The sequence below is a fragment of the Eurypyga helias genome, unplaced genomic scaffold (assembly GCF_000690775.1).
Source record: "Eurypyga helias isolate BGI_N326 unplaced genomic scaffold, ASM69077v1 scaffold5059, whole genome shotgun sequence".
Classification (NCBI taxonomy): domain Eukaryota; kingdom Metazoa; phylum Chordata; class Aves; order Eurypygiformes; family Eurypygidae; genus Eurypyga; species Eurypyga helias.
The window spans coordinates 1,933-135,380 of NW_010272592.1; the positions used below are offsets into that span (position 1 = coordinate 1,933).

Here is a 133,448-nt window from a genome sequence, read left to right on the forward strand (position 1 = left end):
TAGTGGTAGTCAAGGAGTTTCTTTCCATTGTCTTCAGGGGAAGAACCCCCTGGAGCTGGAGTGAGTTTGCTTCCCTTTTGCAAGTTGGACCACAGATTGTTTATGCAGAGGTTGCGAAGAGCTGATAATGGGTGTCTGTACATACTTTTTCACTGTCACATACCTGTGTTTTGGAGGAGGTTTTCTTTGGAGCCTGATTTGATTTTTGGCTCACTTGGGAATTACCAGAGTTTATCCTTGACTGCAAAATTTGTGTAAACAGTTAAGTGCCTGAAACTTGTGTGAGTTTTGCACCACAGCAACTGTATTGCAAATGGCAGCCAACCCTAAAGGGTAGCTCTGGTATGTCTACATAAACTTTCTGTGCTGTCTTTCCTCTGCTGCAGCCTTTGCAGGAGACAGGGCAGAAAGAGGATGGCTGTAGCATAGTCATGCAGTATTACTGCAAGTGCGGCTGCATGGAAAGAGGTGTGGGCAATGTCAGGGGACACTGGACACTTTTTTCTAATCCATAGACTTTAAAATGAAGGACCATTTCGTGTTTTCAAAATGTTGATTGATAAAAAAATTGTTTATTTGTATTATTTCATAGTATCTTGTAATGCTTTAATGTTTATCTTGCCAAAAATGTAACATGAATGCTTCTGATCTGCAAATTCACTTTTCGGAACTGTGATTTTTAAAAGGCATTTGAAAAGTACCTATGTGGAAGTATTCTTGGAAGAATGAGGGAAGTGATATTAAATTGTATGTGTAAAAATTATTATATAAGAGATAGAAACAGAATTATAGCTGGATTACAAGTTTAAGTATTTCCAGAAGTCTTGCATTGGTAGTAATTTAAATGTCTAGGTGTGATTTTCCTTTTTTTTTTTTTTCCCCCCCCAAGCCCAGTCCAAGTGGCAAAGGGAAGCTGGCAAAGAGAACAGTGAACTTAGTACCACAGCTGTCTCAGGTAGTTTTGTTGGCTTTTTTTTTTCCTAAGCTTTCATTTTCAAATCTGTTACAACATAGTTACGTAAAAACCATGGTTGTCATTCAAACATATACCGAAGTGTGTATGCTCTCTCTCTGCACTATGTGTATATGTATGTAAGTATATTATCTATATGTGGAGCATTGTTTATATTTCCATATTTGGAAAACATTGGAAGTGGAGTGTTCGAACAAGTTTGAAAATATTTAAGTAAGGTATAAAACTAAAGAGTTTACAAATAAGTTTAACATGATTATATCTAATGGTCTGGATATTAAAATTTGAAGGTAACACGTAAGTGATAGTTTATTGTATGATTTTTATGCTGCCTTATTCCTGCTCTGTATTAGGCTACAGTTTCTTTGATTTGCAATTTTTAAGAAGTCTTGAAGTGCGTCTTAGTAGCACCTACAAGAAGTGTAAAACTAAAATATAAAATATTTATTCCAGTCAGGGTCTAAACCAGTGTGGCAGAAGACTTATCCTTCATTCCATCTAAGAAAAGAACAGAAAGATGATGAGTCAGATGAGTTTGCTGTAAAAAAAGCGTGTTCACCTGGTAAGGTTAACATTTTTAATACTATTAAAAGAAAACTCTCAAAACACAAACATATGTGTGTTTGCTTTGAATTTGTTTTTAAAATAATTAATTTCAAAATATCTTTTCTGCAAGAATATTTGAAGGTGAGATGCAAGAGACACAAGATGCAGGATTCTGATAAAGAAACAGGTGCTGGGCCATCAACCTCTGCATTGCAGAGCAGCAGTCATCTGAAAAAAAACCATAAACGTTTCAGAAGTGCTCTTGTTGACATTATATTGTGAGTTTCCTTATCTTCAAATGTGTTTTTAATTTTGATAGATGAACCAAAGTTTTAAATGAAATTATTTTAAAATGTTGATGATTGCAAATTGAAAGTATGTAGATGACCAGTTTTAAAAGCTGAGGCTTAGCAGGTAAAACACAAACTTGGTCACGTGCTTCAGTGTCGTTTTTCAATCAGAATGTCTTGTGTTCATTGTAAAGTTTTGCCGGTTCCATTTTTTTGTTTTATTTGTTCATAACTGGTATGTAGGATGGCTGTATGTTACTTATGCCAGTAAAATGTATGTGAAGAATGTGAGGCATAATTTTTTTTTTTTCCCCCCCCCCTTCAGGCAGCAAGACCTTCCTGAAGAACAGCTTCCGTTCCTTGACAGAACCCAACCTCCAAGAGCAGATTCTTGTACACTAATAGAGAAAGATATTTTGGTACCTAAGGACTGTTTTCTAGAGTATGAAATGAAATTCAGTGCCAGTCATTTATTGTAAATACTGACAAGATGTTTGATACAGGGAGAGATGACTGACAGAGACATATTCTTCCGCTATTAGTTGCACGAAATATATTAGTTATACTGTTACTGTTGAGAATGGAGCATTAGAAATGTATGGATGATTCAAAGAACCGCAGAATGGAATAGTAAAAACTAAACAACAAAACCAAAACAAAACTGCAGAAAGCATGCTTTCTGTTTGAATATATGGTCCAGCCCCAGAGCTAATGGATAATAATGGCAGCAATGGAATGATGAGATAGATGAACATATATTGAATATTTCTTCAAGGAAAAGCTTGGTACTGGGACAGTGCAGAGGAGAGTCATCTCACTAGAACTGTAAGAGCAAAATCAAAACAAAAGCCAGATTTCTATGAGTTACATCCATTCTTCAATGAAATTTTTGTTGTTTGGCTCTTACTGTAGAAACAGAATGAGGCTTATGCCACCATATCCTGTTTTTCTGTTTGAACAGCTTTTTATCGTTCTTCTGGTCACTAGTTTGTCATAGGCTGATAAAGGTATTTGCCTCAGATTCAGTGATGTGTATGTAATTCACAAGATAAATCGGTACTTAGTGCTAATTACATTTAATTTTAATAAATGATCCCATATCTCTAGCTAAACCTGTAGTAGCAATGACTGTCTAGTACTGGGCTTAACCAATGCATATTCTTCTTTTATCCTGCAGAAATACTACTATTACATTCAGCATGGAGTTGATACAGCAAATGTGGCCCCAATGGATGCATCGTGGCTAGACCACATCTTAGCCTTAATTCCACAACACCTGAAAGTCCTTGATGAAAGTATACATTCACTGACGGAGGAAATTAAAGAGGACTATCTTCTGAGTGTAAAAAAGGCTTTAGGTAGACTTCTAGGAGTTTACTTGCTTTTTCACCAATGTAGCATATTCTGCTAATATTCAGACGCATTCATTGTTGAGTGGTCTTCACTGCTGACAGCTGCCCCTGTAGAAGAGCTGTGTAAAAGTGCTGTCCTGAATGTTAGAGGCACATTTTAATAAAAAGAATACTCAAGTTTTCTTATCCTTGTAATGACCAAAGATGATAATATTCATTATTTTTGAGCTTTCAGCACCTTTTAAAAATATTTTTTAATTTAAGAAATCCCTATTTGATAGTAGAATTTCTCCTAAACCCCTCTTAATGTGTATCTAGATAAAACTGCTCATCTCAAGGAGTTGTGCATTTGGACATTTTGGTTGAGACATTTGAGGTGCTGGAGCATGTCCAAAGAAGAACAACGAAGCTGGTGAAGGGTCTAGAGAACAAGTTTTATGAGAAGCAGCTGAGGGAACTGGCGTCTCTTTTTCCCAAATAACAAGTGATAGGCCTAGAGGAAATGGCCTCAGGTTGCGCCAACGGAGGTATAGCTTGGATATTAGGAAACCTTTCTTGCCTGAAAGGGTTGTCAGGCAGTGGAACAGGCTGCCCAGGGAAGTGGTTGAGTCACCATCCCTGGAGGGATTTAAAAGATGTGTAGATGTGGTGCTTAGGGACATGGTTTAGTGGTGGACTTGGCAGTATGAGGTTTATGGTTGGACTTTTACAACCTAAATGAGTCCATTCCTTCGCTAAGCTTATTTTGGCTTTTTTTTTTTTTTAAAAAAAAAACTTCTTTTCAGTTGACTTTGTTTTAAGAGACACCAGGGAAAAAGATGAAGACAAGAAGAAAGGTTTTCTTCTACCTCATCGTGCAGAGTAAGAAATATATTTATTCAAAAATGCTGACTAGAGAACAGTGAGGTAGAATAGCATGTACAAGGAACAGTCTTAACAGTGGTAGGCAGTGTCAGGCATAAGTAAGACTTAGTTATTAGTAAATACGGGAGATAGATGTGGGAAAACTTGAAGTTCTTGAAGTTCTAGCTACTTTTTCTGTCTCCTATAGAATACAGATTCATTGAGAAATGGGTTAAGGTTTTATATCAGAGATTATTTTTTTACAGAACTTCATTATGAAAATGAGAACAAAAGTATTAGAAATAAATGACAAATTTGACAGGAGTGTTCTTGTTTTCCCTTGCAACCTAAAGGTTGCAATGTGTACTTCTTAAGTTCCAGTGCATAGTATTAATAGTAAAATCAGACTGCCAGTAAAAAATGACAACAATTTTTAAAGGAAAAAAAGGCTATGCATATATAAAAAATCCCGCTCAAGTGGCTTAATGTTTTTAAAAATATGAAAGCAGAACAACTGAGTGTATGAAAAGCCTCTAAATTTATGAGTTTTACAGATTTGATGGCATGAGCATAAACATAGATACTTCTTATTGTAGAGAATTGCATATTAATTGACTAAACACATATGTATAATGATTTTATAACATGCTAAATTATAATTATGCCATGAACAGGTTACATATCCCTTAGGATTTGGCCAATATTTCTCATAACATTTATTTTAAACAGTAGTAAATACTTGAGAGATTTTCTTCTGATATTTGAATATTGAGCAGAAAGCTAGATTAATTTCATGAATTCTGTACTTTTGGGGATGCAAAACAATTATCTTAAAGCAAAAGTAGAAGTATGTTGGTTCTTAGCACAGCTACATCCATCCAAGCTGCTTCTCCTTGGTTTTGTGATTGGTTGTTTTGTCATTTAGTTTTGGTGGTTGGTTTTTTTTTTTTTTTTAGACTACAAGTAGTGCCAAAACCTTGGAACAAGTCTTTCTTGTCAGCGTGCAGTTACATGAAAGAAAATTTGCATGCAATAAATCCTTTAATGCTTGCCATTTTGAACTTATGGGAGACCTCATTTAAGTAAGTGTTACCTTTATCTCAGGCTTCAGCTACTTGACATTTTCAGAATCTATACAGGGAAATAATGGATGGTGACATCTTAAGATCTCCAAGTTTAGATGGTTATTTATTTATTTTTACTTTTAAAATAGTATTTGTAAAAATCTATCCAGTCCTAGAAAGGAATACTATTTAACACATTCAGAATTTTTAATATTTGATCCTATATATAATGAATAACATATACACAAACTCTGATTCTGAAAATAGTTATTAAAGTGCTTGACTGTAGTGATTACTACTTCAGTTGAAGACCACGCATACAGACAGTACTGCAGTGCTTATATTTTGTTGTTCTGAAACAATAAAAGCCAATTTCTAAAAATAACATTATTTTAAAGTGTTTAAAATAAGTTTTAAAACCCTTTATATTTGAAATGTGAAATATGAAAAAAATTAGAAACAAGATTACAAATCAAGATACAGTGAATATGCTTCTAAAATATTCATGTTATATTTTGTTTCAGAAATTTACGCCTTCTTGATACACAAATATTTCACAGTAAACAAGAAGCTGAGGACCTTGTATTTTTCCAGAATAAAATTATGAAAGAAATTGGAAAATCCAAAGTGATTCTATCTAAGAAGTATGATCCAGTGTATCCATACTTTTTAAGTTACAGGGAGCTCTCTAACTTTTTCTTCAGCTGTTTTTGAAAGTCTCCGTTTTCTGCAGAGTGAAGGGATGATCCATTTTAATAATGTGTGGTAAAGAAAGAGATGCGGAGTGGTGCAATTCTTTGTGGCCTATGAAGAAAAACTGTAAATATTGAGCATGTTATCATGATTTGTGCAGTTCTCTTATTTGAAATTTTGGTGCGATGTGTTTTGGTTACTTCTTAGAGTGACATTAACAATATGTGTTGTGACAAGAACTTTTATTTTGTGGACTCATTTGTACTGGATAAATGAGAAAATGCAATATTGCTACTATCAATAATTTATGACATTTTAGAATGTAAACTGTGATATAACCTATAATAAGAGTTGCCCCATCCCAACTTCACCCAAAGGAAGTGTCACATGGATAGGAAGATTAACATAGTATCACTTGAGTAACAGTACCTCTATAGAACATCTGTTGATGACTTTGGAATTTCAGTTTGTATATTCTCAGTTTTGTAGCTGCTTCCGGAAAGCAGTCATCTAAAAATGTTGCACTAATGAGATCCATTGATTTCAGAGATTATAACTAAGATTTTCAAAAGTAAAGTGCTTGGATATCATCATGTTCGTATATTCAGTCTTAGATACTCTAAAAAAAGAAAGGCAGTTTTCTTGGTAGTGCACCCAGTATGCTGTGGTGAAGTTTTCCACTAAAGCATCAAAATTGTTAGGGTTTTTTTAGGGGCCAAACTGTATTGTATGTATGCATCCAATCTTTCCTTAACTAATAAGGCTTGATTCCTGCAGTTAGGTATTGGTGCATTTTTTACTATTTCAGGTTTTAATTAGATAAGACAGTTTGAGACCACTATAGTCTTCAATACTTGGTTTTTCATGTTATTAACCTTGAAGGTTTTTATTTCTGTACTTGTCTATGATTCTGTTACGTATTGCCTTTACTGTTTTCAGAGATGTTTCTTTCTGACCCTGAAGATACCTTTCTGCTCTTAACTGAAGGCTGCACACATCTGTGCTTTCTTCCTTCCTATTTCCCAGCAAAGCCAGAGGCAATTTCATTTTGATTAAGGGCAACTAGGCAGAATTCTCTTTGGATTGCTTTCACATCTCAACATGTACCGAGGTTACAAGGATTCATAATGAACTGCACAACTCCTGGGGCTTAAGCCTGCTGCCTGTGAAGCCTTTCTGGCCTGAGAAATGGGAGACCAAGATAAGATAGAAAATTGGTCTATCATAATATTTTGTATTTTAAATAAGGTTCCATAATAATAGCATTTTCAGAGACCTGATTCTTTAGAATTTAAAGATACTACCAAATGACCTACTGAAGTTAAACTGTAGTTTCCCAAGTGCACTACAGCATCTTTTGACTGCATATAGTGTAAGCATTTGTAGCAATTAACTGACCATCACAGGTTTATTAATGCTAGTCACTTGAAAAACTTAAAAATACTCTCTTCTTTTAAGGTGGTTACTGGAAGTGCAGAAAATCCTTTACCAAGGTAATAAACGAAAACAAGTGCCTAGCGATACCAGCGTCACTAAATTACAGTCTTTCTTCGGTTGTGCTGCCACTTTAATGACTCATCAATTGCAACATTTACTTTTACATTCAATTCAAGACTTTACAGATTTAATTGATCAACCTGCAGTAAGTAGTCCTTCATGTGCATACTAGCAGCATTGTTTATCCACGTACCTACAATTTGTTTCCTGTTTATCTTTTTTTAAAGGAAGCAAAATAATAGAAAAGAAAGTATGAACTCTGGTGGCAGGTCTTTTCTGGAAAAAAAAGAATAATATTTTAGGAATGCATTATTTATTAAGTAGTGTTAAACTTACTTACTTTTTGGCCATCTAAAAGGGGAATTACCAACATTTTAAATCTGGCATCCTCAAGAACACCCTCCAGTCAGGCATGCATTAGAAGTTAACATAAAGGCTGTTTGCATCTCGCACTAGTGCTTTCTCTCTGTAATACCCATTTGTGAAGAAGTCTTATCTTCTCTCTGCTGTTAGTAGGTGTCTACTACATGCTTTGGACAAAAGGATATACAAATTACTATACTGCAGTACATGGGAATCCATACTGCATATATAGCCCTTGGAATACTCAGTTTAGCTTTTGTGGATCAGATCCTTGTTTATCAAATAATTTATTTTTTTAAGGTTAGTAGTTTCATAGTGACTGCTCCCGATAAAGCATACATCTACTGCTGTGCACATAATAATTTATATTGCTACGTTTGTGAGGGCTACTGCTGTAAAGGTACTCTGCCTCAGACTATGAAAATAACTTAATGAAAGTTGTTTGCTGCTGTATAGAGGGTGCTTCTTGTGCCTGCTAAAAATAATGTATTTCACCTTAATGAACGTCAGTTTATGTGAATTTTATCAGAGATGCTTCCTTCTTGCACAAATGTTTTTGTTAGGATTATGGCATGTCATTTGCCATTGCCAATAGTTGTCAGTTAAAGTCCTGACAATTTAAAATGTGTATGTTGAAGTAATTCTTAATGGTCCTTTGACTTTTCCTGCATGAGTTAATTTTTTTACTTTTTTTTTTTGTGTGTGTGTTAGACATCAGTCCAAGCCTACAAACACCCAGGTTTAATCCTGAGGCTAATCCTGGAGAATGACAGTATTAAATTTGAACCTGACTTTAATGACTACGAGGATATATTACTGAATGTTTATACTGTTATGATTCAAGCTGTCAGTGATATACCAAGAGTTGAGACCAAATTGTTTTCTAAGTGGGTAAGAAATTACAATACTCATGGGGTTTTTTTAATCATTATATTGTTGCTATATTTACTTCCTAGATATTTTAATGAATAGCTTGATTGTCAGAACTCGCATAGTAATATTATAATACTCTTTCAGGATGTTCAGAACATCTTAATTTTATTAATAAAAGGCCCAGTGACTGTTCTCTAAGCAATAAAAAGCCAAGAATCGACTAGTTTCCATTACGAGTTATTTTCTGCAGCTGCCACTACAAACAAAATAGATGCATTTAAATTTTAAACGCATATCTGCAGTATTCTGGAAAATACCTTCTGTTTTGATATTGGAAAGAATACTGTCTTTTTAAATATAGAAACTTATGAGCAGGCTATTCTTCAAAAAAAAAAAAAAATCAAACCATGATTTTAAGCAGTTTATATTTCTGTTGTTTTATGCATTAGACCAGATTAAAATGTTAAGTCAAAGAGGAAACAATCCAGGTTAGTAAAAAGCATTTTGTGACATAATTACAAAAAAAAAAGGTACCTACTTGGTTTAGACTTGTGTGTTACTTTCAGTATAGTAGTCTTAACTCTTTAATAGGGAGAGAGTGAAAGTAACACCCTGTGGTGCCTCTTGATCGTTTCCCAGAGAGCTGCGGAAGATGAACATTTCTTTTTTTCCTGAAGGATGCTAATTTGGACGTTCTGTTGCCCTTTGTGTCTGGCACAAATCTGAATTTTAAGTAAACATACTAAGCCCTAACATTTTTGTTAATATGCTTGAACGCATGACCAAGTAGAAACCTGAGTAGTATGCTGTGCTTTATAAAAGCACTAATGAATAACCTGTGAAAAGAAAAATTTTAAAAACATCTGAAGAATGTCTAAATACACAAAAGCAAGGCTTTAGATCTTCTGTGGGGTAGTAGGAAAGTGTTTTCCGTATTTCTAATGTTAGAGATTCATCAGTTGATGGTAAAATTGTGTGTGTGGTTTGGGAAAAATAAAATCCATGTAGATTAAACTTAAAATTTTTGATAGAATTTTGATAGAATCCTGTAAGCTAGGATTAAAAAAATTTGGGATTGGAATGTAAACAGCTGTGTCTACAAAAATAGGTTTGTAATCAGACCTTAATTAGAAAGATTTTAAAGTAATATTTAGTTGATTTTTCTATCTTGTTTTTCTTCCATGACATAACTGAGCTACAGCCATAACTCTATGTGTGGGTTTTTTTTTGTGTGGGTTTGTTTTTTTTTTCCAAAGCCAAAAGGTGAGTCCTCATCAACTGTCTTGAAGCCTGTTATCCTAGATGAGGTCTTGGCTGAACATAAGAAAAGGATCAGAGAAAAAATTATCAAAGAAAGTGCTGCACCCCTGGAACATCGCAAACTGTATGATAAGTACAGCTTCCTGATAAACAAACAAGCTGAACAAGATATTGATCAGTTCCTGACAGAGGAACATACCTTTGAAGAAATGAAAAGTGAAATTATAAAGTACCAGAAACTTGCTAAGGAAATAAAATATACTTCTAGGAAGGTAAATTTTAATAGTATCCATAAAGAAATATGGGTATCATTTTAATGTTGATTTTGTACTAAGAATGTTGTCAGTCAGAGGTGATGGTAATTAGCTGTCGGATAATTAAAGTGAAATAAAATATTTTTTCCAGAACAAGAGTTCTTCAAAAGCTGGCATTTCTGGGGTGTATTTGCTGTACTTAAGTGAGAGTTATTTTTGCTAGAAATTGTTTTGGGACTTCTGAAGGCATGTAGGGTATGCTCCTCTTTGATCTGAAGGATTAAGAGAAAGTGTGGGTCCAGCCACTTCCAAATTCTTTCCAAACACCTGAGGCAGAGAGAGGATCCTTAACATGAACCACTTTTTTTGTCCCTGTAAGGATATTCTGTGGTAAGAATCCTTGTCTGTCCATTCTGAAAAAGAACTCAGAAGGCTAAAGTGGTGTTCCTTAAGTTGTTTCTCTCCTAACATTCAGTGCCAACCTTATTTCTAGAGAAGTTGAGAAACTAGTACTTATAGGCCTGTCATGTGTTTGTGGAAGTCAAATTCACTTGCCCACTAGTCAAATAAAGCATTGGATTCAGACTCATTGGGAAGTGGAGTCCCTTTTAATCCTAAGGAATGTCACAGTGTCTCTAACAGTAAAGCAAGATTACCAGGTTTTTGGTCTATTTCAAACTCTCTAATTTCACCAGAAAACATTCACTGCTACAGACAGTGGATGCCCTTTTTTTGAGGAAGCAGATTGTCAAGGTAAAAAAGCAAGAGAAGGAAGATTTATATGAAGTGTGATATACACATACAGAAGAACAGTTACTCATAATTATAGCTTTTTCTTTCCCTTCTTCACTTGAAAGTCTTGAAAGCGTTTTGTGGTTTAACTCAAATCCTAGGTGAGACCCCTGACATTCTGCTGAAGACAGTGAGGAAAAAATAGGTAAAAGCTATTCAGTGTTCTAACAACTGTTGTATTTGTATTGCAGTATCTCCGTCTAGGAATGTTTGAACTGCACTGTGATGAATTAATAAGCGCTTTGGTAAAGCGAGCAGATAGTATTTCTGAAAAAGTTATTTCCAAAATGTTCAAAGATCATCAAGACATAAATGCAAGGTAACTCTCAAACGGAAAGTGTGTGTTGAAATGTACTTAATTTTGTTTCCAGTGTTGATTTTTTTTTTTTTTTTAAAAATCCTCAAAGGATATGTGGATCTCATTTTTGCTTTTCTAAATGTATGTGATCTGTGCAAGGGTGATTCAAACAAAACACACATGCCAAGCTCGCTGCTTTATGTATTTTTCAGACTCTGTGATGAGTTTGAGAGAATATCAGAAAAAGCGCTTACTACTCCATTTAATACACAGGAACTAATGGAACTTAAGGTACTCTCTTACTTTTTTATGAGTCCAAACAAGAAGTAGCTACCCATACTATTGCTCTGGCCTTAAGCAGTAGCATATACCCCATTACAGGTACGATTCTGGCCTTGTTAAAGTCACTGGTGCTCTGCCTGTACTGCAGAATAGAGGAGGACAGGTCTTTGGCCATGAAGCTAAATGCCATAGCCTCGCTTTTGCACATACAGCTAGACTCTTCTCCACCAAAGCATCACGGCTGCAACCAGACTGCCTGTTTGGAACACTCCTTTGTCTCTACTGTCACTTGTGCTTTACAGTGGCATTATTGGTGAGAATGCCGCCTGGCATGGACCAAAAACCCCATCCGGCAGCTGTCTTCACACTGGGGGTGTGCAGCCCACGGGGTGCACAAGATGATCCATGGGAGTATATGAATTTTTCTGTATCTTCAGTTGATGGATATCAAGTAATATTTACATATACTGATAAAATGTTGCCCAACATTTTAACTGATACAGCTCTTTTCTTGTTAAGAGGCTTTCAGAGTGCTTCATTATGAATTATTGTTTAAACTGGGCTGTGTTGCTGTTCTGTTAAGAATACCATGCAGAATGCTGCTTCTGTCAATGCAGTTTACTGCCAACTCTTGACATCTGGCAGAACAGCATAATTTTTATTTTAATCATAATGAGCAGTACAGTGGCTGTCTATTCCTTATACTCTTATTGCTAGGAAAGACCTAATCTTACATTGGGCCACCAGTACTTCCTTTTCTGAAGCGTGTTCTCCTTTCTCTTGTGGATATTTCACTAATTTTTCCTTGATAGCACCACTCTTTCTTTCCCAAACCTGCAATACTTCTAACAGGCTGTCTGGATTGGCTTCAGTTAGTCCAAACCTTTGTGCATACAGCTTCACCTATTCTTTGAAATTTTTATTCAATAAAATAGCTAGTAAGGCAGTTGCAGCTGTGTTAAGTAGTTATATGCTGTAAAAAATGGCTAATACCATGCCATTCTTAATTTTCAGATGATGTATTTCTGATTTGATTTAAGTTTATTTCTAAGAAAAAAGAAAAGCCTTTAAAGTTAAGTAACTATTTCAGGTACTATTTTGGCATTAAATTATATAAAAAATGTCTTTTGTTCTGTTCCCAGGCCTATATACAGAAAGTGGAAATACATGACATGCTTGAATTGAAGCAGAAATTAGTTGATGCTATAAATCGTGTTGCCTTCCTGATAGAATGTGTCAAGTTTTCACCAGCAGGCATTCGGCTGAACAGTAGTGTTTTTCAGTGGTATGCGCGAATGCCAGGTATCTTTGAAGAGCACAGAAAGATAATTGACGAAAAAACAGATCAATTGCAAGATGGTCTTAAGGTCTGTAACGACAGTGTTTTAAAAATTCTTGAGCCTGCTGATTTTGAATTGCATATAAGACACCAAATAATTGATGGAATAACCCCTCTTATTTTCCCATATATTTTAAAAATAAGTTTGAAGTAGATGTTTTTATGTTAGTCTTGGTTTTAACTGATTTTTTTTCTGCTTTCCACTCCTTTGTTTTTCACATATCCACGAGTACTGTGAGACAAGCCACACCTTACAATTCGTACTCATGAAAGCTCATTGGTTACAGAAATTCCAGCAATGTTGATGAAAGTTGTCTGTATGTGAAATAGTAATATTCAGATCCTTTAAAGACATGTACATGGCTTGATTTATGGCCATGAGCAGACCCTTTGGAGTCAGTGGCAGTATATGAAATTTCTATGATAGCTCAAAGGAAAAAAATCTGCATTAATTTGTAAGTGTGATTTTGCCACTAGGATAATGTCAAATAAGGTAGTTTTATACGATAAGTGCCTCCATCCAGGTTTGTTCTATTTGGTTTTATTTATTAATCTCTTATTCTTTACTTGTATATTCATAGACTCGTATAAGTAAATGCGCAGCATAGACTCTGTTATCTTGAAACATGGTATTGCTGACGATGTCCATCACAGAAAGCAGGAATTTTTATGTTAAACTCTATTCTGTGACACAGAACCCAGTTGTGTCTTTCAGCCCAATAAGTCACTGCAGGTAACAGCAGTAGGATTCGGGGCAAATTCTGTAATTTGGGTGGAATAGTTACTCGTGTGCAAATATGTTGGACATCTTGGTTTTTCTGCAAGTATGAAGTGTCCTGCTATAGCAAATCAGAATAGTTATGCATTCTTTTTACAGAAATTTGTTGTGAATTTTTTTTTTAATGAGTATATGCTTGCTTAATCTTTAATTAGATACGCTGTGAACAGTTTGTTGTGGAACTGAAAAGCTACTCTAAGCAGGTTGAAGAATTTAGTGCACTTGGAGATATTCAGGAAGTCAACAGGTATTTGAAGAAAGCTCAAGTGTTAAATACAAAATTGGATCTTGCTGCTGCTAAGGTACAGATTATAGTAAAAACTAGTCCAATATTATAAATTGTAATTCTTAATATTTTTATTCTCGGAATCAATAGTTTGCTTAGTAATGCAGTTAGAGAGATGTGGCAAAATAATTCTTAATTCAGCTATGATATTTTTACATGATTTGCAATTTAAACTGCAAATTTACTCAGTACAGTAATTTATTACTACGTAGTCTTGAGTTAATATGGCAGCACTTTGCATAATGAAAGGGTAGATTAAGTTTACATAGTTTTGCATAGAAATTATACCTTTATGTTCTTGTAAGTGCGATTCCTGGTGCTCATTGTTGCCTCCTGTCTGTTAAAGCCTCTGTGGAAAATGCAAGTTATAGAGGAATGCCCATGTACCATTTTAGATCTCTAACTCATGTCGTCTGTTGACTAGCGTGAATGCTGAGCTGTTACTGTTCAAGATTGCTTTAACTGCAGCCACTGACAGCAAGTTACATAACAGACTGGTTTAGTAACTCAGGACAATTTGAAACTTGTTGAAGATACCAGAAAACCTCCCTAATCCCTGTTGTAGGGACCTGGTATCACAGCCAGCTTGGCCTGTGTTTCAACCCTCGCTTATGTCTCAACAGATTGACCAGTTTAATTCAGAAGAAGAGTCCTTTGGATGGCCGGTATCTCAGTACCCTCAGCATAAAAACATCCGGAATACTCTTGCTCCATATCTTCGTCTCTATGATACGACTGTTGAATTCAACAGAAAACACAGGGACTGGACAGAGGGATCATTTACAGAAGTGAATCCAGACACAGTGGAGGCAGATGTAGGAAACTACTGGCATGGACTGTATAAACTAGAAAAAGCCTTCCACAATTCTCCGAATGCATTAGCATTAACAAGACAGATTAAATCAAAAGTAGAGGAATTCAGAGGCCACATTCCTCTAATCCGGGTGATTTGCAATCCTGGTTTGCAAGAAAGGCACTGGGAAGAGATGTCAAAAATTGCTGGTTTACCACTGTTCCCTTCTGAAGACTCAAATGTCTTGTCATATATTAACTTGCATCTTGAACCATTCCTAGAAAAGTTTGAGACCATCAGTGAAACAGCCAGCAAAGAACATTCACTTGAGAAAGCTTTAACGAAAATGATTTCTGAATGGGATCAAATGGAGTTCACCCTTCTTGCCTATAGAGAAACAGGAACCCATATTTTGTCATCTGTAGATGATATTCAGGTGTTATTGGATGACCACATTGTCAAAACTCAGACTATGAGAGGATCTCCATTCATTAAGCATTATGAAAAGAGAATAAGGTAATTTTTTTTTTTCTAAAGTCACAAAGTAATTGTTGCCAAATAGATCTTGTCTGCTTGATCTAAAGCATAGGGGCTTCAAATGCTTTTGTTTATCCTCCTTAATCAGTGAATTAATCTCATTTTAAAGGGCTCAAGCTTTTGTCCCATGTCAGCTACACACTATTTAATCCCATAAAGCTGATGTTTACTTTAATTAACGATTTAGGAAGTGCTAATGCATTAGAGAGGTTGCCTAATGTTTTTAATGCTCTCTCGTAATTAAGGTGCCAGATACATTTTATCTGGTAAAACAAGGTAATATTATGATGTATCTGAGGTATAGGTGAAAAGGTGGTAGACTAAGAAAGTGTAGTTTAAAGTTTCTGTCTAAATTATAAAGCTACTGAATCTTATAGCTCCTTGACAATTGAAAATGTTAGGGCTTATGTAAGGGATATGACAATGAAAACAAGACAAATTTCAAGGAAGCGATGAAAGATTTTTTTTCTCTAATGCACAAAATTAAATTCTAAAAGTTAGGATTGCATGTTAAAAATTCTATACTTCCATTTTAGAGCATAGATTTTAATCTGTTCTTGTCTCTTTCCTCAATAAATACTTTACTTGCTTCTTAAGTCCCCCAAACATAGCCATATTGTGGAAAACCAAAAATCTTTCATCTAAAGTTTGGCTATAATTATCTTTGTAGGTACCTCCAAACTCCCGTTAACCTGCAAAAATGCTATTTCAGATTTCAGTACATATTTGGTAAATATGAATACACATGTACTTACACATATATGTACATTCCAGTAAGTATTAATTCTCTAAGTACTACTGTACTGGAGTATAAGGCTTCCTTCCTTACTAATGTAAAATGGTAGGTTTTGCCTATTTAAGAAAAGTAAGCACACCATGGTAATTTCATCAGTATTTGTAATAATGTAAGGTATTACTGTTATTTAGTCTTTGAGATTTATGTGATTACACAGTGGTTGCTTTCTCAATAATCGACAAAGCATGTAGAATTCTGGATTGCTGCCAGAGATTATTCCAAATTTCTCATCTTCATTTGGGTGTATTTTTGGTGTAATCAAATTAACTGATCTGTCTTACTTTCCTCTTGGAAAGTTGCATTTTTCTCTACCTCTTGGTAGAAGCAAAATCACTAGAGATGAGGTATGAATCCCTAAAAGGTGAACGAGGGACTTAGGGTAGAGGAGAACGTGCATGAAAGCAAACCTGTCTGCTGTTTGGAATCTTTGATAGGTAAATGAATGAAGGAAGAAGGTAAGTATGCTTTCACATGATCATTTTACAGAACTCAGTGTAACCCAAGTACAAGTCTCCTGTTGAGAAAAACATTGCCTTGGTTCGTTTACACAATATGTATTTTAACAGCATGCACTTTTTATAACAGTTCTATCCATAATGTCCAGTGGTATGAGTTTTTAAAAATAATACTCCCTGTTTTTATACATGAAAGAAGAATGTATGTATTTGTTACAGGATTATAAATAGCATTTTAATACGTTTTTTGCAAATTGCTTATGTCAGTGAGTTAGGAATGCCAATGACATTAGAGAACTGATAATCTCACATCTGTGTGATATTGGTGAGATAGAATTATGAAAAGGTGGTGTTAATAATTTTAGAATGATGCAGAACATTCGAGGACATAGAAAAATGGATAGACTAAAAGATCTGGAATTTTTGGCTGTCAAAAGGAAAGGCTGAGTAGCCATTGAGTTGTAATTCTGTGTACCCATAGTGGTGTGCAGTAATATTGAAGCACTCTTTCATCTGTCAAACAAATGTGTTCAACATCTATGTTGGGAATTTGAAGTCGGAAGTAAGATGTGACTTAGTCATTGGACTATTTACTACTTGAAATCTTTTAATTAAGAACACATGTCTTTTTAGGGCAACGTTGTACATATTTTTGGTTTAGTAGCTTAGGTTACTTTCATTTTTTTCTTTTGCTGCCTCAGCCTGTCTGTCCTAGCAGTCAGCAACAGTAGTCTGGGCTTTGGTGTATGCCAGAAGCAGTTGCATACTCAATTGAAGTGAATTTGTCCACAGGTACTAGTACATGCTAAAGTGTGCGCTACATTTATTCACTGATACTGTTAGTCTATTTACTGGGTTATTTTCATTAAACCCTACAATCAACTTTACTGACGATCCAGTTGCAAAATTGCTGTGGACTTTGTTATGCAGGACGTCAGGCTAGGTGGATATGATATTCTGCTGAAACCTTAAAATTTCTACCTCTTCCGCTTGCTGCTGAATATGCCAATTGCCAAAAAGATCTTTCCATTCTGCTGGAAATGTTTTATTGGAAGCATCATTTAATGCATTTGGACTAATGCTGTTTTATAGGGAATGGGAAGGAAAGCTGTTATTGGTGCAGGAGATCCTGGATGAATGGCTGAAGGTTCAGGCTACTTGGCTTTATTTGGAGCCAATTTTCAGTTCTCCTGACATCATGGCTCAGATGCCTGAGGAAGGTCGTCGATTCAATGTTGTGGTTAAGACATGGAAAGACTTAATGAAACTGGTTTTTCAGGTAAGCATTGCTGTCTTAAGAATATAGAGTGGATTTGTAGTATGTACCAAAAAAAATTGCTTCTAATATCACAGTAATCTGTTTTGTGTTTCATCTTGGACCCCTTTCTTAGATTCTTTTAAAAATTGTTTTGCAGAACTGTTTCACAAAGAATTGTAGAAGCATCGATTGAGAGGGGCCACTGGAGTTCAGTTAGTTTAACTTCATTCTAAAAGCAGAACTCTTGCTAATGCTATGTCAGGTCAGCCACAGCTTTGTGTAGCCAATTTTTAGAAGTCTCCAAGGACAGACATTTCTTGCTGATTACCTCCAGAGACTTCAGTGCAGCGCTGTCTTCCTAGTGAATTATTTTTTCCTAATGTCGAAGCTGAACCTCCCAAGCAAACATTTGTAGTTGTTGCCCAACTGTCACTGCTGAGAAGTTGGGTCTGGTTTTTTTCGATTGCCCTTCATGTAGTTGCTGGCTACAGTTAAATTCTACCTTACTTTCCACTTCAGCATGCTGAACAAGTCCAGCTCTCCCAACCTCTTCTCATAGGCCATGTGACATTCTGGTGAGTAAAATTAAGCAGCATACAAAACCAAGTAACCTTTCGATTGGCCTACAGTGCCAGGATCATCATTAATATGAATCAATGAAATTTTACACTGGTTGTTCCTTTTGAAAATGCTGCTTATATTGAATGGTAGTGATAGCTATGTAAATTTTAACTGTTTAGATATTTAATTTGCTTCAAAAGTATTATTCTGATCTACTATAAATCAGTACATAAGACAGTTGTCAGACACCATCGCTGCACACGTCTGGCAGTTCAAACTGTTACTGTCTTGCCAGTCTGCTTCTTTCATGCTTCCTGGAAGTTAGCGCTAGGATCAATTCATGAGACTATATGAGTGCTCTTTGCTTTAGTAGTTAGATGTTCTCAGCCTTGGATCGGGTTAGACTGGCTGTATTTTCCAGCCTGACTGGATGAAGAACACTCCTACAATCTCTTCTGCTGTCTGCTGAGAGGGCAATAGCTTCTAGCGAAGAGGTGGTACTAGTAAGGGAAGAGGTAACGTTTCAAAGTGGCACGGTTGATTCTTCAGTGGTTACATGATCAATGGTCTGAATGCATGCTCTGCAAATCCTGTTCCTCAGGGAATAACCAGTTACCTGTAATTACAGTAATCCTAATGTAGAATTCTAATGTTTCTGATGATGATGAGAGAAAGCTGCGTTCATTCTGAAAAAGTTCCCTAATATCAAAGACATTTATAGTAGTACATCGCTTTTTAAATATTTTTTTAAACTGGTCTTACTAAACTATTCAACAGACTTGAAAAGTTCTATGCATTCCACTAGTTTCCAGGGTAGGGACATAAGGTTGCCATTTTAAGGAAAAAATTAGAAACTTAGTTTTCACCTGTTTCATACCTTTGCAGAACTTTATGCCTTTGCAGATCCATTATGTTACTAGGACAAATGCAAATATCTTCAGTCTAAAAGCTTTTGGTCTGAGCTCTTTTCAGGTTGCAGATATGGTCTTAATGCAGGAATACACAAAATGTGTAATATACAAAAAGAAGCATTTGCTTCATTGCTTGGAAATTCATCTTGATTGCTTAACAATAAAGTTATTTTCTGGTTTTAATTCTCTTTAATTTCTGATCTTTAATTCTCCCCCCTATGCCCTCCCCTTCTTTCTCTGTTTTCTTTCTTCCTTTTTTTTTTTTTTTAATTTTCTTTTCAATCTATTTGATTTAGAAAAAAATTTGGAATTTATCCCATAGATCTGCAAAATCAATAGTATGCATTTGGGGGAAGAATTTGGGGAAAAATAAAAAATTATAAGAATTTAAGAATTTTATTGAGTATTGTATTTCTGAACATTGTGTGCTGAATGATCTCTTTGGATAAAAAACTTCTATTTTGGATACTTTGTATTTGATTAGCACTGAATATTTGTTGAATGTGATACATGTCAGATACTGGCAGAAAAAAAGGAATCATCTTTTATTTGTACAGGAGGGTGTGAACACCAGAATGGAAGTTTAACAATCTCAAGTTGATTTTGGTTAATCAAGTAGGCATTATTTGCCAGAAGATGGCACTCTGTTTCCACAAATGCAGTGTTTGAGTTCCATGGCTTAAAAGAATGCTCTGTACGAGTGGTCTTTCCTAAACCGTAAAGCTAACTTGAGTCTGTTCATGCTTATATGGCATTGTATTGTATAATTCTTTTATTTGCTTAGCTATTCATCAGAAATTTGAATAATCGTATATTATTTCTTCATTTTAAGTATCTAATTTAAGCCATGCACGTTAATGAGGGTTAAATTACTTAGTGATTTAATTTCAATTTCTCATAAATCATAGTAAAAAAAAAAAATCTAGGAAATGGAAGCTTTTCTGTCTTTGAGGGGAAGAAAGAAAAAAAAATAAAATAAAAAAAAAAATCCCATGTTGCAACCTGGATGGGTTAGAAACTAGAGTCAATGATGGTCTTTTGACGGGATACTGAAATTATTTTTATACAATTGTTTTTTTGATACAGTTTTCCCCATAATCGACACTGACAGTGTCACTGACAAAGTAAGTTACGCTGATGTTTTGAATGGCTGAGAATGGTGGCATTCCCTCTTTTGCATCATGCCTTAGCAGAACAGTAAATAGGACATTTCTGTTGAGGCATAAATTATTTTTTTCCTGACTTTTTTCATATGAAAGAAAAAAAACAGGCAGGAAGAATCCCATTTATAAAACTGGCAACACAGCTTTGATTTGCTTTACCAGTGGCACTTGTTCTATTTGCTGAAGATAAACATACCAAGAAGGGGAACAAAACCTGTTTCTGTTGCCAGTGTATATTATATGGTGGTTTGTGCATTAAAAATTATTTTATAAAACCAATTATGAACTGTGTATGCTGACAGCTTAGTTGTCTTATGTATAGATGAAAAGTATATGTAGCTATTGAGTTTGTGCTGGTGTGATAGGATGGAAGAGGCAACGACAGAAGGTAAATGTAATTCATGTACAAAGGAACAATATGAATGTTGTATTAGGAAGGTACCTCCCCATGAAGATCAATTAGATATATAATTCTGGGGTTTTTTTCCATAGATTTGAAGTATATGTGTAACATGAGCAGGGAATTGAATCCACCTGGTAAATTTCAAAACGTTATGAGTTTTTGAACTGGAACTAAACTTGGAATTTATTACTATATTCTCCAAAGTGAAGCTGAACAGCAGTCAGGTTACTGGGTCAAATCCAGATTGTCAGCCAGTGAGGAGCTTGTTTCTTACAGATACCTTTTGCCCCTTCTGGGCTTTGCACAGCGATCTAGTCTGTCTTTCCTCATCTGTCTCTTGCAACGTGAGTCACCCAGGCTTCTGCTCACTGAGTCTGTTGTGCTGCAAACCCTATCGGGGACTTTTCTGAGTGGGATGTTCTGTGTTTGTGATGGGAACTGACAAAACTGTTCCTCGTGGAAATAGCCTGGGTACACCTTGATTTCGGCTGTCTATTCGTGGAGTATTCTTTGTTGTTAATGTCAGCAGTTCTTACATGCCCTCCATAGATTGGTTAGTCTGAAATTCTCCCTCCCTATCTCTTTGGTGTTTGTTATGAATAGATATACCTGTGTCTTTAAATGTTCATCCTGGATATGCTTTCCAAGCTGTGTGTGTACGGGTGCAGACTCACCAGGCAGAACAGAGCAGGGACCGAAGGGTTGACTGACATTTCTAGTTAGCTTTGTTTCCATCTCACCGGTGGTCATCCTGGCCCCATTCAAATGCCAGTGAAATGCAGTCTGATTGAGGTGGTAAAGGAGAAGCTGTGTTCCCAGACTTTGAGAGGTGGAGCAGGGTATTGGGATTAATCACTCTGCATTTTCTTGCCAGGACTTGGTTGTTACAGAATGTTATGTATTGCAACATGAGTGGTTTTGAATCAGTTCACGGTTCACAAGTCAGTTAATGTACTGGCACAGGCTTGAACTAGAACTGAACTAGAATAAATTGTCACAGACTAACCCGAGCCCATACCAGAACCAAGTAGAAGCAGTAGAGGTTTGACTTCCTCAAACATTAATCTGTTTAAGTTCCTGCTTTTCAACATGTGTCTCGTTTTGCTCCCAAAACCCCACGCTTGGTGAGCAAGATTAAAAAATGTATAGGCTATAAATTGGCCATCAGGCATATTAAATGCTAGAACCTGATGGTCATACAAGTGTATTTCCTTAGAGCTTCTTAGCTTGGCAACCTTTAGGTCTTTTGCAAAATTTTTTTTTCGTTTGTGTTAATTGAGATAATTTTCATCTTATGCAGTTGCTTCTCTAACCATTTACATTCATTGAACTTGAGAGGTTAATTTGGAAAACACTGTATATCTTAATGTGTATTTTGACATCTACACAGTGTATAAATATAGGAAACACAGTTTATCCACTAGTGTATCTTAACAGATGTGATTCAGGTGCTATGGTACAAAGAAATAATTTTTTTTTGTTATATTTTCTTAAAAAAAATATAGCTTGTCACATTTTGTTAGCAAAAAATTTTTTAACATGTGTTTAGCCTAGTAAACATTAGGATGTTGCTCCAGCAGAATTAAGGGTGTTGTGCTGTTTGATGAATTGATCCTGTTTTGAAAAATGAATACTAACTGCCTACCTACATTTCCAGTGAACCCTGGCAATAAAGAAGGTAGTAAATTGTAAACCTGACAATGGTTTAAGTAAAGCAGAATTTGAAATAAATTTTCATTTTGTTTAAGACTTCCTGCAGTGCTGTGTGGTGATTTGCTTGAGAAGGCATTAATGTTTTTATCTGGAATAATTTCTTTTCCAGGACAAACATGTGTTGACAGTAGTAATAATAGATAAGATGCTGGAAAAACTGAGGAAGTGCAATGAATTTTTGGAGCTAATTCTCAAGGGACTTAATGAATACCTAGAGAAGAAACGCCTGTTTTTCCCCAGATTCTTTTTTTTATCTAATGATGAACTTCTTGAGATTCTTTCAGAGACTAAAGATCCTACTCGGTATGGTAACATTTAACAAATGTACTTGTGACTTTCAGTGCATGCAGATAGTCTTGTCATATCGTTTCTCTGAGCCCAGAACATTCTTTTTTTCCACTGACAGGGAGGAAAGCATTAAGCATCTACTTGGTAAGATTTTATGATAGGTGAACATAGAGTAATTTTTAATATGGGTAATTTAATTCAGTTCTGTTTTCTAAACTGCTAACCCTTCTATACACTGGTTTTCAGAAGAATCAGAAATCCGTATTCATGGTGAAATTAGCATACCAGATTTTTCCTGGTAGAAAATTGAATATCAGCTGCCACACGTATACTGATGACTTGAGTTTTATCTTTTTAGAGGCAGGCCTAAGTAGAGTATTTCAGAAGTTTTTTGCCATGTTTTAACTCTCTGAGAATTCTATTCCCCAGCTTCATTCAGGAATAAACTGCAAAAAGTATAACTTAATATAGTTAATAAGTGTAAATACTTCTTATCCTGAGTGGAATTAACTCTACAAAATTCCTGCACAAGCAATCTTTTTAAGCACTATAGCCTTCACCATGAGCAGAGGAACTGGAGTTTGATTCCCAATATGCAGTCTTGATAGTGTGCAGTGAATGTAGCACAAGGTCATGCAAAAGCAAGAACAAAAATGAAAAATAAAATGCCAGCTCAGTCACAGAGAAATACTTATGCAGTCCAATGAACAGGGCAAGAGATCTTGTGAGGGAAAAAAATCTTAAAAGCTTATTTATTTATTACAAGCTACTGTGTTAAGATTGGACGTAGTCACTTTACTCAAATTCCTTAATGTATACTATAGTTTGCTGGGAATAAATAATGGAATATAAATAATGGAATTTTATGTACAGATTAGTAGTTAAAGAAATACTTGTTTATCATTTTACTTGCAGTTTAATACTAGTTTTCTTTTCTAGAGTACAACCTCACTTGAAAAAATGTTTTGAAGGAATTGCAGGAGTGTCATTTACCGATGCATTAGATATTACACACATTAAAAGCAGTGAAGGAGAGACTGTGGAACTCATAGAGACAATTTCAACATCAGAAGCTAGAGGTCAAGTTGAAAAATGGCTGGTTGAACTGGAAGCAGCTATGCTGAAGTCTGTCCACAAGGTAATAAGTCCTCACCTCTTATTTTCTAGGCTAATGTCATTCAGCATTGATTTTTTTCAGTAAACATTAACATATACTGGAATCACTTTTCAGAACATTAAAACAATTAATTCAGTCTTTAAAGGTTATATCTATCTCTTTTTTTTTTTTTTTTAATTTTTTTTAGTTTTTTGTCCTGGTGTCAATTTTTGATTGTAAAATTCTCTAAAATTCTTTAAATAGTAGAGTAAAAACCATTTGTGGCAAGAATACTTTTGCAGAGATTTTTCTACACTTGATGTGGTATTGACAAGATTAAACTGGAAAATTGCCTATGGTTTTATTTTAATGTTCCTCTTAATTATGACTACTTTAATCAAGACCCTTAACGCCTTCAGATTGTATCGTTTCATTCTTTACTGTGTCCCATCATGTTGTATATTTAACCACCTCTGTTGTCTTTTGTGCGGTCCTTTTCAATGTCAAGTGAGGTAATTAAATGTGTACACGCTTTCCATGACAATGTTTTCCATGACAATGTACAGCAGTTTAATTATTGTAGTGGTATAGCAGTACAGAAGACAGTGAGTAACCTGATCTATTTGGTGCATCCAGACATGGACAAACTGAGCTGCATGAATAAGAAATGTTTAAGCACCTTTTGTCTGCATTTAGCCTTGACTACAGAACATTTATAATCATCTAAACCAGATAACGTTTACATAGTTTTAATGTCAATACAGACACATTTCACCCTCATAGATGTGGGTTTTTAAATTGATGCTATTGTGTGTATAGGTTGTTAAAAGCAAAAAGGTTTAGAACAGCAAACCAAATGGCAGATTTTCACTCGGGTAGTTAACACTGCTTGTCTGAAGAGCCATCTAAATTTACTGAGGAATTTGTTGATAATAAGACTTTATTCTTCCATGAATTTTGTTAATGGCAGGAAAATAACCTGTTGGTATAGAATGGAAGTTTTCTTCCAGTGCAAGTTTTAATTTTGTTGGGCTTATCCTTGAGTGGCACTAGAACCAGGTTAATCATTCTATTATTAGAAAATACACCTGAAGTTAGGTTTAAGTTTAAATAGTATTATCTGCAAAACTAAAAGCTCTGGGTTTTTACTAGAATGAATAGATGAAAAAAACTTTTAGTTTGGGTTATTACTTGTAACTAAATTGTAGTTCTACTTGTTTCCTAGTTTCATTGTAAATGGACCTAGAAGATGTTAAGTATCTGATAGCAAGAATCATTTACTATGTGTTGTGAAGTCAGTTCTTTCATACCATGACATGTTGGGTTTTTTTGAGCTCTGTTGAGAGATTTACTTGCAAGATGTTAGTATTAGAGTTGAATTTGAGGATGAATCTAGAATCCTGATTTATATTTTATTCTCAGTAATACAGTCTAACTTAAATTAATTCTAAAGCTGAACGTTCCCTGTTTTCAGATGTAGTTAGAGTGTGCTTTTTCTTGTCTAGATCATTGGGGATGCACTCAAAGCTTACCCAGAAACTCCACGTGTTAATTGGGTAAGAGAGTGGCCTGGACAAACAGTTCTTTGTGTATCCCAGACTTTCTGGACAATGCAAGTACAGATGTCTATTAGAAATGGCCAAATGGTAAGGATAGTTTAAGTTTAAATTTATGTAAAATTGATATAATGCAGCAGTAAATCAGACTTTTGGTAATGACTGTTTTGGACGAATTGGTGTTTGATGTAATAGTTAATCCTGTGAATATCTACTTTAAAGATCTACCTCAAATGTGATCCTTGAAGACTTTGAAGTTAGTATTTCCTTTTGGATATAAGCACCACTGCTTCTGCACTTACATCAGAGTGCATTCTCTTTAGCTCAAACACATACATTTCATGTTTCTCTGAAACAGCCCAGCAGTGTATTTGGGTGGTATGGGCTGACATAGCTTGTCTGTGCATCTGTGGTTCAGAAGAACTTACCTTCATCAATGTTTAGTGCATTTCATGAAGATGAGAAGATACATACCATCCTCACCCTTGTCAAATGATGAATATATATGCCCGACTGGTACAGAATTTCTAATCTATTAGCTAATTCTGGTGGGAATAAATGTACTTAAGGCACTGAATTAAGATGCAGGGTATGTATTTTCTTCTGTTAATCACTAAGGTTTAATGCCCTCACCTGTTTTATTTGGAAGTGTTCCAAAACTGCCACCATCACGAGGCAACTAGTTTTTCATACTCTACTGGTGGGATAGAAAGAAACATCATTTTTCACAGTTGTACATAAAGTTATAACTTTCTGATACTTCATTATACTCTCTTCATTCCTATTATTTTGCAATGATATGGTATCAGTTGAAAGAATGTCTACAGTATTTTAATTTTGGATTTTCCTTGTTCATATATAGCTGAGCTGTACCACAAATACAAAGTTAAATCTAATCTTTAATCCATATATGGAGTAGTATTTTAGGGCTGTATAACATTTTCTGCTTATTCACAAGTTGTAGTAATGTCTCTTGGTAATAGTGGCTTTTTTGAGCAGCTGCGTTCTGACATGCAGGGAAAAGAAGCCTCTCGGTGTCTTGGAAGAGGGAATGAAAGGACAAAGAGGACATTATTTGCTAATACAAGGAGTAAATCTTGCAACATATCTGAAGATTTGAAAAATATTTGAAAATACTTCTTTCTCAGTGATAAAGGAGATCCTTAGTTTCCTGGGGAAAGAAATAAGGCTTATATATACTGCACCATTTATCCTCAGTTGGTTGGAGACTTTCAGGAAGGAGAGACAGGAATGCTAATCTTAGAGATTTTAGATTAAAAAAAAAAAAAGACAGCCAGCCTCAACTTAATGAGGCTGTAGTTAATATTGTTAGTGAAAGAAAGACGAAGTTAAGTAAGGGTTAAATTAATTTACTTTTGGGAATGTTTGTTACAGAATTCTGAGCTTAGACAAAAGCTCTTGTGCTGTCTGTTTCAAGCCTCTGTATCAAGCGGCTTCCGTATGTGGGCGTAAGAGGGAAACCTGTCCTTCCTGTAGCTTTCACTCAAATTCTGTTGTAGTAAGAATTGTTCTTATCTGGATTCAGCCCGAGAATCTTTGTTCTGCTCTGGAAAGGGGCTTGTATGTAGTGACGCAGTGGAGGGGACATTTGTGTCTCCTGACAATCTGTCTCAAATCTCTGGCACAGAGAAGAACTCTCAGTCTTACAGCCTTCAATCTTCTGTCTCTTTTCCATTCCTGTGTTGTATTCTACAGCATAAGAAACGTGACAGACAATCAGTGACCACGTGAGAGGCCAGAAGTACTGCATTGTGCCTAAAGCACTTGAGTGTTTTCTGGGACAGGGTGCCAATATCATTTAAGCCACTCATTCATATTAAATACGTGTTCACTTTCACATGCATACGCACGTATGCTCCCTTTGAAACACTTATGAGTTCATTGTTTCCAACAAATTTGAAAACAATTAACAAGGTTGGAAACAACAAACAAAGTGCAATTTTTATTAAAACCAAATATTGAACTAAAATGCTGTATGAAAACATAGGTGTTTCATAAATTTTGGAAGTATTGTTTTGTGGACTGTGTGCATTCTCAGTGATACACAGTCATAATCTGTTGAGGGTTACCAGTGCCAGTGTGTTTGGAGAGGAACAGCAGGATACCAGGGAGAAAAATCTAGAACAAGCCTAGATAAATTTTTCTTCAGAATAGAAGCCATTTTTCTTGGAAGTATGCGTTGGTGTAAATGTATTGCTAAGGTTGATTCCCACTTTTTGATTTCAGTTCAGTAAGTCACTTCATTGCATCTAAGTACCGGTATGTTACAAATGCTTTCCTTAATCGGGCCTTTCCTGTTCACCAGCAACTTCTTAGCATGAAAGAAACTATCAATTACTGTGTAAAAGAAATAACTGAGCTAACTGAACACAGACTATAACCAGAAATCAATAAACCATAGAAAACAGATTGTAGAAAATAAATTGTAAAAAAAAATGCATTTTCTTGTTAACTTTTTTGAATTATAGATGTGTTTCTAACAGTTGTGGAGCAGAAAGGTGTTTTTCTACTGTGACAGTGCCCCTTAACTGCAGAAAGTATATTGTATATATATAAGTAGATCTTTAAAACAGGCATGGCATTTTCCTTTTCTTAATGTGAAATGTATAAAAAGATAAGGACTATTTCCTCTGTTCTAGGAAGAAAATAGTGTATGCTGTTTTGTTTCCAGATATATATCACTGATGTTTTACATAGGGTTCTGTAAAAATAGAAGGGACACCCCCGATCCCCCACCCCCATTCTCCAAACCCTATTGAACTACCAGCAAATGAAGGATATTGTACTATGATTATAGTGAGAAGGAACTTTTTAATATAGAGCAATAAAAGTAATATAAGAACAAAATAGTCATGCCTTAGACTAGGTATGCAACTTCTTAACTTTTAAAAATTTTTGCAGGCACTGGAGGATTTTCTGGAACAGAATAATAGACAGATTGAGGACATTGTCACCTTGGTGCGAGGAAAGCTGTCTAAGCAGAATCGCGTGACTCTGGGAGCACTTGTTGTGCTTGATGTTCATGCTAGGGATGTTCTTGCATCTCTAGTAAGCAAGAAAGTCAAAGATGAGAGTGACTTCGAATGGTTAAGTCAGCTTAGGTATTACTGGGAGGTAAGTGATATCCCTCAATCCTATTAGGAGGTAATTTCTGTTCAGTTTTTCAATTTCTGTTTGCTTGCTGACACAGAGAATGGTTACGCTACTGTGAGAATTTCTGCTGATAAGAGAATACCTATAGCCAGCCATTTTATGGATTGCTAACTAGAATGGCCAGTAGCCAGATGCAAACAGTTTTTAATTAAAATTAGTTTTTTCATCACTGCTGAGTCTCAGTACATTTGCTGAATTTGCAGGGAAGAGGAGAAGAGCGTGAGCTTATAGCCAAAGTTTGTTCGATCAAAGACTGTATTTTGGAATTCTGACTCTGCAGGCTGGAGAATGCTATAGGGCTGACAGTTTTCAGTTAGAGGTTTTAATCTGACTTAATGTCAATATTATTTTATTTGTGCATTACATTTATTGCAAAAATAATGTTTATAATGGATAGTGGTAACATACAATATTTTACATTCATCAGGACAAGATTTCCCATAACACAGAAGACATTAAAAAAAATGCATATGTAGGGATCATACATTGTATGATCAGTCATTGGATTGATCATAACTGTAGCTATTGGTCGTGATTGCTTCTGTTTACCTTTTAAAAAGTCCATTAACTTTCTAAGTAGCTACACGAGACAATATGAGATATGGCTAGTGGGATCTTTGTTTTAGATAACAGTTAATGTATAAAACGATCTTTCTGTTTGATACTTTAATATCTATTAATTGGCAATTTATTTTTTTTATTTTGGTCACACTGAAACTAGTGTCTCAGAGCTGTCGGCGCCTGCCGTGTAGTTGTTTCTAACAGTATCAAGCCTGTTAAGGAACTTGAGAAATAGTGTTGAGCTGTGGCTGTGGGTTTCTTAAACATTTATTCAATCTATGAAATTAATGCCCTGTTTCTTAGGAAGGGCATCTACAAACAAAGATGATCAATGCTGGACTGAGGTATGGATATGAATATCTTGGCAATACCCCTAGGCTGGTTATTACTCCACTTACAGACAGATGCTACAGGTAAAACTGCAAGTTACTGGAAGTACTCTAGTAGCAAGAATTTATTTAGTTGTGATATTTTAATTAGTCCCGATGGCTCCAGAATTGTATTTTTTATGCTCCTAATAGGCATAATTAGAATAGGATACATTTCTTCTGGTGGAATAGAATTGGTCCTGTATGAATATTGTAATTTGAATTTGTGATAAAATTAATCTTTTGTGATACTATAATTAGTGATAAATTATGAGAAGATTTAGATTTACATAGTGGTAAGAAAACTATTGTAAACTTCTAGTAAACTTCATACGTTGTATTTGTAAACTACACCTGGCCAGAAACCAATAAACTATACTATCACAGGAAAATGCTGACATGAAACAAATTTTTAAAAGTTTCTAGTAAAAGTTAGAGGCTCTAGGCAAATAGCATAAAGATTCTTACAATTTTTTTTTTTTTCCTATTGCATTATTTCCAGAACCCTATTTGGGGCCCTACACTTACATCTTGGAGGTGCCCCTGAAGGTCCTGCTGGAACTGGAAAAACAGAAACTACAAAAGATTTAGCAAAGGCTGTAGCTAAACAGTGTGTGGTTTTCAATTGTTCTGATGAATTGGATTACCTTGCATTAGGAAAATTTTTTAAGGTATGGATAAATCTTGAGGATAATATTCTCAATTTATATTAAAGCCCTTCCATTATTTTGACACTTGAAGTGGTTTTAACATGTTGTGAGTGTATCCTACTACACTTCCAGGCTGCTATATAACACTAGTATTGTGCAGGTACCGTAAGGATCCAATCGAGGTAGCAAATTGTTTTTTATGTGATTTGAAAATGAAATGTACCATAATTATTTTATTTGCTTTACATAGGCAGCATAGATGCCATTTGAATGAGTATATTTTTAATAGCTGATTGCAAATTGTAGGGACTTGGGTTTAATCTAAACTCTTAAATAAGCTCATAAATAGTAATTATTTTATACAAATAAAGCATATATTTATTTTTATATTAGTTTGAGTAGACAGCTCTGTATTATGAAAATCTATCCTGAATGGACATCTGTGTCTTATAGCCCAGTATCCTGGTTTGGACTGGAATAATACAAACGTAGAACAAGTATTCTTTCCTCCCTGGTATTATTCTTACCTTCTGACTCAGAGGTGGCATTCGAATTATGTGATTTATCTTCAAAATTCAACAAGATTGAAGCTCACCAAAATAAGCTGAGTTAAGAGTTTTTATTTAGAGTGATGAAAGCCAAATTCTGTGCCTTAACTGAGAATTTTAGAATTACTGTAAAAAAAGGATGAGATGCCATTGAAAGACTACTAGTGCTGCAGAGACAGTATAGTAGCATTTGGGGACCATATCTCAGAAAAGACCTGTGAATTCACCTGAACTGTAGGAAAAGAGAATTGTTCTTTAGTTGCACTTTAGGTATGTGGTAGATAAAATATGCCATAACCAAGTTAATTTTAGCCGTGCAGAAGTCCTTACAATGCTTTTTGTCACTGTGAAAACTGTTAGCTTAGATGCAAAAGAAGAGTAGGGTTTTTGCAGGCTTGTTGAGTGCTGAAATCTTCCCCCTTGTCCAGTTGCAAAACACTGACTATTAAGGTAAAACATGCAAAAAGTGTGTATTTTTATAGGCACTTTGTGTATGACAGACGAATTAGGATTTTGGATTAGTTTGTACAGGTGTTATGTTTTTTCCAAGCAAACTTGGTTATTAACTTTTTATAACTCTTCTTGAAACAAATTCTGTCTGGAGTGATTTTGTTTAAAAGTTAGTGCTCTGGATCATGGATGCAAGTCCTGTCTTTGCACATTAAAAATTTTTCTTATTGCAGAATTGTTTTCATCAGCATGTCAAAAATAAATAGTTACCTGTTACTTAGTGATATGTCTGTCTGTTCTAGGGTTTATTGTCTTGTGGGGCGTGGGCTTGCTTCGATGAATTCAACAGGATTGATTTGGAAGTACTCTCTGTGGTTGCTCAGCAGATTTTTACTATCCAAAGAGGTAACCTGTTGTTTCAATCATCTCTCTCGCTTACATATGAGAAAGAGAATAAAGATGCAACAAAACCTGCCCAGCAATGACATTAATTTTTATTTCTCCATAGGCATTAATTCAGGATCTGACTTAATAGTGTTTGAAGGAACTGAACTGAAACTGAACCCTACATGTGCTGTCTTCATTACCATGAATCCTGGTTATGCTGGACGTTCAGAGCTTCCTGACAATCTTAAGGTATTATGATAATTGTAATCTTATTATTTTTAATAGCTAATACAGTAAGGAAAAAAAGAAATAACTTTTCTCAAATATAGACATTATTAAGGATATTTAATATTGATTACACCAGTGAAAAATCATCTTGTTTAAGAAGAAAAAGAAATGAAAAAGAATAATTAAACTGAAAAATAGGAATAAACTAGATTTTTAAATGTCAGGAAGTGGTTGCTTGTCAGGATGAAAAAAGGAAAGTTAAAAAAAAAAAACAGGGTGTTTCTTGACTAAGAAATAGTTCAGAAATTAAAGGGGACACTTTATACTGTAGAAACAGTGAGTAATATCTTAATATTGAATAAAAATATGGGGTTTTATTAATTTCTATTTTGGTTTGATTTGAAGGGACTTGTGCTGTTTTTAATGTAAGAGGTTTCTATTCTGTTTATTATCGAGTGATTGTTACAAGAGTGCTGCATCCTTTCTTACCCTTTAAATACAGTTCTGTGTCCATAGAAAGAAAAAGAAATCTGAGCAAGTATCTTGATGATAAATTAATAGAAGCATAGAAAAATACAGTCTTCATAAATATTTCTCTTAACTGCCTAGTTTAGTTAGTTTAATCACTAACACATAGTATAAATACAAGATTCAAAAATGCCACTTGTATACACGAAAGAAGCTAATTTTAGAAAACTTTCTGGTAGAATATGAAAACTAGAGCAAGTTTTGTCTGCTTTGAAAGTATTCTGATGCCTGTTTTGTAGAACAGTGGCAAAACTGAAGTATAGGCTGCTGCTAAACAATAAGAGTCTGAGAGCCTCAACTTATTTGTGGTAGTTGTATTTTACCCCCATATTCCTTCTAGAGTTTGTGGTGTTTCTTGTGTTTTTGTTGTTAATTTTGAATGAAGAAGACCTACAACCATAAATTTTCACAATGGAGAATAAATTATTTCTAGGCCTTTATGGAAAGCTATTAAATATGTTGTAGTTGTTCTTATGACAGTTAAATTTAATTGGCTGTCGCTGTATTAATGAAATAATGAAAAAGTATTATATGTAATCGTAGAAAGAAGTTGTATATAATAATGTTTCATTTTTTTCTGATGTGATTTTTCTTGTATGTGCTTAATAGGCTCTCTTTAGAACAGTAGCCATGATGGTTCCTGATTATGCCATGATTGCAGAGATTGTGCTGTATTCTTGTGGTTTCGTTACTGCTCGACCTCTGTCTGTAAAAATTGTAGCTACGTATCGTCTGTGTTCAGAGCAGTTGTCTTCTCAGCACCATTATGATTATGGAATGAGAGCTGTGAAGTCAGTACTCACTGCTGCTGGCAACCTGAAGGTAAATGATTTTGTGAATTTTCGTTGTCATCCAGTAACTTAGAAACGTGTCTCACTATTCTACACAATGGCAAGTAGGTGTTTAAAATTTGACACGTGACTTTGATCGCTCTTTTGTCTTTAAGAAAAATGCTTTAGGATGTAGTATTTTGGTTTGGCTTGTGGTGTGGGTGAATGCATACATTTTACTAAGAAACTGAGCTGTTTTACTAATTCACTTTTTTTTAGTTAGGTCGACTAGTTAATTTATAATTCTCTTCCATTCCAATTTTCTTTGACCTATAATCTTACTGTTATTAGAAAACCACTATGAAACTCAAAATCAGTAACTAAGCTATGTATTGTGGCAAAAGAGGCATGCAGACACACACACATATATATTTATTTTTTTTAATAACCTGGGACGGAGATCTATATGCAAGCTTTTAGAATTTCCAGTTTGCTGAAGGCAGAAGTTTTATGTCAAAGTAGGGAAAATTATCCTTATTGGGAGGCAAAGAAATGCATCTTTCAAGGTTTAAGAAAAAGCATCATGTCAGATTTATAGTAACACCTATCACTGAGCATAAGCTAAAGCGAAGTTGGCCTGACTATAGAAACTTACTGCAAACACCTTGATGTGAATGTATAAACATACATCCAGAACACGTTGTTATCAGTGGACCTGAACCTGCCAAAATAATTGCCTAAGTGGACAACAGAAAATGTTCAGTAAAACAGTTAAGTTTAACATCTGTTTTTTGAAACTATAAATATTAACTAACACTATCTTTTATATGTTTTAGCTGAAATATCCATTGGAAGATGAAGAAATTTTGCTCCTTAGATCCATTACAGATGTCAACCTGCCTAAATTCTTGTCTCATGATTTACCACTTTTTGAGGTAGAAAACATACAGATTTTTAGTAATGTAAAGAACTCACTAAAAATACTAGTTGATAAAAATATTATATAATAGGTTTATCAAAGAGATGGACCAAAGACTTTTTTAAATCTAGCCCGTGAATATTTTAAATCTTAATCTTAGCTGTTCCTTCCTAGCAAAGACAGCAAGCATCTGGGTTTTGATAGTTCAGACCAATGAAAGTTTCTTCCAAGTCTAGTGCTTGAAATGGTAACATACTGTTTTTATAGATCATGTATTCAAGATTTCAGAGTACCTTGTAAGTGTTCTTATGAAATAGGTACTTACTAATAGTCACATTTTTGTAAAAGAATGGCCCACATGCATCCTTATCCTGTGTTGATTTTGCTATGGAACTGAGCTGGAGAAAATGTTCTGTAACTTGCTCCCCTGATTTACAGGATGCACTAACACAGTCAGTCTGTCTCCTAATATGTGCCATTTGGATCAGACTTCTAATCTGTTAGTGCAGGATAGGTGCATTTAATATACCTCTGGTTGAAGCAGACATGCCCAACACAAATGTGAGCTGTGAACTTCGTTAGGAAAAGTTTGCAATCCTCTTTGGTAGCTGTGAGCTTTCTGTGTCCTGTTAGAAAAAGAAGAAAGGATATGGGTTGGTGTATATAGATGTTTGGAAACTGTGAAAACCTTGTGCTTCATGTGAACCTTTTAAACATTAGTGGAAAGATCTTATTTGGAAAAAAAATTGTTTATTCATACACAGCTGTGGGGATTTGTGTGCAATTACACACAACATCCAAACTCTCACAAGTTGTTTTGGATAGCAATAGATATATTTTTAGCAGTCATACTAGTTGCAATTATATTTTCAATGCATAATGCTTATTTTTATGTAATTTTATAATGGAATAAAATTAGGTAATTTCTGTAAGAAAACATTCACGAGGGCATGAAAGTAATTCTTAGCAGATACAGAAAGAATTATAAAAAGTTCAACAGTAGTAATGTAATTTAAAAGGGGGGGGTAGGGGGAGGTGAGTGAGTGAGAGCAGCTGTGGGGGACTTTGATGCTGGCTGGGATTAAGCCATGAAAATTATAAGAATGATTTCCCTCTTTATTATGAGAAATATTAATTTCTTCCCTCAATTTATATATCACAATTGAGAGAATGAGAAACACCCATGTCCTCCCTCATATGTTTAAATTTTGGAGGCTTTGCCCTTGTTGTTCAGGTCTCTGGTGTAATCAGATACATCTCTCTTGATTAGGGATTAGTCTGCCTAGTGTAAACAGAGGGTTGATTGCATGAGTTTCAAAGCAAATTGCTGTGAAAAATAAGTGTACTTTCCAATTTATTGTTTCGATAGGGTATCACTTCTGATTTGTTTCCTGGTGTGAAGCTCCCAAAACCAGACTACAGTGATTTATTGGAAGCCATCAAAACAAACTGTGATGCTATGAATTTGCAAATGACTGACGTATTTACTATGAAGATCCTGCAGATATATGAGATGATGACTGTGCGTCATGGCTTTATGATAGTTGGAGAGCCTTTTGGGGGAAAAACCTGTGCATATCGAGTTCTTGCAGCAGCATTGGGAGACATGTGTGAGAAGGTATGTAAACATTTTTATAAAAATTTCTGGTGATAACTATATTCAAACAAATTTTCTGAACATATTTTAGTATTTATACTGAATACAGAATTTAAGGAGCCTAAAGATGTGAGAAAAAGCTAAAGAATCTGATTGAGAAGCTGTGCTTCCAAGCTTACATAAGATAGGATGACCCCATTTTAAATGTACACATTTCATAAGTTTCCTGTGTTTCTTCACATGGCATTTTCTTTCATTGTAAGAAATTAATTAGCTCCTTGAAATTTTATGATAAACTGTTCCTTCTGAAAGCTTTCCAACTTATTCATGGCAGCTGTTGAACTCTCTTTTAATCAAGATTCTTTGGTTCAGAACTATGGACCTGCTTCATAAACTTACACAAAATTTTGAAGTTTTTCTGATAAGAATATAATAAACCTATGTAAACCCAGAAACCTAAATCATCTCAAATTTTGATTATTTTTGAAACCAGAGTATTTTAATTTTTCAGACAGATTTTGGATCTGAAACAAATCTAAGATCTGTTCTGCTAAATAACTTCTCAGCTGATGTAGGAGAAGTGGGGAATAATTGTTATCAGTGGATCATTTAAGTGGTCCAGTGATATAGTTATACCAAATGTTGCTCCAAGTCAAGCCATCCAACCATTTGTTTTGTATGGGACCTCTGAAATCCTGCCCCTAGTGCTGCCTAGGCTTTTGCAGAATAATCTAGTCATAGTTATTGTCTTTAGTATTCTGTGCTCTAAGGACCTCTAGATTTAGTCTAGTCTGATCTGTTAGGATGGAATGTAAATCCAGTACAAGACATTTTTGTAGCTGTTTCTGAAATGAAGTGTTTAGGTGAGACTTGAGAGGTGGCGCACTTGGTGAACCCCGACACCCGCAGAGAAACTAGTAACTGTGAAGCATAAATGATCTTCAGGATGCCAAATTTCTTCAAGTGGCTGACTGGAAACATGCAACCAGCCACCTTAGCAAAACTGTTTAATTTCCTTCATGGTAATCTTCAGGCAGGCACCTTGTATTTTTGTGCAGGTATTGGCAAGACTAGGCTGGTGAGATTTTCACATTGGTTTTGCTATCAAACAGAACTCTAGCCTTAGAACCATTAATTAAAAGCTGTTACTTAGTTGCTTCCTATATTATAGATTAAATTGTGAAGCTTCTTGCTTTAGGTATGTAGGAGAGATTTTATTCCTTTCTCTCTGATAAAACAATATTTAAATTTCTGTTTTTCCTTTTAATTCAGTGAATCACTGTCCACTCCTTCGCATTTCTGTTTGGAAATCTAAAATTTTTTCATTGCAACAGTATTTTAATTTTTTAGCTGGTCAACTTGTGGCAAACTTGCTGTACTCAGGGTTTGGGTGTGTTTTAATTGTATTTTTATCATCCTTGTCTGTTTGCTGTTCACATAGGTTATAACTCTCAAATAAGATGTTATCTGTTTTTCCCTTTCTTTAAATAGTACATTTCACTCTGAATATTCAGTTTGGTGAAATAAGAAACTATGTTAGAATGAATAATAATTCAATACAGAGTGTCAGAAAAACAAGTTGTACTCATACTTTTTTATAAATATACTTGTTTCACCTTTGAAAAAGTATAATAAAAATTCCTGCATTTCATATTTCATCAAAGGAAACAAAGATTATGTGTATCTGTGGGAGTATAGTATCATTCCTGTAGAACTGTGATTTTTCAGCCACCTGGTCTCTGATGTGTGCAGTATTAAAAGTCATATTTACTCACAGAGAGAAGAAAAGAATTGGTTGATGTTTAATCAAAAAGTAAAATTAAATATCTTTACATGGTTTAAGTAGGAAAAAAACCCAAAACCAACTTTGTAATGTCATTTTGACATCAATCTCAGAAATTTACCAAGGCAGTCACATTTCTTCCTTAAAGATGGAAAAAATGGGATAGGGAAACAAAAGGGCTTGGCCTGTTGTAATCCCTGTAAGTGTGAGAATACAACCTGGGTCTCTTGAATGGCTGCCTAATGTCTAGTTTAGTAACATTAAAAGAGAAAAAAAAGAATTCTGTTTTCAGTTGTTAAGCCACTGTTCACCATTAAAATCAGACTTCCAACTACATATGATAAAGTTGGGATAATTGTCTTTAGACATTTGCAAACCGTCTTTCAAATGTAGTATGTGTCATTTCTTTCCTGATGTAAACTGATGCAATTATTATGAAGATTTAAGAATACGTAACTGTAAAATTCAAAATAGAACAAATGGCATAATGAATTGCATGTTTGGTGTTAACAGATTTTATTAACGTTTGTGTCTTCAGGGGCTGATGGAAGAAAACAAAGTTCAGATCACTGTTTTAAATCCCAAATCCATAACAATGGGTCAGCTATATGGACAGTTTGATCCAGTGTCACATGAATGGTCAGATGGCATCCTTGCAGTGAGCTTCAGAGCATTTGCTTCTTCCCCAGTAAGTGCTTAACAGGCTAGAGTATTTTGTGAAATGACTTCCCAATTCATACATTTCAGATTTTAATTCTATGTTGTTTGCATAACCACTGTAAGATTCATATGCTTAATCATTGGAATACAGACACTGCAGTTTGGCTTGATTTTAGTATGCTCCATGCAAAGTACATGTTGGATGCTGGTGAGTTAAGATTGTGTTTCAGAAGTCCTTATGTGAAGAAGAGTTTTGTTAGTTTGCATATGTTATACATAAACAAATATTTAATCTTTCTACCATATTGTCATTCCTTATTTTGTCTGACTGTGGCCCACATCTGTGATGTTTATGTGTATGGGCATTTTGACATTTATTTTGGAAGAAACTTCTGTAGGAGTGTGGCTTATGGCTGACCTTCCATTAAAGTCCACGGAAATAATGTGACTGAATATAATAAAAAAATATGTCCACCTGACAGATACTTTACTTTTGCTGTTGATTGTGTGTTGGACTCTGTCCCTGTAAACAAAAATAAATAGTATATTGAAGTTGATCAGTGCAAGGTTCACCATCTCTAATAATGTGCAGAACTGCACAACTGCTTTGTATTTTACTGCAAAAAAATATGATGAGTACTTGTGACTATTTGCTTATGGTGCAAAAACCCAAACATATTACATTTAGATATTACCCTACTCCTTAAATTAGTCCTTTAGACTTGCATGGTGTGTGTGCAGTAGGTGTTACTGATGAGTTAACTTGTATTAACAGTCTCACTGTGTCATAAGTCAAAGTATTTAAATATGTTGCAGTTTGACAGAAGCAATGCACTGCCTTACAAGTATAATAGCAAGAAACCAGTCAAAGATATTAACCTTCTATAGTTAACTACAGTATATGCTATAAAGTTATAAAACTAAATTGTGAATGTAGATTGTGATTTCAGAAACTGCTTATGAATACAACTCTGAATTCCTAGCATTTTCACTTTTTTTTTGGTGGCAAATATCTTTAGGTCTGAAACATTTATTTTACAGTAAATGTAATAAAATAAATTGCAAATATTTTATTAAAAATATTTTCTGCAAACCAGACTCCAGATAGAAAATGGCTTGTTTTTGATGGACCAGTGGATGCAATATGGATTGAGAATATGAATACTGTGCTTGATGATAATAAAAAGTTGTGCCTTATGAGTGGAGAGATCATCAAAATGTCAGAGCAAATGAGCCTTATTTTTGAACCAATGGATTTAGAAGTTGCTTCTCCTGCTACTGTAGGTACCTTTCTTTAAAAGACTGTTTAAAAATGTCTTTGATTATTTTGATATAATTAAGAAAATACATTTAACTGAGAATAGTAATTATAAGTTTGTATTTCTTTGATATTTCATATGTTTGTATTTCTTTTTTTTAAAAAAAAAAAAAAGGACATTGTAGCTTGGTTTTCTTGTTCAAATTTTCCTAATCCTGGAGTATGATGTGCAAAATTACATCTTTACATATTTGATGTAAATTGCATATACAGAAGACACTGTAACTGTTCAGAGTCCAGACACTGAAAGTGTCTGACAAGGCAAATAAAATCATTCATGTGGAAGTCTTTAATCTCCCAGACAAATTCTGGTAAAATAACTGCATTTCTGGCACCTGTCTATATCACACTTATTTTTTCTGATGGCAGTTTGTGGAATGCAGTAATTTTCTCTTGAACATGAATAGAGGCTCAGATACCAATATAAACAAAAAAATATCTGCATAGTCATACTGGGAAGGATTTTTTATTTAAAATTATGTAAAAATTAAAAATTGTTAGGCACTCTAATAGTCAGTTTACTATCTTTTGTGACCTTAATGGTGGGAACTAAAGAGGAAAATCTGTCTTTAAGTCAGACATTTAATGACATTAAGTCTCCTGTTGGCTGAAGAAATAAAGCTAGGTTTGAAACTCGTCTGTCTCCAGTCTCACAGGACCCCGCTCTACACTTTATACCGACTTCTAATAATCCCAGAAGCTATATATTATAATACCAAATGTTTTTTTAAGTTCTTGTAGGCAGGAAAAAAACGTTGGAGATGGCTTAACTAACATGCACGCATTTGTTTATTTTTAGGTTTCAAGGTGTGGTATGGTCTATATGGAGCCCCATATGTTAGGCTGGAGACCATTAATGATGTCTTGGCTAAATACAATGCATTCAGGAATCAGCTCTGTGCATAAAGAATTTATAATAGGCCTGTTTGACAGAATGGTTCCACTCTGTCTTGAGTTTATTAGGAAATACACAAAGGTAGGATAAAGAACTTTTCTGAGAAACTAAGAGTGTATGAATTATTTTCACTTCAAAATGCCAAAGGAACAGATAGACAAAACGTTTTATTTGGACCATATTAATTTATAGTTACTAATTTTTAAAAACAGCTGTTAAGATGAAGGCTGTGAACATGGTTTCTGTGTACTGTTTAACTTGCTTCTGAATGTATTTTAGACACCTTTATGCTACAGGGGGTTTTTTATCTTCACAGTAAGGAAACCCCCCCCACCATCTGTCACTCTCTTCAGTGAATAAGACACAACTGCAACTGTTTCTTCTTTCTCTTCAGGAACTGTCTCCTACTTCAGATACAAACTTAGTTCGATCACTAACGAATCTGATGGACTGCATGATGGATGAATTTGCTGATGAAACTAAAGTTAAAGCTATGAATGACCACGACATTTTCTCTTGGCTTGAGGTAGGCAGTTTTTTTAATATACAGAATATGGAATTCCAAACCAGGCTTTTGTGAGATGGACTTGACAGGCACTGAAATCTATATTTCATAATTAGAATACATTATTTTGTGATGTCCATTAAGGAAAATACTATTATCTTCTTTATGACTGATACATAGTAGAGTCTCACATGTTTGATGTCTTGATAAACATTTAATGAATTTTATACTGATCAGCCAAAATTGTATGAGATTCTCTAGTTCCTGGTATCTCAGTTTATTACTGGTTAGATCAATGCTATCTAAGGACTGCAATTCAAGGAAAGCCCTGTTAACAGACTAGCCATCACTATATGAGATGGGTCCTTGTATAACAGACAGATAATGTAAATTGTTCTGAAGTAAAAAGCAGCTTGAACTTTCTCAAAATAATGTCTCTGCTCTGAGCAGGTCAGGAATTCTGCTACACAGGGAAGGTGATTAGATGCTGATAGGTAATATAATGATTCTATGCTATATACATAAAATCAAGTTGGTCCAGTGCAATTCTGCTGTCATTTGTGGCAAAGATTACTTTGATTTCAGTGAATAACTTTGTAATATGCAGGTACCAAAGTTACATTTTGGCGGGTTTTTTTTTCCAACTCTAGGGCATCTTTTTGTTTTCACTGATATGGTCTGTAGGAGCTAGCTGTAAAGATGATGATCGGCTGAAATTTGACCAAGTTGTGCGAGAAATGCTTAATGGACCAGTTAGTGAGGAGGCAAGAGAACGATACAAATTACTGAGCAATATTGATCAACAGCCTTCAAAAGCTTTCACAGTCCCATTTCCAACAGAAGGAACAATTTATGATTATCGGTTTGTCAAAAAGGTAAGGATTGCAAAATAACATGTGGACTTCTGTTTTGAACTTTTATGAATGCTACAAGATGTGTGTTGTTATTGTAAATTTGTGTCTGCTGCTTTTATCACTGAATAGGCCAGACATTCATCCTTGCAGTCTAGTGATGATTTAGTATTTAGTACTTGCAGTACCAAAGCCTGTCTTTTTGGCTACCAGAATAATTGCCTGTTGTGGCAGAACAAGTTTGCAGCAAATCTTAACCAGTTATTTTTTCTGTTATTTTTTTTTATTCTTGATTTCCTGCAAGATTATTTTATGTGGGATTTCAGCCCTTTTCTAAGGCTGAGGAAGCACTTGATATACCGTAGGCCATAACTCTCTCATGACTGCAGTAGGCTACTTGTCTGCCTCTTCTCTGCCCCTTTTTCCTGGGATTAAGATGTGAATCCATGATGCATCTCTCCCAGTGGAGGAGAGAACTTCGCACACTGTATCTGGTGTGCACCAGAGACTCCAAAATAAAATAAACATACCTTTTTTTTTTTTTTAAATTTATCATTCCTGTGAAGTCCTGTTGCAGTACAATGAGAATTACTTTTGTCTAGATTTCAGCTCATGCATGAATTCCTGCATCTTTTGAAGGAAAGCGACTGAGATTTCAGTCATCAAGGCTTTATGCCTTCTGATCCTAATCCATAAAAACATGTTCTTCCAGTAAAGGGTTTTTGGTGTTCAGAGGTGGGAATATGTGCCCTCTAAGCAAGAATTAAGGACAGAGCAGTATCTAGGGATTTCATATGACTTTTATATCAAGATAGATTTTTTTCCTTTGGGATAGAACATAGAGTTGTTTCAGGGCTATTTACAATTTTTTTTACAATATCCTTATATAATTTACAGCTGGAGAGTTTTGACATCTTTTAAGACTCCTGTAGCAGGCTGATTTAACAGAGAAAGCTGTGCTGTGGAGCTTCAGCACTAAAATTAATCTGCCCTCAAATTCCATAGTTGGGAGGTAGTTATTATGGGAGTCTGTGAAAAGGCTGACTGTGCTTTTTTCGTGATTTAAATTTATATGGTAATCTCCTATTTTATTATGTTTATATACTATATATCATGTATATATAAATAGATGGGGGTTTTTTTATATATAGATAATATGTGTACAGATAAAAAAGATAAAGCCCTTGTCTTTCAGTAGTTGCGTGCTTCAGGCACAGGTCTTATGTTTCTTTTTAAGTCCTTTCAAACTGTAAACTGCATTCTGAAACAAACCTATGAAATAATTTTTTAATCCTTAAAAAGTTGGTTTTTAACCCTTAACATCTCTTATGTCATAGAAATTTGTTTTTTGTTTCCATTGGTTCTGTGCTGTTTTTTCCTGTTTATTATAAAAATATGACTTTTGTATAAATTAAAATAGGGAGCAGGAATTTGGGAACCTTGGGTGGAAACACTCAAATCAGCTCCTCCTATACCTCAAGATATGGTGTTTAATGAAATTATTGTACCAACTCTGGATACTGTTCGATACATGGCATTGATGGAATTATTGACAGTGCATCAAAAACCTTCTGTATTTGTGGGACCAACAGGCACTGGGAAAAGTACCTATATTACTGTAAGTACTTTTAGTACTGATATTAGACAGTTAGAATATAGGAATAATTTGCTAACTTTTTTTTTTAAAAGGAAAATGAGACATGAATTTTTAGATATTATGCAATGAAATTATGGGCAACTAAAAATGAAGTTGTGTGGCAAAAGGTCTTGGGTTTGGGTTTGTTTTTTTCTTTGTGCTTCCAGAAGAAATTCTTAAGAAGTACCAAGGTATCTACTGGAATAAGCTGCTAATAGGACCCGAGCAGGACAATTCAGTTTGGTTCCTATATAGATTTACTTTGCATTGTGATTATAGATATAGTTGGGATAGTCCAGGCAGACACTGATGCATGAAAGACTAATTCAGTTTAATAAATGAGCTTGAGCACTGAAAACAAATATTTGACATCTGTTTAAGTTACCAGTGTGCCTTTTATATTGAAAGAGGCAAGATATACTTAGTGTGTGCCTAATTATAATCAAGACATGATAGTAAGTAATGAAAACATTTAATGTAAGTAATGACAGTACAGCCAATTGCAATATATTTCTCAGAGCTTGTGAAATTCTAATCAAAGGGAATAACAATCTTGTAAAAAGCATTGTAACTTCAGGTATTAAAATAAGAAATCAAGATAAATGTGTGGGGTTTTTTTTATTTTTTTCATGTCTACAAATATTACTACTTCTGTCTAAAGGGATAAGTCAGATTGTATAATTGAAAGCAGATTTTATTATCGTTTTGAAATAATTGAGTTATTTTGGGAAAAAACTTCTTTTTCATCTTCAGTAACCGAGTGGTGCTTTGTTAATTTCAATTTTGTCATGTGGTTATTAAAATAACAATATGGGTAATACAAAAATTATTCTAATGGTATAATTAAAAATTTTAATTCCTCAGGCAGATCTGACAGATACTATGTGTTAAATCCTGATACCATCAACTTTTCTGGGAGACTATTAAAGCCTGATAGGCAGTGGAACTGTGCCAATAGAATGTTTGGGCTGTTGAGGTTCTCTTATAGGAATTTCCAAATTCAGCATTTTTCATTGGGTTCCGTATAAATCCATGGGAAAGTATACTTTTGAGGCGAAAAGGGGACATATGAGTGGAGATATGCCAAAGCATATTTTTTTTAGCTAATGAGATTCTCAAGTTAGACATGAGTGCAATCAACATGAAGCCTGTGTACACACAATTGTTTTGCAGAGGGAGCAAAGCTTGAAAGTTATGTGAGCAGGTAAAATAAATTTGGCTTCATTGTCTTGAACCTTTTATCTTTCCTTCCTTTTGTGTGATAAAAATAGTACTGGCTAAGGATTATTTAACTCTATTTTGGTTTTAAGTTACTTTTCTGAAATAATTTTGAAGAAAATAAGTATTAAGACTGGGAGAAGAACTGTTTGTGAAGGACCATTCCTGGAATATTGATGTCAGAAATATAATAAAGCAAAAGTAAAACATATGCTTATATTGAAGAAGATGACTTGTTTTTACTGGCCAGTTCATTTCTGGGGTGATAGTTAAGAATGTGATATTTCTTGGGAATTCAAAACTGATCAAAAGAATAAAAGAAATATGGCCAGTGAATCATGTTACTTTATAGTTTCCATAAGTTGTTATTGCTATGTTTTTTTGTGTAGCAGCTCAGATTTTTTCCTTCAAGGGTAGAGATTAAACATTCTTTCTGCTGGAAAAAATACAGGGTCTGGAAGGTCTCAACAGCTGTTGACAGAGACTAGACTAGTCATTAGAGACATTACTTTATATGCAATAATGCTCTATAGCAACTGCTGGAAGGTATCTGCTCCCTGTGGTTTTCCTTACATGTGGTTAAGAAATGCTTAATCCCTTCCAGTCTTACTTGAAATGCTGGCTTTGATCCAGATTTTCATCAGAGGTTAAATGACTGCTAACATAAAGGACTTCTGAAGGTAGTTAAAATTATAAAATATTACTAATCTTGATGGTAAAACTTATCTTTAGATATTCTTGCTATGCCTGTCACAGGAAATATTCCTGGAAACTCTTCAAAACTAGGAATAAATATTTAGACCTGTGGATACTTCTGCAAATTTGGGCATGGATTAGTACAGGCAATATATATCAACTCCTAATAAGTACTATGAATTATTGTGTGTAAAATATTAACATACTGAATTTATATTAAACACTAGGTGGTTTGTTGGTTGTTTTTTGGGAGAATGTGAAAATGTCTATATTGGAGGTAGAAATTTTTCTCTGATAAATTAGGTTTATTATGTTTTGAATTATTCAAGAATACTAGTTTATCTGATGAAATATGACTCTTAGAGTTCTCCTAAAGATAAAATACTACTTTATCATTTTAAATGAAATAAAAATGGTAAAAAAGTCTAACTACTATTTGCTAAAGTCCTATAAAATATGATTATCTATGTAAATATTTTAACTTCCTCCTCTTCACAATTCTTCCAGAATTTTCTTTTAAATAATTTGGATAAAGAAGTCTACAAGCCACTGCTTATTAACTTTTCAGCACAAACTACAGCAGCTCAGACTCAGAATATTATAATGTCCAAACTGGACAAAAGGAGAAGAGGAATTTTTGGACCTCCTCTTGGGAAGAGAATGGTATATATATTTCTGTATTTTAATAAGTGTTTACATACAAACAAATATGTAAATGCATTATTTTATCAGCTGATCGCAGGTGATATCAGGAAGGGATGCTCAATTTGAAATAAACTGTCAGGGTTCTAATTCTTCTAATTTAGTTCCTCAATTTTCTCCTCTTAATCAATTTTCCCACTTTTTAAATCAACAGAAGAAAATGTGATAGATGATATGATCTGAATAACTGTGAACAGCATTGTCATGTTTACCCTTCCATATGTTGTGATGTTATCTTTGAGATAAAAGTTCTGTATGGGTAAGCTTGTTGCTGGTAAGAAATCGTTGTTGAGAAATCAACACTGAGCATGAGGTTAGACTAGGTGAACTTTAACGCTTCCAAGATCATTGAACTCTCCAGGCTGGAAGGAACCTTAAAGAACATATGAATCTTCTATGTTGTTATCACTGATGCCTGCCAAAACCCTTCAAGATCACTGGAACTCTGAGTACTCAGAGTTGCTGAAGGATATCAGAGTGGACCTCTGCTATATTTATTTATTTATTTTTCTTCAATGAGCAAATCCTTTCTGTTTAGAAGGGTTTCAGTGAGATTGAAAACTGAAATCTGAGGAGTTTCTGTTATCCCTTTTCCCAGATTAAGGAAAAATTTAGCTTTTAAGGAAAACATAAAAATCATTATGTTTAAAATGCAGTGATAGATGTGTCTGATTTAATACTGATACTTTTAGAATGCCTATAGGCTTTTTGTATTTGCAGCCTTGTTTCTTTCTTATTTTCAGGTTTTTGTAGCTATTATTTAATAAATGCTTGTTATCAAGAGAAAAACGTGTTCGTGTTAGAAGTTCCTTAAGGAAGTACCATTTAAAGTTCATATGTTTTAAGGTCTTCCCTTGCCTCACCCTCCAAGCTATTCTTTTAAGATGTATTTTAGCCCTGTCTTAAAAATGTAAAGATATTTCAAAGGGATATTTTTTTCTTGATCTGTATTACTCAAGAACACTTCAAACCACTTCAGTAGTTTGCTCTATTACAGTGCTAAATAAGAGAAGGCTCTTGATTTAACCTGTTTTTCTTTTGACCAAATTTCTACTCTGTATCAGAGAGTGAGAAGAAAGGGGTGGAAAAAAGCATTAATTTTTCTAAAACTTGCATCAGTTGCATTAGGTGAGTTACATGAAGATGTTTCCTGATCAGCAGTGGTGTATGCCTTAGGATCATCAGTACTGAGAAAGATTTAATGTTTAATAGATTTAAAAATAGAACCATAGTCTCACTGAAGTTTGAGATTTTAGTGGGTCTTCATATTTTTTTTTCCCCAAGAAAAGCTATGTAAGTTGCCCACTGAGGTTTAAATAGCAAGTATTAGTTGGCCGTCTTTCATTAACTACACTCAGAAATAAGAAGAGAAGCACAGTTTTTCTGTCCTCTATAGGAATGTTTTATAATGGCTTTAGAGTGAAACAGTTACTTCTTGACTTTGATTTTTTTTTTTAATTTAACTCAGCAGTAACTTCTTGAGGAGTTTCAGGCCACTTTGCAACAACATGTGTTTATGTGTATTACTCCCATTAATTTTAATGGAAGTGAATTAATGTGTAGTGTTTCCAGGTTCAAGTGAAATGGTGGCATATATTCAGTAAAATAAATAAATGTAAAATCCTTTGTTTTTCTTTTCAGGTTGTATTTGTAGATGATGTTAATATGCCAGCACGAGAAGTCTACGGTGCTCAGCCACCTGTTGAATTACTACGGCAGTGGTTAGATCACTGGAATTGGTATGACCTTAAAGACTGCGCAATGATTAAACTTGTAGATATTCAGATTATGTGTGCAATGGGACCACAAGGTAAGAGAGATGTGTCTTACATGCTTCTTCCTGTCTCTTTGGTTTCCAAAGGCTTGAATGCTTATTGATGCATAGTTTTACAATTTGGGTCTTTATATGGCTAGGGATACAGGATTCAAGGAACCCTTTCCTTGCAGGAGACATGAACAGCAGTCATAGTAGAGTGGTCGAGGAACAGTAGAGAGACTACAAAAGCCTGTCAGGAAGAAATATGGCTTTTCAGGAAGACAAGAATATATCTACAAAGTATTTATGAAATCCCTTTAGTCTAATGAGACAGTCCATTGGCCTTCAGTCAATCTTCTCCTTGAAAACTTTTCTAAATAGCACTTAAGGGATGTTCCTAAGCAGATAAACCTTACTTTATTTGGCCAAAAAAACAGAAGTGAAGCATATGATGTAAAGAAGTCGTCATATTTCTGATGGACTGCATACACGTCGACTATATGAGCTATTTAGTTAAAAATCAAGTCTGGCATGTTTTATCAGTTAAGATGAGGAATCAATTTTTCTTTGATGCTGTTGTGTTTGCTTTTAAAAAATCTATACAATCTATTTCCTTCACTACACCAGGAATCATGTAACAACAAAACACACAAATAAAAATAGTGTCAAATCTATCTATTTATATCTTGATGATTTAAAACTGTATTTTACAGATAATTGTTACAGGAGAACAGATTAACACTGAAGTGTATGTTACTATAATTACATTTATGACAAGGTGCATTACTTTTCAATGTGAGCCTTCTGGCTGAATCAAAGATGAATATTAGGGGAAAAAAAAAGCTAGACAGTGTTCTATTTTAAATTTTTGTGCTAGTTACAGTATTAATGCTTTCTAATATTTAGGCGGTGGTCGAAACCCAGTAACACCACGATTCTTGAGGCACTTCAATACAGTTACTATTAATGAGTTTGATGATGAATCAATGTACACAATTTTTTCTAGAATCTTGGATTGGCATCTAACAGTATGGTAAGTGAGCTCTGTGTGTTGATAAAAATCAAAGTCAGTGTTTAAATTATGGTACTAGGAAGTCTCCAAGATATGTTTGTAGGATACTGCTGTTGAAAAGAAATTGTTATCTTTTATATGCTGTGCCTTTTTAGTTATTCATGACACCACAGAAGTAGGGCTCATCCTAAAATACTGCAGTGGTACAGTTCTTGTTCTGAAGTCTCTAACAGAGGTTTAGATTAGCTGAGCCTAATTCAGTTGGTTGTGATATCTGTGTCATACAGTATTCTTTAATGTATAATAAATAAGAATAGAATTTTGTTAGTCATTGTTCAAAGAACAGAACTGGAAACTGCTCTTAAATTTCTTTGGTCTTTCACCACTGCATAATTTTTAAATCCATGATTAGGAATGGGCTTCAACTTTCATTGTGTATCCATGCTGGCAGCTAAGCCCCAAAAGATGCTCGTATCTTGTTTCCAGACCTAGTTTGTGATTTGACAACTTCTGACCCTTTGAGGGAGAGAGGTCTTAGAAGACAGCAAGGGCTATTTGACCTAACTACCCTGTTGCTGCTGTTAGTCATAAAAATGGGGGTGGGGGGTGGGGGGGGAAGGGTATAATTAACTGTCAAGCATAACCAAATTTGCCAGCATGTTCCACAGTTATGACATTTGATTTGCAGAGTTAATGTTAATCCAGTGAGAGAATTAAAGCTGCCTGTGAGAAAGTATAATCCTAGAATTTAAAAATTGGCTCAAATTCATAAGTAAATCAGTGTACACATACACTGTTACTTATTACTTCACATGCTAATGTGATGGAATTAGGAGAATCATTCTGTTCTTACCACCTTTCATAACTTGTCAGTTACAGCTTTCCATCACAATATGTAGAACTGACTCCACAAATTATTAATGGAACCATCCGTATGTATAAAGAAGCTATGAAGAATCTGCGTCCTACACCAGCTAAATCTCACTATTTGTTCAATCTCCGTGACTTTTCACGTGTTATTCAAGGTGTTTGTTTGTCAAGGCCTGAAACAACAGAATCTGCAGGAATGATAAAACGTCTCTGGGTTCATGAGGTAAATCACCTAGTTCTAAAAAATTATATAAATAAGAAAAAGATATGGATTTGTGTATTAATCCTTTTGTAATGCCATCTCCTATTGGCTAATAGCTGTGAATTGGTATCACACTCATGAGAAAGGATTCTGTATGCTGCATGGGCAGAGGAAATCAGACTTTTTCAAAGTATGAGTCATAACTTAGTGGCCAGGTTGATTGTTCCTACTTCATTTTCATTTGATTATGTAGTTTTTGTTTGCTGCTTTGAATGCTGGGACAGTCCATTTCTTCTCTCCTTCCATTAAAAAAAAAAATCAACAGTGAGACATCAGCAAATATTCCTGGGTCACCAGAAATTTTGAGTGATTTAAAGTTTGGTGCCTACTCCTGCCGTCTTTTTTCTTGAAATATAAACCCATAACTTGTCCTGTCTAGCTATAGTGGAAAACCCAACATACTCACTTCCTGTTTGCAGCAGCCTTTTATCCATTTATGAAATAATGTTTATAAATATGTATTTCTGTATGCATGTATATGTATTTCTGTATGAGTTTTCACTTCAGAAGTAATATTACTGGGCTCAACTGTTCAAATTAATTCTAAGTGCCTATTTCCCCCCCCCTCCATGTAGTGAAGTTAGTTTATATTTTTAAGCCTTTCTCAGAATTGTATTTGTTTTATCTAGTTTAAAAGAAGTATAAATTCAAAAGGAGTAGCAACTATTAAAACAATTACATTTTTATTTTACAGGTTCTTAGAGTGTTTTACGATCGTTTGGTGGAAAATCCTGACCGGGCTTGGCTTGTTGGATTTATCCAAGAAGTAGTGAAAAACGACTTACATGAAGACGTTCATGAACTTTTCCAGAATCTGGATTTCAACAATGATGGCAGGGTGGAAGAAGATGACTTGCGTAGCTTAATGTTTTGTGATTTTCATGACCCTAAGAAAGAGGATACTAAATACAGGGAGATTAGTGATGTGGATCAATTGAGATTAGTTGTAGAGAGTCACCTTGAAGAGTTTAATAACATGAGCAAAAAGCCAATGCAGCTTGTCCTGTTCCAATTTGCTATAGAACATATTTGTAGGATTTCCCGTATCCTGAAACAGCCTCGCAGCCATGCCCTCCTTGTTGGTGTTGGAGGTAGCGGTCGACAATCTCTTACTCGATTAGCAGCCTATATGGCTGAATACAACCTTTTTCAGGTTGAAATAACTAAAAGTTACGGTATCAATGAGTGGCATAAAGACTTAAAAGTCATACTAAGAAAATCTACTGAAGGGGAAGTGCAGGGAGTTTTCTTGTTCACAGATACACAGATTAAAAAGGAATCATTCTTAGAAGACATTAACAACTTACTAAATGCAGGTGAAGTGCCAAACCTCTTTGCAGTAGATGAGAAACAAGAAATTTGTGAACAAATGCGTCAAGTGGATCGCCAACGGGACAGGACAAAACAGACAGATGGCAGTCCTATAGCTCTTTTTAATATGTTTGTTGATCGCTGTCGAGATCAGCTTCATATCATCCTGGCAATGAGCCCCATTGGAGATGCTTTCCGTAATCGCCTTCGTAAATTCCCAGCTCTTGTCAACTGCTGCACGCTAGACTGGTTTCAGGTAAAAACAAAACTTATAAATGGTTAACACCATTAGAAACAGTCAGGTTGTATATTAAGTATATGCCGAATAAAAAATCATCAAGAAAATAACTGTCAGATTGTTGTATGAATATAAATGAATTAACATAGCACTGTAGACATTAAAGATTTAAATATGTAGTGTTTTCTTCAATTACCAGGACTAGGTAATACCAGAATCTATGGTGCCCAAAAAGTTTGAAACCGAAATACCTGTCAAAAATACAGACATCTTTTGATGCAGAACACCAGATTTTTCCCTGCTACTCTATATTCTATCTGACTGTTATGTGCAAAAGTCTTCAGAATATTTAAGATGTTGAATTTACTCATACAAAGTCTCAGAGGAACTTAAATTTCATCAAGTTTTAAAATGTAGTACTGTATATTTAAAGGTTATTTTGAGGAGGAAGAACAGAGACAGTTACACTGATGGACATATTAAAAATGCAAAACTTTCATTTTAGTAACAGTATTTCTATTGGATGAAATAAGATAGTGGGCTTAAACTGAATCCCCTAAGTAGTTCAGTTCTTTCCAGTTCTGTTACTGTCTTAATTTCTCTGTGCCTCAGTTTCTTTAACCCATTTCATAGATAAAGTTACTTTTCTGAAAAATGTTTTGAGGCTTATGAGTGTGAAGTACTGAATAAGAGAAAAGTATTTATTCATTTGTCGTAGACATGGCCTGAAGATGCATTAGAAGCTGTTGCCTCTCGCTTCTTGGAAGATGTTGAAATGTCAGAAGCAGCTCGAAGTGGGTGTATTGATATGTGTAAAAGCTTTCATATCTCTACCATTGCTTTATCTGACTTATACCATGCAGAGCTGCAGAGACACAACTACGTTACGCCTACGTCATACTTGGAATTGATCTCCACTTTTAAAAGTCTACTTGAAAAGAAACGCACGTAAGCATTTATAATGTGGCTATTTCTAGAGGAACTCTTGTTCAAAAGAATATTATTTCCTATGACTTTTAGCTAATCTGAACAAAACAAGTGAATTGTTTTTAGTTAATTTAAATTGACAGAATGGTAGATGAATAAAATTTACTCTTAGGTCACATGCTTCCTTATTGGCCGAGAGGTCTTACTGGATGCTCTCACTTGCATTAGACCACTTCTAACATCTCTGGTGATGTTGCTATACATTGATTATGTATATAATGATACCAGAGTAATTAATGCAGGCTGCTTACTCTGTGGTTCTCTGGAGGATGTAAGGAGGATGACGTCTGGGAAACCAGCTTCCAAGTTGCTAGGTGTCACTGGCTTGCTAGCAGGGTGCAGCTGTGCTATGCCTCTGCAGAAAGAACCTCTGCATGTGTGTCCACATCTGTTCTATTCCCATGGCTGGTGATGGAAAGTTCCCTTTTGTTTCCTCTCCTCCTCATTGATAAAATGCTACCTTAGCAATAAAGACAAGTGCTTAATTTGATCAACAGGCTATGTGAAACACTACATGCAGAGAGAAATTCCAGGAATAAAGGAATACAGTTTTAAATGCAGTGCAGCCTTTCGAGTTTCTTAATTCTGACACTGTTGCCTGTCTATTCGCATTCTGCTGCTAAAATTGTTTTCCCAATTACATTAATCCTATTTCAACCTCACCTCAACTAATAATCTTCATGATTGTATCCCCTTCTCTTTCTCCTTTTCTTGCCTGTTACTACTGTGCTGTCTTGATTTTGTAGCTGCTGACAACAAAGAGGCAGGATCTTAACAATCATGTATTTACCCGTAAGTGGTCACCTATTTATCTATATCCCAATCTCCGAGTATACACGATGAAATAGTTCAAGACTATGGCTCAAGTAATCCCTGCTCTGTTTACTATTTGTTGTGCAAATCAAACAAGATTGGCAGAGCATTTGATTATTCAGAGTAGTGAGAAATTTGGGGAATGCATCCCAGTGAATGAACTGGTCATGTACTGCTAAAATCTCTTTATAATAAAGTACTATTTATTTTCAGTAAGGTGATGAAAATGAAAAGAAGATACGAAGTTGGCTTGGAGAAACTGAACTCTGCTGCATCTCAAGTGGCCTTGATGCAGTCTGAGCTGGAGGCTCTGCAACCTCAGTTATGGGAAGCTAGCAAGCAGGTTGATGAGATGATGCTCGTTATCCAGAAAGAATCTTTAGAAGTAGCCAAAACTGAAAAAGTTGTGAAAGCTGATGAAGCCGTGGCAAATGAGCAGGCTATGGCTGCAAAAGCCATCAAAGATGAATGTGATGCTGACTTAGCACAAGCCCTGCCTTGTTTAGAAAGTGCTTTGGCGGCCCTTGACACTCTCACTCCGCAGGTATGGCTAACCGCATATTTACACACTGGAGAGGTATTCGGATATACGAAAGCACAGAATGTCTGCTTTTTCAGATTTTACGTTATACTTACACAGTTTTATAATTTGTTGAAAACTTTGTTGTAAAAATCAAAATGTTACTCTCTCTAGTTTCCAGTGGAACATATAATGGTAAATTTTTATGGACTACAAGATGAAATACTATTCTAGACATTTCAGAGTTCATAGTTATAAATTATTTTGACTCAACAATTGTTAAGTTAGAAAATAAATGCTTTTTACTTTCTTATTCGGAACCTGCTAGCCTGTCAACTAATATTTTTATATTTGGACTTTCAGAGTCTAGAAATTGAGGTTGAAATTCTGTGTCTCCCATGTTAAGGGACAACTTTTCGTAAGACTGTGATAGTGGAGGGCAGCCACTTCTGGGTTTATGAATATTATGGGGTTGTTGGGGTTTTTTGCCTGGATAATGTTTTGCTCATGGTGGGATGAAAAGAAGTCTCCTAGGCTGTAAGAGTAAGGATGGTCTATATGCTGCAGCTATTGTTGCTGAAAACAAGATTTTCAAAAACTTCCAAGAAAACAGCAAGCAGGTGGTTAGTTATCTGCAGCTATTGCTTGGTATCAAAATTTTAGATTCTGGCGTTGTCAAATCATTGCATGCTTCGTGAAAAGAGTAGATGGCTACTTAGTCCCTTCAAGACAATTGCATTATACTTGTGAATGACTAGACAAGAATAAGGCTTTGAAGGCTAATGAAGTAATACTTCAGCTGGTGTCAGTACTGAGTGTCTCCAAGAAGGGATTATTATAATACGACCGAGGAAAAAAAAAGAACTTCTAAGAGGAAAAAAAAAAAAACCAGAATTTTTTTCTCAAAATAGTTAAATAACATGATGAACACATATACACACACACAAAATCTGTGTGTAGAGAGCTTACAGGGCTCTTAGTTTTGATTAACCCTTGTCCTGGATTAACCTCGGTGTGCAATTGAGTACCACACAGCTGCTCACCCACCTTGGACATATAGGATGTTAAAACCTGAAAGGTAGAGCATAACCCTGGAATATCAGAACTCCATAACTGAGGTGCAGTGCCCACGGCTGAAGTAGGAGCAGAAAAAGTACAACTAAAACTGAAGTACAGATAAGAATTCTTTGTTTCCTCTGAACTGTTTCTTGACTAGATTTCAGACATGTTTGTTTAGATGTTAGTTTAACCTGTATAGTACCTTAAAGGACTAGGAAGAATGGAAAAAATGAAATGAAAATTCTGCAAAAAGGAAATTATATATCTATATATGTGGACTAGGCAGGCTTGTTCTATGAACTTGAGATTATAGTGTGAAATATCAAGTATGAGAATAGCAAATATATCTCGAAAAATAATATCTTGACATAAAAAGGGTTATTATTTCTATTGTAATTAAAAGAATTAATCTATGTGCAGAGTTCTAAAGGTGGCCTTTTTAAAACTATTATTTTAAGGATATTACAGTGGTTAAGTCCATGAAGAGTCCTCCTGCCGGTGTCAAGCTTGTAATGGAAGCTATATGCATCCTTAAAGGCATCAAAGCAGATAGAATTCCAGATCCAACAGGTTCTGGAAAAAAAATTGAGGATTTCTGGGGTCCCGCTAAGAGACTTCTGGGTGACATAAGGTTTCTTCAGTCTCTTCATGAATATGACAAGGATAACATTCCCCCAGCTTACATGACTATCATAAGAAAACAGTATCTGACAAATCCTGAGTTTGTACCAGACAAGATTCGAAATGCTTCTACGGCTGCAGAGGGACTGTGCAAATGGGTCATAGCCATGGAGTTTTATGACACGTAAGTATGTATAAAAATTAAAAGAAAGTTAAAATAAATTTGATTATGAGATCAGTTTATTTTAACACCAAAAGAGATGTGAAATTACTTGTTACTACTGGGAAACCTGTGCAAACAAGCAGTCGCAAAGATTCATTCATGTAAGATGCCTGATGTTGAGGTGTGGAGCATGATTTTAAGTTCTGCATTTTTCTAAGAAGGCATGGGAGTAAATCTGTTCAGTTAGCAAAGAAAGTTAACTTCCTTTTTGTGTTGGACAAGATAGAGGCATTACTGAAATATCTTCATAAGTTTCTGCTAGTCATATCAAGCCCAATGGATAATTTTTGTTACACAGTGTATTTGATGCACTGGAAAATGTGCTTATTGTTTCTGATATTTTCTAATTTGGAACATCTGGAACTCAAGTTTAACAGCAAATCAGCACTAGGCAACTAAGATATACTTGCAGTTTGAAAGTTGAGTCATGGTAGGTAGTGCATGCCTTCATTTGAAGGGATATTTTGTTACTTGACTAAAATATTAGTAAATGTATACTTGCTAAGTGTTCTCAATTTGAGAACATTTATTAACATTACAAGTACCAATTGTTGGAGAGGAAATTAAAAAGGTGGACTTTAAAGGAGATCTGCATCTTACACTAATATGAGAGGGGATTCATTAATTATGAGGCTAATACTTGTGAAATACTGTTTCAGTTGAGCATAGGGACATTCTAGCATATTTTATTCATTTTGTTTTGGAAAGATAAAAAATATGTTTTCAGTTACCTGTTACTTCCAATATTCTCAGAAAAATGTTTGTGTAAAAGATTGAAATCCTCTAAACTGACAAAAAGATCCTTGGATGTGAAAAGCTGTTAATTTTTTTCTTTCATTTTGTGTATGCAGTTGGCTCTCTGTGTGTGTTACACTGTCTGTGTTACTTAATATATATGATTATTTGTGTGTTTCTAATGGCACAAATCCATAATGGATTCTAAATGGTGATCAAGTGGGACACAGTTTGGAAGCATAACCCTATTTGCCTGTTATTACAGAAGAAAAAAAAAAAAAGAGAAACTGCATAAATCACTATGGGCACAGAAATGAATGATTAAGTAAACACAACTTGTCTTCAGATATCTTGAGATTATGAAATGGAATATTGCATGAGCTACTGAGTTGCTGAGGTTTCCCTTCACATTTCCTATGTTCATCTTTTTAATAGTAACCCTGGAGAGAGGGTATATCTTTTGCATGTTTAATTTATTCTTTGACTTTCTTTAGAGTGACAAAAAATGTGGCACCCAAAAAGCTAAAGTTGAATCAAGCTGAAGGAAAATTGAAGATTGCTATGGATGGTCTAAGAAAAAAACAAGCAGACCTGAGGGAGGTTCAAGATAAATTGGCTGTACTCCAGCAGACACTGGAGTCCAAGAAACAGGAGAAGGCTGACTTGGAAAATCAGGTATATGATTCAAAAGGTGAACTCTGATATCCAAGGAAGTTATTTAAAATATCATTCTTTGTTTAAACAGTATTTTTCTTTTAACTGCCACATTATAAATGGGGAAAGTGTGGGGAATAAGTACTTTAATAGAAAATGTAGATGTTACGAATTTACCGACTGATATTCCTGTCCTACATCCTCAGTCATATTTGCTTTCTTGTGAGGAGATACATTTTCAATGATTGTACTAAGAGTTTATTAGCTTGCAAGTCAGTACATTTAAAGTTTTGAAAGTTTATTTATGCCTTCTGTGCTAATGCAGTTTTGAGAAAGTGTTTGGTAAACTCTGTGCCTGACTGCTAAATGACTGTTATGTCTGAAGAAATAGGCAACATTTATAAGTCTGTATTTTTATTTATTTTATTTTTAAAGATTTCTGGTACCTCATCCTTGAGATTTTTTTACAAAAACAGTGTCAGAATTTGAAATGGAGTCTTAATTCTTGGCTGTAGTTAAAGTCATCTCTTTGTGTGTTTCTTCTGCATCCTGATACTCTTTGGAAGTGGAAGGGAGGGATAAGCTACACAAGCAGTTTGTTACTGTGGTGTAAATCGGCTGCTATGGTTACCAGAAAAGAGAGAGGATTGTAAGAGCAGCAAGAGTTGGCATAATTTTCCTCCTATCCCATGGCTGAAATGTGTCTATACTAGATAGTAAAGAATGCTAACAAAGCTGGATTAAATTCCTATTAAATAATTTTTTGTTGTTGTTAGATTATAAACATGCCTGGAAAGATGGCTTAGCTAAAAACCGACAGCAGAAATGCAGATTATGTATTCATAGAGATGCTTTGTTCAGAAAAGAATGTACCTGCTTTTATGAGAGTGATGTCATCAAGGTGGTTTTGTTTCTTATGACATATAGATAATTTCCTTGACTATTAATACTTTCCATATTATGAATTGCATGTTTTGTACTAGTTGTCTTCCTTTATTTGGATGAAAGTGTAACTGAATAGACTTTACTGTGCTGGTTCTGAGATTGTTTTTGTTCTTTAAACATTTCCATTATAAGAAGGAGGTGTTTTCTTTCTATTTAATTAAATTTCTTAAGAAAACATCTGTGCTGGAAAATAATCCTTGAATGCTTTTAATATTTATAAAATGTCTTTAAAGTGATCTTGTAATATAATCGGCGATTTTTTTTTTTTTTTATTCTGAGGTTGACTTATGCAGCAAAAAACTACAGCGAGCAGAACAATTGATTGGTGGCCTTGGGGGTGAGAAAACTCGCTGGCATGAGACTGCTTTGGAGCTGGGAAGGCAGTACATCAATTTGACTGGAGATATACTTATTTCATCAGGAATTGTAGCTTACCTAGGAGCCTTTACGTCCAGCTACAGACAAGTAATGTGTACAGTGATTTTGTCTCTGTGTTTTTTAATAATATAGATTTTTATTAATTATTCTTCTAATTATAAGGCTTATATTTTAAAATTATGTTTTAATAGAGTTCATAAGGGGAACTGAAACTGTATTGTAGGATTTTGAGTTTTATAAGACTCCTGGGGGAAACTCTTCCTTCATTCTGCTGCACAGTTTCTTTCCCTGTGCAACAGTAGGCATGGATTCCTGGTTGCTTATTCTTGTGATTGTGCAGGCACATCACATATTAGTAAGGCATTTCTTTCAGAAATGTTTGGAAAGCATAATCATCTTTTTGACATTCTCCATTTCTGTTCTGGCGTGTGTGTGTGTTGTTTGGTGTTTGTGGGTTTTGTGGGTTTTTTTGGTTTGGTTTTGTTTTGTTCTCCTGAAGTTTTCATAAGAGAAAAAGTTTTGATATCATTTGGAATATCAACTTTGTTCTATGCAAATAGATGAATCCTTTGTGCACCACCTCTGTGAATATCTCCAGCCCTTATACCATTTCCTTTACACTGCATTTCTGAGTTTTGTTCCTTGAGGCTTTGCCAGCTAATTTTTAGTTCAGAATACTACAGCATATTTCTTAGGCCTTACACATAGCTTTTGTACAAGGTTATGGCTTTCATATGAACGCGCTGATTCTATAAATTTTCCTTCTTTAGAAGCATTCTAGTGGAATATGCTTTTTGGTTTACATATTTAAAGGTGTGTGTCTTCATTTTGCTATGCACCATCCAAACATCTATAGGTTTCATAACTGTTGTGAGTGAGACAATACAGAGAATAGTGAAAAAACACTTTAAATGATTGATAAGTATGGCTAGTCATGACAAGTGCTTAAAGACTTTAATTTTATTTTTTTTAGTTAGAATATGTGCATTTGTTCTGCTCTCAGTTTATATTATGGAAGACTGCTGCTGAAGTGTTAACAAAAATCATACCAAAATCATACTGACCAAATAAAGTTACATTTCGTATATAGAAACCACGTAGGCATTTTTTAGAGATGTTTTGTACTTGAGGATAAGTTTCTTTCCATTTGAAGATATATAGTGTTCTTGTATTTACTAACTGTTATGGGACATGAGTTGAAAGATGCATGTTTTTAATAGTCTGAAAATTTTGCAAATAGGCAGAACTGCAGTTAATATTTGTTTTCTTCTTACTTAGATGCAAACTAAAGAGTGGGTATTGCTATGTAAAGCAAAAGACATTCCTTGTTCTGATGATTTTTCCCTAACAAATACCCTGGGAGAACCAGTTGAGATCAGAGCTTGGAATATTGCTGGACTACCTTCTGACATGTTTTCCATTGATAATGGCATCATTATCTCGTAAGTTTAAAAAAAAAAAAAATTTACAATGTAGAATTTTCATTAAATAGCTTCTTACAATGTGCTTTTCAGTTATTATTTCTGTAGACAGTTTTCTACTGTATATCCAGCTTAACAACCAGAGTCATGACTGTAACGTTTGAGTTTGTAAGAAATGCTAATCATAGTTTTTAACTTTATAATGGAAAGTTTATAATGAAAGCAACCTGGCATACTCCTAGGCAAAAGCTAAGAGAGCTTTGAGTTAGTGTAGGTACCTCTTTAGTAGGCATGATGACTGGAGTGCCACAAAATCTGCACTCAGTCCAGTCCTCAAAGAAGTTAAAAAAAAAAAATTACTAAACTTGTAAATTCATAGGAGAAACTTGATTACATCTTTGGAGTGCTGGAATTTAAGTGCTATTTATAGTTAAAAGCTTGGCAGTTGCAATTGTAGCTTCTTAGTGTAATGTAATTAGTATGACAACAGTCTTATCACAAGTTGAAGAAAATTCTGATGAAGAACATTTTATTTTTCATTTTGAAATACCCTCTTTGTTTTTAAATTTTCCCTCTGGTAATTGTCTTTAAGCTACATCCAAATAATATACTTTGACTTTATCTAACAATACATTGTTCGAGCTAAAACATTTTAAAAATTTATTTATGCATATTTACTCTGATTTGGAAAGTGAAACAAATTCTGAAATTTCAAAATTCCTCGTAGAAAGAAAATACAGATACTATTAACTCCAAATCTTACATACTTGCCTTTCACTGTTAAGATGATTCTACATCCTTATGTGGTGCTCTAATACATGCACATCTGCGTCCCAGCTCAGTCACTAGGGTAATGTTTGTCTGGGCAGAGTTTGTCTGGTGTATATCAATGTCACGGTTAGTGCCAACATCAGTGATTTGTATGACAACGTATAGCATGGGAACTGACCTTGTTAATGTTCTAACTTTTACAGCTCAAGTGATTAGCTTTAGATTAATGTGCCAACTGATGACCGAGATCTCTGTGGTACTGAAAGTTTTGCTGAATACGGCGTTGGGTGCCTGTGTTAGGCTAAGCTTTGTGACCTTGCATAAGCCGTTATGATTTTTATTCAGACTTGCATTTGTTCTGACTGTAAAGAAAAAACCTCTCGGTTCTGTGCAGTTGCTTGCTAATGCATTGCTACTGACTTTTAGCTTTTGTTCTTAGCAGAGCTGAAGCTAAATTGAACGTAGAACAATATTGCTTTATCTGCTCTGTAACTACTACCCACTCATTTCACATCTGTAGGTTCTCTTTTCTGTATAATGAATAAATGTTACAATTCTTTTCCATAGCCAGGTTAATGGTTTTCAAGTGTATGATAACCTGTACCTATCATTTATTCATCTTTTTTACAATATGACACTGCAGAAGCTAATACAGATCTTTAATTTTTGCTACTATTTACATGAAAATTCTTCTCTCTGAGCAGTAATGTATAGCACTGGTGAATGAATACTTCTTTTACTGTACAGTGGATGTTAGGTTTTCACTCATAACTGAAATTGTATATTATATGGTTAACCTTTGTAAGTATAGATGTACGGATAATACTTCCGCTTTGGCAAGTGGATAGCTGACAAAGTGCAAAATGAAACAAATAAGGCAAAAATAATGCACTAGCAAAAGAATCTCAACGTACTTTCTTTTGACTTTAAAAATTAGCATTGATTACACTTCTGGAAGCAAAACTACTTGTTGAAGTTAGAGAATATATGCCGTGATTGTGAATTGTATATGTAACTTTTTTTAAGTCATTACTGCATTAATAATTCAATCAGGCAAACAGTTGACAAATGTTAATGAAATCAGCACTTCTACAGTACATCCTAACTCTTCACTCTTTTATAAAGCTTTGATCAAAATTCTCTTTGAACTAATGGAAAGATGATTAGCATTTTTAAACTAAACACTAACTTGTAATTTTGAAGTGTGAGATAGAATCTACGTCAAATTGATGATACGTATTATGCCGGTAGTTAACAGTTTATGGCTAGATTAATTTTATATTAGGACCCCAGGAACCATATAAAATGCAACTCAAGCTTTTTATAACGAATTTTTAAAAAGCAGAATTAGAGAGCTATTCAAGTATAAATTGCAAACATAAACAGTGACTGCTTATGCATTCCCATCAATGAAGAAGGATTTTATCATTGATGAAAACTATGTGTGATTAGCTGTTATTAGAGAACCACTCTTTAATTAGTCTTAAGTATTTCGTGTCTGTTGCATAGTAAGTCTGAAACAGGATATGCTGAAAATAATATGCAAATGGAACTTTAAAGCAACGAGGCAAAAAAATACATACTGTATGTTTTGGCTGAGGATTTCTCAAAACTTAAATTCTTAGTTTAAAATAAGGACAAGCAAAATTATTATGAGCAAGTTACATGTTAAGCACATTTTTAAATAGACAATATTTATGTAAGTAAGTTTAATGTGTTCAGTTTACAGTTTTCAATGGCTGTATCATCCTACTATTAAAATCCCCTAAGTATATATCCCTTTGGGTTCTCATAAGCAGCTGAACTTATAGCAATGTGGGAGCTTAGCAATTCTTTCAGTACACTTTGAGCCCGCTGGTGAGCACTTTTACCTACTTTGTGTCTTTTAATAGCGCTGATGCTACTGCCTCATCTGGCCAATGTTCAGATTTTAAACCGTCTGCTCCTCTGGACCCTAGTGTGTTATCAAATTTGCCCTTCTCTGTGTTTATCAAATTATTCAAAATATTTGTAACTTTACAAAGCTCATATTTTAACATCCTTCATATCTGCTTAGGTATCACGCTACCTTGGTGAATTACAAATTCATTTTACCTGTAAAAGCTTTCTTCCTTCATTGGTAGGCTGGACAGGGTCCCACCCAGGTGACCCATTTTCTTAAATCATTCCAAGGCGGAAGAAAGCCATCCTCCTTCAGCTGGTGAATGGTCACTCCCAAGTCCACTTTGTGATCTATAACACAAAAGGAACCTCTGCAGATTGCCATGTATAATCTCAGGCTACTGCCACACATGATGATTTCTGGGTACAGAATTTTGTTTTTTCACTAATACACATACATGATAATTAGGACTAAGACTCCTAAGCTAAAGTTTGCTCATAACTGCACCAGGAACACATGAGTTTGTGCTAGCCAGAAGGCTGATGCTGAGGTGGGGCAATGTTGGCCTCTGTTGCATCTTGGAAAGGACTCGATCTTGCTGAGCTGCTAGATCTGACAGCAGCTGCCAAAAAATTGAAAACCAGTCCCTGCTTTTTTCTTCTTTCAAAAGTTCCGTAACTTCTCGTGAGTCAGTATTCCCAGGCAACAATCTTCTTTTTCACTTTTTATATCTTACATAGTTTTTCTTTATCTAGCTTCTAGCTTTAAGAAAAAAAAAAAAATTCAGTAATGATAATCCAGAGTCACGGAGCTGTGCTTCACAGAACTGCATCTGAGTCACAGATATCTGAAACCTTGGGATTAAGGGTTACACATGTGTTATTGTGTGTTGTTATATTTACACAAGTATAAATAGACCTTACAATTATACTTAGTCCTTAACAAGTTGGGGGTGTTTTTTTTTTTTTTTTAAAATACAGATTATAACAGAGAATATAAAGGATTTTTCTCTCTTAAACTGTGCTATACCTGTTTTACAATCACTGTCTTGAAAGATCAAGGTTTATAATGTGTTACAAAGCTTTGCCTGACAACAATTTTGAAACTAATAAGCCTGAAAGAACTTAGATTACAGTGAACAAAGTTTTTCTGAACACTGTCTTTTAGAACTTAGACTGTACCTACAACTGCTTGCTCTGTACCTTTTTCTAATTCAAGGCTAATCACCTTCTGCTGACAATTTATGGAAAGGTTTCTTATAACATTCTCTTTCTAAGAAATGGTATATTTGCAAATCAGACAAAAATGAGATTGTCTTTCACTTAATTACATACATTTCATCTTAGTATTTTTAAGGAAAATAAGAGTACAGATGCAGACATGTTTACATTGTAAGTTTTCTTTGTGAATCAGAATTTTTCAATAGAGGGGAGAGAGGTTCAATTTTTAAAAGATTATTAATGACAAATGATTTGCCAGTGTCATTGTGTGTAAGTTAACTTCCCGTAGTAGGCTCTACTGTATCTCCTAACCAACTGAGATCTGACTGGGCCACTTAGGACTGCATTTATTTTGGAATTCTCACTTCTACCTGCTTAGATGGTTTCTAATTTAGGTAATTATTGCTGTAATTGGCCATTAAAATGTGTTGCTAGTCTCTGATATCTTGGTAATGTAACTACCTGTGGTAGAGAATGCCATAAAAAGAAAAAAAAAAAAGTGAAGTAGTTACTAATTCTTCCTCTCCATTGCTGTTTAAGGATTAGGGATTAAAAGGTAGATACCTTTGAATGTGCTTATATATTTCCCTTTATACTACCTCTAAAATGTTGCTTTAGTGGAAAAAGCCATTTGTTTTCTCTGGAAAATGCTCACTTTATGTATATTATGGCTGTATTAAAGGTGTTCAGAATTTCTAAACTTAGAATGATCTTTTTGTTTTGAAAGTTTTATAAAATTAAATGCAATGAAACTTTCTATGAGGTAAGAAGTCTTATTAGGTACTGTCTTTGAAAGAGGAAAATACTTTTTGTAAACAATGAACTCTAGGTGAATCTATCTCCTGTTAAATTCATCAAAGATTATACCTGAGTATGTGCCTACTAAGATTTCATACTGATGCACTTTTGTTTTAAGGACAAAAGAGAATAAATTGTCTCAAGAAATACTATGAGGTAAACATTTGAAGAGCTTGTATTTCCATTTTGAAAGTTTGTATTTTTCCCTTCAGTAATGCTAGAAGATGGCCTCTGATGATAGATCCTCAAGGTCAAGCAAATAAATGGATAAAGAACATGGAAAAAGCCAATAGTTTGCATATAATCAAACTCAGTGACCCTCAATATGTTACAACACTGGAAAATTGCATTCAGTTTGGCAGTCCCGGTAGGTTAATAACTAATGAAAGTGTAAATTACAGAAGAGCCTGGAGGGGGCACAATTAGCTAAAAAAATGAAACTCCAGTGAGTATCAAATGTTCTCATAGTTAAGGAAAATCAGTACTGTAGTAATTGAAATCCTGACCCCACATTAGAGATACTACTTAGCACAAGAGAATTATAATACTCTGTTTAATTTGTATCCTTTAATTGCTTTATGAGATCTGCCTTTTTTTAATTTTCATGTTACAATAATTGTATTTCTAAAAAATAATGTTGTTTTTATTTGGCTTTTCAAGACTATAAATACCAGACTTCTAGGCTGTGATCACTAGTGATTCTTGTATTCTCTGTAGTATCTTTGTTACAAATAGTCTTATTACCCTCAGGTAGAAATAAATTAATGAAACACATAGTTACAACTTCAGCTATTTTTCAATGGTTAAGTGGACTACAACTAAAGAAATGGATTGTTTGTTCTCCATTATTTCTTTTTTGATTTTTGACAATCTTGTATGCTTACAGTGAAAATTGACACATACTTAGTTACTCAAAATAATTTCCGTGGCATGAGGTTTTTCTTGTTATTTCCCTTTTTATGGGGAAAATGGTAGCTTTAAACTGCTGGTCTAAGCCATTAGCAGCAGTAATAGCAATAGCTTTTTTTTTTTTTTTTTAATTGCTATAATACTACAAAAGGAATTTAAAAGTACATTTCTTTGATTCATTTTTCAATCACCTGAATGCTCTAAGAAACATTAACCTTATCTCAAGATACAGCTTAATTAATATTGTTATTGTTTGCACGTTGTAAACACACGTTATACATACATATTGTAAAGAACAGTCAATCGGAAATATAAATGACAGGAAATTCCTACTAATTCTTATGCTATTTTTAAGTGCTACTGGAGAATATTGGAGAAGAACTTGATCCTATTCTAGAGCCTCTTCTGCTCAAACAGACATTTAAGCAGTCAGGAAGTATGTGCATTTGTCTTGGAGACTCCACTATCGAGTATGCTCCTGAATTCCGCTTTTATATTACAACTAAGCTGAGAAATCCACATTATCTTCCTGAAACGTCTGTTAAGGTGAGAATTTTGAAAGTGAATGTGCAACTCTGTTTTAATATTAAAACGATTCCTAGCTAAAATCAGTGAAAAATTTCTGGCATTTTTTTATTTCTCCTCCCCTGCAACAGTGTTGTTTTTCACACTGTTAGCAGACTGGTATTATCTTATAAGTGTCAACATTTCGCATATCTAACACTTCACTTTGCAATACTGTCCTCCTTTCATACTGTCAGGGATTGATTGATTTAATTTTATCGCCCTTCCCAGTCTTTATCTCCTTATGCTATTTAGTCACCTTTTATTATAAAAATATTTACAAGGACTTAATATAATAGCCACCTCACATGCAAACTCTACATTATACTTTCATATTCACAATTTTTATCTGCAGTACAGTTTTATCTGTAGTATAGGACAGGAGTCAAAGCAATTACTGGTGTTGTGCCTTGTTTATAATAGAAAGTATATTTACAGATGTATATATTTGATAACTATAGCTATTCTTATTTTTCAATGCTAGGGAAAAAAAAGGTGGCTTCCTGCTTAAAAATAATCAAGTTGGTGTTTTACTCTTTTTGAAGATACTTGGGAAATGTATTCACCCTTTTATTATTTTTGAAGACCTTTTATGCTTTGGTTAATCCTAGATTGTACTGATACACAAAACATTGAAATGAAAACTTTTTAAACGATTATGATATTCAGTAAAATGGTACAGTAAGTTGTTTCTACAGTGATGGAGCATTGATGCAGGAAAAATGGACAAAAATTAATGAAAGGGAATAACTTGTGTTCCCTTCAATTCATATCAAATCACCTAGATATTGATCTTATCAAGAAGATAATTAACTGCATGTTCAGGAAAAAAGATGAAATAGGAAAGGGAGAGAACATCCAAAAGGTTTACCCTTAGAGTATACACATACATATACACTCAAAAGCTATATGAAGGTTATTTTCTAGGAAAAGTTTTTTATTTAGTAGACAACTCAAATCTCATAGTTGTCAACCCACTGTAAACAGAGTCTTTCCCCCCCAGAATACAAAGTTTCTGGAGATAAATCTTCTCTAGTTGTGTTCCATGCAGTCATACATATGTTAATTGCTCTAACAAGGAGCAGTGGTTCCTGTACAGGGAGAGAAAGCAGAAAAGTAAAGTCTAAATACCTTGGTGTGAAGCTAATTGCAACATTCATTGGTGAATTTGTCTTGGGGATTATTCAGGAGCTAGCTAATGAAATGAGGCCAGAGAAAATGGTTATTGATATGGCTAGCATGTTTCACTGAAAAAGATTGTATTGAATTCTGATGTGACTTACATAGTCAAACCTGCAAAGAAACGTAGGCCGTGGATTTACGTGTATTTACACTACATAGATATGTATTTACAATTATTAGCCATTTGGAGTAGTTTTTTCTGTTTCTAACATCATTAATCAAATGTAGTAGAACCCACTAAAAGGTCAGATGATTTTCAGCACCGTTGAGGGAAAGGTGTCTTACTCATGTCCATAAAAAAATCTCATTCTGTCCCTTGGGGACCAAGGACCAGTGTAGAATGTAGACAGCAGTTTGTGCTTAGACCTTAGAGGTTCTGATGTCTGAACCAGCCAACCTTTTGGAGCACGGCAGCTCTGTTTGAAAGCTAACTCATGCTGCTGTTTGTAGCTAAGGGAAGTGGAACCTACAGAAGATTCTCAAAGTTTTGGAACATTAGGTCACTCTTATATTTCCCATTACTAAACTTGTTAAATAAGGAGAGGAAGAAATAGGCCATGTCCTGTTGGTTCTTAGTATCAGATAGACCTGAACGTCCTCTCAAAATTCCTGTGCAAGAACAGTGATATGCTATCTTTGTTCCTGATTTTTTTTTTTCAGTTGAGGTTTACTATAACAAAAAATGATTAGTGATGTATTTTAAGAAAGTTAAAATACTACCCCTCCTAACTGTAGCAGCAAAACCCATGAAAAAAGGCCTCAAATATTTGGACAACTTTCAGATATTATTAGTGGCAGAAGCAGAGCAAGTTAAGTTAACTTCACCGGTATTCCATGTTCTAACTGATCACTATGCTCAAGGGTAATGTTGTTTTGAAATCCAAGTCAATGGTATCTGTACCCACCAAAAAAGCCCAAAGACAATCTGTAGTCACTATTACCTAGTCAATTAATTAAAACCAATACTTCAATAAGTCTTGATGATTCGTAAGTAGATTATCTTCTTGGTTTTGAACTACATGCATTAAACAATTTTCTAGCCCTCTGGTGGTAATGTATTCTTTTCTCATGTTAAATATTGTACATTTTTGCCACTCCTTCAGCAAGAGCATGTGGGTTTTCCTGGATCTATTATATTTCATTGGAAAGGAATTCTTTTAAACAATAATATTTTTTTCTAGTCACTTATTTTCTCATTAAAAGAGAACACGATGTTATCCTAATTCTAGGATACAAATATCCATGTAATAATAACAACACATATTGCATGTGAACAAGGCCATTAAAGAGAGAAAATGTGTGTAGCAGAGGCAATAATGTTTGTTCATTTTTATATACACCAATGACTCAAGGCACTGATATTCAGAGTTTCATTGTAATTTTGAGGAGTAGAATGAAATTCTGTACATTCTGGTCACCTCCCTTTTATGGTGAACTTTCTGGGTCAATTCTGGTGTTAAGCTTTCCAGCGCACAATCTTAAACCCTCAGCTGCAATTCATTTACTCTCGAAGTTTGGTTGAGCATATTACATGATATTATATCAATCTCATCCTGTAAATGAAGAAGCATTTTAATTGTATCTGGCCATGACCATGCTAACTTTGAAGAAATACTTCTTCTGTCAGGTAACATTATTGAACTTCATGATAACCTCAGAAGGAATGCAAGATCAGCTTCTTGGAATTGTAGTTGCAAGAGAAAGACCAGATCTTGAAGAAGAAAAACAAGCCCTCATCCTTCAAGGGGCTGAGAATAAAAGGTATCAAGATAAACTTTCCTTGCTAGGGATAGAAACAGATTGCAGTCTAAGGAAATAATAGAATCACGGGAAATACATTTCAGAGACTTCTTTTGTTTGAGTGAACAGGAAATTCAAGACTGCTATTTTTGAGAGCCCAAACTTAGGCTTCTGTCTGTTTTTTAGGCTGATTTGGATTCATATTCCTACTGATTTTGCCTTTGTCTTTCCGTTATGGCTTTCTATTTCTGGGACTATTAGAAATTGTCAGAGCTGAATTGCGGGTTTTGTAATAGCAAAATGGCAACTTTCGATCCTGTCCTCTGTTTTTATGCATCCCTTCCATGATGCTGGCGTATGATTTGCTGTCCTCACTAATTTTGATTAGATATTAATGGTTGTGTTTTAAAAATGTTTTCATCGTGTGCTACATTTGCACTGATTGCACATGGCAAAAGGCATCTTTCCCGATGGGTCAGAGCATGAAATGTGCAGTATTTGAAGTGGTTTGTGACTTTACCCCCTTTGTCATCCATTTTTAACCTGAAATTTTTCAGAAATTTAGGGAATGTTTAATAAGGAAGAAAGGTTTTGTTGTGTAAGTTGTGTACCATGAATAAAATCTACACATTGTCTTATTTTATAGAAACTAACATAAACCAGCTGTAACTTTCATATGTGAAAAATCTTGTATATTATTTTAGGCAGCTAAAAGAAATAGAAGACAAGATTTTAGAAGTTCTTTCAGCCTCAGAAGGAAATATTTTGGAAGATGAAACTGCTATTAAGATAATGTCTTCTTCCAAAACTCTGGCTAATGAGATTTCTGAAAAGCAAGCTGTAGCTGAAGAGACAGAAAAGAAGATTGATGCTACTCGAATGGGCTATCGTCCTATTGCTATCCATTCGTCCATCTTGTTTTTTTCTATTGCTGATCTAGCCAGCATTGAGCCAATGTACCAGTATTCACTCACGTGGTTTATTAACCTTTTCATCATGTCTATAGATAATTCGGAGCAATCAGAAGTTTTACAAACAAGGTAAGAGTAATAATTCACTATTTGTAATTGGTAGTTTATTCATAGTTACTCCAGAAATGTTATTGTAATTTCTCCAAAGTGTATTGTCTCAGGCATTGCATTTTGAAATATTTTTGGTATACATGTCAGATACTTTCCAGAAAATAATTTATTCATAGAAACAAAATTGTACAGTATATTACACTTGCAGCATATTCCACTATTTCTATTTAGTAACTGTTACCTCCAGTCATGTGTGGAATTATGAAGTATCAGTTAGATAAAAATGGTACTCTTGCTTTGATTCTATATTTTGCTTCATGTGGTGACTTTGTCTTCAAGAAACAGACAAGAAACTTTTTCACACGAGTGCTGAGAGAAAATGAAGTCTTGTGAATGGGGCTTTTGGCTGTAAAATATGCAGGCAGTAATTATTGACCCAACAATTTTTTTAATTCAGTTTGATTATTGGTTTAACTTACGGTGTCCGTCCATTTTCTAGCTTCTTCATGAGAACAGGAAAACTGTGCCAACATTAATGATCTGAATTTATTTTACATGTCATGGACCTCGCTGTTATGATCACATTAGGATTATTCAAAATATACTTTTGAAGTGAATTATATACACAGAGAGTGTTTAAAGGAAGTTTTTTAGTGCTTTATCATATCAGTTACTAAATTCTACCTTAGTGGCTTTATTTGATATTCAATTCACAGAGCATTACTTCTGTTACTTAGCTACTTGCCTGTTCATCAAATGAACAAAGGATGTGAGAGAAAAACTATTTTCCCAAATTGTATACAGAAATTTTTTCTGGTTAATATTGAAAATGTCAATTTCTGCATTATCCATTACCGTCCAGATTTTATTTAAGTTGCAGTACCTGGTAAGGTAGTACTAAGTGTAAAGTTTAATGTGCAGTGTTCAGATTAGTGGCATACTGTCAAGGTCTGGGCAATCTAATTGTATTGGAACTGTTCTATGAAAGATATAGCTGCTAATGATTTCATGTCAGAGCTTAATGTTTTGGTATCATATTTGAAACTACATTCAAGGCCTTTTACCAGTAAGACATTCTCTGTTCTATATACCTATCTCTTCAACTTTAAATCTTACTCTTTTGTAGCTCAGAAAAACCTTGTGTGCTTAAATTAAAGTAAGCAATAAATAAAATAATCTTATTTTGGTTTAGAACCTTTCTGTCAGCAGAAATACAGATACAGGACCTGATTCCCAGCTGACAGTATCCATTCCCAGGAAATTATTTTGATAATTTTGCCCATTGAAGGCAGAGGAAGACAGAATCTCAGAGAATTCTCTGTGGATTAATAATTCACATCAGACTATTTGTCTTGGGCTGTCTTCACTAGGCAGACATTTTTTTACTACAGTCTCTGTGATGAGGTGTTTTTTATCATTCTTTTCTCATGCGAACCATGTTACTTCTGTAACAAAGTGTACATTTTGACCCATTGCCATCCTTGTGTTGGTATTTCATGTATAAATTATATGTATATCTCTCTAACTGATGAGGATTCAGTAATTTTGAGAGGACTTAAACAGGAGCATTTTTATATTAGAGTAGTATTATTAAAATTGTTCATTTCTTGTTAGCTGAATGGAAGAAAACAAGAATAGATTGGAACACAAGAATGAAGAAGAGACCTAGATCAAACAATATATCTTGCTGTCAATCTTGATCTTCTGTCTAAAGCTTTCTGCTTTTCAATTATAATAGGTCATAGTTAGGTTTCTGAGTGATCACCATGTCAGAACTGCAGAAATACCCTCTGTGTAGCTCCCTGCCAAGGGACTGGTGACCTAGTAGGTAGGTGGAAAAAAGCCATAGCACCTCTCCATGTCTTTGTTGCTGCCTTGAAAGGAGCATTTGAAGTAGTTTTGCAAGTTCAGATGCTGCATTTCTAACCCCCCGAATAGACATTTCTTTGTTTTGGATAGGTATTCAAGGTACTCAAACTTCAACCTTTATAAAACAATTGATGGCCTCTTTGCTTTGAATTTAAAGGGAACTACTGATAATAAATCACAGTTTAAAATATTTTTATAATGTATTTAAGGAAAATACTTTGTAGAATGGGAAACCTATCTTAGCTCACTAAATGGTACAAGCATGTAATGATTGCTTTGGGATAAATGACCAAAGGAGATCTAAATGGTTTGTAATAGGCTTCCAGAGTGCATACTTTTTAGAGTGATATTAATGGAGGTTTGTTCTTTTTCCAACACCTGTAGGTTGAAGGTTCTCAAGGATCATTTTACTTACTCACTTTATGTCAATGTCTGTCGCTCCCTCTTTGAAAAGGACAAGCTGCTCTTCTCTTTTTGTCTAACTGTGAATCTCCTGAAACATGAGAGATTGGTCAGTAATTAAAAATAATTTGCAGTTTGATGGGTTATGTATTAAACTGCATTTATAAACTGTTAGTAATGAGAACATAAATGATAAGAATAGAAAAATAAGTTTATATATAATTATATTACTTAAACCTCTTTTTTGGTGCTTTATTTTCATTTTAATAAGCAATTACAAGCAGCAAAAAAGATTCTGTATAACAAGTATGACAAAACTTGAGATGATAAGTTTTTCTGAAATTACTTAAACCAAAGCCCAGCACAGGTTATTCTTACAATGACCACTTTGCAAAATTTTACTGTAACGTGTCTGAGAGCACATCAAGATTAATTGTAACCACTGATTCAAGAAACTGCTCGTCTTTTTCATTTAAGGTGCTGAATGTGTTTATTTTTGCATAGAATTCCTCAAATTCAAGCACTTGTGCCAACAGAATGCTATCAATTTCTAGCGATTCTTTCAAAAGTATTTACAGAGTTTTTTAAACTTATAATGAACTACATGCATTTTAACCATAGCATCTGCAAAATGGTTGCTTGGGGTTGTTTCTTTCAGTGTAAAATTAAAACATTAAAATTATAGAAACGTCTAAAGTTTTTATATTTGGGAAGTGAATTCTTTCAAGAGCTGACTGTAATAATCACGGAACACTGTTCTCTCATTCAGAGGAACTTCATTTTCCAAATTCAAGCTGTCAAAGAAATTTTGAGATGAAGTACTGAGAAAGGAATTAAAAAATGTAATAGGCTGGTATTTCTTTGTCATATTTAGACACGCATAGGAAAAAGTTGCAAAATGCCTGGTTGCCTGAAAAATTCCACTAATTTTTTCCTTCAAAATTTTGTGATTTAAAGAATGGGTTTAAAATCTGATCTGTTAACACTCTTTATTACCCAAGCTAAGAATGCAGATAAATCTTTAAATTGGCTTATACCTTGGTGGTTTTGAGTTGTTAAATTCATGTTTAATTGAAAAGCAGACACCAAATACTTCAGAAATAAGCTTTTTAGTATTTGTATAGAAGCTTTTTCAACTAATGCAATAATTCAGGTAAACTTATTGATTTCCTGTATAATGTACTAAAGCCATTAGATTTTATTTATTTAGTCCTCAGAGCAGTGTTTTTTATTGTAGATTCAGGAGGACGAGTGGAAATTTCTGTTAACTGGAGGCATAGGTTTGGACAATCCCTTTTCTAATCCATGTACCTGGCTTCCTCCAAAATCATGGGATGAAATTTGTCGACTAGATGATTTGCCATGCTTCACAAACATTCGTAAGGATTTTATGCGACTGAAGGATGGATGGAAATTGGTATATGACAGCTTGGTATGTTAACATTCCTGATTACTTGCATTCATATGCTAATAAGCACACTGAAAATACTGATTCAGGCAAAAGAAAGTGCTGTCATTTTACATGGTATGTTCTTACATATATGGATGTAAGTATTTAAGCAAATGCTGTGTAGTAGTAGATTATTGCCAATTTGTCAGGTGGTTTCTGAATAGCAAGTCATGATTTGACTTTAATTTGGGATTGAAGATAGGCAATAAAACATGGAGTGGTGAGGTGATAGTGAAATTTGCTAAAATTAAGGCAATCGTTGTCTCTTATCAGTCTATACATTTTCTTACTATGCATGGAGGATGCCTCTTCGTACTGTTACGTAGCATGTTGCTTTCTTGGATAAGTGTAAAAAAACCTATTATTGCCATGTAAAGAAACTAGAGTGGGATTCATGAGAACCATTCTATTCTCAATGCTGTCAGTGACCTGATGATTTATGCATGAATGACTTTCTTTATCTAACTTCATCACTGTTTCCTTAAAATCTAAGCTCTTTAGAGGCATTTTACTCCACATTTGGACATTTGCTTCATCTTTAATCTTACTATTAACTCTTTTTTTATTTTATCATACTCCCACCCTTCTGCTTCTTGCTATGCAAAGTGCTTGTTGTACACATACCTCCTGAAGAAATGATTTTAAAAGTTATCCTTCCTTTTTACTTGCACCATAACAACTTCCACATTCAGATAATACTGTCCATTTGTGCTAGTCCATTGAAGCACTTTACTTATAAGTCTCCCCAATGTTGGATGTGTTAAGAAGATGGTATTGCTTTATTAACAGCCATGGACACAGGAGTATTTCCTCTTAATATGTCCACCCAACCTGTATCCTAGCTATACATTTATACTCTGCTTATCATACATAGTCATCTCATTTCTTAGACTAATTATACATATTCATTATCTTTCTGGGAGCCAATTATCATATTCATTTCCCTCCTGTGCAAGCATACTTTCCATGAGGAAGGGTCTTCCACAGCCTCTAGCGGTCTTCCTGTGGTGCCCACTGGTTGAACTTTTAAGTTCCCCTTCCATGTAAGGTGATAATTTGGCCTTCAAAGTTCCCTTTATTCCTTGGAGTGACACATCTCCTTTGTTTTTATCCCATATCCTGTTATTTAGTTCCTTTTTGATCTGCTTGGTTAGCTTCTTGTTCTGCTTATCTGCTATTTACAAAACTTAATTTTCTTGTGGTTATTTATTACCACCTTCTATGAATTTTCAGGGTTAGGATTTTTCACAAGTGCAGCCTTCACTCCTCAGTGTTTCCTAATTTACTCAGCTTTCCATAAGCTTGCAAGTTTTTAGCTAGACTCTTCAACAGGTGTTACAGATAGCATTCTGAGGTACCTGTTCTTCCCATATATTAATGCAAAAATAATGCAGTATTCTGCATACTGACCTGAAGCTAAGTGCCTAGAAGTTGGGAAGGAGGGAGCCAGGCTTCAGACCCTTAGCAGAACATGAGCTCTATGGTAATTTGATTTGCTAAATCAAAGTTGCTCAGAATGCAGTTTGTGCAGGTCTGTCTGCATACCTCTGTGCCCAACCCTCTACAGGCAAGCCTAAGAGGTTACAGAAGAGCTGTAATACCAGTTTCTAGAAAGGCATACCTTGCTGGCACTGTACTTCAGTCTAATAACTTAACAGGCCACCCAACCACTGCTGTTCCTAATCTGATTATTCATAGGCCATTTACAAGCTGAGGTTTCTTTGAGCTGATTTTCCAATTCCTATTTTCCTGCAGTCATTTTCTGCATTCAGATACAACCTAATGCATAGTTATCATGTAATACTGCAATACTATTGTCATTGATTGACACTGTAATATTGAAGGCTGACACCATGATTCATTGTTAACAGAAAATGGGGGGTAATGTGCATTTTTCAGGATTCCTCCAGCTCATTCCTTTCTCCTTTAGAAAGGAACTTCGGGTTATTATCTTCTAAACACTTGTACTCACTATAATTAACCTGCTATAAGAGAAGCTTCTTTAAATATATGTTTAAGTTTTTAATTTTAGAAAGCTTTAAGGGCATCAATCCCATTTATGTAGATTAATAAAAAATTGCATCATTGATTGATAAGTCAAGTTAACTGGTAACTTGCTACGGATAATTCCCAAATGCTGTAAAGAATGTTGAAACGCATTTGTTTTTAGGATCCCCAGCATGAGGATTTTCCTGCAGAGTGGCAAGACAACTTGGGGGAATTTCAAAGGATGCTTATCATTCGCTGCCTGAGACCTGACAAAGTATGTATGAAACTTTCACCGTATTCAGAAAGGTCTGTTCATCTTAGAAACCAAAAGTATTTGCAAATGTGCATTTCATCTGTGTTGTCTACAACCATTCTACCACAGTCTATCACAAAGGAAAATATGAATTAATTAGATTTCCAAAAAAGCAGGAGGTTTGAAATTGTAACGAAAAAACTTTATAGAACAGGATGGTAGGCCTTTAGCTTTTGTTAAACTAGAGCATATGCATCAAAATACCTTTATCTTCCTCCTTGGGGCTGTCTTTAAACCTTGTGGCTTTCCTTTTTCTCAGTACACCTGCGGGTTTTGCTAATGTAACTTGTCTGATGGATGTTGCTATCTGTGGAAAATTTTGTCTGATCTAGGAAGATAATGTAGGTGATTAAAGGCAATGATTCTTGCAGACACACATCCCTTTTGTTCTATGGAAAGTGTTTTGAAGCAGAACTGTTCTGATTTGAATCTGTCGAGCTGCAAGGCTTGGAGGTGGCACAGATCACAGTAGGTGCTCACAGTTGTGAAACTTTATTCCAAAAAAGTCAACCTACTAAAAACCAGAATACAAGTATTTGCTTAGACATTTTTCATATATTCACAGGTTAGTGAGACTACACCTATTAGCCCACACCTAGCCATATGACAAAGTACATTGTGAAAAATAGGAGTTAGTATAAACAGTTACGAAATCTGTTCCTGAGAGCCTATGAAAGAAATTCTCTACGCTTCCTCACACAACTGTTCACAGCTTTTAGCTTTATATTAGTACTGATATAAAAATATGAATGTTTCTACAATATAAAGAAGAGAGTCAGACTTTAAAGTTCATTTCTCCTGGATTTTTTTTGACTGGCAGTATGAGCTTGCAGCTTGTTGGGCAGACGGATCAGCATGGACAAGCACTGGCGGCAGTGGTGTATACTGGTGCTTGGAGACAAAGTTATCCACAAGACGCTGCCTAGTTGCGGTGACTTCTTCTTCAAAAGAGTTTATTATGCTTCTGCCAGTTTTACACTTAAAGCAAAAGATAGAGACTTTCAGTTGAGCAATTTAAACTGTCTTGTTCAGCTATGTTCAAAACTTTAGATCCTCAAAATCTCACTGATCTGCCACTAAATTCCAGCTTAGAAGTCTAAATACTGCTGTCTGAATGGTGCAGACTGGTTTGGCAGATATCACACATGTGTATCCCCATTTGATTCAGAATCTCCTCCACCAGCCTTGCCAATAGGGCTCAGTTCAGTGCCCACTTTTGGGAATGTCTAGTATACTTGTAAAGCACATAGTGAGCCTACTGTTTAGCTGTATTTTAAATAGCATCACAGCAGGAGACTTCAGTTTGCTTTTCTCTGTGTGAAGAGGCATGATCTTGCTTCTCAAGATGCACTAGGATATTGGTGCTTCAAGATGGCAGCATGCCATGCTAGATCAGCCCTAGCGCGTTAGTCCTCCAAGCTATTGGTGACTATTCTTGGGGGCAAAGTGTCCCCACTTGAAGCTGCTTCAAGTTTTCTATAGGCTGTACTTTGAAATAAAGTACTATTTTGGCCAAGACCCCTTTTCTGCCTTGGAACACTGCTCTAAATAATTTGCTTTTCAGGTTAGATAACATCATCATCTTCTCACTTACAGTTCACTTTTTAAGATATTGGACTGTAGCCACTGTGGCATGTGATCCTATTTTTATGTATTTTAGTCTGTTGAATATGGAACTTAAATAATTACCCTTGATAGTCACCAGGTATATTTTCAATATGGAACACTACCAGCAAGGCGAAGTTCTTATTTGTGCAAAGGCACCAGGAAGTAAGATGCAAAACCTTTATTGTGTGCATCACCAAGGAACTTGATCCTTACTATCCATAGGATTTAGGGGTCACATCAAAGATCAGCTGATCTTGATAAGCTAGTTGAAGCAACTCAGTTTTGTGTGCTTTTGTGTCTGTCAACACTATGGCATGCATGAAATCCCCTTAGTGGTAAAACCCACAGTTTTTCCCAGGGGTAAAACTGTGTAACTGTAAAACATTTTAAGTGAGCTTTTAAGTCTGAAAGTTTAATTAGAATGATTTACATGTAAAACTGGACATGTGAAGCAATGATCTGGTCAAATTTTGTCTTTTCACATGTGTTCATCCCTCCTGAGAAAGGTAGAGCTGCTAATTGTAGAGCTTTGAATTGATTGGTTGTTTCACCCAAGATATTTTTTCTGCTCTAATGAGTTGTTGGAAAAACATTTCTAAAGGAAACAGGTGTTCTTTCAAGAGCTAGACAATAGGCTACACGGAGTGTTTAGGTGCACGTAAATTCTTACTTCAGAATTGTCATGTTCTAGCCTTACACAATCACTCCTAGCTGGTGCTTGAAAAGCTTACAGATGGAAGTTCTTGTTTACATTCTAGCTTTGAATCTTGCATTCAGATTATTTGGTTTAGACTTACAAGGAAGGTTCGCAGCCGTGTCATCTCCAGCATGTAGTACTCCTCCATTGTCAGGTCATCAAAGGGCTTAGTAAGGGATAAAAAGCCACAGCTATGGCGTTTGGTGTGTTCCTCCCTGCAACGTTAAACGCAGAATAAGAACAGAAATTAAACCCATGAAAGTTATGTTTCAAGAGATGAAGAAATCTGAACAAACAGGTGTCTTCAATATTTTTGCTATCAGTAGAAAAAGTATCATAGACGAAACAAGAAATATGTTTTAGTGCATCTCAGGTAAAAGCTAGTTGTGAGGCAGGAAAACAGAAGGGAAGATTTAGATTGAGTTTACAATGCTGAAACTATTTTCTACTTTTTTGAATCAAAAGTATTCTCATTGGAGGCAAAATGAAAGAACTGTGAAGAATTGTGCAGGATATAATTAACAAATTACAAACTATTTCAAGATTACTGGGTAAGATAAACTTTCGGTAGGCTTCAGTTTTGTGAAACATTACAGAGAAATTAGTAATTTTATGAGTAAGGGAATGTTGTTAAAGATGTTTGGAGGAATACTTCAAGAATATTGCTGCATCTGTGCTTACCATGGGTCATCGTTTGGTTCCCAGCCCTCCAGTTCTATCAAGCAAAAGAAACATTTTGCCACATCTGGTTCGTTTGCATTTGGACAGTGGACAAAGCCCGCCTTTGCCATCTGCAGGTGACAGTGTAGAAGGTTAGAGCCTCACCCAACACTGCTCATGTTCACATCAGCAAGCTGAGAGCTTGCAAATTCTGCCTTTCCCCACAATGCATATCAGCACAGGTTAGGCTGAAAAATAAATTTTAAGTGTGAGGACTGTAAGGAGGTAAATAAGCAGCTAATAAAGGAACAAGGAATAGGCTACAAATGATGAACAGATTTCTGCATAGCTGTGGTATCTGCAGGCTACTGAAGTAGCTTTGTTCTACCAGATAATGTTGAGTAGATGCCATGTTGCACAGGTATTTCAGTAGCAGTGTAATACCTGACATAGCCAAGGTTTTGAAGAATATTTTCAGAGAAAAAAGCATAGCATAAGATCAGGGACATAGAGAACCTTTAAATAGGAAATATGTGAGGAAAATACTGTATCTTGTGATTCTAAAGTGACAGAGAAACAGATCTGGTCAGAACACTAGAATTAAGAAAGTTTGTTTCACTTACAAACTTCACACCTTCCCTGATAACTCTTGCAGTATGACTCATCTGAGACCCAGCCTGGGAGTTTCATGTGTGTGCCAAAGTGGAAGACAGGTGGAATTTTTTTTAATGTTCAAGTCAAAGCCTTGCAGGGACATTAAGTTTTCTAAAATTTAAGTAATTTTAGCTTCTGAATTCTAACTAGTGATCATTCTGCAACTTCATCCTTCCTGCTGGATGTGTACTTGTTTCTTCAAAGGCAGGCTGCTTTTTTAATGAGTAAAGGTTTGCAATGAGAAAGACTGCATAACACAAGAAATTAACTTTTAAGTGACAAGAGGGAAAAAAAAAAAAAAGGAAAATACCTATATCCAGTTCTGTAGCTAGACTAGTGAACAGAGCATGCAGAAGCCAGTCATCCTACTACAGTATTTCTGAGTAGGGAACAGAGGAAAGTTAGGAGTATTCAACTTTCCATCATCTTCAGACTTAGAAGCTCACAACTATTCCTGAACATCAGTGTATTAACAATGACTTCACATTCAGGAACAGTATGTAGAAGTAAGGCATAGTAAAAAATACCCATTTTCAGACTTACATTCTCCGGAGTGCACTTGCAGTTGTCTGTAAAAGGCCAGTTTGTGAATGTTTTTAAACGACTCTCATAGTCGTACATATCCTTAAAATCACTCAGGAGCTTGGAAGCCAAGCTGAGCTCTTTCAAGAGCGTCTCCATCTATGCAGCCTGCAATTAGTATAGCCCAGAGCCTCCCTCCTGCTCTCAAATTTAAGGCATTTTGCTAATTGGTGACACATTGCACCTGTAAAGCAGGGTAAGTTTTAAAGTAAGTAAAACCACAGGTGAGCTTGTGAGCAGGATGATCAAGAGGGGTGAAGCTACTGGAACTTTTTTTCCCCTGTGTCACGTTCTGTGTACTCGGTCACACGGTATGTTTATGAACTGAAAGCACCTATGCTAAAGCACTATGACAGTTACAAATGTTATAACTGAAATGTCAAAAATGCAAGTTAAAACCCCTGCTTATGAATACAGTATTTTACATATAAAATTTTAATAAATATTATACAGATTGTGACCGAAGTGATTAACATTGTTCTTTGAAACCTTTAGCATTGCTTGAATTTCATGTTCAGAGATTAAACCTTCCTAGCATGTTTGTAAATACTGTTGCATTTCCTTAAAGGGGAGGTGTTTCTTGTAAAATATTCTAGTGTGTGTCCGGAGGTGAAACAAATGTTAATATTTAAAAGAATTGTATGTGTAAGGCTTTAGAGGATCAAAGCATTAAGCTGTCATTTTATAAATTGTCTCTCATTTTGGTAAGAAGCCAGTTAACTTCAGTAGGAAGTTTCAACACCAGTGTGTACAGGTCTGCTGTACACAGCTGTTTTCTAAGCCAAGGTGTTACCACCTTTGAAAGGTGTTGCATTATGAGACTGGAAAATCGAAATAATCTCCATAAATACAGATGGAGTAAGTGAAGAAAAATATCCATCTTCTTCTAGCAGCACATCAGTCTGTCCAGATGTAGTGACAGAAATGATATTAAGGATCATTTGCATAGGATTTCTGATTTCAACCCTCTTAGAGCATCTTCGAGCTTAAGGCCCATTTTTTGCCCAGATTTACACTTGCTAAATCATTGATTCCTCTGGGATTGTACTTGTATCTAATTTTAAATGCAGGAATACTGTCCTTGAAGTTTATATTAAAATGTTTAGAGTAATATGTGTTAATGCTTAGGCAAAAATAGGACATTGTGATTCTACTTTTCCTTTTTTTTTTATAGATAATACCAGTGGTGCAGGAATTTATCATTCATAAACTGGGACGTCCATTTATTGAGCCACCTCCATTCGACTTGTCAAAAGCATTTGCTGATAGTCACTCTTGTGCTCCACTGATATTTGTACTTTCTCCTGGAGCTGACCCCATGTCAGCCCTTCTTAAATTTGCTGATGATCAGGTATGTTAATATATCCAGACTTTTTTAATAGAGTTGATGCTTTTGTGTGTGTCAGTGTGTGTGTGCATGTGTGTATGTTTGTATGAAGCAAGGAACTTGAAATGCCCAAGTAAGCTCTAAAACCTGCTTTTAACTGCCCAAAACATGCTAAAATTGATCTCTGTTTAACTAATCAGTTTGTGTAATCTCAGGTGGAAAATAGAAAATTGGAAGAAAACCATAACGATTTAAACCATTGTCAGGATTCTTGTCTGAAAATAATATTATTTTTCTAACAAGCATTATGTGTAATATATTAATTGGGGTGGGAGTGGGGCACAACCAAAACCACCACAACCACCCCACTGTAGTAATATAGGATCTTGGGATCCTGGGTGGCATCTACACCTCAGAAATCAAATGTTGATTTTTGTTGGCTTTGACTGTAATTATTATGGCATTTAAAACAGTAAGTTTCCAACAGCCTAAATCCGTTCTTATGAAGAAGGGTACTGTTATAATCCTAGAAGGTTGCTGTTTTCTGGCAAGATGTATTTCTTGCATTTTCTCACTATTATTCTGTCATAGTTCTGTGCTGTTGAGAATGACAGACATACTTCGAGGCTCCAGCCACCAAGCTGTGTATGTAGCCTGCATTTTATAGTAGCTGTCTAACATCCTTAAAGAGCATACTGTTTTCAGGAGTATTTTGATACTGTCATAATTTAATGTTTCTGCGTTAAATGCATGTGTAGTTGAAGCTTTTCACTGGAAAATAGATAAGAGGTTTTAGTCAACTGGAATGACATGAAAAAAAGGATTTAAACTGTATTTTAAAAAATATTATATATTAAATATTTCAAGAATACATATAGATGTGAACTGTCATACCAGAAGGTTTTGTTTATTTATGCAATATTATTCTGACTTACAATATGCTTTCTGTACGCAGGGATACGGTGGTACAAAACTTAGTTCTCTGTCGCTTGGTCAAGGCCAAGGCCCTATAGCCATGAAAATGATAGAGAAGGCAGTAAAGGAAGGAACATGGATAGTTCTGCAAAATTGCCATCTAGCCAGTTCATGGATGCCAACATTGGAAAGAGTCTGTGAGGTAAAAATATGAATTATCATCTTCTTTTAAACACTTCTGAAGGCATGTCTAATCCATGAAAAGCCATCTTAGCCTACTTCATGGTGATTCCCATTATATAAGGATAATCATCACATACTGGTTATGTCCTTTTCCTTCTGCCTACTGGACTCTAAAGCATTCACAAACATGGTGGGTCTGACCTGTTCCTTGAATGGTAAATCCCAGCTGCTACAACAGTCTCTTCAGGCCAAGAGCTTTTCATCATATGTCTCTTGCTGCAGAAAGGCACACTGCTAAGGAATTTTACTCTTGAACAGCTATAGATTTCCAAAGAGGTGCCAGTGTATGTTTCTTTCTCCCCTGCTCTGCCTTCACTCCACCCCCTTTAATAAACTTAACACATTTCTGATTGTGCTGGTTTTAGCCAGGACAGAATTAATTTTGTTCACAGTAGCTGGTATGGGGTTATGTTTTGGATTTGCCCTGAGAATACTACTGATAAGGTGTTTTTTAGTTGGTGCTTGCACCAATTCAAGGTCTTTTCCAGCCTCTCCTACTGCACTTCTGTTCTCAACTCTCTCGCTACATGCAGTGGAGGGGCAGGACACATAGTTCAGACAGCTGACCCAAACTGACCGAAGGAGTATTCCACAGAATATCATGCTCAGTATATAAGCCAGGGGTGGTCCAGGGGACCATAGCTTCTTTGTATAGGTAGCTTGTTTGTTTAGCTCGTTTGTTCGTCTGTTTGTTAGTGAGTTGGTGGGTTGGTTGGCTTTTTCAGTCATGCTCTCGCTCATGGGGCTCGCTTGGACTCTGCTGCGATTGCCCTCGGGCTCTGGCTCTGGGACTCTCTGGCTCTCAGTACTTGGTACCTGACCGCATCGGTCAGCGGGTGGTGAGAAATTGTATCAATTGTTTTAGATTCGTAACATGTTATTAGTACTATTGTTAATATTAGTATCACTAATAATTGAATATAAACAAATAAAATAAGTAGTTCTTATCTCATTCTACAAGCTTCCTTGTCTTTTCCTCCAACCCTCCTCCTCCACTGGAGGAGAGGGGGAGGTGAGCAAGCGCCTGTGTGGTACTTCATTCCTTGCTGAGGTTATATGACGACACTGCTGTATGCATATTATTATCACAGCCCTTCCCAGAACAGCTCTATGGCAGTAAATGCAGTAAACGGGCAAAGTGTGAATTCCATTACTCTTGTGGGACAGAGCCTGCACTTGGTTTTGTTCATATATTCCACAAAAATGCACAGAGAGGCCAAATTTTAGTTCAAAATACTGAAGTCTTGAATAAAAATACATCAGCTGTAGGATGGAAGCTGTCATTCGTAACTGTGAGTTTCACTGAATCTCATATAAGCATTTTAAGAAATTAAACTTTGGACTCAGATATTTTCCCACTTAAAAAAAAAAATTGTTTTACTCTTAACACTAGAGGTGTGTATTACTCTATTGTGTTTTCCAGCTGCCTGTTTTTTTATATATTTATTGTAGGAGCTAAACCCTGATGCAACACATCCAGATTTCCGCATTTGGCTCACCAGTTACCCATCTGCCGCTTTCCCGGTGTCTGTACTTCAGAATGGAGTGAAGATGACTAACGAAGCCCCAAAGGGTTTACGGGCCAATATAATTCGTTCGTACCTGATGGATCCAATATCTGATCCTGACTTTTTCAACAGCTGCAGAAAACCTGTCAGTAATGTACTGTAACTTTCAGTTAAAGCAGAGGTTGATGACTGTGTGTGTATGCTCTGGGGGAACAAAAACTCTCAAGTTAAATAGTTGTCTTCCCCTGCAATGAAAACCAACTGATTGCTGGCATAGTGAAGTAAATTTAATTTTTATTTTCTTGCTATCCTCCTACTTCTTCAGTTGGGATTTTGTGGTAAGGCGTTAATAGAACAGTTCTCTAGTTAGATAAAGAAACTGCCCACAGTAAGACTGAGAAAAATCTTAACCACTCTTTTCACACTTAGACATCTGTTTGCAAGCGTATTTTACATTATGTTTCTATACTTAATGCAGTTCTAAACAAGGTCATACGCTTTGCTAAATGGTTCTCAATTGAAAAACAAGACAGAAGTTCCTACCTGAAGTTTTTCTTTCAAGGCCTGAAATCGATCTTGAGAATGAGAGGGAAAAAAAAAAAAGGCAGAAATATTGTGTGAACAGTTTTATAAAGCAGAGGTGTAAAAGAAATTCACAGGTATGTGTTCTCACACAGAGCTGTGTATGTCATGTGTATTACATACATGTGGCTATAGGGCTTTAAATATGAAATTGCTTTGAGGGTTCACAGTGGTTTAAGAGAATATTGAGAACTGATGCTTATGACAATTTGATGACTGCCTGCTGAAGGTTTTTCTACATCAAGAAAATTACCCCTGACTGATAAGCAGTCTGTTACTGGAGCAGGCGATACTGGCTTTTGAGTGGCACAAAGACAGCACTGCTGTGCAGGGCGTGAGTAACAATGAAATGGTCTAAACCAACCATGAATTATTAATGGTGTTGCATTTTGTTTTAAGGCTGAATTCAAGACGTTGCTGTACGGCCTCTGCTTCTTCCACGCACTGGTGCAAGAAAGGCGGAATTTTGGGCCATTGGGTTGGAACATTCCATACGAGTTCAATGAGACCGACCTGCGCATCAGCGTGCAGCAGCTGCATACCTTCCTCGACCAGTATGAGGTACAGCAACCTCTCACAGTGGTTCTTGCTTCCACTTTCCAGGACTGTTAGTGCATGTACCATTGCAGGCTGAGTGCTGCCATGGCAAGAGTTTACTGGGGGCAGTGAAGCAGAGACCAAGGTCTCCTTGCAGTAGTGCTAACCCCATTCATTTGAAGTGGTTACCGTACCATGATAGGTATATAACTGATGTGGGAAACTTTCAAATTACAAGTTGGAAGTTCTGGAAAAATAGAGCAGCATTTGTTCTATATAGTTGCCCTGTTCTTCGGAATTTTACCGTGTGTCTGAGCAGGAGCTGTGGGTTCAGCTCTTGGCATTGTTACTGCAAGGTGTAAAGTATAGTCCTAAACCACTTAATTTCTACGCATGATTTACTCAGTAATAATATTAGACCCTGGACTGTTGCGGATGAATAACACCCCTGATCTATTTCTGTAAATTTGGCAGACGACGTTTCCGTCCCTGTTTGCGGAGCCTAGGTAGTGTTTCATAGAAGCCTCTCTCTAATTTGCTAGCAGTACATGACACTTCTTTATCTTCCAGCTTCCTCAGCAACCCTTTGTAGCCAGAATCAGTTAAAGCTGTGGCTGGGGGCAGGAAGGGGGGTGTTATTTTCAAACCACTGTCAGCCTGGAGTGTTTTTGTTTATCATCAGTGTGGTAATGGGTGAAGAGGGATTCAGCATGAGAAAGCAACTTCGTGAAGGTCTGGGTTTCTTTTCCTGTGGGAGTGTGAAGGAGGGGCCTGAGTGGGATGTCTTCCCCCTGTATGACTAAAGGTTGTGCCTAGCAGAGAGGGGAAGTGGTTTGTGGGGTTTGGGTGTTTTTCTTTTTTTTTTTTTTTTTTTTCCCCCCTGTAGCAACTTGTGCTTAGTAAACAGATTTCTTGGTACTTTTTTACCAACTGGTTTCCTTTATCCCATTCTCAGTGATCACTCACTCTTGCTCTGACTTCCTGTAAATAGTTTCTGTCTTATCACTCATAATATGCACCCAAGAGGAGTCCAGCTTCTCCCAACCTCAAGACTTCAAACATAATTGATTTTATTGTCTTAAAAAATGGAAATAAAACGTATGGGCACAGCTATGGCCATGTGACAGTGTACATGTATTTTAGAAGTATGTATAGCCAAACAAGTAGGGATAATTTTGGAATGGTTTTTCATAAACCGGTCTGCAGGCAGTTCCAGCTGCATTCCTATGGAAATTTTTGGTGCTGTTCTTTAAAAGAAGCAATGTTCGGTGACTTGATGGATGATGATTAGTGTTTGTAATAGCTTTTAAACTTTCCAAGAATTCTGGATGACCTCAAAATAAATCACAGTGATGCCACTGTGGCTGCCCAGAGAGGTGCGAGCCTGCAGTTCTGATCATTATCTCACTTTATTTCAGGAGGTGCCGTATGATGCTCTTCGCTACATGACTGGAGAATGTAATTATGGTGGCAGAGTCACTGATGACTGGGACCGGCGCACGCTGCGTAGTGTTCTAAACATGTTCTTTTCCTCAGAAATAATCACAAATGCGGATTACAAATTTGATCCCAGTGGTCTTTATTTTGCTCCTCCTGAAGGAGATGTAAGTATCCCAGAAAAACAGAATTACCGAAAACTTACCTTTCTAAAGAATAGCTGTCTTTGCTGACATTGATCTGTGCCTCAGTACTTACTGCTGTCACTGCTCACATTCTATTAGAACTTGTTTCAGTGACTTCTGAGAAATGGAAATGATGTAGAAAAGTCATCCACCCCAACTACTACCAGCTAAATTGACTTTGCCTCTGTGAGTCAGCATGCTTAGGGGCCAGCAGGGGAGAAACAGCCTGCTGAAGGGAAAAGCATTAAAAAACAGGCCTAAGTGCATTAGTTAGTTGATAGTATCCACTGGCAGAAGAAAGGTCATAGTACTCACCTTAATTTATCACAGGGGAGAGTTAAATTACACATCAGCAAAACACCTTCTGAGGCAGCCCAACAAGGGGCTGCAGCACCTTGCACTAAGTATCTTAGTTTGTGAGAGAACTTCCAACAGCTGTCAGAATTTTGTCAAAAATTACCCTGATATGAGGGTAAGATGAGTGACCAAAGGAATCTGTGAGGCACAGTAAGCCCATGCTTCCTTTGATATTAGTTTCCTAGTGTAACGAATACAGTGTGTAAAGTGTGCAGTGGTTTTGAGACGGAGCTTGCGGCCTGTCATGGGATGTTTGACTGACTGGCTGTCTCCTTTTAGGTATTATTTTATTTTCTTTCTTTTTCAGCACCAAAGCTATATTGAATATACAAAGACACTTCCACTGAATCCTTCCCCAGAGATATTTGGAATGAACGCAAATGCTGATATTACCAAGGATCAGTCAGAAACACAGCTGTTATTTGATAATATTCTTCTTACACAGGTATGTAAAATGTCCCACACCATCTTGCTAGAACTTTCTGCCCTGTCTCCACAGTATTATGTCCAGAGTTTTTTCAGTTTTTGCTCTACCTCATTGTGTTCTATCTCCATTCTGGTGCAATTACTGTTCCACTTAAGAATCTTTTAAGTCTTGCTTATTTTACTTTTTCTAAATGTCTTGCTAAGGAAACATAGCTTCTGTGATTGTACAGGCCGTTTGCGTATCTTCTATTCCCCCAGCTTTAAAAAATTGAACTTCTTGGCCAGTTTCAGTCCAGTTTGTAAGCCAGGTACAATCTAGGGATGCTACAGTTGCTGTAAGCTTCATGAGAAAAATGAAGAGCAGAGTCTAGGGAGCAGGAGGGGAGGACGCAGGGGGACAGCGAGACTGAACTTGTCACTGCTCTGTGCCGTTTGGCGCAGCACCTGGCCAGCCCGTGGTGGTGATAGGGTCATCAGAGATGGGGGAGAAAGACAGTCACGAATTTGTAGGAAACCAGATTTTATTAGTTCTAAGCTAAAAACTTACTGCAATAGTATAGGAAATCCTGAAATAAATTCTTTTCAGTTACAGGGGAAGAGGGCTGGAACTGTAATGATCTTATGATGGCACTATGTAAAACAGCTCTATTTTTCTGTGGTTTAACTACTCACTCTCCTCTTTTTCTCAAAATAAATCCAAATTTCCCTCTAGTTTCTGGCATCTGGTGGTGGTGCAAAATCCACTGATGAAGTTGTACATGAAGTCGCAGCTGACATCCTCAGCAAACTTCCTCCCAATTTCGACACTGAGGCAGCAATGCGAAGATACCCAACCACCTACACTCAGAGCATGAATACTGTGCTCGTCCAAGAGATGGGACGCTTTAACAAGTTACTGCAGACAATACGGGACTCCTGCGTCAACATCCAGAAAGCAATAAAGGTGAGCTAAGATAACCTTTAAGGGCACATACTCCGCGCTATTAATGCGAGTTCTACCTTAGAGAACTGACCCTGAAGTCCGATTCACCACTGTCAGTCAAAAACCTTAGAGTCTGGATTCCACACTGATTGACATATCGACCTGTATCTTAAAACTGATCAGATGGAGTACAACAGTAGTGTTGGGCCCAGTGTAGAGAAACCAAACCAGAAAGTTTTTAACTACAGACTTGCTACCAAGTAAGACAAGCAGTAACTAGGTCCACGTCTGGTTTTTCTGCCTCACTGGTACGAAAGACTGAAGCACCTCACACAATTTCTTAGAGATGAAAGGAGAGCTCCTCAACACCTCAAATAGCAAATTGCTGCCGGTGAGGATTCCGGTTAAGGTATCACCGTCTAAAGTCAATGTTTGTTCTCAGTATGAAGCAAAAGCTATAGCTGTGCAAAACAGAGAAAAAAGCAGGATAAGTCAGCTTGGGTAATTTTTATCCTAGTATAGCTTAAGGCTGACGAGGCATCGGCACCCGTATCCCCATTAAAGCCAAACTGCAAGTGGAAAGGCTGACCACTTCAGAATAAGGCACATGCTGCAATGTTGCTGTTTTGCAGAAAATTTAAATAATAATAAAAAAGAGCATTTACAAGTTAGGAGACCCTGTAAGTGCTCTGGGAAGACCCTGTTTCTGAGGAAGGATGGTAAGGCAAGGGAGAATTTTCCCGTATGGGGCAGTTTTCTCCAAAAGAGACTATGGTCCTCCCTGACCAGTCTAGTGACGAACTACCAGATCAGACAGAAGAGCACAGTAACTTCTTACAAAATTGGTTATGTCCAGTCTCGTTTGCAGTGTTGCTCCTGTCTGGCTTAGCTAGGAGTTCCTAACATCTGTTGGACAAAGATCTATGCTGCTTTTTAACTGTTAAAGCAAGGCTGTTAGGCACAGTATTTTGACATCTTCCTTCTTTTAGGGGCTAGTCGTGATGTCTGCTGAACTGGAAGAGGTGGTAAACAGCATTCTGAAAGGCAAAATTCCAGGACTATGGATGAGTAAGTCTTACCCAAGCCTCAAGCCTCTGGGCAGCTATGTGACTGACTTCCTTAATCGGCTGAAGTTTTTACAGGTGAGCGCACCCTGTTTACACAGATTTGTTCAATGCTGCTTATTATTTTTGTCTGTCCATGTCAGGTGACTTCTCCACAAGCGAACACACACCCACACGAATTACTGCCACTAAGTAAGTGACAGGTAAAGTTCAGTTCATTTCTGCATCTGTTTCATATAGCCATTTGCACATCACAGCATCTAATGAAGCAACGCATTTTGTCACAAACCCTACACCTCAGAGAGCACTGCAGCATGTCAGTCGTGCTGCATGACAGAACTGACCTTCTGAAGTGACTTTACTCCGGGCCTCTCAAACTCCGTGTGGATCTGGTGGTGGTAATGAAGTTCATTTAAAACAGAACTACTAAGTTTCTTTTCTAGCGAATTAGGAAAATGAATTAGGAATAATTAATTAGGAAAACATTTAAACACAACATCTTATGTTGAAGTCAGATACCAAGATTTCCATAGAGTGCTGGAGAAGAAAGCTGGATGAGTTTGGGAGAGTCAGTGGGATTCCTTCACCTTGGGATTGCAGATTCCCAAAACTGACTTTGAGTAATATTTGGAGTCCCAGCATCATTCTGGTGGTTTAGTAATCTCAATCAACTGAAGAAAACCAATCTCATAGCAAGTTGCCTACTCTATACCTGTTGTAAGAACAGGTCCCAAGATAAACAAAAGATCTAGAAACAAAAAAAGTATGTAAATAATAAAAAAGTAAATCAAAAGCAGCACGCACTTTCAGGTCTAGAAGGATATTCACAAAGTCTGCATTTCTGGGGAACCTTTACTTTGGTTTTGGACACCCACCATTACCCAGTCACCACACCTCAGTAACTTCCACCCCCATCTGCAGCAGGCCTGGCAGCAGTGTGTGTAATGGACAGAAGTGCCCTTTCTTGAACAGAATCCAGGACAGAAATCACACTTGTACAAACAGAAAACTGCCTGTAGCTATGAGGACGTGTTTTTATTCCTTGTGAGGAAAATTTCATATTAGTAGACAACTAGTTTTGGTTCTTCACTGTAATTCTCTGCAGCAGACAACGGTGCCAAGAAGAATTTCAGACCTTCCAAAGTGGTGTTTGCAACAACCGGAAAAATGTCTTTTTGCAGTAAATACTCACCACTGCAACAGAAGTCACACATGTAACAACCAAATCTGATGAATTTTGGCACTTCTGGGAAAAATCTTTATACAGAGGCCTCCACAGGGTAAAAAGAGCACCCAAAAAAAGCAATGAAAAAAGTATTTCCAGGCAACAGTGTTGAGGGTTTTCATTGGTTGGTTTGTTTGCAAAGAGAAGCAGGTGTCATTTTAAACACTTTGTTTCAAAAGACATGCCAGCCATCCAAACTTCCACTGCTTTCAGAAAAGACACAGGCTATCCTGGATTCACAAAGGGAGAAATTACTTCTGCTGTTAGTCTAGAAGATTCTTGCTTTACTAAACACTAAAATCACCCCATTTTTTTTCCTTTTCTCCTCCTCTCCTGCAGCTGTGGTATGAAAATGGAACTCCACCAGTCTTCTGGATTTCAGGATTCTTCTTCACTCAAGCCTTCTTAACAGGTGCCCAGCAGAACTATGCCAGAAAATACACCATTCCAATAGACCTACTAGAATTTGACTATGAAGTGCTGGAAGACAAGGAATATGACACTGCTCCTGAAGATGGTAGGTAAATGCATGACATAATTATCTGCCTTCGATGATGTATTGAGAAGTTAACAATAATTTGCACACTCAAGAGTTATGCAATTTAAGGTAATGAATTCAGCTGGAAAACTGCACAATTACCCTGCTCCCCATGAGGTGCACAAGAAGTGAAGAGGCAAAATACTATTTTAAGTCCTTAAGAACTGCTGAGTTCACCTTCTGGATTAGCAGGCAGATATGACAACAAAGGAAACTCCTTACCCCAAACTTCCCACAACAGATCAGGCTTTCAAGTGATATCTAGCTTGTTTTTTTTTTATTTCACTCCATTGCCATATATATCTGAAGATGCAGATTTTTCTAAACTAACAAAAAACAAACATTTAGTAGGGAAGTTGGGTATGCTAGTTTAACTATGTCTAGAAAAATATCCTACGGGTATGATCACAGTGTACAATAGGGGACTGCTCTGAGGGGGGAAATGCCCTTTTTAGTCAAACCACTTCATTACTTACCTTGGGATCCAGTTGCAGATATGTTTGTTAGCTTTCCCTTCCTCAGAAAAAATGGCAAATTAAACTGAACTGTTCTTAATACTCTTTTGGATACTTCTCTGAGGATCAGTTTGAGTGGCAGTTGGGCAGAAAGAAGGGCTTGCCAGGTTGCTTGGCAGAGCCACATCCACTCTCAGGTCATTTGTTGTTGGGGCAGGTTTATTTTTTGGTTTAGACGCTGTAGTTTTCAGTCTACAGAGCAAGAAGGTGCAAGTTTGATGAAAACCAGATGTTGCTGTAATTTATTCATTTCTTCTGGAGAACAGAAAGACAACTGTCATTCTATCATGTCATTATGACATGTCAAAATATGGGGTTTTTTAAACATTTAAAGATTTTATGTGTTTTTTTTTTTTTTTTACTCCTTTAATGAACTGCTTTAGAAAGGTATAAGCAAGCGGCAATTTGAAACATAAGCAATGAAACAATGTGAAGACTAACTACAGACAGCCTATTTATATGGTCAAACCTCCAAGCTTGGAAATATTAAAGGTGACAATATATATTATAGTACATAGAGAAAACAACTTACTTCATAATAATGACAACTGTAACACTGTCCCATGCTTTGGAGTGATTTTTATCCTGTGTTACTCAAAAAGGCTAGATATAAAATGTCTAGCAATATCATAGTGTAACTATAAATCTTCATAGAATTGTAATCATCATAAACTGCAATACAGAATGAAACTGTGATATACTCAAAGTTCTGAGATTGTCACCTGGAACACACAGAATTGACCAGAAGCCCCACACCATCAACCCGCAGTTAGCAAAGTGCGTTGCGCTGCCTGCTGCCGCTCAGCTAGAAGACATACGCTAAGTTTTTGTGTAACACGGGATCTTTTCCAACCGATTCAGGGGTCTACGTTCAGGGATTGTTCTTGGATGGAGCACGCTGGGACAGAGAGACTAAGAAGCTAGGAGAATCTCATCCAAAAACCCTCTATGACACCGTACCTGTGGTTAGTGTCTTCCGTTTTGCGACATTTTATAGTATGACTGTCAACAAATACTGTAGAATGTTAATACTCTTAAATTCCAGTCTTGAAGGAAGTAACAGAGTAATTCTTAAAAAAAATTAATTGAAACGAGATGTTTTATGATGAAATAGAAATTAAGTGTCTGAGAGGAGCTGGGAATCCTCTGCTAATAATGACAGTGTCAGGAAGTTTGGTGTTGCATGTTTTGAAAGAGGAAGGAATCCGCTATGAAAGAGGAAATAAGAAGAAACAGGTTTTCAGGGCTATCTGTTAAAAAGCAAACCAAACAAAAACCTAACACTGTCAAAATGCTTCCCTACTTTTTTTAACTGAGATGAGAAGGATTGTTTAACTCTTTACTGCAGATATGGCTAAAGCCGTGTAAGAGAGCAGACATTCCGCAGCGACCAAGTTACCTGGCCCCAGTGTACAAGACCAGCGAGAGAAGAGGGATCCTGTCCACTACAGGCCACTCCACCAACTTTGTCATCGCAATGACTCTCCCTTCAGACAAACCCCAAGAACACTGGATCAGACGGGGCGTGGCGTTACTGTGTCAGCTTAACTCGTAACCCGGGAGGTAGGTGCAGTTTCCACATCACGCACAAGGGATACACATCAGTCCTGAAACGCCATGCACAAAGAGGAATCAAAGTGAGTGTGTTTACCATGTTGCATTTGTGCCTTTCATGAGATGTGAAACAATACTAAAACATAAAGATGCACAATAAAACCTTATACAGGCAACCAAAAATATCTGCTCCTTGAATAATTTTATTTTCTGAAGGCTCCTTATTTATAAGGATAATACATAAAATGAACACAACACTGTTGACAATGAACAAAACAGCATTTGATCATTTCCAGCTTTATAAAATTTTAAAAAATGATTTAGTTGTAACAAAAAGACTTGATAGCTCAGCAAGTTATCTTATAGGACCATAATCACATTTTAAACCATAGACGCAATTGTTAATGGGAGGGGAAAGAAAAAAAACTAAAAAAATAATCACACTGCATCTAGCAACTACAGTATTTTCTAAGCCTAATCACAGCTGATTGAGTGCAATGTGATCTACATCAAAATTCATATGGGATGTCACACAGTGACAGCATTGTAATATACAAGTAACATTTATGCCCTCCAACAAATACGAGTTAAATGAGACTCTGGAGTCAGGCAGAATGGAATGTTGAAGCCCAGTAGAAATGTAGTGGAATTCAGATTGTCTGTAACATGACTCAAAAGCATACATTAAGAATCATTTGGAATTCAATACTGGTGGAAACAGAGAAGAAGTCACAGCTGTTACACTGCTCTTCAGAACTTGCAATAAATACTTGAGAGTAAAAAGAAACAACCCATATTTAATGAAAAATACAGTACCAACCTTCAAGGACCATGTTTTTTCCCTTGTCTGAAGATGGTCTTGGAAGGAAGTTAACTATTTTCCTATAAAGGCAGTGTATTAAGCTATAACCATATTCCAACTAATAGAAAAGTAAATATACTACCTGAAATATAGAAATCTTCATTTGAAAAGAATTAAAAGAAACTTTAAAAAATGATTTGACAAAACATCAGTTCAAGCACATAAATGACCCTCTTACACTTGACAGAATTAAACAGAAAAGGAAAATTAAGGGTCAGTTTAACACATAAGAAACATCAGTTGTTTAAACCTAGATCTTCAGAAGGTATCCAGTGAGTTAAGACTCTCTGAAAATGGTATTCAGTGACCTAACAACATGGGCACTCTGAAAAAATGCTACCCAGGATCATTACACTGCAGAAATTCAGTAATCTGAAGCTAACAACAGTGTGTTTGCTAGTCAGGGTCCAACAGTAAACGCGTTTAAAGAAGCAAAAAAAAAACCAGAGCTCAGGGCATCAGGTGGCTGCATGCCCGAACGCTGGGCTGTCAGCTTCTTCACTGAAGAAGCTGCGCCCTCCTCTGAAACGGACCCTTAATACTGCTTCTCGATACTGCGCTAGAAGAAATACTGGCAAGAACCAACCGATATCCTTAAAATACTTGAGCTGCTCTCAGTAAAAACTGAATTGACCAATGAAGCTTCAAAAAGTAAAGGGCCACAGGAAACACGTTAACTTGAAATGGAATGTAGATACCAACTGGCTCTCATTAAAGGCATTAGTATCAGTGTTTTTAGCAGCTACACTGGCACCAAGCAGACCGAAACAAAACTTACAGCCCACAGTCAAAATAGCTTTACCTGGCATACACATAAAAGAAGACAAACCGTATATTTTAAAAAAGGCTACTACCATGCTTAGCACTGGTACTACAGAACCAACTTGCACTCCTCACAAACTCACAATTTTTTAAGGAGATGGGTACAAGAAGAACTAACTCATGTCTGGCAATAGAAGCATATCAGCACAAATCAATCTAGGACAGCTGATCCCAGCAAGTTAAGGCCCAAATTTTCAGTCTATCCTTCCAGATTACACATACCACGGATCTATCACATCTGCTTTTCAATAATGTAATTTAGATACCAAAACTGTAAAAAAATATCATAGAAATGAACTCCTTTATGCTGGAAGTAGAAATCTTACCTACTCTCCTGCCAGAAACGGCTGGTGCTACAACGTCTGGTATCAAGGCATTGTAGAAACAGGTTTTGATCTGGTATTACACAGCGTTGTAAATAACCAACCAGTACTGCATACACAGAGCATAATTTAACCTTTGTGCCCAGGTTCAGTAACTACCATCTTGCACTTTGGATTATTTTAACATGAAGAGGAGAAAACAGTCCAAAAATATTGTTAAAACAATGGAGAAATTCCCATATGGATTCTCTGTTAAAAGAGTTTGCACAAGTTCACAGCCACAATTCTTCAGTAGTTTATGCTGCAAGTGGCACACACTGCATGTTTAGCATCTGTAAAAAAGAACCAGAAATAGCTCAATAACTCCAACATCAGGGACTTCCCCAAGCTAACGCTAATTCTACTGCATTTTGCATTTTCCTACTAATATCAAAGAACAAACATCAAATAAATCTTAGGAAAAACATCGTCAAACTGATCCTCAACGGCACTCTGCAGCGTGTATCGCAACAGCCTGCCTTCTTACACATGATCTTTGCAACAACGGAGTGCAGCTTAACGCATGCTCTCAAGAATTTAAACAGTGTTTAGGGTTTGGGTTCCTTTTTGAGAATTTAAACCAGCACAGTGCTTTCCAGTCACGTGCTGTTGTAACATTTTATACTCCAAGTCACCACTATGCAGAAGAATCAGCACAGAATGAATATATATACACACACGCACATATATATACTGCATATCTATATATCTGTACATATATAGAGATACATATACGTGCTACGTAAGACTTAGGTGGCACTGGAAGTTTACACGGGTTCCTTGCAGAGGTGTGAATTTCAGCTGTAACATTTCTGGGTTCTGTTCAAATGTACTAATGAAATGGCATTTTCCCAAACGAGCAGATCAGATCATTCCCTGTAGGTTTTCTTTCCTCGGCCAGCAGCGCCTCCTGCAGAGTACACTGAACTTGGCATTCATTTCTCTTAGTATATCCTACCTGTCCATCACATGAGTTAAGACAACACACTGGGTTTGTCAAATCATCTCATTTGAATTAGAAAAAAAAGCAGAAGTTAATCTAGAGAGAAATGACCATCCTGTACTTGTGTAAGTAGTGCAAGCCACTGCTTGTCCTCTAAGCAATGTGCATACAGTGAAACAGTGCAGACTCAAAGCCGTACAGTAACATTGTTGTAACCAGTGATTACCAGAGTTAGGTCAAAACTGGATGTCAAGCACAATTTTATCTTCATAGAGGGCAATCACCAGCATGATGGCAAAGCCAAGGAGCAGGCCTAGATTCTGAAGAATGAACTGCCCCACAGGACAATAACCGTGCTCTTCATTATCTCCATCTCCATGAAGCATTTCTGGAAGCTGAAAGGAAAAACAATTTAGAAAGTTATTTCATGTCTATTCCAGTTACGTGGAGACAAGTTTACAAGATGATTCTGACAAGAAAAAACACTCCAGGATTCAGTTATAAAAATGATACATTAAGACACAGCTAAAATTCTCCCTAACCATTACTTATGATAAAATCGTGATCCCATCAGGTAGTAACAAAACGAACTAAAAATGCCTTTCCTTTGGACTTCCTTTTTATAAAGCTTTTACTGGATCACACCTCTGCGTGACCTCTTCATTTCCTCAAGATAAGGACCAGCCCAGCTTTCTTTGAGTTCTGCTCTTTCGAGTTCTTTTACTCAATTAAGATTAAGTCACACTCAAATAAACATGACAAAAAGCTTTGGCTATTGCTACAGTAGTTACATTGCTATAAATATACCCTTTATGATGACTTTGCTGATTAACTTAGCCATTCAGTTGTCATGTTAAGATGCTTACACATACATTTCCCTTTTAAATATGGGAGTAATAGCTACGAGTAATTCAAGGGAAATTCTTACACAACCACCCGTACAGAAGAGAAATAACATGTTTTACGAAGACGTTAATTCAAGAAAGCATGAGGTAAATGAAATTCCTTCAAAACACTTCTAGTACAGAAAAACATAATACAGAACAAAAAGGAGACTTCAGGTAGTACACAGCACAAGTCTCCTGCTTTTCATTAGGTGGGCTAGAATAGTTTGGGTTACTTCAAGTACCCGAATACCACACAAATTATCAGAGCATCGAATCTGCTAAAAATCTAAACATATTACCCATCCGGTCTTATATTACTGTATTTCAAAAGGATACACAAAGCTGACAATTATTTTGACCCACTGAGTATTTAAATATAAAAACACACACTGGTTTGAAAAATGTTTATCACCAGTACAACAGACGAGGCAGCCTAACAGCAAGCACGACACCGAAGTACAAAGTACTCTTAAGTCATTAAGAATAAATGAAGTAATCACAGACTTTCCACTGCTGAAGACTGCTAGATAGCTCTCCTGTGGGCAGGCAAGATTTGCTGCAGAATGATTTCCTTTTTAATAAATCAGAGTTGTATTCACCAAGTAATACAAAACTTAATCTGAGATTTGTGCTAGAACTGCTGCTGCCAATTCTCACCTTCTTTTCAGTGGAAGACCTGTACCTAACTCAAATTTTGTAATCAGCTTCTACAGAGACATAGTATTGCTGTTCCAAATCTAAAGGAAGATGCTATTAAGAATAATCAAAGAATATTCTAGCATCTCTTTCAAAACCTGTGAAAACACAGTCCTCTGTCTCCATAACTTCTAAGGTTTCTGGTCATGACAGGAAACCTGAGAGTATGATGGGTAGAAGTTTCAGCTACAGAGAGTGACAGCTGTGGAACTGAAGAGCAAGGAGAAGACCCCTTTAAGATAGAAATATTCAACTGGAGTAGAATATCCTTACCATTAGAAAACATGTAATTAGACAAACTTGGGGATAATTGGATGCAGAAATTCCAAAAGGTCGATTCTCAATGGGCTGGTGTAAGGAATGGATAGAAAGCTGTACCTATGTGAACCTCTGTCAAGTTAGGGAGGGAGTAAAATCTGTTCTTACTCAGTCAGGTAACAAGAAAATAAGGCCTTTGAGAGGGAGGCAGATTATGAAAACGTCAAGACAAAAGTCTGATGCAGTTTCAAGTGTCTTGCAGAACCTTTCCTGCTCTTGTTTAGTCAGACTATTGTGCTTTGACTATTTGGTTGCTACTATGACAACTGAGGAAAAGGATGAGGAATAAAAGAATGAAAATACTGCTTCCCTTTATTTGTGATGTCTTTAGCCATAATAAGGACAGGGAATAAGTATCAGCCACAGGACTTCTGAACAAGTGATATTTCAGTAATTGCAGGCTACTGTAGAACATCTAAAGTTGCAGGAAGGATCACTCTCAGCTACACAGACACTGTTTAGCAAGCCCTGAAAAGGAGTATCTACCTTATCATAGATTAGAATGACTTCATTGCTAGAGTCTATTAGCAAATCAGAGTTCTCCATAACGAAAGGAAATATCCTGTGGTGTGACAGCCAACGCCTGGCTTCCAGGAGTCCTGGTCACGCAAGACCTAATGGTAAGCAGGATGGAATAGGATGAAGGTCACAGGAGCAGCCTCTGCCACCGTGTCCTGCCTTGGCCCCCATCTGATGACTAGTAATGGGACTGACATGGGATCTTCAGAACCAAAGCTGAGTTTAAGAGAAAATTCTCAGACATGGAGGGTGCTGTCTTGAGGCAAGCTGGAAGCCCCCCCGAAGTTTCTTAAGCACCAACGTAGCCGTAGTGCTGAACTCAGTACCAACTGCAGAGCTAAAGTCGCTACAGGGTAGAATGGCCAAGACAGCTGCTGCTGACACCAGGAAATGCAGCAAAAGCCTTCACGTGCTTTCAGTGGTGTTCAGTAATGCTTCCGTGACACTGGTGAGGCTGAGAAACCAGACTCCGCAGCCACGGCTAGGAACTGCCCGCTACTGGCCACAGCAGCCAAGAGCAGAGGGATCTTCATTAAGTCAGCTGCTCGAGTTAGCACGAGGGAAATAATACAATCAGCCCACACCAGAGCAAACATCTGACAGCCTCACAGTGCTCTGACGAAGATGTGATGCTGCTTCAGTGAGAACTGCTGAAACCTGAAGTCTGTCTCTGCGGCTTAAAGTAGCTGCCAGACGCCTGCCTGCTTTGACAGCCAGCGAGTCAAACATCACACCTTTCGTCCCCGCACCAGTTAACTTCTGAGGAAGCTGCTCAAAAATGTGGTTCAAAACCAGGATAGTCAGCACAAATGTGTGCAGGAGAGCAGAACTAGCAGCATAGGCTAACAAAGAGCTACCAAATATGGAACAAAATACCTGAAGAAATTTGGAAAGCTGAAGAAAATGCATGGTTTAAAATATTTCAGAACAGTAAAATACTCTATTTCACCCACAACTGAAACCTGAAACAGGCTGGTCCTCATTCCAGTAAACCCAACCCTCTATGGAGATGCTACAAGGTCAAACAAAACCTGTACTGGAACATCACTCAAAGCCAGAACTCCAGTATGTAAGTATTTTTCTATATGCAGTATGTAGCCACAGCAGGTGATCCAGGTAGCAATCTACCGACAACAGGTAACTGGCTACTTAGTCTATCTGAGGAGAAAAATAGCAGTGGTGAGGAAGCCTGCCTCTGCTTTAGATGTCTGCACAAGGAAAGAGAAGTTTGTGAGTGAAGCAATGGAAGTTGAGACACTCCACAAAAAGCTGTCTGAACCCTTGTGAATTAAAGCTTTAACTAGGTTGGAGTTCCTAGTCTAATTGGTTCATAACTAATCCAGTAAGAGATCTTTCCTTAAAATCCAGGGAGTGACACATCTTTTTCTCTATGTATTAAACAGAAAGAGCATTAACCCCCAAAATGAAAACTCATGATCACTAGGCTTGGAAAAGACAAGAAGTGAGAAAATTCCCTTATTTAAATGCAGCTTTGAAGCCGCTTAGTAAAGAAATCAGGATTGAATATGGACTGATACCATGTGCACAAGAATCTGGATCTGTGGTGTACACACACTAAATACATTGTACCTAGAGCTATATCTTTGAAGCAGCAGCATTCTTCACCAGACAGTTTTTGACAAGTGCTATGTATTACCAGCTGCACATGCTAAGGATGCAGACTAAGCTTTCCAGAATCAAATATATGAAGATTAAAGTTCAGTGAAGAACAATTTTAAATACTGGATTGAACTTCAGCTTCTAATGGCCCATCCACAAAACTAGAGAATCATCTTATTTTTATTAGTGGGGGGTTGTTATTTTTGTTGGTGGGAAGTGTGAGGGTCCTTCCCAGCCCCTTCTGCAGCTTTTGTATGTGAACAGGAATCCCTGGCAGACTACAGCAGCAGAAACCCCAACAGGCAAGCAGCTACAGAACTTCACTACATCTCTCCAGTATCTGCAGCATTTGATCAAGTTAAAGAAACAGCCACCTACTGTCTACAGATATTTTGCATGTTATAACAAAAAGAAATGGCAACTGCGACAGAACAAGTCCAAGTTTTTATGCATGGGATGCAAAACCGACACAGAATGGTAATCTTACCATGTCAACCAGTGCCACATAGAGGAACATGCCTGCCGTGACTGCGAAGATCCACAGGGTGATGTTGTTAGCGTACTGTCCCACCGCTGTGCCTATCAGCATCCCGACGTAAGCCATCATGGCAGACAGGAGGTTGTACACAATAGCTTGCTTTACCGTCATACCTGCTTTCAGCAGCACAGCAAAGTCACCTAAAACGGAGACAGAACAGCGGGGTTGAGTGTCAGCGCTTCTCGGGAGAGTAAGGAGGTAGATCAGCCTGTGTTTACTGCCTCACCAGTCCAAGGCATTGCTACAGCCAAAGTGCTGCTACAGAGGCTCAGAACAAGACTGGGCCCCAGAATAAGACAACTCGTACAAGAACTGTATTTATGTGCAGCCAACCCTTTATTTAAAGGTGGCTGTTCGTCGTGCTGACTGTCGCAAAGGTAATAGCCATCAGTGGGTCAAGGTAAGTGGAGGAGCCTAGATGTGGTCCTCCCACAGTGAATACACCTGTGCGTACAGTCTTCTCTTTCTCTCACAGGAGTTCTTCGTGGCACATAAGAACAGAGGCTTAGTTTTGATCAGTACCTGTGAAAATTCGTCTTAGCTATATACACCTCATTCTGCAAACTGAAGAGGATAACGAGGCATTAGTCCCCGCAGAGGGTGACCGTGAATTTGAGAAACACAGCACTAGGAAGAGTCACAATCAGAAAGAATGACTCCACAGCCATGCCCAATCAGTTTGCTGGTTTAAGACATGCCAGGTTAACCTGGTTTATTTTGAATTCAGGACAGCTCTGCTAAAATTGCTGATAGATGTAGATGTTCTGTGAAGAGCTACATTTTCATCTTGTAAGCAGCTCTGACAGTTTTACTTCCTTCAAACTGAACTCTTGTAAATATGAAGAGTGAAAGATGATGTGCAGTCATGAGGGTAATGAATATAATATTCTCATGTCAGATATGCTAGAAATTAACTGCTCAGTCTAGAATTAAAGCCTAGAATCAAACCTAAAAGTCTGTACAGTGACCTGCTCAACTCTTATACAAGGTTAATCATGGTAACCTAGCAAGTTACAAGCACAGCAATACATACTGCAATCCTTCATATACTGCAGCAGCTCTGCTGAACTAACACCTGTATAGCACCGTTGTCAAACCGCGAACAGCTGCTCTGTTATTTCCCACCTGTCCCCACTACTTACCCTACACTTCCTATCTGCCTATATAACATGCTTTCAAAGCAGTTGTTTTACCACACTTCCGACCATTCGGAGCTTGCAGCTCATGCAGCATGGCAAGCTGTAAGCACACAGGCAGCTTAACCTAGCACAATTCCATGTTACTCCTCCCCACTCTAGCTGCTCTTTTGTACATCTCAGGGTGCACTACAATTTCCTGCCATGTGCCTTATGGCTCACAACAGGTTTCCTCACAATGCGCTAAACGCAAGAAGAAACGCTTCAGCTGGGGGGAAGAATCAGAGGCACTGGCAACATCACTACAGGCTTTACCCTGACCAGCCATCCACACCTACTGCACTCAGCAGCAGTTGGCACAAAGCACCTGTTGAAAATCTCCACAGAATTTTACTTACTTATGTTCACTTCCGTAACTTAACTTTGCGTAAGACAGTGCCGCACAGAGCAGCATGAAACTCTCTCCATAAAATGCAGCGCTCTAACACCAAAGTGTGAATCGCATGCTCCTAAGAACATCTTTTAAACCTGTTCAAAAAGCCTCACAGAACCGGTGTAAGAAGGTACGGGATTATTTTGGCAGGTATTCATGTTCCCATTATGCACTCTGAAGTACTACTGCTCCATCAGTCTCAAGTTCTGGTCACCCCTGCAGCATCTGCACTGCACTGTGCTTATCAGGACGAGTACCACAACAGCTTTTAGATACATATTTTGTACAGACGAAGAGACTGAACACACCGAGTTTATATAATTAGTTACCTAATTCGTGGGGAAGCTCGTGGCAAAATACCGCTATAGATGTACTAATTCCTCCTGTCAGTCCAGCACTAAAAGCTGCTCCTGGTGGGGGGAGGAAAAAAAAAAATTACTATTTTCAAGTCAGAAAATTTAACCAACACACTTTCCAGAGAGAACACATGCTCTAGTATTTTTTCATTATGTCTGTGTCCTGTCTGTATAAAAACTGCAAATACCGGAATAGTTGGATGTGCATTACCGCTGCATCCTTTATTACTCAGTTTATCTGAGAGACAAATCCTGGGAGAGGAAACAGCACCACTTTTACATTTTTAGGAACCCTCAAGTACATCAGAACAGTTAAGAATGCATATGAGCAACGGTCCAGCTTTCCTTTCCAGGTTGGAAACCCAAACTAACACTTAATCCATAACCTACTTCCCGGAGCATATATTAGAAACATTAGTAAGCCAGACTTGGAAAATAGTAAGGAGAAAAACACTGGCATAAACCTCTTTAAGTAACTCTTGTGTAAGCTAATTTATTTAATTCAATCAACTTGATGTTGATTAATACCTTAAATAATTCTGAGATGAGACAAGTGGAATTTCAGTACTGTGGCAGAGAAAGGCACAGGAGCAGCCTGCAGTGAGCAGCCAGGCAAAGTGGAAAGAGAAAGACACAGACTGAAGAAATTTAACTTTCCTCTGGATTCCTCCGACCTTGATATATTAAAACGATGACCATGCTTTTCTAAAGTCTGCATTTTACCAAAGAATCAGCTGTTTGGGCTGACACAGGACTATGTTTAAAAGGTTTCAGTACAGTGAAGTTCTCAACAGATGGCGCAGCGCTCCTTTTGGGCCTTGGAAGCCATTGTCTAAATGCCTTACCTGTTTGACATGAAAACGAAGCCACAAGTTCATTTTTATGGAATTTAGTTTCTTTAGATATTGTCTGGAGAAAGCAGAGAAACTGTAGTAGATTCCAGTGTTAACTCCAGACCCTAGCAAGTAGCTTATCCTCCATCCCTCAAAACGGGTATGTACTTTCTGCTGGGAGTTCAGAAGCCTGTGTGCTCATACCTTAGCAGAAGGTCAAAAGTATGCACTTCAGGACTCCCACTGTCGTTTGGACTTGCATGACATCTATTCAATTTAAAGTGCTTTACAGTTCAAATCTCATTTAGAGGTTTATGTGAATCAAAGTTGATTTAATAAATCTATTTAAATCTGTTTGGTACTTCAATTTCTTCTACATTGGGCTAGAACTACATCTACACTAACCATAAGGCAACCAATACTTTGCTCAAACAAAAATTAAATTTTTCTAAGTAGTACCTGTTAAATTATTTTGGTAATCTGACTCATAGTACATTTAATATTTACAAGTACTGTATAATTCTAAAGATTAATAATAGAAATAGTATTATTATTATAAATAATACTGAAAATAACTTAGTTATTATTCAAAGGCAAATAAAACCCAGACAAATGTGCATCACACGTACTCCGTAATTCAGGTGGAGAGCTGTCTGCACCCATCTTTACTTGGCAGAGGTTGCTGCTGTCGCTACCACCAACACAGTAATCTTGGTGGAAACAGTCACAGAATATTAACAAAGGGCAGACTTAGAATTGCTGGCCTTTCCATTTCTGCCCTGAGGGGATTAAGCAGTGCCGGTAACCACAGGCGGTGGCTGGAAGCCTTACCTGTGATCACGGGTAAGTAAAACAACCAAAGCTATTAAAGGTAAGAAGAAACTGTTGAGAAATACTCCGTGCTTTTGCTTACCGATTGCTAAGCCATCACTAAAGTTGTGAATGCCATCTCCCATAATTACCATCCAAGCAATATTAGCTATCCCAGTATCTTTCAGGTCTTTTCCAGAATGACAGTGGCCATGGGAATGATGGGAATGTTTGTGATGCCAGTGGTGACTGTGTTTTCTAGCTATCATTTTATCTTCGCCATGGCTGTCATACTCTGCATCGTGAAGATCATGCTCTTGAGTGCCACGTGAGACGTCATTGTGAGTATGGTGCATATTGTTCTCCTCTTCTACAGACAAGAAGTTTTTGGGAGGGGATTCCAGCTGGCCATCTAGATCAGTGAGTTCTGTTTCATTGAGCCGGTCTTCGGATAAAACAGAGTCGTCTGCTCCTACATTGATGCCAGTTGGGAGAGACACTGCGTTAGTTCTTACTTCAGTATCACCAGCGACTGCTGCATCGCTCAGCTAAGAATGTAATGGCTTTGTGAAAGCAGTGTCGTAACACACACCAACTAGTAACTTTGTTGTCAACTTTCAGCCCCCAAACCCTATTTCTCTCTGCCCCATTTTTTCACTAATTTGCATGTACAGCATAGGGAAGTCTCCACGACAAGGTAACAGCACCGTATCTGTAGTGCACAACACCAGTTTTAGCCTGTCCTAGGCCTGTATCTGTCATTTTGCTACTGACAAAGTTTATGTTTCAGCACTGGAAAAGGGAAGTTGCCAGCATGACAACAGTAATGTCTTCTGTGCGGTCGATGGAATCAGAACGGCTCCAGAAACCTTCACTGGCCACTCTCTGTGCACACCCTACATACAGGTGACACCTTAGCCTTCGCTGAGGCATACCCAGATCTGCCCCGACAGAACAGACCTTCTAAGAGGCCAGTTGGGTCACACAGTGAGCTCCTTCCACGTAGCTCATTACCCTGCCAGCGACCAAAGCCATTTTCACCAAGAAATACAAAGTGAGGACAATGCAGAGGGCATATGTGCATGGACTTTAAGTCTGCTACTATTTCTGAAGCATTAATAAAGAAATAAAACTGGAAATCTGTGCTCCAGGAAACAAATCCAGTTGTGAGAAAAAAAGTTCTGGACAATGAAGTTACTTGCTCACAATAATTCACCCAAAATATTTCAGTCAAAAATAAGGAAACACTAAGTGGAATTAAAAACCATGCAGAGGGCACCTAAGCAGCCGACAGAGTTCTAGATAAACAGGCACTTAAACATCATTTGAGGCTGTTTAAAAAGAAATGGAATGACTGTCAGGTCAGTGGTAGTGGCGCTGCAGTTCACAACTCAAATTCAGCGTGGGCTTCCAGTGCCCGTGGTACGAACAACGCACTGATCAGAAGAGGGCACTCTCTGAGGAAGTGTTACAAACCAGTACGTGTTATCAGAATCCAAATTCCTCTGATTGCCCATTAAAAAAAAAAAAAAGACATTTCAAATGCATGTACCACCTTCCTCACAGCTGAGTATCTCTCTCTGTTCTGTGACCTTGTCCCAAATCCCATTATACGTGGATCACATGGAGAAGGCTATGGTCCTAACTCTCTCTCTTCTACAAACCATTTAAATGAACAAAATTGCATGTGCCTAAATGTGGCCTGTGGACTCCTCATTGACAAACGAATTCAGCAGCCACGCAGGCAACAGAAAGGGAGGTTTATGAAGCACCTTCCCTCACCCCCGCAAGAAGGGTGATACGGCATTCTTTTGGGGTGCATACTGCAGGAGCATTCAGCCTGTCAGGAGGGAACAGTATGGGAAAGTTACTGTGGACACCTGAGGAATATCAGGATACCTAGTTGTATTTATGACTAGAAATTAATTTTGTTTAGTCTTCTTAGCAAAACTATAATTGGTAGAGGATGGAATCTTCAAAGTGTAACAGATAGCCCCTTTCAGGTTGTGTGTGTTCGTTCTTCATATAATTTTTGCCAGGGCTGAGCTAGTCAGGCACAGCTTAACCAAAAAACACACCCCCAAAACAAACAAACTGAAAAAATCCCCCAGGAACCACAGCCACCCAAAACCTGACTGCTTTAGAAGGCTGAGAACCATCTGTATGGCATATTAGGAAATGTTTGGAGTGCGCTCAGATCTAAGGAAAACAAAATAAAAGAAGATTTAATAGGGAAAGCCTATTAAGCCTTATTAAAAATTATTTGCATAATAGCAGCAAAACTGTACAAGAGGTTACATGCTACATGCCACAGGTTACACGCCATTACTTAGAATCCCGTAATCAGAAAATCCTGAAATAAAAAGGCCTACCTGCAAGGGGTTTGAGCTGAAGCCAGTCAGCATCAGGCCTGTTATTTAACTTGTGATCGGAGAGTTTCCTTCCAATTGGCGATTCTTCAGTCTGTTTCTTCTTGCACCATTTCTGCTTACTCTGGAACAGGGAACATCTGGTTTGTAAAAGGGCATCGATGGAAATGAAAGAAACTAAAATGTCAAAAAAATCTCTCCCAAATAGACGGAGTGACTCTCCCTCAGGATGCCTAACGGAAGTATGTGACTACAGAACCTTTGTGAGCTCAGCAACAGTATTTATCTCAGTGGACAGATTCCTAGCTACCTACCCCCCCCACACAGACAGTAGTTCAGTAACGGAGTGCATTGGGACAAGGGTTGCTCTAGCAGCCCAGAAACCCGGGCATGTAGAGTTACTGTACTTGCCTATTTCGTTCAAGAAAGCGAGCATGCAGCAACAACAGTGCCTCTGTTTTGTTCAGCTTTAAGTTTTATACCCCTAGAAGATCCTTGTGTGTCCCTTCAGAGAAAAGCTTGCCATCTCCCTGTCTGCAGCCCACATCACAGGGACCTCAGGTTTGCCAAAGCAGCCAGGGGAATTTCATTATTTCATTAGCACCAGAGAAGATGTGGTCAGGGTGACAGTTCTCTCTTTATCAGAAGATCTAAGAAACGCCTCCTCCAACACAAAAAAATCTTTTGCCGTTTGTCCAGCCAACTCAGCAAGTCTGGTGCAAAACAGACAACTTCCAATTCTTCTGTACTCATTCTGGGAGAAGCAGTTACAGTTTCACCAAAACAATTTTCTCCTCAAATTGAACAATGGAGAAAAACCTTAAAAGTGTATTTCTAATGACTGTTGAAAGAATATGTCTCATTGTTGGCTTGAACCCCTACCCACCACCACAATCCCCCTGAGGTACTGCGCAGTGTACCACCTTCATATGGTATATACCACCACCACCATGCTCCCAGCCCAAAAAAGCCAATCTTTTTCAGGGAAAACAGTTAAAATTTGAGTGGCAATTTACAGAAAGCAGGAGGTCTGCCAACTTTCTTATCTTCTCATGTGGAAAAGACATCTACCTCTGTTACACGGGCATCGTTAGCTAACACTATACAGTCACATTCCTCGTACCTGCCTGACAACGGCCAGGCTCTAGTACCAGTTTGTCCTCCCATGCTGCCCATCCCATTTCTGCAAGAGATCACGGCGCTTTAGAGGACGGGCTGCAATCTCTCTTACTTTGTTTCACCTCCAAACAGACCTGGCCAGAAAGCTGCAACCACCCCCACCAGAGTTCTACTTTGCCTTCCCAAATACCTCTCAAGAAAAGCAGCATCTTTTAGAAAAGGCTTTCTTCACACAAAACCAAGCACAATGCAGATCAGCAGCACTCGTTCACAGAGTAACGAATCGTCCCACAGACGATTCCTCAACGCTCGGCAGATAAGCTAACACGTTAAAGCAGCGTGCAGTTTTAGCGCGTACCTTTTGTTTGTTGTAATGCTTGTACATCCTTATACAGTGCTCAATGATGAACAGAACGTAAATGCCTCCAAGTGCCACAAGGCCTTTCAGCACTGGATCATTTTCTTCCAGAAAGCCTTCAGTCCGTACTCCATGTCCGTGGGCATGTCGATGGGACCGCTTGTGTTCATGAACATGACCTTGGCCATGGTGGTGACTGTGGTTGTGGCCTCCATGTGACTAACAGGAGAGAAAATCACAGCACAGCATGACCTGGTGCAGTCTGGAGACTTAAATGGCTCCGAGCTCAAGTGACAAAATCGTAACCTTGCCAGAAATGCAGCACAAAAAGACTTTAGAAGTTGGGTTGTGGGTGGTTGTTTGGGGCTTTTTGTTTGTGGCTTTTTTTATACGAACACATTTTACCATAAATTTTTTTCATTAGACTAGTCATTACTTTCATTACCCTGATCAATTAAAAAAATCTTCCTCTGAGAATTTTTTTTGGGGGGGTGAGGGGGTGTAATCTAGCTTCATATTTTTCTGTCACGAAGCTAAAGATAACGAGACTAACACTCAGAAATGTCACAAGGAATTACCATTCTTACATTCCCGTTAGCAACCAAACCTCAAGATGGTTTTTTTTTTTTAGCTACTACAGTCAATTTCAGCCTTAACTCTGACCTGAAATACAAGCTTTTGAAAAACAAAACACATGACCAAACATTTGTATTAAAATGCACACCATGAAAACATGTTAACATTAGCCTTTTTGCTAAAATAACTCAAGTAACGAAATTTTAGAAAACATTCCCCTTCTAAGAGTCACAGTATGCCATCACAAATTACAAGCTGCTCACCTTCCCAGGACTTGGACAGCTTCCTGATTCAGTAAAAGTTAGAGGTTACTTTCTCCCCATAAGCTCGTAACCAGGAAGGTTAATCTCCCTGAAATACTCTTGGATGGCACTGATTCACAAGCATCGGTAGATGACAGTCATACTGCTAACTATAAAATACGGTTGTTGGTCTCCTTGGGTGTTTTAAAATCCTGTGACAGAAGTTGAACTATGAATACACAACTACTCTCTTTGCCTTTTTTAATTTTTCAATTTATTTTTTAAGAAACACAGAATTCCTTTTTGTTTCAGGATGTCCCTCAGAGTCAGGTCAGTCTACATCTGCATCAGCGAAAATTCATTTGTTGATATCTGTCAATTCTTTGGAAACTCTATAGAGTAAGAATTAAGGACAAAAGGTCAGGAAGCAATACTCACATGTGGCAACAGATGGAGCAGTGCATCTCCACTCATTGTTCCTACAGCCAGAGCTACCAAGAAAGTTAGAAGAAATTTGAAGCACCATTGGTTAATGATGGGAACCAAGATCACACCTAGCAAGGAAAGCAGGCTAATGACGGTGATAGAGATGATACCACAAAACCAGGCTGTGGGGAGAAACGAACACAGAAAGGTTATCAGAACAATGCCTGTGAAACTCTCAAGGCTGATCAATGACTTTTCTTAAGAAGGTGACTTTAACCTAAGCTGTGTGACTGTTCATTCAAAAGGTTCTGAAAAATACGCAGACAGTACTGAAGCTAAAAATAAACAGGGTGGTTTGCAGCACAATGCAGTGAAAAACATTGGAGACAATCAGCAGAGAAGAGCCCAGCAATTCCTCCTGACTCTAAGTTCCAGGCTTAGCTCTGCAGCCCGTAACGGAACACACAAAGTGAAAGCTTTCACGTTGAAACAAAACCATCTCTGCTACTTAACTCACATGGGCTCCTCAAGCACTAATTCATATCTAGCATTGGTTTTAACACAGTTCTGATGCAAAATTTAACCGGAATCCATATTTCTCCTCCTTTGTTAGTTAGGCACTGTTCATTTCACCTGGTGCTTTGAAACATGCATTTTTATTTATGAGAAGTAAGACTCAACCTTTGACAGAGAAACATTAAAATCAAATGCTGTAACAAGAGCTTGAGGAACTGAAGCAACTTGCTACCAACAAAAAGGACTATTTTTTTTTTTTCTAAGAACCTCTACCGTTGTCATTAGAAGAAAAAGTGGTAATGGCATATCATATACTCAACATAATCCTGTTAATTAGGGAAGACGTGCAAATTCCAATATGACATGGAAAAGGAGGAATTTAACAAGAAACAGATATTATAAGCAAAGAAACATGGCTCTTGCAGTCAGCATCTCACCCTAATAAAATATTTTTTTCTTCTACTTTTTTTTTTAAGTAATCAGTAAGGTTAAGAATTAACAACTGTTGGGGTTTTTTTCCCCCCTCTCTCTCTGCTTCTTCATCACTTCTCTTGTTTCTTCGCACCACAGGAACTTCAGCGAACAGTAAGTAAAAACTGTTTGATTCCAACAATACAGTTCAAAATGTTCACAGTCCCAAAGACAGGAATAGTCAGTGCTCCTGTTTTACAAACATTAACTGGGCTGAGATCTTTCATGAACACGATTTCCTCAATCTAAACTTCATTTATCTGAGTTTCACCTAAATGTTTCAGGTTTTTCCAGTTTTATTTTCCCTAGCTTCATTCTTAATCAAAACTGTCGACACAGTTTGCCAGCTGTAATGAAAGTTAACAACGCCTGATTTCAAACCATTAGCATTTCCAGACTTTCCAGTGCACGATCTATGGATTTCCACTCATTTTTGATCAAGTAGAGGAAAACATCCTGGGGAATGGCAGGGAGGGGGGAGAAGAGAAGAAAGGACGATCCACTATGTTGTCACTGCTCAATGAATTTTGTAATTTAGCAGTCACATGTCCTAAGTATTCTACCTGTACCAAAACTGCTACAGATCAGTTCTGACAAGACTTTGCACTAGAATGGTGGCTGCTACAGGCCGGGCCTGGTTCAACACTAAAACTTACAACACGCTGTTTTATATGTTATTTATGAAAGTCTGTAGCTGCAATTCCACAACAGGGCAGAAAAGGAAGCAATTAAATTCAAATGTAAAGGGTACAAGAACACATCCACCATGAGAAAGTGCTTGGAAAAAGCTTCAGAAAGCACGCAGTGTATGCTGAAATGCATACTGACACCGAGTGGAAAACAGAGAGTGGAAAGGCAAAGACTGCTGTCCGATGAGGAGCTAAAAAACAGAGTTTGGGAAATGGGGATACAAAAGTCTAGAGTGGATGCAGGACCCTGCTGACCAAAATACTGCCACTACGCAGCCGCGATTCATCCCCAGAGCCCTGCCATCACACCTCCTGGGCTAACAGTCTCTGCTGAAAGGAACAGCACACGCGGAGTTGTAATTCAATACTGAATCATGCACGCACAAGTAGCCTAAGTGAAAACTGCACAGCCATTTGGCAGGATACTGGACCTCCAATCTGGACACGCACATTATGATGTTAAGTGCCAAGTTAGATGACCAACAGCCTTACATGGAGAAAAATGGAAAGGAGATTATGCAAACTGGCTGAAGTTTCATATCTCATAGCATAGATTTGGCAAATGCATCTCTGAAGGACTTACATACTCTTATGAATGACAGAGGATCTAAACATGGCACCATGATTAAGATGAGGCACATGTGGATTAGAATACGGAATCTGTGCATGTCTCAGGTGTTGGCTGTCAGCTTCTGTCTCTGTTTAAATGCTTAAAAAATGGTATAGAACCAAAATTATCAGCAAAAGGTTGCTATCAAGCCAAAGATAAAAAAAATGTATAAAAAAGCTGCACAAGTCCACAGTCACATATATGTACAAAGGCTCCTCATATAAAAAGGAATACTAAAGACTTACTACAAAATTCCAACACAAAATTTTATTGAAGGACGTCATTCAACGGGAGTGTTCCAAACACTAAAATCTTATGGAAGTGGCACTAATATGCAGTATTATGAACACTGCAAGAGCTCTTAAGCTGTAAAAGATCTGGGTGTATAACACTCCTAGGAATACTGTATAGAGCTGGGTCAATGAGGTGAAGTTACTATGCACTGCCATAAATATTTCTGTGGAAAAGAACAAGAGGGAGGTGACCGAACAATTTCTTCAGTAAGAGACCTCTGTACAAACAGTGGGTAGCAAACAAGAGACAGCTGCTTGCACCAGGTTTGGAGAGCTATGTGTGAAGTAAAACAGACAAAGAGGGTAGTGAGGTAGACTCCGGGGAAGGCTGGAACGGCTAGCTATCTGCCAGCTTTAGCAAGAAAGCGAGTTGGCAGCAAGGCTCCACTGGGTTCAGGGAATGGTAAGCCCCAGGGAACACTGGCAGATTTACAAGATATGTCTGATCTGAAATACTTTTAATCAACAGCTCTAACTGATCTCCATCTTTAAAAAAATTGCTCACTCTTTACTTGTATCAACTCTATCAGCTTGATTCATAGCAGGGTGACCTTTCCTATTAGGCTGTTTAGGAGCCCTCAGTGATAACAATGCCGCCTCTTCCAACAGGTACACCGTGAAAGCTCAGCTGTATGTACAAACCCTTCAAACTCCTCTATTAAGAGATGTTACAGAACTATCTGTATATTACAGGAAGAAAACCCAACGTGGCTTCATAAGCTTCTGGCCATCAGTTAATTCAATTACTTTGCTTTATAAAACTGCACTATCTGGAAACTTTTACAGGTTACTATCAATGAACAGAAGCAGTGCTGGTCTGTTAAGTCTTTATTGAAAGCTTTAATTAAAACTACAGAAAAACACAGAAAGCTGGTGCTTAAAATGCCTGCATCCTCTTAACTTTGGCAAATAATTCCATCTAAAATTGTTTACACCAGCTTGGGTAAGCACACATTTTCATTTTAGTGGAACCCTACTACCTGCAGGTTAAGTTACTTTATGACTGAGATTTGTCCTATGCCTCTGACAATGCCCATGTACCAGTTAAGATCAGTTATTTTGTCAGAATTTATCAATTCCTTACTTAAGGAGGGAAAATTGTTATGACATTATCTGAAGTCTCACTGTAGTTAATACAACAGCGTAAGGGAATGGTTATGAAGAAAGATTTATCATTATCTAACCACATTGGCCTGTTTTAGAGGCTACTGTTTGCTTTCAGAGCCAAATAGCTAAGTTAAAAACCAATTTTTTACAATTAAGCAGCAAATGTGCTATTTATACTCAAGGTATTAGATGCCATAAAACATGTTAAATGTTCACAGTAAGCTTCACTAATTTTGCAAATTAAGTCTCTTAAAATGTTAAAGGTCTTCAAGCTGAGTTATTCATCAACTCCCTTACTCATTACAGAGAAAGAAAATGCATTCTTTAAAAAAGGAGCACTCATCTGTAGAAACTTTCTAATTAAACTGGTTCAAAGCATGTGCAATATGATGGTTTTATACATGGTTTCAACATTTTAATTGGCAGAAAATGCTTAGAGCTGCTCTACAAATCCTCTTGGAAATAAGGCAGGGGTCAGTGTTTACTACAAGACGACCCCACAAAACAATTTACAGCAATCTTTAACAAGATAGTTGCTGCGTCGCTATAGGAGATTTACGTATAACAATTACTTTAACAATTCCAGGATTTTTAAAAAAAATTACCAGCAACGCATTCTTTCCAACAGTTAACAAGATCTATGAGAATGTAGGTTCTTCAAGCTTTATTTCTAATTATGCTAATAATCATAGAATGGCTTGGGTTGGAAGGGACCTTTAAAGGCCATGTAGTCCAACCCCGCTGCAGTGAGCAGGGACACCTTCCACTAGAGCAGGTTGCTCAGAGCCCCGCTCCAGCCTGACATTCACAATTACCAGTACTTTTCTTTTCAAAGCATGAACATTGTACCCAAGATCACAACGTTGTACAAAATCACAACAACGGATGCTGTTCCTAAAGGAACTGCTTTAAAAAATATTTTTGGCTTAGAGTTATGGTAAGAAGAAAAAAAAAAGTCTACTGTTTTTTACTCAAGGCACACACACACAAAATTCAAACTGCCAACAGCGGATTTTGATTGAATACTTCTCATATGCCTAAGAGAGTAGTGGTGTAAAGGAATCAACACTGGAAGTCAGAAAAGGGAAGTTATCAAAAATGGCAATTTAAATGCTCTTGCATCTTTATATTTCATGAATTTACAAAAAATTCTGGATGTCAACTCTACAGTACATTTGCATCACTGCTACAATATAAAAATGGTAACACCTGAAACCATAACTTTCCATAAATGAACTGTGATGAAGGGGCTGTTCTCCCTTCCTGAATAAATAGATCCAAGTCAAATATATTAAGAAAATTTGTGCCAAATTCTTTCAAACACTACAACTTTCCAACTTTGAGATAAACATATGGACCACCTCAGCCACACTAAGAGAAAAAAACATAGCATGTTTTAAATGAAGGAAATAATCCAAACTGTGGGTGGGCTTGCTCATCCCTAGAGGTCCTTCTATCTCCAATGGTTCTGTACCTTGCCTATGTTGGTACGGCAAGAGTCCAGCATCTAAAGACATGTGGGAAGAATCCAGGCCAAAATGCCTGGGCCATAGGCCCAATGACAGGACGTTAGGCCTCAATGATAGAATATAAAAAAGAAAAAAAGAAAAATAAGCAAACATAAAATAAAAAGTGAAAATAATGAAAAAGGATCAAAAGGGACAAGAAAGAAAGGTATGCTGCCGTGAGCCACGGTTATCAAGGAGAAACTATTGTACCGCCAATCAGGAGGCTGTCTCCTGACTTAAAGGAGTGTGCTGCCTCAAATTTCTTCTTCTGCAAGTATGTTACATTTCAACCATTCCTTTACTGTAAAGTCAACGGTTACTTGTACGACATTTCAAACTCTGAAGTTAACGTTTACAATGCAAAATAATTTTGAAGGCGTTAGACGCCTCACACCTACCTGATGCACCGGTTTTATCTTTATTCTCAATTGATGCATTTTTACTCTTCATGAGATCTTCAAGCTCATCATAATGTACAATACAAAGCCTTCTCTCAATCTGGTACAGCAAAGCAGGACACATGTACACGAACAATTCAGGAGATATTGGAGAGCTGGCTTCCAGGCCATAGTACCGCAGCAGCTGCGTAACGTTTAAGCACTGCAAGCAAATTGTACAAACAAATTAAATATGAAAGCAACTATTTCATTAAAACTACAGTTAGTGAAAACTTTGCATATGATTTGAGAACACAAACAGAAAGCAGAAACTATGGCCCACAACATTCCACCAGTGCTAGAACATGTCTAAGCTGATCTAAGTGGTTTAAGAGGGGAAAGAAAAAGTATCTGCATTACAAACTCAGTCTCCAAACACCTACATAAACTTTGCTAAGTGTCAATGAAAACGAGTTTCCATGTTCTTTACCATTACAAAGTACAAGCATTGAGGAAAGAACAGGAAAGGAGTAGAAGAACATAAATCCAAAACAGGTTTTCTAACACTTCCCTTTACCTACCAACATCCTGTGCCTGAAGTTTCACTTCTTAACTCAGTTTAAAACCTCCAACTCATCACTGACTCAATCTTTTCCTATCCTGACTACTAGTTTAAAACCATGATATCAAACTGTCCTGCTTCTGTAGTTAATTGTAAGGAGGAAGGGAAAGTGTATGGTCCTGGCATAAGTAATGGGTGCTGAAGGGAGAAATGGAAGAGCTTACAGTGGGCACAGCGCTACCGAAGCTACATCTCTGCTGCTTCAGTCTCTTTGGACAAAGAAATTAGAAGCATATTGAAAAGATGAAGGCAGTTCCTTCAGTGAAGACTCTCCGTGTGGTTTCCAAAAGTGTTAATGACCTTAGATTCAGAAAGAAGTCCAAAAAAGGTGTGTGTGAGGGAAACATTCATGAATACTGAGAAGGGAAAACCACCTCACTTGTCAGCAAGGTATCTCAGAAAGCTCTAAGGATCTCCTTCGTACAGGCAAATAGGCAAGATAAAGGCAGACAAATGAAACCCCATAAAGTAAACTCAAAACTTTGGCAGTGACCTTCAGCATTTTCCCTCTGACACCTGTATTACACAAATGTGCTTCTGTGTTATTTGTGGGTATGCACCTTCCATTATGCTGTAACAGCAGTGAAAGTGAACTTACTGGTTCTCCATTTCCTACTCACCTCTTCACGCTCCCGTTCATCTTCATTATGATCCTTATGACTACGTGTTGAGAAAACAGCATGTTTTCTTACACTAATCTGCTTCTGAGGGGTCTCTTGCTTGCTGGCATGGTGGTGTCCATCCTCGTTACTCAAACTGGAATCTTGATGTCCGTGACTAGCAGAACGTTCACTACTGTGTTCGTGATGGTGTACGTGCAAGTGAGATGCATCATGTACATGATCATGTTTATGAACACGATTGTGCTCATACTGATCACCTGGATCACGATTTGGGGCATCTCCTGAAGTTTCACTGATCTTCTTTTGCTTCTTCTTCTGTTTCCGTTGTTTTCTTTCTGGCTGATCCTGAGTTGTGTTTGTCTCTGTTGAAGGTTCATGGTTCTGTTCTCCGTGTTCACTGTGACTAACAGAATCATTATGAGAATGATGTGTCCCGTTATGGCCGTGATGATGTAGACGAGGGTGGTGGTGATGGTGATGGCGACTCTGGTCATGAATGTGTTTGCCATCATCTTTTACAGACGGCGCTGCTGCGTCTCTCTCAGAGTCACATTTATGATTTCTCTTTGCAGCCATACCAACCGTGGTTTGGTTTTCTGAATGTGAGTGGCTATGAGGATGGTTGTGAGCGTGAAAATGCTTTCCTTCCTGTACTTCTAAAGCATATAAGTGAGAAACATGATCATGGCCAATATCATCATGATTTATCATCACTACTTTCACCTGTCCTAAACCAAGGCTTATTAACAGTTTTTCTAGGCCAAAAAAAGACAATCTTCCATTTTCACCGTAACGATCAAAAATCTTTTCAATGTAGTATTTTTGTTCATTTTCAGCTTCCAATGTTGAAAATTTACTCGGCACAGATTCTGTTCCTCCATTCTGGAAGTAGGATGCATTTGAGATCTGATAGTCATTATGGTAGTGTGTATGCTCCTCTTTAGGACCATGGTCATGTCCATCTTCATGGCAATGATTGCACTGATGAAAGATAAATGTCAGCAAACAAATGATGCAAAATTTTGTGTGCATGTGTACCTTCATCTCCGTTTCCTACAAGAAACACAAGGGGAAGCACTTAGGCGTAAAAGTAATCTTAACATATGAATGACGAGTATCACTCTCATACTTCCTTGTACCAGTTGAAGGACACTCAAGTCTTTCTAGGTATTGGCATTATCAGAATAATAATTATGGTATTTTTCTGCAGAAATTGTATTAACATACTTTCCTTATCCAACAGTAAGACAGGCTCTGTCTATTTCAGAGATGCAGTCTTACATACCATACTACTTACAGGAGGAACTTACATGAAAAAGATCAGAGTTTACAGTCAGTCATAACAAAACATTTTTTGTGTGTATTTTCAGAGGCATCTATGCTTATGATAACCTGTAATAGTGAAACTCTTCTTAAAGCACAAGTTACAAAAGAAAAAAAAATATTTTAAAACAACAATACTGTATTTTCTTATTTATGGGGATGGCAGGCAGATTTGAAAACCTACACACCATTTGTTCTCTTACGTGCTGCTAAAGTACCTCCGCTAAACACACACTGCACAATTCCCTATTTTGACTGGTAATTAGTGATTTAAAAATAAGTTGTCATTAACCAACTTCAATGTATTGCTTAAATGTTTGTAGCCTTAGTACATTTTCCTTGAGTTTACTGATTTCAAAGATTTATGTGGATGTTAGTTTAAAAACAGTTATATGCAAAACCTCTGTTTATGCAACTCAAAAAATACTGTTAATGCTGACAGTCTAGCTCAAACTAGTTAGCACTGATTTTTAGAAATTCTATCCTCCCGACAATCTAGTTTTGAATTTAGTAGTAAATGTAAGAAACTTACTATTCAACATCAGGTAATGAAGGACACTCTAGAGGTCCATCTTGTGTTCAGAGTTGAAAACAATTCACTATGTTACAAAATATGACAGCTTTATTTTGTTTACCTCTGCTAGCAAAAATATATATAAACCCGAAATAATTATTATAAAAGAAATTTTAAGAAAGAACACACCGAGCTCCCCAATCAATCTGTACAAGTTAAATGACTATTTCAAACAGTTTAACAGAGGTGACTAAAACAGACAAAGGAAACAAGTACAGAGGCAGGGATTTTTACACATGATTAGTTAAATTTAGAGTATGAGGAGGAAAGGAGAGCTGAAAGGATAAGGACAGAGCTCCACCATCCCTGCTTTCTGTATACTCAGATGCTACCAAAACACTGCAGCAAATGTAAATATTTGTATGGATGCAAAGTAATGAAGAAACAGGTCAAGTATGCCTCCATTTCTCCTTCCTCTGAAGGCAGTTTTAGTTCCTTATGCCACCGTGCCTACAGCTGCGAGTGACGCAGTCAACCCACCCTGGCACGCTACTGACTCTCAGACGAGAAATGGTGAATCCAGCTATCCTCATGCCACCCCGGCTGCTAACCAAACCACGCTTCACCAAGTCAGGCAGGAAAGTGCTCTGCAGAAACCCACAAACATCTTAATTTCCTAAAATATTAGCTTGATGTTTTAATGGCAATCACATTAGCGCACCCAAAAAATATAAAGCTCCTGAAAGCTCCTGCACTTGCAACAGGTTGACAAAGAAAAGGGATCCTGAGGGAAAAAAGCTACCTTTTAATGACTTTATACAGCAAATAAATGTGTTAACACAGAAGACTGGGGAAAAAGTTTTTCCTGTTAAGCTCTACAAATAGAAAAGATGAAAATTCACTTTTCACTGGAGCTTCCAAGCTTGCAAGATTTTTAAAAAAGCCTCTTCTGCAATAATGACTCAGTTACAAAGGTAAATAATCAGAATACTATCTGTCAAATGGAGGCATCTGCATCCAAACTGATTGCAGGGCCATCAGATAGGTCAATGGGTAATCACTGGGTACTACTGTTTTATTTTTGTAAATAACTGTTCAATCTGGAACCACCACCGTTTGTCTCCAGTTCAATCACCAAGGGCTGTGACAAGTAAGTTTATCCTCAAAATTTACTGAGATATTATTTTCACATTGTCTTTTTCACTCACAGACTCAATTTAAGGTATCCTTAATGTTCTTATAAATATATGAGAAACATTAAAAGCATCTCAAAGCACCTTCTAGAAGCTTCTTCCATTCTCCTTTGAGGAAACAGGTAAGCACAGAGTTGTTACTGATGGAATAGAAACAGGTTATAAGTCTTTATCCAAGAGTCACGGGACTGAGTCAACCCTCAGATTGTACGATTGTCTGGAAACTGATTCCATGACCTTTAAATAAAGAACATATGCTCTTTCTCACACTGGCTGAAAACCTGGGCTCTGTGACTTATATCATCCCAGGAAGCAGAGACATTCTGGCAGTAAGGAAAGGTACTGGATTAAGAGTGTGGCTGGTGACAGATCAGCAGAGCTCCACATTTCTATAGGATTATGCCGATTTTCATCAACTGAGGATTGACAATGTTGAATGGTACTTAATGTGAAGAGCAGGATCTGGAATAAGCAGGTACGTGCAAGGCAGATGAAAGCCCTGGGAGAAAGACGGACTTACATACGCTTGCACAGAAGACAGCAGCAGCAGGTAAGTACATGCAGTATACTGTAATCCCCTAGCAAATTGTTCAGTATCTTTTCAACTTCATTCTCTCAGTACTGAAAACAGCATCTCAAGGATAGTACTTTTGTAGGTAAGACACCTTTTCTCCCCCTTTACCACATAATGATAATATAACCAGAACAAGCAAAGTCAAATTATTCTCTTTTAAACAAGCACGATCCAGACTAAAATATGTCTACCAGGAAATTCATGACTAAAGCATGATCATAATCCTTTTCACAACCTCATGATCTTTTCCATGTGACTGTCTCATACAATACTACTAATACATTACTTTGAAACTTCAGTCATGCATCCCTAATTGCGGTGTTTAGCGTTGAATGGTACCTTTTCTCCATGTCCTAATGGTTAAATTCATTTGTAACCTATGATCAGGATTCCTTACTGAAATACAAGAGCCGAGCATTATCAGACCAATTTCAAAATCAATTACGTCTCACTATTTTCAATTAAAACAGTAATAACCCTAACACAGTATTTTTCATCTTCTATTATATAATCTTCTGTACCTTCTATTGAAAGTCTTGTTACAGAACAGATGCCTATTTCAAAACAAACATACCCATCATAAAAAACCTCAAACAGAACAATTATTAAGAGTTGATTATTTATTTATTTTAAACTAAGCTTCATTATTCTCCAGGCAATTACGAACAGCTGTCATCTTTAACCTGTCAGGCAGCATCCATGCGTGTAAAATACCAGAAAGCTGAAGTCCAAATACTATATATTTCAGTGTCACAGGATTGTGTATAGCTGATCTCAACACAAGAACATTAGGACTCTTGAATCCCTTCAAAAGAATATGGAAGGGCAGACTGAGGACAGGGCCCCACTGAAGTCGGGAACGATCCTGCCTGTTACTGCTGTGAGGCTTTATCTTTTTTATTCACTCATTTGACTGCCTGCTGCCTTCCCTCCATAGCTCAGTGATGGCCGGGCACCAAAAAGTGGGAGACAGGAGGTGAAACAACTCCTAGCTAAGTGCTGGGTAAGAAACTACAGCACCCGTAGGCCAGAGCGAGCTGGAAATAGCAGCACCGACTGTGTTTCGTTCAACAGCAAACAACAACTAGATGAGCCTCTGAGGATGCGCTCAGGCAGCGGGACAACCCCAGCCCAGGTCAAGCTGCAAAGCTCAACCAGACATGTAATTCACAGGGGATAAGACGAAAAGTCCTGCCACTCCAGCTGGGGTTTCAGAAATCACTCACGGTGCTGCCCCGCACATCCTCTTCCCTCCTGCTTCATCACTGCAAGCAAATAATTCCTACTGGAGGCAGTACTGATTGCATACCCACGTACAGGGTTTTTAAATCACAGGCTTGGGGTGGAAGTAGCTGCGCCGGACATCAGCCAAGAGTTACCATTTCTGTAGAGAAAACTCCCACCAGCTCTGTGCTAAACCACTGTCTGCCTGTGGCATTCCAGCTATGAAGCTAAATGCACCTCTGATGAAAGCTGGGGCTTTTTTACAGCTGTTCTCACCCAATTTCTCTTGCATTCCTGAAACTTCTCCACAGTGCCTACTATCTCAGCTGTTCTTTCATAGTACTGTTTTTGAGAAGACTTCTTTTAAAGCCTGGAATATTAACAGAATTTTGGTGGACATTTTTGTTTAATCACCAGCTGCTTCACTGAAACTAGAAAGCTGGTTCAGTAATTAGGCTTTACTTACAACAACAAATTTTCATTCAAATAATGCAGTCATACAAAATTCAGACTCAACTGAAAGTCACATCTATCATTTCAGTGTTTGCAAGCCACATGCTACAGCACTTTTTGTTACTGTACAGTGCTGACCAGAATATTTTAAGTGCCCAATTTCTTCCCTCACCCTTTTTCCTGACTGCTCCCAACAATTTCAATAACCTGAAAGATTTGTAACATAACTGCACCGGATTTCTCCCCATCTCAAGTTACTTTAGTTTCTCCCCCTTTTTGTTCAACTTTCTTTCGTGGCAGTCCATGAAAAATGTTCTACCCTTTATCTGCAGAAGAGATCTTCAAAAAATGTCTTACTCTAAGTAGTTACTCAGCTCGAACGCCACAATGACTAAGTGCCTTAGCAAGACTTCCTGGGCAACCACAATTTTCATGCCAAATAAAAATACCAAACAAATGCTTCAGGAGAGAACTGAGAAAGACAAAAGGTGTTAAAAATAAAGCCAAAGCAATATTCTTACTAAACTAAGATAATCTCTCTAATCAGCACTGGATAGTTAAGCACTTATGTCATTCACTTCTGTTAATAACTGCTCAGAGTAACAGCTCTAGGAGAAATGACAATTTTTCATAAAGAGAACATAAATATTTCTTGAAGTAAAGCTACTGACCACATAAAGACAAGTATTCCTTAAAATTCCTGAAAACGTAAATGATCTCTTATATTGCAAGTATTTACTCCAATGTACATGCAGGAGAGATGCCTCCAGCCCCCCACCACTTCCACTCCAGCAACTGTGCAATATTTCACACTAATATTCAGTTCAGAAAAGGCTGGAATCTGAAAATCCAAATGAACCTACTCTTTAGTTCCTAAATTTCAAGTGTTTAAAAAATGCCAGAATATAAAGTTTTATTAATCTAGCACAAAGTTTTAAGATTAATAATTTTTTAAGAAGTGAAATTAATATGGCTGTTACTGGAAGACACTAAGAAAGACATAAAAGCATTCTATTACATAATACTATCTTTTATCAGCCTTAATCTGACATTAGCTTCTAGATAAACAAATAGAAAAATTTGCTACAGATATAAAAAGTTACAATTAACAATTTCTAACTTTAGTCCTCACCCATCTCATGTATTTTCTCCCTCCTTCAGTATCAGTGAAACAGGTTAGTGGATTTATGTAAAACTCATTCATTTGAAAATCTACAACCCAGTAGGAGGGGCACTTTGTAAGAACAGATCATGAACTAACTGATCCAAGCCGTATTTGCTAAGTTAATACCAGATAAGATTTAAATAGTACAGAAAGCATTTATGCATAACTGAACTCACCATGAGAACTTTTTTAAAATCTGAAACCTGAAGTATTTGAAATGCCAAATCCCAAACGTACTAGAAAATGATCCTAAACTAACACAGCAGCAACCTACTAACTCAGCTATCCAAAAAGGGGCATTTATCTTATTTTGAACAGAAAAAACCTGCACAGCCTTCTTCAAAAGGACAGTTGTGTGTAAGAAACTGCTGAGGTACAGAATCCTTCTAAGAGCTCAAATGAATATAAAAGCATTAAAAAACTTGGAAGTTCTATAGTATTATTTCTGCTTACCAAGAAGTAGCATTCAGTCTTTCATATATGAACTGTACGTAGTCCATAAAACATCTACTAATGCACAACATTTATAATGGAGCTGGTTTGATTTTGTGCCAATATTCTACTCTTCAATTAGGTCCTACTGAGATAGCAGTGCTTGTAGGAATGAAATACTTGCAAAGATGAACCAATTACACCTGCATTTTAATATTTTATTCTGAAATATAAGATCTCTACTGAAAGTAAGTAAATGTTTTTGTTAGAACTAAGGCTGAAGTTCAACAAATATTTTGAGATGGTGTTGCACTTAAACCAGCAGACCTGCCCTCCCCCACTGCTTCATTCATTCATTCCCATTCCCACAAAACCATTTTTGTATTCCAGCACATTTGTTTGCTGATCTGTTCATTGTGCAGCTGTACAACTACCTTCTGCTGAAAAATAGCCTAGAAAAAGAAAAAAAAAAAAGATTATTTTCAAGACAGATTACTTTTCCTATCTGGTTTACCGTGCAGCTGCACAAACACCACAGTGCACACAAAGAAAGAGCAACCTTGCTTTTGATGGCAACACCAGCTTAAAGATTTGGGTGATCTGCAGCCTAACAGAGTATTTTGGCTATAGCACAAATAAAACAATTGGCCACCTCAAAATGTACTCAAATAACATGGAAAAAACAGTAGCGGACAAATTTCCTATTGAAAGTCATTTGAGAATAATTTCTCCAGCTTTCCTACACCACACAATATAAAAATGTTTGCAATGAAGTGTTAAAACCAGTTGCAGTGGTTTTATTCTTACTATAAACTGCTATACCCATTTCATCCTTCACTATGTTAAAATGCATTAAGGGCATGACTTCGACATATGTTTAACTCCTATGCTATTATACAATAAAACCCCTCTATCAGCCACAATTCCAAAAGGAATTATGCATGTCTGCTATTAAGCCAATGACTTTTCTTGCTTTAAAAAAAGTCAATTGAAAAATGGGACTACGACATGTTTCCTTCACACGAGCTGTACCTGGTGGATTATGATTATTAATAGTCCATTTCTAGAATTTAGAGATTGCAAATTTTTAACTGGACAACATATACCAGTGATTAAAATCTGTATTTTTAAATAGGAAATTCAAGTAATGAACCACTGTCACAGACACCGATAAGGCCCGCTGTCAACATGCCATTCAAACTCCTCTTAGCAAATTCATTCTGACAGCGTACAAACCAAGAGAATGACTGCCCCTCCTAGGCAAAAACTTAGGCAAGCCTTCTTGTCCTATGGATGTAAAGGAAATCTGGGAGACAACAGACAACTACTGGAACCACTTACGTCTTGAGTTAGTGGGCTCCCAAAGCTGTCTTTGTTCAGTAACTGTGGCAGACAAAAAGCTATCTCATTAGTTTCAGAAGTAACACTTCACCAGCCTGACGTGTTACATGAATGTACATACTTCAGTATGAACATTCAGGTATGAACATTCATGTATGAAGCAGATGCTTCAACAGCCAGATCCTCCAAGAAAGTGCCCAGCTGAACCAGTGTGTCATTTCCATCACGTTCCAAGGAAGACCTCAACAGAAGCCGTAACATTGCCTTGATCTCATTTATTTTAGCCAAAATTATTGCTAAAGGTTGACATGGCTACCCATTGCAGGTGTGTGATGATCGAAGAAACCATTCAAACTGAAAAATACTGACTGGCTTAAAAAAAATCGCTCACCATGAACTGCTAACCTCTCTTAACAAGGTATTAAAGTTAACTGAAACGACAGAACTTTGAAGCAAATGAATGAAAATGTAGTATATAATACCCAACATTACTCTTACTGCAAGATTAGAGACAGAAAGGGGAAAGGAAGCAGAATCCTTAGAGCCTGAATCTAAAGTGCAAGCAGAGATGTCTTCTTAGCCAAACAAATTAAAAATACTAATGGACTAAAACTGAACTCTTAAAAGTACCATTATGTATGTACTTCCTCGTGTCCCCCACCTGGCAAGTGCAGGTACATTCCAACAGCAACAGACAAGCAAGGACAGATACTATGGAAAGTGAGACTGCGTTACCGGTTTTTTCAAAAACTACATCACAATCAGATATATCTAACCCAGACCCTGTTGTGTAGCATTATAATTCAATCTAGTATCAGTTCCTGGCTTTTACAGTAACCATAATTCAGTACGTTCTTCTAGTTCCTCCTGTGAAATATGGATGCTCCCCTATCATTTTCCTTGAGTGCCACCGTGTCTTCTTCCTTTCATTATAATTTTAAGGAAAAGAAGAATGGTTTGGCAGCCTACCACTAAAATGATGGATTATCAAATTTCTTTGAGAAAGATGTTTTATGCTCTTTGCTGATAGCTGAAACCATAATGGAAACTGGACTCTACCCCTAAAATCAACGGGCCAATAGTCAGCTGTGATCCTTATTTCACAGGTTCAACTTAAAAAATATTTAATATTCACAGGACGTAAACATGAGTCTCTGTAACAAACACTTTATTACACCATGGATAGTGGAGTCAACATTTTCTGTTAAAAATATCCTCCCTCCTCCCCTCTCTTTTTGCTTCTGAAGTTGACAGTACATCACCCCCTTCCAGAGCCCGCTGAGCACATCGCAGTCATGTTACGCAATACGTGACTGTGACCATATTAAAGCCATCCAAGGTAAATGCATTATGTCATCAGGACTGCACATCTTTTAACGGGCTTCACTGTGCAGAAACTACTGTGTTTCAAATTATCTATTTAACTAACAGACTACAAGACAGATCTGTGGCAGGAGACAGCTCAAACCAGCAGCATAAACTGCCAGAAATCTATCGAACTGATATGTATCGGCAAAATTAAAATCTACTGGAAGAACCGGTTGAGAACCAAGACAGTTACAGTCCATTTCACCTTCAAACATGTTTGGTTTTTAACATCTAAAGTAGCTCAGTTTAAAATACCATTACACATAAACAGTGTAAGAGTTTAATCCTGAGAAGAGACTAATTTTTGATTCCGGTTAACCACACCTAAACATCTGTGTGCTGTTAAAGGAGTCTGAGGCTCTACTTTCCTTATTTCTAGAGGCACAAGAGTTTCTGGTGAATCCCCTGACCCGTTTCATAGTCATTTAAGTGTTTGTATCTAGTCACTGCAGTAACGTGCTGTCTCCTAGGCCACCTTGTTGCCAGGTTCAATAAAAATACCTCAATAAACAGGTTGGCTATTTGACACCCAACCCTATATTTGGCATCCCTATCTAGTTAATGCTGCACCGCAGCCCCTGATCAGAGGTTTGTGATACAGGGGGAGATCTCGTAACCTGATGCCTGTATAATAAAGACTGAAATAGCTTTATGTAGAAATCTGGCAAAGCTAACAATGTATCTTATTTTTGGGCAACACAACTATATCCTCAAAGCAAAGCACAACAAATAAGAACACTAAAAAATATTTTCTTGCCTGATAACCGAAGTTCACTATTTATACGTTTCTGATTAAACTACATGTATTTTCTAGTATCTACCTTTAACTTTTATAATGTAAATGCGACATTTAAAAAGTACATTGCTGCTAAATAGGACTGTAAGGTAGAAACGTTGATGATGATGCTTTCCTTACTGTCAAGAGAAGGAAAACCAAAGCAAACCATAACTGCATGTACAGAAAAGAGCAGAGCCTATGAGCTACCATTTCAGTATTTCACTATTATTCAATCACTGCCTGGAATGACTGCATGACATATTTGATAAAATGTGTGTGGGGGGAAAAAAGGTAGTTTTTCATAGATAAAACACATTCCTTTTATTTGAAGAACAATGTACTCCTCAAGTTTCACTTCAAGAATATTTTGAAAATGTAATTAATCTGTCACCTCATGTCCACATTCTGAATTTATTGTGAACAATTAAGCTACAGTGAGAGAAAATTCCAGTAAATTAATTTCTTTGTAGAAGCTCTCGGAATTTTCTCTAAAAAAGTGACAATTTGCCATTTTCAATTTCATCACTATTTTAAGAACTCAGCAACAGTACATTGTCTTATTCCAAAACACCATTTTGATTCGCTCACAGTGCAATTAACAAAAAAGCCCATTAACATATTAAATCCATACATTTTAAGGGGTTCTTGGCTTCAGCTATACTGCAGTTAAACTATGAAAGATGTTCCTATGCATCAAAGGCTAAAAGGTGCCATAATAATAGACACTTTCACTCGACAGATGCAGACGCTTAGCACTGACAAAGCAGCAGGTTCTATGGGGAATACAAGACAAAAGTATGGTCTTCAAAGCCAGTGAAAGTAATTTTTACACCACCCAGCATAACTGTTTACTGCAATTATTTCGAACCACAAAGTTTAATACAAAGAAAACAGAAATGAATGATGGTAATTTGCTATAGTTGCTGCATTCTTATTAAAGCGTGTCATCTTAATCCATTCTTTTAAGAGTCAGCATAAAACCCTCACATTCCTCTCCCTACTACTGAACATACATACTTGGCGAACGCCAGCATGAGAATTTGTGCCCAAAGCCACTAAAAATTACCTTCTGCTGGGACTCTGTACCTTACTCTGCAAGATGCAGGTGCATAAATTTAGACTATGTACCTTACAAAACTCAATTTCTTACCTGTAGTACAAAGACAGTAACTGTGTAAAACAAAAAAAGAAGTTTTATCATGGGAGGAAAATTGGGCTGTTTTTCTTCTTCATTTTGCTTTCATGCAAATAAAGTTCTACAAGCATTAAGAAATTGGCTATGGGCCTATTACAATAAGAAGCTACTTTTTGTATATACATCCTGCTGCAACTACTATACATTTACTGAATATATGGTACCAGTCTTGAGAGCAACTGGACAATTCAAGCACTGTTAATATAATGCAATGCCCCTGCAGACAATCGCCTCAATGTGCAGCTCAGAAGGGGAATGATGGAAAGTCTATCCTGTTTGCGTATCATATTAGACATCAAATAAATGGGAATATTTTATTTTTAGCATAAAAACGTAGCAATGCAAGGCTACCACATTATTTGGACTGCAGCCAAGTAGCATATTTCTTACGTTTTGATGTAAGCTAGTAGAATTAAGAATTGTTCTTTTAGGCTGAGATACTGCCTTCCACAGTGAGACATTCAGGTCAGTAATAAATAAAATGTTTCTATGTTCTGCAAACAGAACTGGACAATAAATATGGCCTAAATGATATGGTTTGCATTTCACAGAGTGTCAGTACTGATCAAGGTAGTGGAGCTCTGAAGAAAAGACACCTTTCTTTACAGGAATGGATTACAGGAATTGCATAGAGCCTTGAGAAGTAATATTATCATTAGCCAAAACAGAGTATGATGTTCCACTTGACGGTAAAGAAGCTCTTCTAGACTCCTTTATATATGATGTGAACAAAGTAGTGCCTATAGTGGCAAAGTCAGTCTTAGTCACTGCTCACTATTCCTCCTTACAGGAAATACTCCATTGTGGTATTATTACTTAGTTTGCAAGGTGAGTTAAACTCAATTTTTAGTTGTAGAAATGACGTGGTTACTATCATGAACAGCCTTAGAACCAGTCACCCAGGGATAGAATGCTACTCAGTCCAACTTAAAATTCAAATAAATATTAAGAAAGACATAAATATTACTCCAAAAAAAAATCTGCATCAAGAATCACACTGAGTAACACCTATTCAAGGAATTATCTCAGAGATTACATATATTTTTCCTTTGCTTTGATACTCCAACCTAAGTACAGCCACACCCTGTGATCAGCTATCAGCTCAGTTAAAAACAAAATCAATTATGATTTATAGTTATCCTTCAGAATTCAAGGTATTTTTATCAATAATCATCACACTGCAGTAATAAAAATGCAGCTGTAATAAAAATGCACAAAGATTATAAAAGTTAAGCTGAGTTCCCTGTTTCTAAATTTCTGATCAAATTGCATGTACCTTCTAGTATTCAGCTCTATCAGACAGGAATGTATTTTTTAGTACTCCTGCTTATTTGTAATAACCTGGCAATGTTGTTACATCACGTACCATTTTATGAATGTGGTGCAAGTCAAGTAATCTTGAGATACGTATCTTCATATATAAAAATGTATGACAGCACCTATCTGGAATTCATATTTTATTACAGAGGTCTTTACTATGAGCTATGACTGGAAACTATTTCTGAAGTGTTCATAACCTACATGCAGAAACACTGCACAAAGTCTCTGCTGAGGAATATATTTATAATTTTATTCAAATCCTGCAACCTTGCATAAAAGTTCCTCCATACATTTTTAATCTGAAGAGCTTTTTCATCTCATCTATGTATTTTATCTTACAAAAAGACTAACAACAGGAATACTTTTACATGACTTTATTTGATTAATGAGTTTCAGACATGATCATAGTTATTAATTAACTTGCAGTATTATGCAGACTTTATCTCAACTCTAAATTGATTTAGCTACCTAATATCAATGACTTGAAAAGTAAGTCTCTTAGTCACTCAAGCACTCGAATGCTTACGGAATACAATTTTCTCTATAGCTTAACAACTCAGAAGAGCTCTAACTTCTCTCTAGTTTTTATTAATTTTCTCTGACAAAGTCTAATAAACATAAGCAAACTGATCCACAGCTTGCTAGATTCCTTTTGCTGATGTTCAAGATCTGTTCAGTACTTTTTACCCTGTTCCTGTTGTTCACAGAGCAGCAGTAACAAATACACCTACATACAGGCTCCCCAATAGACAAAGCAGCATAGTCCTATAACACATCCATCTGTCCTAGTAGCACCCTAATTTTGCATTAGTAAAACCAGCAGATTTTCTTCACTCTCACCCTACTGCTTTGGAAAGCAGCAAGCTACAGAAGAAGCGATAGCCAGATAGAGCAAAGCTCGTGGGTCATCAAAGGCCGAGAGAGAAAAGACAACAGCTGAGTCATTCCTCCGCTGCGGCAGCAGACAAAGAAGTCAGGAAACGGGAAGGGAGAAGATGAGGCAGCACAACGCGATACAGAGAAGATGAAAACATTTCCAGTGTAATGAACCATGTCCCCCAGCATGGGTACAACATCCTACACATAATTTCAACATCCTTTCTTCTCCTAAGCTTTTGAGGCCAACATCAGGAAAACATCATCTTGCCAGTCTTTCATGCTGGCTTCCAGCTTTCTGGGTATTAAAACCTGTATGGGGCTTGGATTATCACAAGAGGTAACAAAATACAAGTGACTTCAAATAATTATTTTTTAACTTCTTTACTCCTTTCTGTGGCATAAAAAACCCTGGAGAAATGGCACAGATGCAACAGCACATACAATACTGTGTATAGATGAACTGATGCAGCGCACACCTTTCTCTCCTTCAGATCACAGTGTAGGCAGGGCATGGCTTCCAGCACTTCAATCAGTTTAAAAAACTTTAAAAAACCCTGTTTATTTTGAATAGCTTTGCCTAATTGGTACACATTTCCTTACCCGACTTTATTAGGTGTATTTCAAATAGTTTCTCAGTTGCAATTTACGAATGACCTAAACCCAATCTAAATTCTGTCTGCATCAATTGTTAACTTCAGGCCCTTATCAGCAAGCCAGAATCACTAGTTCTCATGTAAGATAACTTCAGTAGCCCACCCCCCAAGATGAATACTTCTCATATCATTGAATTGTTTTTAAATTAAGTTGGACTCCCACAGAAAATCAGGAAGTTATATTGATTTTCTTCAAATTAGGAGAACAGAAATTGCTTCCCAAAAGGCATAAATTCTCAGTACTCACAGAACTCTACCTGCACCTAAAGCTCCACTCTGGAAAGCATACATACGCAAGGAACAGAAGAAACTGCTTCTTGAAACTTTGTTCATTTGACAACTCAAAACTTGCTATAAACTAACCTGCTCTAACAGCAGACATTCTGACAGTTGACAGTCAAACTGTGAGGAAAACAGAACAATTCTCGTCCTGGTATCAGTTTCATTATTCACACAGTTATGCCTGTCCATCCCCAGTTATGTAAAATAGTTTGTAACGATGCCACAACCTCCCTGCTAAGTTTCACCACGGTTGAGGATCAAATCTTAACTTACAGGAAAACTTTCATGCTTTGAATAGCTTGTGTAATTTTAATTAAGTAACTCCATCTGATGAAAACACTTAACTGTTTCCAAATCCAGACTGATTTATCTTATCACCGATTTATCAAGTGCCCATCATACATTCAAAATAAGCTCCCACTGTGACAGAGACAGGAATAAGCCATTACAATAGGCACAATCACGATCAAACGACGTTAAAACTGGACAGCCAAAGCAAACAAGTCCACACGTACTTCCTTTGGGCCTATCTATATACACCTAAGCTTGACGACCATGTGATCTGGGCACTACTTATTTTCTTCTTGAATCAGCCATTCCTTCAGAGAAAATTTATTACGAGTATCAAAATTACTGTTGCTTGACTGACCTAGTGAACACCACAAAAGGAATCCGTGCCAGGTGGGATATATTTGGGGTTCCACGTGCATACATTTATCTAGTGTAAGTAAAACTACACAAAAGTGCATGTGTTACTCAAGTTTCCAACTGAGTATTCCAAGGGAATGGTTTATTAATGTGCAAGGCGTGGGTACCTCATGCCCTCAATGCTCCCCTGCTGACCTGTCACACTGTAACTGTGGAAGATGGACTGTTGGTACAATGTCACCTTAATTTCAGTTTGAGATCACCAATTAAAATGGAGTGTTTCGTAGCAGCGTAGTACATGAAGCTCAGCACTAGGATCTGCACTTTTTCACATAAAGTAAGCTTTCTGGAACATGCTTGAATTACCCTGAAGATCCAATTTCACTAGATTTTTATTAATTTTTTGTAACAGGAGAAACAAACATTATGACAGCTAAGCCTGTGAGCCTATCTGTGACATCTTAATCTGCAACTTGTGCAAATGCACATTTTATGACTGGTTGGATTCATACTCCACACTTAGTACCTGGTTTTTATTTAAACCAACCTGGAAAGCACAAAGGCCTACATAAAAGCAAGGAATATTAATTAAAACAAACCTTATTGGTTTGGAGAATTTTTTTTAATGTAGGCAGAAACTTCTTTCACATTGCCTGTTCCACATAGGCAGTTGTGTATGATCCCTCTACATTCACCTTCTGTGGACACTAAGGCACATTCCCATATGAAACTGCCACCATGAATCTCCTAAAATACACAAAATTAATTCACAGTCTATATATAGGCCTCATTCTCTTTTAGAAACAGACTGCATGGCTGTGTGCTTTTTTCCTCCGAAGTGCTGAAGGCAGTTTAAAAAGAAGCACTGCAGGACAACACCATCAATTTTAACAGTTTTTTTGGAGCAAAAATCCAAGTTAGTGAAGTCGTACTGATCTGAATGTTCTTGGGAATCACAGAACTTCTCCACATTATTTCCTTACATTATTATACCAGAGCATTAGCCTAAAAGTAACCATTAGTAAGTCTAATTATTGCTTTGGAGCAGAGTAGTATGTCTCACCAGTCCACACAGAGTACCTATTTCCCTATACATCTAATGGAAAGCATGTATTTAAGTGAAGGAAAATCTGAGCGTGTTCTCTGTTAAAACAGAATTTTTGAAACCAAATAGGGTACCTGTTCTGTACAGAAATAATTTTCTATTTTTATGTCATTGTACCAGCGACTACTACCCAAAGGGACACTAGAACACGTGCTGCAACACACCCCACGTTTTACTTCTGTTAACTAGACCGCAATTGCTTCCACGTTTCTGAAAATTAACCAGGCCCTCCAGTGTGCATTTCTCAATGCCGTATCAGGTGTCAGGTATCACAGGTTCCCTCAGTATTACAGTATGACAACCTGTTTTAATTTAAAGGACAGTAATCGTTAGTCATACAGTGTTTAAGAGTGCTAGAAACAAGAACTATTTCTAACTCGGGCAGCTCTTGCTCAGAGGCGAGAGCATAACCGCTAGCTGGTACGAACACTTCTACAGAAGCCCCCCAAAAAAGACAAAGATAACTAGCGTTTACAGAGTAAATTTATTCCAAAACTCGCACGTTAAACATGCTTCCAAAGGGCGCAGCATAAGCAGCAGAAAATCGCCGAGAGCAGTGAATCAACGCCTTTCACCCGTCATTTCTGTGCAGGGCGTGCTGCAGGCAGCGACCAGCTCGGACCCTCTTACCTGTCCGAGGTTACGCGCAGGGTACAGCCAGTGGAACTCCCGCAGCTGCTAACGCTAACCGGGAACTTCAAGCCCAGCAAGAGCTAATGGCGTGGCCTGTGCAGCACCTGCCATCACCGCG

At 36.8% G+C, this 133,448-nt stretch overlaps 2 protein-coding genes across 2 annotated transcripts; one reads left to right on the top strand and one right to left on the bottom strand.

The window, feature by feature from the left end:
- Positions 1–889: 889 nt before the first annotated feature.
- Positions 890–93,210, top strand: DNAH7 (dynein, axonemal, heavy chain 7; the record flags this gene model as incomplete). Its single annotated transcript, XM_010159166.1, has 63 exons — positions 890–955; positions 1,427–1,535; positions 1,650–1,797; positions 2,135–2,228; positions 2,987–3,167; positions 3,947–4,022; positions 4,961–5,086; positions 5,593–5,712; positions 7,220–7,403; positions 8,333–8,512; positions 9,751–10,026; positions 10,992–11,119; positions 11,311–11,389; positions 12,523–12,747; positions 13,653–13,799; positions 14,407–15,092; positions 17,457–17,643; positions 22,483–22,676; positions 23,601–23,799; positions 25,263–25,403; positions 28,236–28,448; positions 29,352–29,461; positions 29,919–30,087; positions 31,367–31,469; positions 31,573–31,700; positions 32,817–33,029; positions 33,814–33,912; positions 35,266–35,514; positions 37,815–37,964; positions 39,034–39,216; positions 40,054–40,230; positions 40,544–40,675; positions 41,305–41,529; positions 42,926–43,123; positions 45,563–45,718; positions 47,399–47,567; positions 48,420–48,546; positions 49,399–49,618; positions 50,352–51,224; positions 51,925–52,154; positions 53,220–53,550; positions 55,044–55,390; positions 56,659–56,839; positions 58,043–58,228; positions 59,420–59,583; positions 64,446–64,600; positions 65,498–65,688; positions 68,516–68,649; positions 69,333–69,668; positions 71,904–72,030; positions 73,159–73,353; positions 75,542–75,634; positions 81,049–81,225; positions 82,157–82,318; positions 83,812–84,012; positions 84,849–85,010; positions 86,405–86,590; positions 87,273–87,410; positions 88,104–88,334; positions 89,303–89,455; positions 90,942–91,119; positions 92,517–92,620; positions 93,004–93,210. Coding segments are annotated over 63 exons (12,009 nt in total), but the record flags the coding sequence as incomplete, so codon positions are not given.
- A 3,224-nt stretch (positions 93,211–96,434) lies between these two features.
- SLC39A10 (solute carrier family 39 (zinc transporter), member 10) lies at positions 96,435–117,294 on the bottom strand. Its single transcript, XM_010159165.1, has 9 exons — positions 116,248–117,294; positions 115,027–115,228; positions 109,447–109,616; positions 108,191–108,409; positions 106,717–106,837; positions 104,448–104,816; positions 102,675–102,755; positions 100,726–100,916; positions 96,435–96,593 (listed from the first exon to the last, which is right to left on the bottom strand). The coding sequence occupies exons 1-9, from the start codon at positions 117,292–117,294 to the stop codon at positions 96,435–96,437; spliced, it is 2,559 nt and encodes an 852-aa protein (XP_010157467.1).
- Positions 117,295–133,448: the final 16,154 nt, after the last annotated feature.

Excerpts from the sequence above, each read along its gene's own strand:
- SLC39A10 (XM_010159165.1), bottom strand. The coding sequence starts at position 117,294 with ATGAAGGTACACATGCACACAAAATTTTGCATCATTTGTTTGCTGACA. Across the intron at positions 109,617-115,026 it reads AGATAAAACCGGTGCATCAG|CCTGGTTTTGTGGTATCATC; the intron begins GTAGGTGTGAGG and ends TTCTCCCCACAG. Across the intron at positions 96,594-100,725 it reads ATGTGGCACTGGTTGACATG|CTTCCAGAAATGCTTCATGG; the intron begins GTAAGATTACCA and ends TTTTCCTTTCAG.